The following is a 110063-nucleotide window of genomic DNA, read 5'->3' on the forward strand; positions in this document are numbered from 1 at the left end:
ACATATGTGGGTTGACATTATTTGAATTTATATTTCCATATTCCAATTGATCTGCAGTTGATTTGTAATCCAAGAGATTGAAGTCGACATGCTCTGTTTTAGCATCGTGAAATTTGAGAATTTTGTTTTAATTTTGTTTTCATTGGTGTGGTTGATATTGGGCAAGCTGAATTGACCTATGTTTTTAGATAGAGCAGACAATATGACTAATTGAGAGTACTGAAGAAAAATATATGCCAATCTTCGGTATCTAGATTAATCGACTTTGGAATGTTGTATATTTGCTTTTATGCTTGTGTAGTGGTTCTTGTTTGTAACTGCAATGCTGCTAGACGTAGTTTTACTAAAATTTACATTGATTTAATCCATATAGGGTCTCCGTAAGTCTGAGGCGCGAATGAAATTTTGGGAACGCGCCAAATAGGCCTTTTGAGGACAATTCGGGAATTATGTATAATTTATGAGGCCATTTTTGGCAATAGAAATTTGTATCTCTAATTTCAGTTTGTCATACCAAACAGAGGTATTGCAAACATATGATACGTATAGTGACAAACAAACATAGAAAGGTGATTACTATGCAAAACAGAAATCCTGAAAATAATGTTAAATATATGCACGTACGATAGACCAACATGACAAACAAACAAACCCTTAGAGTACAATTTCTAGTTATTTACCTAAATTTTTTCCTAGAATTTGAAATATTTAAACTTCGCATTCTAAAACCCCCAATTCAGCTCTGCCGCCGTCCTCCCTCCATCGCCGCCGTCATGGCTCTTCTCCGCTTTCTCTCTACCACCGTATTCCTGTCGAAACCCCAACACGTTCTCTCCTCCTCCGCCGCCTTCTACTCCACCTCCTTCCTCATCACCAAAACCCCCAAAAAGTTCAGAAAAAAGCGCAAGAAGAAGGAAAGCCCTAGAACCAAATCGATTCAAACCCAGCCCAATCTCATCCGCCACTTCGAGAACATCCTCCACCGCGACGCTCATTTCCGATTCCTCACGAAAACCAAGGAATTCCTCTCCAAACAGCGCGAGCAAGTCCTCCTCCTCGACGACGCCGGAAAACTCCACCAGCAGCTAGGGTTCCCCCGTGGCCGGAAAGTCCTCAAATCCATCCTCCGCCATCCGCTCATCTTCCAAACCTACCGCCACTCCGACGGCAAGATGTGGTTCGGATTCACCGATCTCATGGAAGATCTCCTCCGCGAGGAGCGCGAAATCCAAGCTAAATCGGAGCTCCATAGGGTAGATGTCGTGAGGAAATTACTGATGATGTCAGTGAATAAACGAATTCCCTTGAGCAAAATCTATCACAATCGGTTATTGTTTGGGATTTCAGAGGATTTCAGGGATAAAATCGCTAATTACCCTAATTATTTCCGAGTAGTCGTTGAAGATGATGGCAAAAGGATTCTTGAGCTAGTGAATTGGGACGATTCGCTGGCTGTGAGTGCGTTGGAGAAGGAATTCATGGCTGATGAGGACAAGGTGAAGAAGGCATTCAGATTCCCAGTGAAGCATGGCAGGAAGCTGGAGTTGGAGCTGGAGGATGAGAGGAAGTTGAATTTGTTGAACACGTTGCCTTTGGTTTCGCCCTATTCGGATGGGAGCAAGCTCGATTTGTGGACGTTGGAGGCAGAGAAGTACAGAGTGGGGATCATCCATGAGTTCTTGAGCTTGACTTTGGAGAAGAGGGCTTACATACACAATGTGGTGGAGTTCAAGGAGGAGTTCAACCTCACAAAGCACACGTATCAGATGCTTCTCAAGCAGCCCCAGACGTTCTACCTGGCTGGCGCGCAGATGAATTGGTGCGTGTTTCTCAAGGATGGCTATGGCGAGGATGGAGAGCTCGTTGACAAGGACGCCCAGGTGGCATTCAACGAGAAGCTCTATAAGCACGCGGATATGCAGGAGTCCGAGATGGATTGCAGGATTGAGCAGGAGTGTGGTGTGTGATTGGATTGAGCAAGAATTGGAGTCGGATTGAAGAAGGGTTTAAGAAGAATGAGATGAGAATTGAGGCGTCAAAGATTAGATTTTTGCAAGAATTGCAATTGGATTGCAGGGTTGAACAAGACTGGGAAGAGGGGCAGAGATTTGGGTGTGATTTGATTGGATTCTTGAGAGTGGAGGGAAAATGGATTTTGAATTGAGAGAGTGTGAGAGAGGGTTTAGGGTTTATATAAAGTTAGTAGTAGTACCTTTTTTGTGTTGAGGATCATACTTCTATTTCTTGTAAATGAAACTAGTTTATTAGTACTAGTACAAGATATTGTAGAATGAGGAACTTCTCCAATCTTGGGTGATTTTGTTCTATTTTATGAGTAAAAATTTCATGATCCTTTCATACTATATGGCATGATGATGTGGTATACCTCACCACTAATTTATTGATAGATGGAAGTTAAAAAGGTCCCACATGCCACATAAATTTAACTTCAATATACTAAACTAACGGGGCTCCCTTAATCAATTTATGGAAGGTAGCATAATCCTAGTATTAGATATGGAATGGTTGTATCCTAGAATTGGCGTGAAATATACTCCAATACTTATATATGTATATTAATTTCATAATATAATAGTAATATTTTAGGATGTAATCATACTATTACATTAACTTTCACTTTATAATTGTTTGAAGTAGTACTATTTTAGGATTTGATAGGTAAGAAGATTTCTTTGTTTTATATACATATACGAAAAATTTATAGAAATAAAATTTATGACTATAACTTTCTTAGCAGTTATAATTTATACTAGTTTTCAATTATTAGCAAGTAAAAATTAAGAAATTTTATAAATTAAGAAAATCAAAAACTAAAAATAAAATATTCTTATATGATTTCAAATAGAATAGCTTGAACATCACCGAAGAGTATAATCTTATGAAACTTACTCGGTAGCTAGAAGTATGTCTCTCACTTTCATAAATAAAAGAAACAAAAATACTACTCCTAGTTCAGATTTAAAGCTATCACAAAAATATCTTCAAAAGTATTTCTTCACATTCCAATAACTATACCTAAAATAAATATCTCCAATCCAAAATATTTTTCTCAACTTCAGATAAAATCAATGGTGACAGTCACTTGGAAACATGATTTGAGGTACACTTGGAATAATAAGACCGAATGAAAATGCAATACACATAAAAATATTTTTATATTAAAAGAGATATTGGAGTATCAAAATTCTAGGATATAGCCATTCCATATTTAATAGAATTATGCTACCTTTCATAAATTAATTAATGGAGCCGTTAGTTTAGTATATTGAAGTTAATTTATGTGGCATGTGAGACCTTTTTTATTTTCATTTGTCAATAAATTAGTGGTGAGGTATACCACATCATTATGCCATTTGGTATGGAAGGATCATGAAATTTTTACTCGTTAGAGTAGAGTTAGTGTATAGTGAGACCTACATTATTAAATTGATATAAGTTTCGAAAAATGAAATGCACATATTTTTGTGGGACGGACGAAAATGGAAAGCGCACATATTTTTATGGGACGGAGGGAGTATAAAATAATAAATTTAAGTTATTATGTTTTTTCGATATACATATAAATATATATTCGCATTTTGCATCATTTTACAATAATATATTGCATTTTATAGAGTATATGAGTACGAGTATTATATGCGTATTGAAAAATCATAAGACGGTAACTTTAGTTTAGTGAAGTACTACTATTATTTATTTTTTATTTATATATGAAAAAAATTACAAAGAAAAAATATAATGATAAATTAAACTATAATTAATCTTGTTAGCACTAGGCACGAATAAAAAATATTTATATATATTTATATGTGTGTATGTATCACTCATGGAATAATTTAGAAAATTTCCAAATTTCAAGATTTTATATCATTCATTTAAACTAAACACCTTAAATAGTTTAAATCTTTAGATTCTTCCTATGTCAAATGCTAATTAGTGAGACACATTATATCATCTTGCCATGTGGTGTGCCTAGACCAATGAATATTTTCTCATGATAGAGAGAGAACTGCAAGAAATTCAAAATCCAAAGCTATGTATAGGTGAAGGCAAAATTTACACAAGCAGCCACAAATTACATCACAAGCAAATTACAGATCACAAAAATCATTCTTGAATTGCTTGAAATAAAAAAACCAAGCAAAATAAAAAAGAAAATCAAGCCTTCTCCCTCAAAATTGAATGATGGCGAGAAGTGCTTCTTGACCTGTGTTTGCTCTTACCGCTGGTGCTTACGGTGGGGCTGCTTCTCCGAACACTGTGAGACGACGACGAAGCCCCCGTTGCTGCCCCCTTCCTCACTGGTTTCCTCCGACTGCTCCAGCCGCTGCTCCCGAGCGCAGCTTTAGCATTGGAGTCCACACGTATCTCTCGAGCCTTCTGTGGGTTTATTGGCTGCTTGTTGAGCAGGGCAAGCTTTGGGAGCAGACTGCAGAGGGTCTTCCTCAATAGGTCCTCGCTCATGTTGCTCTGGATCGGATTACCGAGTATATTCAGTGCAATGAAGGAGCTGTAATTCGCTACGAGCTGGCCTAGCGCCTTCGCTGTGGTGATCTTGTTGAAGCTCAAATCGAGTACGGTCAGCTTCAAGAGTCGATGCAGACCTTCCACTGTGCTTATCTTGTTCCCGGCTAGATAGAGCTCTTTAACAAGAGTGCAGTTTGACAACCCTGTCATCGTTCCAAGAAAACGACGTGTTAGCTGATATATAGCTCGGAGTTTCTAGTATGGGTTTACTTGAACGGGTAGCAAACGACGTACCTTGACCAATTCTGGAGATGCGGTTGTAGCTGAGGTCGAGCACACGGAGACGAGTCAAGTCCCTCAAACCCTCGATCGTGCTTATCTTGTTCCTCGATAGATTAAGAACATGGAGACCCTTTGGGAGAGATCCCGGAGTTATATGAACTGCAAATAGAAGAGGAATAAATCATTGGCAAAAAGGACTCATAAGATTGATCGTATTTGAAATATACCAATAAGATTGCCAGACAAGTTGACTGATCGAAGGCTGGAAAACTGCGAAATCGAGGGAATGACTTCAAGTCCGAGGCCTGTGATATGAGCCACACTCGAGTTAGTGGTCAAGGACCGGATAACAGTGTTGGCATGTGAGATTTCCTCATGCGTGTCTGCAGCCAGAGGTCGAGACATATGAGACGAGCCTTGTGGATGTGAAGCATCGTGCTCAGGAGAGGACGGGAAGTGAATATCATCTTCGTGTTGAGGCTCATCTCCGTCCACTAGGCAAGGAGGCTGCGAGGAAGCTTCTCTCACCCACTCGTTCACTCTCCACAGTGGAGATGAGTCGGGAGGGAAGGCAAGCCACTGATTCTGAGGCCACATGTTGGAGTGTCCGTATAATCCATCCCAATTCGTGTCATCCGTGCTGCACTTGCCCTTCTCAGTCGACTCTTCTGTCAATGTGCTCGGAGATCTCATGTTTCTAGAGCCAGTGGCGTGCTTAGGCTCAATTGTATCTGATGAGTAGCCACCGCGCTGGTTGAGAGGTGCAGCCTCGAGTTCAGATAGGAGCGGTTTCGTTGTATCAGCTGTTATATGCAAGTTTCTGTGACTCCATAGGAACAGTTTCCACCACAGTTTCCGGCTCCCGGAAGGAAGAATCTGGCTCGAGGAATGCTTCTTCAGCATCACCTTATCAGCACTGCATCGCGTCTTGATAGACGCAGGGCTTCCCCCGTCTCCTCCAAAATTGCCCGGCGTATGCATTTCAGCCAACATCTGCATATCCTCGTAAGATTTGCACTTCTCGAGCTCTAGAGTGACACTTCTTATTGCCAAACTAGAGCACGAGCGCTTGAGCTCAGGAGAAGCCCAAAATCTAGCTTTCCCGGTCCCCGGATCACTCAGGTGTCCACTTGCATCCATCTCAAACATTGCTTCCGTGTTGCTGTGTTCAACATTATCATCAATGTTCAAAGAGCACGAGGACTTCACTTCTCGTAGAATTGGCCTTTTTTCTTTGTTGGGATGTTCAAAACACGCTTGGAAGTTGAATTCTCCGTCGTTTATATCCAAGGAGCCGGAGCTCTTGGTACCTTGAACGTCACCTTTTTCTTCGCTTAGATTACCAGAACATGCTTGGAATCTGAATTCAGAATCCCTCCCCAACTGGGAAGCCCCATCATGCTCGTCTCCCCCTTCATAGTCTGCCTCATGGGAATCAGCTGCAATGGGGCTCTCATGATTCATCACCTTCACACTGCATCTAGAACTCCCTGGGACACGAAAAGGAACTGGAACTCTGAAAGATGTTGACCTCAACTCGTTCGTTTCTGAAGATGCCTGGACATGATCGAGCTTCACGCGCAAAGCATTCCCATTCTTCTCCTTACTGGATAGCTCAACAAGCCGCAATTTCCCTCCCTACACCCCAGATCAAATCAGTTCAACAACCAAGAAACACAAACAACACACACACAAATCATCAAATTAAAAAGCAACTCATTCAACAATCAATCACCTTATTCTTCTTCTTCTTCCAAGAAGGGCAAAAGCAGTTAAGAGAAGCCATTCCTCAGATCAAAACCTCACTAATACTACAGCGATTCGTCTCCCTTCCCCTCCTCTACTCGTATTCAGGCTAAGCCACAGTTGTATACTCAAACCAAAGCCCCCACACAACAACAACAAAAACAGCAACGGACAAATTCCCCGAAAACACACGCAGAATTTCACATTGGATTAGCCCGAAACCGGAAGAAATACAACATCACAACCTGCTTTACTTGCTTCCAACAAAAACCAAGACAGCTCAAATATAAAGGAAAGGTAGTCCAGAGTGATCAATCAAACTCAGCAATGCATATTTGGAACCTCAACCAACCTCCTTTCCTGTAAAAAACCCAGCAACAAAATCACAATCCCATTTCAATAAAGTCCCAAAAACACACGAAAAATCCAATCTTTCCACTATTTCTAGACACCCAACATATATCGCAGGTAGCCCACCACAAATTAGACAAATCCCAAATCAACAAACAACCAAATTCACCCAAAATCACCAAAACCTAAAAGGTATATACTAAACAATAGCCACGAAAGATTAATTATCATAAACCAAGAAAAGGAAAAATGATTGAGACAGGTAAAGATTTACGGTGCAGAAAAAAATATAAGGCCCGGTTGAGAAGCCCCAAATATAGGGAGAAAGCAAGCTAAAATGAAGCTGTTATGTGCGTTTTTTTGGAGGTGAAAAAGTGTTTGTTTGAGGAATTGAGAGAAGCATAAAAATGGTGATCCTAAGCACAAGTGACTAGAAATAGACAGCAATTTCATGAATAAGCGAACGCGTAATCCCCGCGGCGCTGCCTCTTTGCATTAAAATAAACTATTATTGCAAATTTTCCTTCGTAAAGCATCATATTTATGGCAATTTTTTTTACATGGGTGTATTTTTTTAATGATTATTACCAAGAATTCTAGTAGTCGAGCTTCGATTTTTTGATTAAATTAATACTGCAAGTGGTGGTTCTACGCGGTGGTTTCACGCCGTGTGGAATTTTAAAAAAAATGAAACATAGTACGTTAGTATGTGATGGTTATATTAATATATTTGAATATTATTTCAACTTTTCAACGCGAATATAGAGATTATATTAGTGATCTAAATAATGTTAACTTGTCATATAAAATTAACTTACAGTGACTGCAAATCTATACAAGTAGTAAAAAACGTAAGTGGAGTAGATATTTCAATTTCATTATAAATTAAAATAGAGTGTTATCATTACGATAATTTATAAAATGTGTCTTTAAACAAACTCTAGGCATTTTTTTAAAGATTAACCATTTTAACTATAATGAATAATTTTTCTTGAAAGTTCGTGAAAAAATAAGAAGGCAACTATTTTTCGAACCGATAGAGTAATTAAAGATAATAAAAATGTAGGATGTTTATTCAAATAAGAAAAAGAAAAAGATGATTGCCTAACTTTGGTGTTCAATACCAAAATTGATATAGTGGGTCCAAACGAAAAACAAGCCACAATTTTTTTCCATGGATGAGTTTTCCATAGCTTTCATTTTTTTGTCATAGCCTACATAATAATGTTAATCAACGCTATTGATTATTATGTACACATGTTTATCTCATCAATCAATGTAAGTGAGCTTAAATAATTCTCTACAATATTCGAATACAAAAAAGTAGGTTTAAATCGTGTCACGTCATAGATAGAGATGCCCACGGTTCGAAAACCGGCGGTTCCGGTTCGGAACCGCCGGTTCCGGTTTTGGCGGAAGCGGAACCGGAACCGGACCGTGAGGCTATTTCACGGTTCCGGTTCCGGTTCGAAAACCGGGCGGTTCCGGTTCCGGTTCGGAACCGCCGGTTTTCCGGCGGTTTTGGCGGTTCCGGTTTTTGAACCGGCGGTTTCGCCGGTTCAATTTTTTTTTTTTTTTTTTTTAAATTTGAAATTTGGCTTTATACAACAAATCGGAACAAGACAATGCATAATTCAAGCACAAATAAGACGAATAAGGAGAAAATGAAATAAATTTTATTGATTTTGAGTTGTAACGGACAACGATACATTACAATTTACAATACATAAGTATACAATACAACAACATACAACAATGTAATATAATTTACAAGTGTCGTCGGGCGTCGGCTCGTCGCCTCGTCGGACTCGGAAGGTAAATTTAAAAAAAAATGAAATGGGGGGGAAAAAGGAAAAATTGAAAAGGGCTTGAGATCAACTTAAACTTTCAAAGTTAAACTTTTCAAATTTAAGTTGAGTTGCCTACGTATCCACAATTTTATTGAGGAATCAAAGCCCACGTAGTTCTCTTACCTTGGGATCAACCCTTTTTTCTTGCAAAATGTTGCCCATTTTCTAAGCAAACACATATCAACACGCTATATACACATTGCTACATTTCTAATAGGGGCAATTTGATCTTCCAAAGCAATCAATGCAGCAATGTGTATATAGCGTGCTGATATGTGTTTGCTTAGAAAATGGGCAACATTTTGCAAGAAAAAAAGGTTGATTCCAAGGTAAGATTTCATAGATCATTCAGGATGCGGCTAAGTTGTACTTGAAGATCATTAAAATATATTCCGCATTTGATATTTATCAAATGGGGAATATATTTTAATGATCTTCAAGTACAACATAGCCGCATCCTGAATGATCTATGAAATAGGGGGAAAAAAAAAAAATTGAAAAGGGCTTGAGCTCAACTTAAACTTTCGAAGTTAACTTTTCAAATTTAAGTTGAGGTGCCTACGTATCCACAATTTTATTGAGGAATCAAAGCCCACGTAGTTCTCTTACCTTGCTTACCTTTTTGGTCGGCAGTGCTCGCCGTTCACCGCCCCCGTCGACTCATTGCTAATGTTGAGTGCTATCGCTTCTGACCTCGTCATCGCCATCGGAAGAAAATTCTTCACCATCACTCTCTACACGGAAGTCGAAATCCGGCTCTTGTGCTCTCATGTCCGCCTTTGCCCAATCCGGTACCAACATAAGCATCGCCTTGGTATTGAGAGCGAGAGAGAGCAATAGCATGTGCCACATCTTGCTCTTCTCGAGCCTACAAAATAATATTTGTATTGTAAATACAAAATAAAATTATGAACAATAATGAAATGTAATTCAAAATTAATGAAATTAGTAGATAATAAATATTAACCTGCCACTCATCCATGTTCATTTGAGAAATTTCATCAATAACGGATCTCCGAGATGGCCTCTTGGCCTTTCCCTTTCCCTTATCAACACGACCTTCTCGGGATGAAGACATATTGGAATGGTATGTAGAAATGTAGAAATATGGAATAATATATTTTTTTTGTTTTAGTAATTGAGAAAGAAAGACAACTTATAGAACTACGGGAACAAGTATAACTGTATAAGTGTATAACAATGCGTAATAAGAGTAGCAATTGCGTAATTAAATGGAAGCACAATAGCACAAATGAGAAATTGGAGACAAAGAGAGAGAATTGAGAGATTGAAGAGAGAAACTCTTATTAACACAAGAGTGGGGTGAATGTAAATGAGGATAGAGGGGGGTATTTATAGAAAAAAATGAGGGGGAAAATGGAAGAATTCGAATTTGAAATTTAAAAAAAAAAAAAAATTTGAATTTTCACAAAACCGGCGGTTTTGGCGGAAAACCGCCGGAACCGGCGGAACCGCCGGTTTCCGGGCCAAAACCGCCGGTTTCCGAAATAAAACCGCCGGTTCGGTCAACGAACCGTCTGCAAAAGCTGCTCCATTGTCGCCTCGTGCTCCGCGCCGCCTCGAAAGTCACTAAACCGGCGGTTAACCGCCGGTTTTTCCGGTTAACCGCCGGTTAACCGCCGAAAAAACCGGCGGTTTTCGACCGTTTTTGAAGATCGCCACCGGCCCTCATCCCCCTGCCTCGATTTAAGCGCCGGAACCGGCGGTTCCACGGTTAACCGCCGGTTCCGAACCGTCCCGAACCGCCGGTTCGGTGACGGTTCCGGTTCGAAATATCTTGAACCTGAACCGGACCGCGAACCGAATTGCGCCGGTTCCGGTTCGGGAATATTGCGCCGGTTCCGGTTCCGGTTCCGGAACCGCCGGTTCCGGTTCGGCGGTTAACCGCCGGAACCGGAACCGGTGGGCATGTCTAGTCATAGATGCTTGTGTCAAGAATTAAAAAAGTAGGTCCAGCCCAAATTACTGTCAAGAATTAGAGCATCCGCAGCGGTGGCGGTTGGCGCCACCGCCGTCCGTGCCAGCGGCAAGGCGAAGGACCGCCACCGCTGCAACCGCGCCGCTGGCACGGCGCTACTCGATGTATCGAGCACGTCCGTGCCAGCGGACGCACACGTGGCGGTCTCCCATTCGCCAACGGCATAGCCGTTGGTTTCAAACATTTTTTTATTTTTATTTTTTAAAAAATCGGATTTTTATTAAAAAAATCGATAAAAAATAAAAAAAAAAATTTCACTTCCCCAAAAAATTATATCCGTTTATAACCGTTTTTCCCCACTTTTTAATTTTTTTTTTATTTTTTTTACCCCAAAAATACACACTTTCATCTATAAATACCCCCAATTTCACTCCAAAAAATTCACACTTTCACTACACAATTCTCATCATCAATCTCTCATATCCATTTTCATCTTCCTCTCACACCCTACAACACCACTATGTCCGGTAACGACGACAACCCAAGCGGCTCTCACGGTTGGAACCCCGAATGGTTCGGTTCGCAACCGTTTCATAGTCCGGAAACGGAATATTCGGCCCCTCCTCTCACCCAAGATTCGGGCGTTCCGAATGGCTACCGGCCATACCCAATCGACGATCAAGGTGCCTCCGATGGGCGCTACGGGTGGACACCGGAGCCTAGGCCTCGCGTCCCTTCCCAAATGCCGAATCCTCCATCTCGCGCCGGTGTCCGCACACCGTACTCACCGGCGGAGATGGAAAGATTGTTCAAGGCGTACTTGGAAATCTCCGAAGATGCGGTGGTTGGAACGAACCAATAATTATGTAATTTTTAATTTTTAGGAGTTTAATTATGTAATTTTTAATTTTTAGTATTTTAATTATGTAATTTTTAATTTTTAGGATTTTAATTATGTCTTTTTATTTTATTTGTAATTTGTTATTTTTATTGTGGTTTTTTTAATGAATTTTAGTATTATGAAAATGTTTTTGTGTAATTGAATTTTATATTAATTGTGCTCGTCCTTGCGGAAGAGCACAGTTGTGGGTGTTGTGCTCTTGCCAGAGAGCAGGCATGAATAGTACCGCCCGGGCCCACAACCGTGCCGCTGGCAAGAGCACGGTTGTGGATGCTCTTAGAGACCCAAATTTATAAAGTTTGTTGTTCCTTGTTTAAGATTAATTTTTTTAATTGAAATGATTTAAAAATTATAGTATGAAATTAATTTTGTCATTATCGTTTTGGAGCACAAAAAACCATTTACGGTAATTGCCCAGGTAGGCATAGTTACACATCTGCGTTGGTAACTGAGTTACGATTTAATAGCAAAAAGACCGACTTACCCTTAATATATGAGTGAAAAATGTATATTTTGACTTTTCATGCGACTTTTAAAGTTTACAGAAAATACCAAACTATTTACAAAATTGATGACTTTTGAAGCAATTTACCAAAAAAAAAAGCACTTTTCTCCATTCAACTCGCGTAGGGAGAACGTCTCTCCGTTGATGAACTTGAAGACCAAAAAGCGATAATCCAACATCAAGAGGTAATTTCGATTTACAACCCAAATAATATATGAAACTTTGAGACAATAACATATTGTCCAAACACTTGTTTGATAATCACTAAATTCAGATATGGTCAATGGCGGATCCAGAAAACAAAATCCGTGGGGTCGGATATAATAAAAAATAATACTAATAAATATAATATTTAAATAATTATTTAAATATCATTATATTAATTAGTGATGAAATAACTTTATACCCCCTTCGTCCCCAAAGAATATGTACTTTGGGGTTGAAACGAGTTTTAATGTAAAATTGGTAAAGTAAGAGAGGGGTGGAGATAAAAAGTAATTAAAGTATTGTTAGTGGAGAATGAGTTTCACCTCATTAGAGAGAAAAGACTTTGCCAAATTAGAAAGTGCATATTCTTGTGGGACGGATTAAAAAGGAAAGAGTGGATATTCTTATGGGACGGGGGGAATATACAACATCGATTCTAAAATTTTAGCACCAAATATTAAATAGTTTAAAAAAAATAGTAAATAAAATATAAATATAATGAAATTTTAGTTGATGAACGAAAATTATAAAAATAATTATGCTTAGTTATCCAAAAAATAGGCAACCTATTTAATTAACTGCCCACTAACATTTGCCCCAAAGAATTTCACTCATTTAACCTAATTACTAAAGCAATAAAAATATTCCATCGTCTTTTTCATCCTTCCACCGTCAGATTATGCCTTCTCTGCAACTCCTCCCTTATATCTCTCCTCTATTTTATTAGTATCGTTCCTCTATCCTCTTACTTTTTTGAAAAAGGCCGAAGGTTTCGGGTGAAATTGAAGCTGTCGTGGGGTCGGAGGCGAAGCTGCACCAGATCAAATGTGAAAGATGATGTTTTCCGGTAGCGCCCGGTGGACCGCCGGTGGGGTCGGCCGACCCCACGCGACCCCACCTGGGTCCGCCGCTGGATATGGTGGTTCCTATCTCTAACTCAACCATTTATACCTAATACCCTATTCCTAAATTGTAGACCAAACACCTTACTTTGAGAACAAAAATTACTATATGATGTCAAATTACTGTAAATCGAAATATTAGAACGTCATTGCGATGTTTTGAAAATTGGTTTTTATTTTGTAAAAATCGTTGGAATTTAAGATTTAATAGTTCTTAACCTCAAATTATTTTAATCTTTTATTATACTCTCTTTGCCACCTGGCGGACGCAGAAATATTTCGTGGTAGGGGTTGTACAGAAATTTTTTTGTAGTTAACATATACTTCCTTCGTCTTTTAAAATAGAGAATTCTGCAGTGGCACGAGTTTTAAGTGAAATTGGTATAGGGTGACGCGTGTAAAATTGAAGTATAAATAACATAAAAAATATTATAGAACTCCATCCGTGCAAGACTAAATGACATGTTTTACTCTACTCAAATTTTAAGAAATATAGTGAAAAATAGGTGGATAAAGTTAGTGAAATGTGAGTCATATTATAATAAAATTTTAATGAAATGGGCTAGTGGAACATGAAAATCATTATCAACAGTAATAAAATGTACTCCCTTCGTCCCACAAAAATATGCATTTTTAATTGGGCACGAGTTTTAATGTACAATTGGTTAAGAGAGAGATATAAAGAAAAATTAATTAAAGTATTGTTATAAGAGAATGAGTCACACTTCATTAGAGATAAATTTTTTTTCAAAATTAAAAAGTGCATATTCTTGTGGGACGGACTAAAAAGAAAAAAAAAATGTATATTTTTATGGGACGGGGGGAGTAAATAAGACAATTAATCGTGGAAGTCCGAAAAAGAAATTTTACGCCAATTAATTATGGACTAAAGGAGTATAATTTATAGATTAAAATATACCAAGAAGGAAATATTACTAATAAAGCTTAATAAATAAGGGCGAAGTTGAATAACCTTTCCAATATAAACATTTGAACTTAAATTGAAGTAAAATAATTATATTGTGTTTAATACCCTAAAATTACTAACAAAAGTAGAACACGTGATATAGGCCTAGCCTATAGGTAGGGGACTTGACATTTGTCAATTTAATAATTATTATATTAATTCAATTATTCTTTGTTATCTCATCTTCTTCATGAAGTAGGAACGACAGTCATTTTTTTCTAAACTTTCATCTTCAATTTCAAATTTCAGCCCCTCCTTATTCAGTTCTTCACATTTTAGACTTCATGTTTGGTGAGGGCTGAAGACATTTTTTCAGAAATTTCTAAACTTTTTAAAGTGCAAAATATTTATATAAAAAAAAAAGAAATTGGGGGAGGGCTTAGAGCATGCGTAACGCAAGGGGCCGGGCCGCATCTCGCGAGTCCCGGCCCGTCCCATGCATTACACGGAAGGGCGGCACGGCTCAGGCCCGTCCCGGTGACGCGTGACCGGCCTGGGGAGCGTCCCGCGTCCCGGCCCGGGACAGGGTTGCACGGTGACGGGCCGCAAGTCCCGCGTCCCGGCCCAGCGTTACACGGTCTTCGGGCCGGGACGCAAATCCAATTTTGTATTTTTTTTTAAATTCGATGTCTATAAATACGAGCTTGCGTTCCATCCATTTCAATCCCGCGTTCCATTTCAATACTCTATTATACCCTTTGTTTCGGCGCCAATGGATTGGTTCAACAGCGATCAACGTGAGATGGAGGAGTTCGTTAACTCGAACAATTGGTACATACCGTCATCGCAACCATCGCAGACACAGCCTAGTCCGGGAGTCGGTAGCAACGGCGACATTACATCGCCGGTCAACACCTACGAGTTCGAGGTCAGTGAGATGGAGCCCGCTCAAGAGGGGGGAAAGGAGAAGGTCGGGGAGGAGGATGGGCCGAAGAAGTACACTCCGCCCGAGACAATGTGGCTTGCGAGGAACTACATCGACGTCTCCGAGGATCCTATCATCGGCAACCAGCAGACTGGCAAGGCTTTTTGGGAGCGGATTGCGCAGAAATATAACACTGGCCGTCCGGAAGGGTCGAGCGAGCGTAGCTACGTGAAGCTGCGCAAGCATTGGGGCCGGGTCCAGGCGGATATGAGCAAGTGGAACGGAAAGTGGGCCAACGTAGTCCGTATGTGGCCGAGCGGGCACAGCGAGGCGGACCTCGTCGAGAAGGCAAAGGAAGCGTTCTTCACTGACGGGAAGAAGACCTTCAAGTACTTCGAAGTTTGGAAGCTTGTCGAGAAGAGCCCGAAGTACACCAGCGGTGCTGAGCCGGCGGCAACTGGGGCGGCGAAGAGAACCAAAGTTTCCGCCTCCGGAAACTACTCTTCGAGCGAAGGAGGTCCGGCGATCGACCTCAACGTGACAGACGACGATGTCTTCTACTCCTCTCCTAGCATTCAGAGCCGCCCGACAGGAACAAAGGCGGCCAAGAGGAAAGCAAAGGGGAAGGCAGCTGCGAGCAACTCCGCTATGGTGCCACCGCCGACCAATCCGTCTCTGGATAAGATGTCCGACACTTTGTCGGAGATGAATATTACATGGCGGATGAGCCAGCTGACGGAGTTGACAGCGAGGGATACATCGAAGATGTCGGACGAGGAGCTCGAGTTGCACCGTGAGATGATCGCCTACCTTCGCGCCCAAATGAAGAAGTAGTAGTCGTGGCCCGGGTTTCTTGTATTTTAAATTTGCTTCGTCTAGTAATGTAATGTTAATTTCGAATGAACAATGCATTTTCCCGGTTTCAATTGTTCAACGAATTGCGTTTTCGAGTTAAATAGGTTGGAGTTGTGAATAGTGTCATTTATTAGTTGCGGCCCGAGTTGCGGCCTGCAGGGTTACAGCAGTTGGGGCCTGGGCCGCAACTGTAGAGGAATGATGACGTGGAGGGGACTTGGGGCCGGAAATGGGGACGGGGTTACTGATGCCCTTAGGTACTTCCTCCCTTGGCTCCCTTAGCTGTGTGTCCGCCAATGCAGTTTGCCACTAATGTCACATGCAAAGATAGAAATGAAAAGAGAGGACAAAGGAAACAAATTCACGTAATTAACGAAATGTGAAAGTCGACAAATTAGTTACTTCTAATTTAAATGCTCCACATCGCCATGTCATCATATTAAATATCCGTACCAACTACCTGCCGGGGTACGATTAGGCGCCGTCTCAAACTCAGCTCGGCTCGGCTCGGCTCGGCTCTGAAGCCTTAGCCGATTCCAAGAGCCATATGTCCCATTTCAGATGTGAAGGGCCTAAAATTGAGTTAATTTCTGATCATTCATAATCTTCTACTACTACAAATAATGTTTTGCTATAACACGAATTATTGATTGCAACATTAGATTCAGGGACGTAGCCACGAAGTCTACATGGGTGGGGCAAAAATATACATAGAGATATTTTAATACATTAAGAAGGGGCAAAAATAAGAAAATTTAAAAAAATTTAAAATTAATTATTATAAATAGCATATATGAATTTTTTTTTAGGTGGGGCAATTGCCCCTTGTGAATGCCATATAGATCCGTCCCTGATTAGATTCGAGTATGATTCAAAACTAAATTATTCGAATGATATCGTTTTGTTATGATAAATTTAATCTAACACATTACACATCTTCTTGACATTTGGACAAAGAGTGAATCAATGGGATACAAAATACATTACTAGACTTCACTACTCATAATTATTGGTATAGTACACATTGGTGTATTTTGATAATATTAAAAGTATTCAATACTCCCTCCGTTTAAGGCTACTCGCACTTTTTATTTTGACAATGTAAATTTAAACATGAGTAATTAGTGTAATAAAATTAGAATTTTCAGTGTAACAAGGCAGCACTTAATACGAAAATACTTAATTAACTCTGATATCTTAATTAAATATCATAATTTTACTTAAAATATAAATAATGTAAATTGTTTGGGACAATCCGAAAATCAAATGTGCAAGTAATAAGGTGAGAGTGAGCACTCCTTGTTCAAGTGTTGACTGAAATATAGTACATAGTTCTTATATTGTCTATTGGATTGTATTTTAAGTTTATAATTTTAATATTAGTAATATATTGTTTTCCAATTTAGAATTTTATACTTAAGCATCCATTATATGATAAGTATCTCGTAAATCAATTTAGCCTTGTAATATTTTAATAAGATAATAGAAATAATTATCGGAAAAAAATAAAATAAAAATTAACAGAGAACAAGTGTTCAATAAATTCGTTGCTCTTACTCAAATAAAATCTTAAATAATTCGAGGCTTTGTACACGCATGGTTTGTGCATAATTTTTTTCAAATTATAATTGGTATAGTATACTTCCTCCATCCAAAAAAATAATTTCTTTTTATTATTTTGGAGTGTTCAAGAAATAAAGTCCCAATTCAAAAATATAAATTTTTTCTCCTATTTTTCTTACTTTTTCTCTTTTTCTTCATCTACTTTATCTATTTTTTCTATCATTTCTTTTATTTTACCAATTTCCAATAAAAATTCGTGTTGTTCACAAATGAGACTATCTTTTACGAAAGGAGGGAGTATTAGTGTTTATAAAATATTTTAAATAATTTGTGAATTGTGACCATTCACACAACTTGCACACTCTTAGTATAATGGAGTATTAAATACGAGAAACTTACTCCAAATTATAAGATTTTTCTGGGTGCATTAAAACATTCACTACCCAACCCTAAATTTTTAATCAAGCTTTTGCTATTCATATACCACAACAAACATCTCAAATTCAGCTACAAAAATCAATAATTCAATTCAACTATAAAATTTCAATCACAACTATGCGCTACAAATTTATAATCAGTTTTAATAATATTAAATGTAACCTATTTATTTAAATTATAGTAATATTTTAAAATATCTAAACTGAATCATAATTTGCAAGCAAGTAGAAGTAGCTCGACTAAGGTGCGTTTTGTTCATATCAACAGACCTTTTCAACACTACTGAATTCATTTTCAAATCAATCACTTCCAAATTAAGTTTTTTGAAGTGCGTTTTCAACACTCATGCCGTCGCACGCCATAAAAATGATTGTGTTACAATTTACAAGTGCTTTGCATCCAAAATGTGGCGCCCTAAGGAGCGCCCTATGGCGCGCCACGTCAGCAATTTTATCCTCCTACCCCCATCTGTAATGGGGCGCCCTAAGACGCAACTTATGACGCGCCTTATGCATTTTATTTTATTTGAATATTTAAATAACAAAAAATTGGGAAAAAACTTCATTTCATATATAAAAATTAATACATTACAATACGAATTAAAAAAATACGCAAACTCAACGACGGCGGTTACGGGCCCACACTTCTTCAATCATGTCGTTCATGAGTTGCGCATGGTCTTGTTGGTTGCGCATTGAGGCATGTCTAGCTAGAACCTCGTCGAAGCCAGACGGCAATCCTCTAACGGGGGGCTCGGTCGCCGTGCTGGACTAGCTAGATGCACCGTCATCATCGTTCCACTTGGTGATGCTCCCACCTTCATGCTCGACTATCATGTTGTGCATGATAATGCACGCATACATGACGTCGGCGATGATTTCCTTGAACCAAAGACGAGCCGGCCCTCTCACAGACGTCCGACGTCGAATAGGCATGCGGATCTGCTCCGCCGCCGCCACCTCCTCGCGCTGCAGTTCGAGTAAGCATTCCGCCATGGCCTCTTCAACGGCTGCATCTAAGGCTGCCGAGGTCTCCGAGTGCGAACTACCCGACACCGAGGAGCTAGAACTAGTGGTGTCATTGTCGTGGTTCATTTTGGTATGTGAGATAGGTAGAAATGTGAGAGATGAGCGAAACGAGAGAGACGAGATGCTCGTATGAACAAGTGAATGAGAAACAAGGTTTAAATAGAAAAAAAAAATAAAAAACGCGTGCCATCGTCCCCCGATCCCGCAATGGGGCGTCTGATGGCGCGGACGATGCATCGGACGTGGGCGTAGGGCGCGGACGATGGCGGGCACCCACAATGGGGCGGACGATGGCACGCATCGAGCGTGCCATCGGGCGTCCCATTGTGGATGCCCTTATATGGAGTACTCAATTATAGGGCTTTTAGTTGATTCAAATTTTTGAAAAGATGAGTCAGTATTTTTTTTAGCAATTTCATTGTAATTGAATTAAATTTTTTTTGGTAATTAACAAGGTAAACATGTTTAATTTATTTTAGGGTTAGTGTGTATTTTATTTTAAAAATTTGAAAGGTTGAAAAAGTAAATTTAAACTCATCAGCTGTGGGTTGAAAAAGTAAATTTAAACTCATCAGCTATTCCCACAATTAAACCCCATACCAACTTCCACACTCCGTCGCTTCCTATGGCTTCCGCCACCGTCGATTCCGGCGCCGCCGCAAGCACTACAGACGGCGGATTACTCCGATTGGATTCAATTCCCATTGTGGATCTCCGTCTCCTCTCCCAATCGGAGCTCTATTCCCTCTCCCGCTGCTCCTCCTCCGCCGCCGACCCCAACCGCCGCGACGACGTCGTTATCCCAATCATCGACCGCTCCGTCTTCAACGAGTCCGCTGGCTCCAGAAAGCAGACCTACTCCCGCCTCCGCCTCGCCCCCACCGATTCCCCGTCCGCCGCCACTCCTCGCTCCCGCACGCCCCATCTCCGCTCCCCCGCCGCCGCCTATGGCTCCATCAACACTAAAACCGATCCGGAAAACGTCGAGAATCACCAAATCATCAATCTCCTGAAGCAATTCTTCGTCGCGGACATGGATCCCGCCGATTTATTCCCGGTGAAAATAGAATACCTAAATTCGCTGCCGCCGCAGCAATTTTCATCCCCGCCGTCTCCGCCCCCGGTTAATTTCCCCTCTATCGGAGTTAAACGGAAGCGCGGCCGGCCCCGCAAGGCCGTGGAAGTTAGTGTAATTGACGGCAGCTATGCGGATACGTTGCAATTGCCAATGCCATCGCTTAGTGAATTCATTCCGCGTGACAATGCGGACGAAAAAGACAGAGAAGTGTTGAATAGCGACGGAGTGGCCGTGGATTTGGCGGCGTTGGGCGCCTCGGAGCATCCTTATCGGGAGGAGATTCGGCGGAGGACGGATGGAATGCGAACAGAAGAGGAATTGTTAGGGTTTTTGACGGGATTGTATGGAAGGTGGGGAAGTAGGAGGAAGAAGAAGAGGATTGTTGATGCTAATGAGTTCGGATCGAAGCTGCCGGTTGGTTGGAAGCTTTCGCTCTCTGTCAAGAAGAAAAATGGCAATGTATGGCTCTATTGCCGTCGCTACATAAGGTTCCCCTTTCTTTATTTATTTACATTGCATTTCCATGTGTTGTGCTTCGCTATTAACTGGATTTATGAAGGAAAAAGTGATATCATCATGGTAAATTTTGTTGTTAATAGCCTTACTACGAATCTGGGGTAACTGTCAGTATTATTTGATTCACGTGATCTCTTACTGTCTTTCCACTTCTAGGAACTTCCATCTCCAGTGTTGTGAAATTCATGACATTTGCAGAGAGTGAGGTATTTCATATACTACTATTTGATTCTAGGCTTGTTGCATCCTATAAATGGCTCAGAAAAGACTTGCCACAGTAACATGTGGTTCTTTTTGGGGGAGCATTGATTGGAATATTTACAAATTGTTAATACTTACCTATGAAATTTTTGTGAAGCATATCATTGCATTTGTTGAGTTCGGTGTGTTGAAGATAAACTCATATGATTCCTTTGTCGATTGATGATACTCTTTTTTGGGATGTTAAGTTATTAGTTTTATGGTCTCAGTAATTTGGGAACTAATTTATTGACATCTGACAGTACCTTCTGTTCAAGTTCTTCAGAAAAGTCATTTTTCAATACTAATTTTTTCTCATACTTAAAACCTTTATAGTGGTGTGACAGTGTGACCTACCCATGCTTACTGTGGCACTACTAACCTGTTTGCTTGAAGTGGCAATTCATTTTTAAAATTCTGTGATTTTAACTAAAACCATTTAAATCAATTCCCTTTTTCATGTGCTTATTGAGTAAGTTTATCATATGTTGTTCATTTCAGCCCCAGTGGACTGCATTTTGTTACATGCAAGGGAGTATCATCATATTTGCTCTCTCTTCATGGCATGCAAGATACAAATCCATGCACCTTTGTCCAATATAATGACATCGTTAATGATGCTGATAAATTGACTACTGTCCCAGTAAGTTATCTGTTTTTATTCCTTTTATCTGTCCCATCTTCTCTCCTTATAAATTTGTTCACGGTGGACGTGACTAATTTTGCAGCTCGTTGTAGAAGATGATTATGAAATTGAAACCTTCTCTCATGCACCATCACCTCCTTTGGATTTGGTAACTGCTAATCCTGAAATCCTAGTTACAGTAAATGTGGGGAATGCTTCGGAGGATAGAATAGGAGAGAGTCTATGTTGCCACAAGTGCAATATAACTTTCAAAGACAAAGATGAATTCTTGAACCACCAATCATCGCTTCACCGGAAAAACAAAAACATTGTTCGCATTACTGATGGAGTTATTATTAAGGATGGAAAGTATGAGTGCCAATTCTGTCATAAGACATTTAGTGAACGGCATCGGTACAATGGTCATGTTGGTACCCATGTGAGATTCCAACCTAAGCTGGTTGGAGAGTTTTCTCAGTCTGTTTATCCCACTTCTGTCAATGTATATCCTACTCAAGATAATGCAGTGGAAGGATCATCAAAGTCTCATAATGCGATGGATGTTTGTAACACTATCACAAATAATGGGCCAACTATTTGCTCAAATCATGATAAAATTCATGGCCATTTCGGAGAGTTAGAAGATGGCAGTAGGAACATTAGAGGGATGGATAAAGCTACTGACACAGTCACTGAAACAAATCATTCGTCAGTTCCGGAGGTTCTCTTCACTAGCAATGAGAATAAAAGTTCGCATAACGACGCATGCCTGAATGATTCTGCTGCTGAAATCAGTAAAGATGGTTCCATGATGCAAGGGGTGATGATGATGGAATCAACTTTGTCTCAAAATGGCGCTGCAGATAAGGATATGACTGTCAGTGTGATCGAGAATTCTGTATCTACTGATAACCCCATGCAAAGTATGGCATCTAAATGTTTATTAGATTCTAATGATCATATGGAAGAATGTCCAGTGGTGAATGATAATCAGCATAGAAGAAATGATAGCAATCAAAAGACAATGGAGCTCAACTTTGATCCTCAGAGTCTTGGATTGAATGAATCTGTATTATCTCTTTTTGGGACTCAAGGTCAAGGACTGCAGGATAAGAATTTAGCAGTTAGTAAGACTGATTTGGAAATCTTGCCTTGTAAGGACATTGCTACCACCGAGAGTATAACTTCTGGACCAGAGGCATCTAAACTTGAGAAAGGTCCTAACATCAGTATGCCCATAGCTGATAATGGAAAAGCATCTAAAGAAGACAATATTCCCTGCTCTGCAGTTACATGTAAAGTCGGTGATACACTTAGTTTCAGTAAGTATGAGAATGACAGTTCCAAGGCGAATAATGAAGGTGTGAACATGCATGAGGAACTGCAATATGGAATGGATTCAAATATTCAAACTTGGAATAGGCAAGAAGATGCGACCAATAAAGATTTCTCTGAGGTATTCACTCATCTTTTGGACGTGCCAGGGGTGCACGGCATGTCTAAAAGTCATTTAGCTGCTAATGATAAAAACACATATCATTATGAAAATAATGATGGTGGAGTTTGTGGAAGGGAGACAAAAATGCCCGAATTTGATTGTCTCCAAAATTTTGGGAGTGGTCAATCTAGTGACCTTTTCAGCAGCAGCTCTGCTATAGTAAGTTCCAATTCCATTACAGGAGCTAACCAGGATACAAGACTTGGAGTGTGCTCTCCTTTTATATCTACAACTGATAAGCAGTTATCTGCAGAAGATAATATGATTACGATGTTCAATGATACTATGAAAGAGCACAGACAGGATCCATCTGAAGGTATATTACTCAATCAGTCTGGTATTTCAGAAGTATCAAATGGGGCATTTACGTCTGATAAGGTTTACTCTACTGCTAATCCTTCTGAACTCAATGGAATCGAGATTGCTGGTAAGCATGAGCTAAGCCTTTCTTTTGGTAGTCTTCAGACAGATATGTGTGCAGAGTCGAATAGGGTTGAACAGGAAAGCTATCGAGGAAATAGCTTTAACATCGAGGCCGCTGGCCCTAAAACATATGGCAATCCAACTCATTCAAGTATCCTGAGTAGTAACATAGCTGCTGACATGGAACAAGCCAGACCTTTTGGATATTCTAATATATCCTTCAATGACACAACAAATGAACCTGGCAATAGTTTTAATGTGGTTCAGGGGGGAAGGGACTGGGACGGGACCAGAGGAAATGAGGTAAGAACTTCTAGCCAGAACTTTATGGTTGGTTTTGGGAATGGCAGCTTGCAAACCAGTGAGTGTGCTGCAGCTGATGGTTCTTGGAGAAATGGTCCTGATAATGTGTTTGGAGGTTGTTATGATGCTAATTCAACCCCACACATTCAATCTTCTAGCTTTTTTCCAACTTTTGGCCTTGCACCAACTACGGTACCTTCAGAAATCTTTATTTTTGTGATATTAGATGGACACATTAATCGTAAAAGGAAATCTTTCTTGTTTTGCTATGCTCATGCTTTTGTCAACTTGCTTTCTGTGCAGGGGCAAGAAAGCTCATTTGGTGTGGATCACAACTATGGTATTCAAAGTGACATGATGAGGCCAGTTAGAGCCCAACCCGTCGAATACAGTTTCATGAGTGAGCAACGTGTAAACTCGTTACCCGGAGAAGCCAAGAATTTCCCATATGGTACAAATATGGAACAAGAGATGGATCCTTCATTTTGGTTGGGAAAGGATGCTTTAATGCCAAATGCATCCCATATTAGTCAGGCCACGTCCATTTGCGTTTGGTGCAGGAACGTATTCTTGAACGAGCACGTTGAAGCAGGAGTACAGACAGGTGCAATTGGCACTATCTGTCCATCTTGCAGTTCGAGAATCCCGGGACATTTCAATGTGCTCTAGTGCACCCCGATCTCCCTTCCAGCACCGCCTTCCTCTGTGAATTCTTTTGCAACTCCAAGTATAATGACAATAGGTAACCTATTCGTTGCAGGATTATTATAGAAAGATTTTTGGAATTTTGGTTAGTTTTAGAATGAATCAGTAGATATGGCTGTACATGTTTTTTTTAACAGATAGTAGATGTTTTTTTATCAATTCAATTCATAAGAGCACCCACAACCGTGCTCTTGCCAGCGAGCACGGTTGTGGGCCCGACCCCACTTTTTCTGCCTGCTCTCTGGGAAGAGCACAACAGTGTTGTGCTCTTCCGCAAGGACGAGCACAATTCAATTTAAAATTTAATTAAACAAAAACATTTCCATAAAATTAAAATTCATTAAAAAACCACAATAAATATTACAAATTACAAATAAAATAAAAAAGACATAATTAAAATCTTAAAAATTAAAAATTACATAATTAAAATACTAAAAATACCTAAAAATAAAAAATTACATAATTAAACTCCTAAAAAATTAAAAATTACATAATTAAAAGCTAAAAATACCCCCGTGGACGACTACTCATCCGGCGGCGGCACTACCCCCAATTGTCTTTGGAGGCCCAATATCATGGCCTCGTGCGATCGAAGTTGCGAGAGAGTCATAGTGGACCTATCGGCCATATTGAGTTGGGCCAAAAGCTGCCACAACGAGTTGGTGGGGGGTGGAGGTGGCGCATATGAAACGGGAACGGGAGCGGGAACTGGAGCATCGGCGGTTGCAGCCGCGGCTCGACGGCGGTTGGCCGCCGCCTTTTTCCTTCCTTGCGGTCGGCATTGGGAACCGCTCGGGCAAGCGTCGGGGCTACCCAAGTTAGCTCCGACGAGTTGGCTAGCCACTTCTTCGGAGCCGGCGTCGGATAGGGATACCGACCTTGACCGTTTGGAGGAGCCGCTAGAGAAGGATGTTACGCCTCCCATATACTTCGGGTGCGTCCGCGTCTCCTGCCAAACGTTGAGGTACTTGAACGACTTGTAGTTCATGGATTGGTAGGTGCTCAACGCGGCAGTGATGATGTCAACCTCGCTCCGGCCGCTCCCCGCATTACGCTCTACCTGGAGGAAATAGCCATTGAACTTGCCAATTTCATCGTTGGCTCGGTAGATGGCGTTGCGCACCATACTCTCGTTGCGCTCAATTGTTCCCGGCGGCCGGTTTTCATTGTACCGGCGAGCGATGCGCTACCAAAAGTGATCGCCGGATTGGTTCGTGCCAACCACCGGATCTTCGGAGATTTCCAAGTACGCCGTGAACAATTTATCCATCTCCGCCGGAGTGTACGGTGTGCGGACACCGCGAGTAGGAGGAGTCGGAGTTTGGGAGGGGGCGGTCGACCTAGGCTCCGGTGTCCACCCGTATCGCCCTTCGGGGGCACCTTGGTCGTCGATTGGGTATGGCTGGTAGCCACCCGGAACGCCCAAACTTTGGGTTTGAGGAGGGGCCGAATATTCCATTTCCGGACTAGGAAACGGTTGTGAACCGAACCATTCGGGGTTCCAACCGTGGGAGGGCGGGGGGCCATCGCCTTGGCCGGACATTGTTATGTTGTAGGAGTGGAAGAAAGATTGAGAATGAATATGAGAGAATGAAGATGAGAATGAGAATGAGAATGGAAATTAGAGAGTGTAGATGAGAATTGTGTAGTGTGGGGTGAATTTTTGGGTGTGAAAGTGGGGTATTTATAGATGAAAATGTGTATTTTTTGGGGGAAATTTTTTTTTTTTTAAATATGATGGAAAATGTTAAAAAATGGATATATTTTTTTTGGGAAGTTGAATTTTTTTAATCGGTTTTTTAAATTAAAAACCGATTTTAGTTAGAGTGGACTACAAAAATGGTCTATGAACTATAGGTTTATCTCGCTTAAAGTCTCTGAATTTCAAAAATATCTATAGTAGTCCCTGGACTAATAGTTTATTTTAAAATCGGTCCTTTTGCCCTTTTTTCACCCGAAAATGCCCTTTTGGGTAGCTGGGCAATTACGTCTTTTTACATTTTTTTATTTTTTCAATTTGATATTATTTTAATATATTATTTCAAAATTATCTTCTTCTTTCCTTTGCTATCCTTCATTTTGTTTCATTTTTTAAATATTAGATTTAATTTTATAAAATTAAATCTAAAATTTAGATTTTTTAAATATTAATAAATTATTTTAATTAAAATTATTAATTTATGTATTCTTTCTCGACTCACAAGTATATATATAGAAATAAAACTATGCAACTAGCTCATATGAGATTTCCTTTGATTTACTTATTTATGATTTTTGGCATTTGGATACTGAATTCGGGTGATGATGTGGTTGAAATATTTTTGCAAACTTGTTATAAAGATGTAGCCATTGTCCCTTGTGTTTCTATAATTGTGAACTTGAACTTTTATTTGAGTTTCAAGTTGATTGTAATTTGAGTTTCTAGAATTTATGCTATCACAAAATAGATGTGAAGTTATTGTTGATCCCTTTGAAAAGCATTGAAAAGTAAGCAAAAATAAAATGTCTAGATGAGGATTGCCAAAAAAAGATAATTAAGTTCAATAGCCACAAAAAGAGCAAAGTAACTTGAAAACCTTTGTTTATATAAATATATGTATTTATTTATTTAATTAATTCTTATATTAGTTTCAACATTTCCTGAGCATATTCTACGAATATAGCCTAGCTTTGACATTTCTTATATTTTTGCTGACAGTTGTGGATTATTTTTTAAAAAATTCGCAACAATTCATCTTAAAATATGTTACCATAAACCTGTTAATCATGTATCAAAACATCAATAAATAATAATAAAAAAACAAGTTCACAAAAGATACATAACATTACATCCTTTCAAAATGACTTATACGACGATGGGGTGTATTTCAGCGTTGTTTGTAGACTGAAGGACCTGCCTAGAGATTTCTCGAACTTGTCGCATTCTTGGGTCCATTTCTTGGTCAGTAGTCAAATGCCAAATCTGCTGCATAGCCTCAACCTAGATAAAAAAAAATCATAAAGACATCAATACGAAACAATCTATAACACATGAAAGCATATAGTTTAATATAACAAACTTACAAGTATCTCATCGAAGAAGCCGACTCGTTCATCCCAGCAGTTGACTGTACCCCCACAGGTTGAGTTAGGTACGTTACAGTAATCCTGTTATACCACGCCATATATCCCCGACTCAATGGAATGTTCATGGACATCGTTGTCGTCTACGGTTGCCTGAAACCTTTCATACCCCATGTCCCACTCCCCAGTGAAGAACTTATGTGTCTTTTCCCAATCATTACTCTTCTTACCACGCCGATCATTTTTACCCAAATGATCAGCGTTTTTGACCGATTGAGGAATCTTCTGGTACCGATTGAATTGTCTGTGCACTCGTCCAGCCTCATGCGCCTCGACATAGGCCCAAAACACTAAATAAGTGTCACACATGGAGCATCCATTCACATCATTGCAGTAGTCAGGCAGTATGCAATCTGCATATGGCGTCCACAGAAACTACAAACCAACAATGCAAACGCCAAATTAACTTCATAATAAATTCATAAATGAAGTCAACATAAAAATAAAATTCACCTGGCCAGGTTTAATCAAGGATATTTGATCACAGTAATGCTCCACCGAAAATCTAGGAGCATTTCCTATTTGCGTAGTTCCTTTCCACCTATAAAAAAATTGATGTAAAAAAGAACCTAAGTTACATAAACAAATAAATGTTTAAATATATCACCTGGCGCCACATGGCGTATACGGCTCGTGCACGAGCGCTACTACGAACGACGACCTCAATGTGAGCATTCTTTCCCACGCCCATAGCTGCAGAAGCATCATAGGCCCGCCCAACTCTTTCCTTTTATCAATGGAAGCCTCATACAGATAATGATACAGGTACGACAAAGCCGCACTTCCCTAACTAATATTGTGCACCTCGTTCGGATTCTCAAATGCATTCAGCCACATAAAAGGAACCTTACACCCCATGGTGTCTGGTAGAATGAGTCCTCCTAACAAGATTAGGGCATGGATACGTGTCCTTTGGATGTACACATAATCAGGTAGGTCATCACCCAAAGGTATCCTCGTTTGACTGATCAGAGCAGTCATCAGCATTAGGGGTGGCAAATCGTGCGTGTCGGGTCGTTATCGTGTCGACACGATAACGACACGACACGATAACAACAAACACGAACATGACCCGTTAAGAAAACACCAAACACGAACACGAACACGACCCGCTACCCTCAGACACGAACACGACACAAACGACACGAACCACTTCGGGTCAACACGACACGATAACAACACGTACATGAGATGACACGATAACGACTCGATAACAACACGACCTGATAACGGTTAAACCTATTAAAAACATCCAATTGCTAATTACAAAATCTGATCTAAACATAAAAACATCAATAATTTCTTAGTAAAAAATCCAACAAAAATCCAACAAAATTCAACAAAAATGAAAATAATAAGAATTAAATTATAATATTATTTCTTAATGGATAACACGAACCTGACACGAACACGGCACGAAATTTTCGTGTCCTTAACGGGTCGACCCGTAAGCTCTGACTTAAACCCATTAATTTCGTGCCGGTTCGTGTCGTGTTATCGTGTCGTGTCAAAAATTGCCAGCCCTAATCAGCATACCGCCTTGCTTTGTCTCTGCTTCTGTATTGGGTATCCATCCCAACAAATCTCGCCACTTGCTGGGCCAATCGGTATATTTGACACGATGATCATGGCCTGTGAAAGCACGACCGTCCGCTCTCAAGCCCCACAGGACTTGCACATCTTCTAAGGTCACAGTTGCCTCTCCAACTGGTAGATGGAAAGTGTGCGTCTCAGGCCTCCAACGCTCAACCAAAGCAGTGATAAGCTCGTTGTCGACCTTCATGGACTTCCCACAATCCATCACGCCTTGGAAACCAAAGATGTTAAGCCAATACCTCACATTGACATGAATATCCACATCACATATCTTACTTTTCGTCCGACAAACTTTGAAAAGATGTGTTGTGCCATCTTTCAATTTTATGTGATATGTGTTTTTTCTGAAGATATAGCACTGACGGATCTTCATGTCCATATAACAACTGCCCTCTAGAACTTGAAGTTTCCATATAATCTAACAACATATTCACAAAACAATAATTACAAACATCATATTCAAGTTAATGCAACACAATAGTATACATAGCACAACCAATCAATCAATTTCAATCCCTCAATTCGTACTCAAACAAGCACCCGAACAATATTTTTTTAGCATAATTCTTACAAAAACCTTGAATTTCACAAGCACTCTAACAGTAAATGACAATTGTATAATTCTTACAAACCATAATTTCACAAGAAAACAACAACATCAAAGTCCCACTTTTTCAATAATCATCTTTACCCCTCTTTTTCAATAATCATCTTTAACTAATTGGTTGAATTTCACAACTTCAATAATTGGATGAATTTCACAAACATATAGAATCAATTGCTTGCATATCATCAATAAAAACCAGTTACAATTAAAAAAACAGCAAATCATCGGACTAATTGAACAATTTCTTCATAAACCCTAATTAACAAAATGACCAAAAACCTTCACAAAATATGCAATAAACAATGACTAAGGGAGGAATATTGAAAGATTGAGGAAAACTAACCGTAATATACTGGAAAATCGCTCAAAATCGCCGAGAATCGGAAGTATAAAGTGAGACAAATAAATTCAAGACAAATAAATTATAGAAACATACTTAATTAAAACCCCTATATTTTAAAAAAATACAAAAAAGTAACCAATAAAAAATAGATAAAAACCTAGAAAAAAAGTATAAAGTGAGAAGATCGTTGAATGTGAATAATGTCGTATGGAGGTATATATAGAGGGATAAATTTGATGACAGGGCCGATGATCGACTCTATCTCCACAATGAAGGGCTGATCAAAGGCCCTATGAGATTGGCCAAAGCCGATACAACGGCTCTTTGGGGTGATGGTGGAAATGCCGATGATCGGCTCCTCTTCCACAATGAGGGGCCGATGGGGGAGCCGATCATAGCTCAATTGATCGGCCCCATAGTGAATGCTCTTATAAAAACCTTAATATCATTGCTCACGTCATAATACATGATATTTTATTTCCATTGGAGTATAAGAAGTTGACACGTGACTGCCAATAGTATTTTATTTTCATTAATTTAATCCCCCCCTATGATAACGGATATTTCAAAGTTCTAACTTTTAAAATATCTAAAAATATAAAAAAATGAAAATGGCAAAAATATTAAAATAGGCGATAGCGAAGACGAAGAGAGGTAGAAAGAAGGCGAGAAGCTGAAACCAAGGTGTTAGTTCCTTCTTCACCACCACTCCCCCCGTCTTCTACCTCCTCAAATCGGTTCTTCAAACCCTGATTGTTTTGATTAATCGATTCCGAAAATGGAGGATCTGCACCGGATTCTCGAGCTTGCTGGACTGACGGTGTTTCTTCTCATCGGGAGGCTAACCTGCGCCGACGCCGATAGGTCTCCGTCGCGGCCCCTGTGTGTGTTAGACTCCCTCAAAGACTCGTTCTTCGCTCCCCGGAGCGATGTTTGTTACATTAGTCGCGACCGATTTTCTCACCCTGTCGGCGTGATTGAGGTATAATCATTTTCAATTTTTGTTTATTTTGGGGTTTTATGTGAAATTGTTTTCTGTGTATACGCAATTGAATTGTTCTGAGAAGTTTATGTGAGATACACAGTGTTTATTTTCGCGGTCACTGGTTGATCACTGAGGACCGCCGAAGCTCTTTGATTCGTGGGATAGGGTTTGTGAATTTAGTGAAGAAAGCTGAAAGCTTTTTCACAGGATTTTTTAGCTCTTGCTCTAGTTTATTTGACTGAGTGATTTAAGAATATTTGGAGAATTTACCATGATCCAATTTTTTGGTGCATTTGATTTTGATATGCGATTATAACTTCATATATAATACAGTAATTTATAGTAGTAGGTAGCTGCGTCTTGAATTGATAAGTATGTGCATATCAATACTATATGAAGATTTAATGGTGTTAAGAAAGAACTAGCATCTAGATTATTATGAAGGTTATCACTTGGGAATAGTGAGAGGTTGAAGAAGATGAATGTTCAGTTTGGAAATTTCACTTGCAAAGAAAGTTTAGTGTTCTTGGGGTGTGTGCAATATCACTAGTATGGAGAATATATGTCACGAACGATCCCTTTACTTGAGAATCTAACAAAGAATTGCATTATTTCATTTTGACCTTAACTCAACTGCTTGAGTTGGCGTATGCTTGTATTTCTCGTTTATCAAGGGCCCTACTGTAACAATGAATTCCACTTTGAAGGGGAATGAGGTTGCATTGCAGAAGGCACTGCATATGGTCCACAAAAACGAAAATGACTATGCTTCTGTCCTCTTTTACTCGGCTAGGTGTCCTTTCTCTGGAACATTTAGGCCAAAGCTTTCCGTTTTGTCTTCGATATATCCTTCAATCCCTCACTTTGCAATCAAAGAATCATCAGTCAGGCCAAGGTTAGATTATCAACACCTTCATTCTTATGTTCCTTATGACATTCTAGGACGACTAATTTAAAAGAAAATTATGTCTTTTTTCAGCATTCTGTCAAAATATGGAGTTTATGGGTTCCCAACCTTGATACTTCTAAACTCTACCATGCGCATGCGATATCAGGGCTCTCGCACTCTGGAATCTCTAATTGCTTTTTATGGTGATGTTACGGGTAAGGTTATCAATGAAGTCTCTAATATTGTCTATATAAATCTAGTTAGCTTGGAGAACTGAACCTTGAAACCCTGTCTCAAAAATTCAGGCTTGAAGACATCATCTGCTGATCCAGTGTATCTGGAGAAGATTGGATGTTCAGGATCCGACGAAAGGCACAATACTCACCAGGAGATGTGCCCTTTCCCTTGGGCCCGATCACCCGAGAATTTACTGCAGCAGGAAACATATTTGGCCTTAGCTACCATTTTTGTGATCATGAGGTTGCTTTACTGCACTTTCCCAACATTACACAGATACGGTCAGTTGGCTTGGAGGAGGTACATCATAAACGCTAGCTTCAGTAGCTTGTGGGAGCATTCTGTAGTCCACATAAATCGACTCTTACAGCTGTTCAAATCTCTGAACGAGCCGGGCAAGAAAAGCAATCTGCAAGAAGGAGCTAAGAACGCCAAAGCTTGGGCTTCCAAGTCTCTAGCAACTGTCTCGTTCGGGGATGCTAGCTCAAGCCATAGCAATGCTCAGTAATCTCCACTGACCTCTGTCTATGTACATTTCTTGATAGCAGCTTTTCAAGCAGACGAAGATGTCTCATAGTGTCATCGAAATTTGAGCTACACATGCCTAAACAAGGTCTTTACTGGACGAACGCCCAATTAAGCCTTATAATCAGGAACAGCAACAACAACGTGGTACCCTCACAACCATAATCGAGGTTCAGTGCTTGCTGATGCTGGCCCGCGCATCTATTCTTTATCGAATGCTTTAGGTAGGTGTTTCAGGCGCTGCATGGCGCCACATATCTCGTGTTCTTGTAACCTAGTGCTGATTTTGTTTCACCAACCCTGAAGTATTGTTATATCTTTAGCTTCAATTTGTGTAGCTTCCTTTATTTCTGCAGCATCAAGTTTCGAATTCCATCTTTTTGTATTCTTTCAATTTTTTAGTTTCTCTTTAGATGAACGAAGATGGAGGTAGTAGTGAATATGGAGGGGTTAAGTTTTTTAATTTATATATTTATGTTTTTTAGGTAATACTATACTCAAAATTTGAATCAATCTCAGCATAAATTCGAGAGAATAAAATATCATAATCATCTTTCCAGTTCGGTTAATTTTGACTAATACCAACTACATATTCTACATTCGCTCTTTTGAAATTTATTCCCAAAAAATCAATATAATTGTCAACCCAATTGGTAACTGATTAAAGCTAAAGACATTACGAATCATATCTTGCTATTTTAAAAACGAAAAGTAGCAATAATTATATCATTAATGAGTTCTATTAACATCATTGTTTATAAAGCAGAATAATCTTTCCATAAATACAAATTTTTATGTGAAAGTCAGAGTATAACACCTTTATAGATGATAGCTTTGTCGATTTTAGTATTTTGCACCTTTACTAGTGTTTCCGTTTCATTTCACGTTTTCAATTCAATTTAAAGAAATAATAAAAGCATTTAATTGTGTGATTAATTGGCTTAATTTCTAATCTCCTTCTGATTGATACTCATTTAAGATATTTTAAGTGTGATGGGGGAGTATTTATTATTATTATTATTATTATTATTATTATTATTATTATTATTATTATTATTATTATTATTATTATTATTATTATTATTATTATTATTATTATTATTATTAAAATCTAAAATACAATACTTATTCGATAATAAATTTATACTCCATAAGAGCATCAACAATGGCGCCCATCCCGGCGGACGTCCGACTGGCGTGCCAGACGTCCGCACGGGACGTCCGCCATTCTGCAAGGTCGCAACGGATACGGACGTCCACTGCGGACACCGGAGTTCCGCGGACGTCCGTATATATAGACTTTTAAACAAAAAAAATTAAAAAATCGGGACGTCCGCACGGACGTCCGCCATTGCGGAGACACGACGGACGTCTGTGCGGACGTCCTGATTTTTTATTTTTTTTATAATTTTTTTTGTTTAAAAGTCTATATATACGGCTCGTTGAACTTCATTTCATTCGCACCACTTGTTTTAACAAGTTTCTCTCTCTCTAAATTTCTTTTATATATATCTGTAATGGTTGGTAGCGGTAGTGGTAGTGGTAGTGATAGTGGTGAGCATTATGAACACATGATGCGGCTGATTCATGCACGTGTGCGGGAGGCAGCGGATAGGGATGAACAAGCGGCCTTGAAGCCTACGGTACCTCGACCCATCCATCGTCGATCTATAGTACCCCGGGACCACCTCGCTTCACACCGTCGGTTGTACGAGGATTACTTCGCTCTGGAGCCACGATATGGGGAGAACATGTTCCGGCGACGTTTTAGGATGCATCGCCCGCTCTTTCTGCGTATCGTGGGCGCTTTAGAGCGTCTATACGGGTATTTCAGGGTGCGGGAGGATGCGGCTGGTAAACCCGACCACACGCCGATTCAGAAGTCCACTGCCGCAATCAGGCAGTTCGCATATGGAGGTGCGACCGACATGTTCGACGAGTACCTCCACATCGGCGACCCGACTGCCCGCGAGTGCCTGAAGTATTTTTGTCAGGGCGTTAGGAAGATATTCGGAGATAGGTATCTTCGGAAGCCTACCCCCGAAGATTGTCAGGCTCTGCTGGATATGCACGGGAATCAGCACGGGTTTCCGAGAATGTTAGGCAGCTAGATTGTATGCACTGGGAGTGGAAGAACTGCCCCGCTGCTTGGAAATGGATGTACACTACTGGTTTCAAGGGCAAGAATCCCACGATGATCCTTGAAGCGGTAGCTGACTACATGCTGTGGATTTGGCATGCCTATTTTAAAGTAGTCGGGTTTAACAACGACATCAACATCCTCCAGTTGTCGCCCCTTTTCAACGACCAATGCATGGGTGTTGGTCCGGCCGTCAGTTTCGTCGCCAACGTCAATCAGCACAATATGGGCTATTATTTGGCGGATGAGATAAACCCTATGTGGCCCGTCTTTGTGAAGACGATCAGATGCCCAACAGATGAAAATAAGATATATTTTGCGGTTCGTCAGGAGGCAGCGCGCAAGGATGTGGAGCGAGCATTTGGTGTGCTCCAGGCTCGATGGGCGGCAGTGAAGGGTCCAACACGGCTGTGGTATGTTGACTCATCGCCGACATCATGTACGCATGTATTATCATGCACAACATGATTGTCGAAGATGAAGGTCCAGCAATGACTGATTGGACCAATGATGATGCTGATGCTGCGGGTCCAAGCCGCGGCGTGACCACTAGCAATGTACGCATGGGGATACCCCACGACGAAGTCGATCGAGTCCGTGCATTTGCCGACATGCGCCAAAAACAAGCTCATGTTCGACTCTAGAATGATATTATTGAAGAAGTATGGCAACGGATGGATCGTGGTTGATGTAGTTTTTAATTATTGAAATGTATTTTTTTTAATTTGGTGAAATGTATTTTTCTTTTTTTTTATTTAATGGATTTTTTTTCCTATTTGTGTCGAAATTTTAATTCCGTAAATTGTTTAATTCCGGAAATTGTTTAATTTGTGAATTTTTATTATTGTGGGAAGTCCGTCGGGATGTCCTTGGGGATGTCCTCCATTGTGCAGTGGGATGTTCGAACGAGATGGCATCCGCAGTAGAACGTCCGTATGACGTTGCGGGAGGTGTTTTTGAGATGTCCGTGGGGATGTCCGCCGCGGGCGGACATCCCCACCGGCGCTAAGAGCATCCACAACCGTGCTCTTGCCAGCGAGCACGGTTGTGGGCCCGGTGCCACTATTAATGCCTGCTCTCTGGCAAGAGCACAACACCCACAGTTGTGCTCTTCCGCAAGTACGAGCACAATTCAATTTAAAATTCAATTAAACAAAAACATTTCCATAATATTAAAATTCATTAAAAAACCACAACAAATATTACAAATTACAAATAAAATAAAAAAGACATAATTAAAATCCTAAAAATTAAAAATTACATAATTAAAATACTAAAAACTAAAAATTACATAATTATACTCCTAAAAATTAAAAATTACATAATTATTGGCTAATATTACCCGAGGAAGACTACTCATCCGCCGGCACTAACCCCAATTATTTTTGGAGACCCAATATCATGGTCTCGTGCGTTTGAAGTTGCGTGGGGGTCATAGTTGACCTATCGGCCATATTGAGTTGGCCTAAGAGCATCCACAGCGAGTTGTTCGGGGGTGGAGGTGGCGCATAGGGAGGGGGTTAGGGAGCGGGGGCAGATGGAGTCGCGGCGCGACGACGGTCGGCCGCCGCCTTCTTCCTTCCTTCCTTGCACGTCTGAATTTTTGGGTGTGAAAGTGAGGTATTTATAGATGAAAGTGTGTATTTTTTGGGGGAAAAAATAAAATAAAAAATTAAAAAGTGGTAAAAAATGGTAATAAACGGATATATTTTTTTTGGAAAGTGATTTTTTTTTTATTTTTAATCGATTTTTTTAATTAAAAACCGATTTTTAATTTAAAAAAATTCAAAGGCAACGTCTATGTCGTTGCCCAATCGCCGCGCGCCACGTGTCCTGCTCGCTGGCACGGCGCTGCTCGATGCATCGAGCAGCGCCGTGCCAACGGCGCGAGCGCAGTAGCGGCGAGACACGTTCGTGCCAGCGGCGCGGACGGATGCGGGTTGGGCCACCTCCGTTGTGAATGCTCTAATGCTCTAATGTCGATTTTTTTTGTGATGAGTCATCGATGACAAATCACTGAATCAGCAATAAATTACTTAGATCGGAAAGCGCATGCGCCAAAATGCGACTGAGGTCAAAGAGTCAGTTTGACATTTGGATCCAACGGCTATGGGCTTGCTCAATCCTAGAAACCAACGGCTGAGATGAATTACCTAGTTTTTCTCGCTTGAGCTCGAGAAATACAGTTAACACCGCCACAAAATCGTCTCTTTCTAGAGAGAGAAGATCGTGCAATTCGCTTTGTCCACGCTAGAGTCTAGAGAGAGAGAGAGAGAGAAATGGAGAAGGAGAGAGAGCAGCAAGTTTACTTGGCCAGGCTCGCTGAGCAAGCAGAGAGATACGATGGTAAACTTCTCGCGCTCGTTTTCTTTTATTTTGATGGTGTTTTTGAAGTAGAAATGTTGTCTGTTGTTTTGATGGATCGTTATGCTATTTTGTCGCGGTTTCAGCGTGTGATTGTTTCGGTCAATTTCCGATCTGAGTCATTTCTGTTATGTTAAGCCAATTCTGATGATTTTTTAGTTGATTTTGATTGGGGATTCTGGCTTGTTGTTGATTTTATCGGTGTGATTTAGAGTAGACCAGCTCTATTTGTTTATTTATTTGTCATAAATTGATGTTTGCTACTAGCGGGAAAAACTGTTTTTGATTAGTTTGTTTCGTGGATGGGCAGTGATCTATTGGAATTTTTTTTCTTAGATTGACCAAGTCATTTCGTTTGAGATTAATGTATTGTCCAAGGAAGTTTTGAGTTGTAGACATATTCAGTGTTATGTCAGGTTATCAGAGGGATTCATACGGGATTATGAATTTTGATTCCTGAACTTGTGTGTATGCTTTTCAACCAAGAGTCTTATTATCAGCCTAGACAGAGTAGAAACTTTAGGTGGTTCATTAAGTAGAATAATAAATGTATTGTCACCTTAATTAGCTTTAGCTTTAATGTGGATGTACCTCATTTTGTGTAGAAATGTTGACTCAAAATCTTAGGGCACAGTATTTTATTTCATTTGCATTTTTCAAGTGTTGCTGAACTTCACTGGTTATGTTTTTTCTTGCTTGTGTGATGACCATCAATATTTGTTCGCAATTTGTTTTCCAGAAATGGTGGAAGCAATGAAACAAGTTGCGAGATTGGATGTTGAACTGACTGTCGAGGAGAGGAACTTGGTTTCAGTTGGGTACAAGAATGTTATCGGTGCAAGAAGGGCATCCTGGCGGATTTTATCTTCCATTGAACAAAAAGAGGAAAGTAAGGGGCATGAACAGAATGTGAAGAGAATAAAGAGTTACAGACAACAGGTTGAAGATGAACTCACTAAGATATGCATGGACATACTCGCCGTGATTGATGACCATCTACTTCCATCTTCTACAACAGGAGAGTCGTCTGTTTTTTATTACAAAATGTAAGTTCATTTTTCCAGGCTTTATGTCTAAAGCCCCCCACCCGAAATTGCCTCTCCTCACTATCAAATCTGACGTCTAAGTAACAGCACCCATACTTTTCACTAAGCCGACTTTGCTTTCATTCTAATATTGTAATCACTTGGAATTTGGTTATTATTTTGTTTAATAGGTTGCTTTTTGCTTAAAATTTTTTTTTCTAATTTGTTAAGGAAAGGAGACTATTACCGCTATCTAGCTGAATTCAAGGGTACAGATGATCGTAAAGAGGCAGCAGACCAGTCACTCAAGGCATACGAAGTTAGTTTTATAACTTTACCTTTTCTCTTCTTTTGTTCAATTTTTTTTTTGTGTTGCTATTCAGTAACTGCTAGATAAATAATTCCATTGGACTCACCAATTCGTTTATTTTATGTTTAAGTGGATAGCATAGGTTTTCCTTTTACTTTGTTATATAACATGATTTGTAATTTGAGGACTTAATTTTGCATTTCAGGCTGCCACTAGTGCTGCTTCCACTGACCTAGCTCCTACACATCCAATTAGGCTTGGGTTGGCCCTTAACTTCTCTGTTTTCTACTATGAGATTTTGAATTCCCCTGAGAGGTGTGCATGCTCTCTCTCTCTCTCTCACTCTCTCTCTCTCTCTCTCTCTCTCTCTGCCATGAGTAGATCATTCTATGTTTTAATGCACTAGTAAGCTACTTTAAAAGGAAAGTTGAGGTAAATTTATTAAGAAAATTTAACAGTCGTGTGCCATCCTGAGTCCTGGAAAATCATGTAGTCTCATTGCAAACTAAGAACAATGTTAATAATAATATAAAATGAATTTTGTATGTAAAATATGGGAAGTTATTATTACTCCTCATTCAAGATTCCGATGTGCATGCTATATTGCTATACTCCTATATTGGTAAACCTAAATCTGTCAGTAGAAAGGGATGAATCTGTGCCTAAGATATTAATCACTGTTGTCATGTTTTCACAGATAGTATGGATTAGACACTCTCCATTTTGATCATTGTTTCCCTACTGATTGGTTGGTATTAACATGAATATTACCACTGCCAGGGCTTGCCACCTTGCGAAACAAGCCTTTGATGAAGCTATAGCAGAACTCGACAGCCTCAATGAAGAATCCTACAAAGACAGCACTCTCATCATGCAGCTTCTAAGGGACAATCTTACCTTGTGGACCTCAGATCTTCCAGAAGAGGGAGGTATTATCTTTTCTTCCAACACTACCCTTAAATTTGTATTGCATTGCATTTTTACAAAAAAAACAACCATGTATGATCCAGTTTTACAAGTTCGACGAGTTTCAGTAGACCAATTTCATCCCAAGAGGATCATATATGATTCTCATCCTAGTCTTCGACGAGTTTCAGTAGACCAATTTCATCCCAAGAAGATCTTTTATCAATATTGTGTTTGTTTAGATGTAATGAAAAATATTATATCCGTCTCATTCAAGATGTTTATCTTTGCTTTTAAATTTGTTGGTCTTCTTGATTGGGACGGAGGTAGTAGAAAATAGAAATTGTCCAACATGTTTCTCATTGTCATCGTCATCTTGTTTATATGGTGCAGGTGAGCAATCCAAGGGCGACGAGATTCAAGCAGAGGTAAACTTTGTTTGCTTGAACTTTGTGTATTTTTTTTCAAATCATTCATTTCCTGCTTTTGTTTTGGCCTTAACATCATTTATTTGTTTTTACCAAACTATACAGAGCTAGAGCTTGGAAACGTGGTGCAAAAAAAGAAACGTTGTGGAAATGGCTAAGACCTCATGATTGTTAACTTGTTTTAAAATGGCAAGACACTAAACTACTTGCGATCATGATTTTTCTTGTATAAGTTCCTACTGCCATTTTTCTCCTTAATTTCAACTCAGCATTATTACAAGATATTAAATCTTGAAACAACCAATTTGATTGAAAAATGTAGCATGAACTGGATTCAGTTCGATTTCTTACTACAAACTGGTTCAAATTTAAAGAGTCTGTTTAGTAGTAGTAGTAGTACGTTAGTAAGAGACGTTTAGAGAGGTACTACTAAAACTGGAGATAAATTTCCAAATTGTTTGGTTAGGATGCAGAGTTTATAGACAGTCAAATAGTAGTCCATTAATTGCCTCAAATCGTCATTTCTATCTACGAAAAGAATTTGTAGACAGTCTAAATGTCTCTACTTCAGTTTATTTTTGGAGTTGCACATTATTCAATAATTCTTCATCTCCTCTTCACCATCAAAACTGGTTTTTAGGAGTATAATTTCAGTCATTTATTTCCCTACAAACCATTAGGCATTTGAAGTTCTAAACTTGGGGCAGTACATACCATTAGGGATTATTATTAGGAAAACAGGAGAGTGTTTTCAGCTTGAAATGCAAAATTTGTAATTGCAATAATATTATCAGTAATATTATTATTATTGTTATTATTATTTTGCCTTTCTTCAAATGGTAAAAAAATATACTATTAATGATTTTTACAGAATATGAAAATATATGGATTATTAAACACATAAGCATTTTGGTGAAATAAAAAATGCTTGGAACGATATTTTTGTTTCGAATAATCCAAACAATTGAGGTTAGATTTTTTTTCAAAAAGCAATACGCAAAGGAAATAACCAAAGTATTCTTAAATAAAAAAAATGTAGCAGAGCGAGCGAACCCAAAACTTGAGCAAAAAAAGAAGTGGGTTATCTAACGCTTTGATTGAATTTAAATCTATGCCTCCAGAACAAAGCCATCAGGAAATCGATCATCGAAGATAATCTCAGCTCCCTTGCAGCCGAAAGAAGAGGCAATTCTTTCAAAATCTAAAACAATCAAATGCAAAAAATCAAAATGGAATGTGGTGCTGGTGAGTGGAGAGAGAGAGAGGAGGGATTATAAAGGGCATTGAATTCTAGGGTTTTGGTGTAGAGTGGGCTGGGCCTCATTTGAATGAGTTCATGGGCCCATTTTGTAACTACTTTGAGAGTTGCTTTTATAATTATCATATTTATTTTATTTTTTTATCCGTATAGGAATAGGACTGGGACTAGATAGTTTGATTTAATCTCGAGTAAATTCAATTTGTTGATGCGAATTGTTGTTGCAATTGCACAAAAATGCCGATTATTTGATAGTACTACTTTTATATGAATGAACATTGCTCGCTAAAACCAACTAATATGACATTCGATGCAAATCACTGAGTAAAATATTAGGTTGTTAATTATTCTTGGAATCTCATTCTTTTATGCTCGGCTCATTCGATGAAAGACAATTTATAGTATATTGAAATTCAAATATTGGAGAAATGGTAAACGTGACGCAAAATATTCCAATCAGTACTTTCTAAGTTGTGCCGGCCAAAATATTGCTAATTGGAACTAAGATACTCACTAGATTTGTTGACAATATGTTAGAGTCTAGAGTAAGAAACAAAATTTACAATGTGAGTATAATCTTGATGCCATGCTATGATTCCCTAATAAGAAGTTTTGTACTATGTAACTACATGAAAAACAAGACCGTTGCGCCTGCTAATAAATTTTTAATGATAACTTATGAGGATATGTTTCCTAAAATCATAAATTTTGATTGAAATTTAGTGTTCGAGTGAACTTAAAATTTACTACTACTAGTTAATATCATGAATTTATGTCTTGCAGGAAATTTCTCACAAGTTCGATTTTTTCTTAAATTGAATTTGATGTGGCACATCGAAGAACGTAGTTGGACAAATCAACCAATGCAAGAAATGACGTTGTTTTTAATGTGTGTAAGCGACGCCGTTGTGTGCGTTACTTGTGTTTATAATTTCCTCCCAAATTTTGGCGGAATTGCAAATCTTTGAAAATTCACTACACTACATCATGAATTCTGCGAACACTTTTTAAGTTTGTAAAAAATATCAAATTTCAGCTAAAGTTTATATTGAACTAGTGTACTAGTAGTACAATTTTTTATGACCAATACATTTTAGCTATAACTATCAAAATAACATTAGACAAAAAATTCTGTCTCCACATGTGGATTCACCTTAAACTAACAAACAAATCCACTACTTATAAATATCCCCAAACTGCATAAGCAAATCGAAGGCAATAAATATTACTTAGCCAAATCGTGTAGCTTTAACAATGGCCAACTCTCCCTCCATTATTTTCAGCATTAACTCCCCACACACTATGCCTGCAGATATCCAACCACCTAAACACCATCAACCACTAACCCCATCTCACTTCCAAAAGGTGCCTCTCTTAACACCATCTATGTTCTATAACAAGACTTTGTTGTTTGCAAAGGGACTGATTCTTGTTTGTGTTATGCAGATTATAGCCGAAGTTGTGGGCACGTACGTTTTCGTATTCGCGGGCTGTGGGGCCGCTCTAGTCTACAGAGAAGACACAACGGCACTGGCAGCCGCGTTCATCCCTGCACTTGCTTTGATGGCCATGATCTACGCCGTCGGCCACGTCTCCGGGGCCCATTTCAACCCTGCGGTCACTGTCGCGTTTGCAGTGGCGCGCAGATTACCCTTCGTCCAAGTAAGTGTCCTACTTCACTTACCTATTTCTTTTTTAGCACGACTATTTACCAGATACTATAACTTATGTTTAATGGAACACTCATAAAACGAATACAAGTCAACTAAAATGAGACGAATAGAATAATATTTTAATTCGGTAAGTGAGAAATTGATATTGGAATCTTAGATCTCCTAAACATAGGATTTTTAAGCGAGACTGAAATCTATAAGATGTCTTGTGACTTAGCACATTGATTTATGAATCAATATTTTTCCAACTCAAATTCGATTTTCGCAGGTTCCTATCTATGTGTTGTCTCAGTTATTTGGCTCAACACTTGCATCTTTTACACTAAGACTACTATTTAGACACCAAATAAACTTTGTGCCAATGCTAACACAATACTCTCCGACTTCAACCTCCGATCTCGAAGCCATTGTGTGGGAATTCATACTCACTTTCATACTTATTTTCACCATTTTCGGAGTTGCTTCAGACGACAGAGCGGTACATTTTTCACCCGCTCTTTTTTTTTTACTTTATATTTTTCCAGTCACAAATTATAAACCCTAAACATGAAAATTCAATGAATGACAGAATAACGCATTATGTGGAGTTGCAATCGGGGGCGCGTTGCTGCTCAACGCTCTCATCGGAGGGTAAGCATGTTGATACCATAATTCCAAGAACACCCTGGAATTAGCTGCAATAGAAGTAGAGAGACTATAAAGTGAATAAACCCAATTTTACATGTAGGTCGATAACCGGAGCTTCGATGAACCCGGCAAGAAGCCTAGGCCCTGCAATAACCATTGGAGCGTACAAGAATCAATGGGTGTATGTTATAGCTCCCCTCCTTGGTGGAGTGGCTGCGAGTCTCATATATAGTTTGTTGCGCCCATTACAATCACAATCACAAAATACTAGAGTTAAGAGTGTCCACAATCATCTATATCATCCTCAACTTTAAATATTTTTTGTAACTCTAGAGATTAAAGCAACTAAATACGCAACAATACTCACAATTTTTAAACACACAATAAATAAATGGATTAGTGTCAAGCGTCATTGTATTCATGGCACTATAAAATTATGTTACATTCGTATAATTTCGTATCAAGCTAACATGTTTGTGTTCGTTTCGGGGGATTTTCTTAAATTTACCAAAAAAAATGAGTATACTTATGCTATAAAAAAGGGTAAAAACGATATTTTAATTATGACTTTTCGAATCATTTTTTAAAGTTCACCACATTTATAAAACCATAGTTTAGCACCAAATTTATTATGTACTCTGTGGTGAAGCAAACCATATCCCACATCGGAGAATGAACAAGAGTTGCAAGCATATAAATGGGCTATCCCAACTCCATTAGTATGAGGCCTTTTGGGGAATACCCCAAGAGCAAAACCGTGAGGGCTTGTCCCAAAGCGGACAATATCATACTAATGTGGAGTTCGGGTGTGTGCACCACCGGGACCCAACAGTGGTATCAGAGCCCTGATTCAGGGGCTGGGCCTGTGTGGCTCGGGGTTCGGTGGGTTGCGCTTGCAAGTTCTCCGATGTCTCTGCGTGAGCTCGACCAAGACCTGTGGTGACCTGGTGACCTGTAACATGGGGCACAGACATGTGGTCTTGGTCTGGTGGTCTTGGTTTGAGGGGAGGATTGTGGTGAAGCAAACCATATCCCACATCGGAGAATGAACAAGAGTTGCAAGCATATAAATGGGCTATCCCAACTCCATTAGTATGAGGCCTTTTGGGGAGTACCCCCAATAGCAAAACCGTGAGGGCTTCGCCCAAAGCGGACAATATCATACTAATGTGGAGTTCGGGTGTGCACCACCGATACCCAACATACTCCATAGTAAATTCTATTGGTAAGAGGAGAGGAGAAAAAGAATTATAGAATTTTTTAATGTGTTATTTCCAATATTGTATTGAAAAGCAAAGCAAAGCAAAGCAAAATAGAATTAGTATGAAATAACACCAATAATAATGTAATCATTTTCGTGTAAACAAAATTAGAATTTTAAAATAAATGACGGAAAATAATAGTAGGAGTAATTTGAAATGGTTTAGTTTGTTTTTGCTATAAACTAAACCTTAGGGAACTCATTGTATTAACACAATAAGTATAGGTGTCAAATGTATATAATCGAATGTCATGGGGTCTAAATGAAATTTATCCTAAATTCTGTAATCAAAGCCCCAATCTCTCACTTCGAATCACACAATACCAAATTCCGCCTTGCCGCCACCGCCACCGCCACCGCCACCGCCGACGTAACCTCGCCGTTTTAGCTTAATTTCAACGGTGTTCGTGAAATTTTCTGGTTCGTATAATTGTGGCGATTTTTTTCAATTACTTAATCCGTCCCCCCACTTTTCTGAGTTTCAGCTGCCTTTCAGGAATTGAGCAAATCCATATCTGAAAATAATACTAATATCGCATTAATGCAAAATTTGCTGTAAATTTTCAATACTGTGCTCGCCTTTTACTGTTACTTGATTGTCTGGATTGCTGAGGTAGAAAATTTTGATTGATCAAATTTCCAGAGCTAACAGCGTATAGGCGAGAGAGAGAGAAGCTCCGATCAAAAACACAAAAGAAATGGCCGAGAAATTAGCTCCTGAGAAAAGCCACAGCTACATTCACAATGGTAATCATTTCTTGAACAGTAATTTTTCTATCTAGATCTGATGATGAATGAACTTATGGAATTGTTGGTGTTTAGGGCAAAAGGTGTTCGACTGGGATCAAACTCTGGAAGAGGTGAATATGTACATTGAGCTTCCACCTAACGTTCCGAAGAAGTTATTTCACTGCAAAATTGATCCCAAGCATGTTGAAGTTGGGATCAAAGGGAATCCGCCCTACCTTAATGTATGGTTTTGTGCCTTTTTCTTGGAAAATTTGTCCCATTTCTTTTTGTGACTTGTTAGCTGTATTAAGTGACTGAGAGTGATTTTGTCTCGTTTCCGTCATTGATGAATTGCAGCACGACCTTGCTTTCCCGGTGAAGACGGATTGTTCCTTTTGGACTCTTGGTATGTTCTTGTGCCCAGTTGTTTTTTACTTAAAGGAAGACATCAGTTTTAGTTTTTTTCTAGGGCAAGTTTATAGGATACCACTTAGGTAGATGAGGCTGTGAGTCTACATTGATAAGTCGTTTCTCCGTGGGAAATCATGGCATAGAATATAGATGAGTATGATAGCTTTGTTGCTTCTTTATAAATTTTTCTTGATAGCTTTAGTGCTGTGGTACAAAGTTAACATAGAACCAGTGTTATCAATCTCGTATGGCGGCTTATGGCGGTTCGCCCAAAAACCGCCACAGTGATATGGCGTATTAGTATGGCGGATATGGCGGTCAATAATTAAATAAATAAAATAATACTTATTATTTATACATAATTCAGAAATTGGAAAATAACAAAAATATAACATCTAAAACTCTTGAAACAATTAATAAAGCATAAAATACAGCTCTAACATCCATGTTTCTTGCATAATGCCTCATTCCTAAATGCAGTACACACGCAATGTTGTCAAATGACGGATATGGCGGTGCTATGGCAGCGCCATGTTGCTATAGCATTTCCACCACATAACGCCATGCCATAGCGCCATGGCGCCGCCATATCCGCTATTTGATAACATTGCATAGAACAAAGTATCTTCCAGATTTTAGGACTTGAGGATTGATTATTGAATGCCTTTTTTTGGGCAAAAAAATACATCTTGAAACATTTGAAGAAGCCATATGTAGTTAGTTATGTGGTAGTGTAACTTCTACTTTATTGAGATCCTTTTTGCTGTGCATCTTTTTAATTAGAAACCAAGAGTTTAAGATTCTAGAAATCAGTAATCTTTGGAAGAACAAGTGTAAGGTCTCAGACTCTCAAAGGATTGGTAATTATTTAACTGCTCAAGTATAGTTGAATATGGATAAGTTTGAATCTATGAATTTGAGAAATCTGACTCCAATTATGGAATGCAATGCTAACATTTTCATTTGGACCAAAAGTCTCTGCAATGCTTAGAAATGAAGCCTATGACAACAAGTACATGCCCAAACTTTGACATGCTCATAAAATGTCTGATGTAACGAAGCTATAGGTCTTGATCTTGGGGGGGGGGGATTTAGTGTGTTCTGGAATGCCCTGCGATTTCCCATATCGCTATATGTGGCTATGTGCACAAAAGCATGGGAGAATGGGTTCAGTTGATTGTCATGCTAAATTAATGTAGTTAACTATACATGTTTGGATATCATTATATGCTAATGATTGACTTTGTTTCCTAGTGCACGACTTTAACAGTATTTTTAAATTGGTATCTTGCAGAAGACAATATAATGCACATAACCTTGCATAAGAGGGACAAAGGTCAGACATGGTCTTCACCTATAATGGGCCAAGCCCAGTTGGATCCATATGCTGCTGATCTCGAACAGAGGCGTCTCATGCTTCAACGATTTCAAGAAGAGGTACACCAATTCTTCACCGAAAACAACCCAGTTTTTAGCTTTTGATAGTTTGATAGATGAAAGGTGAATGTTTTGGTAATATTTCAGTTAAAGGTCATAACTTGTTTTTCATATATTTCTAGCATGAAATACAGTAGTGCAGTGCAACTTACTAAGTAGTAGTACTACATATTATTAATTGCACCTGAATGTTCCATATTACTCCCCCCGTCCCATAAAAATATGGGCGGATGAGATGACACGGGAATTAAGATAAAATTGGTAAAGTAAGAGATATGAGAAGAATGATATGTTAAAGTAAGAGAGAGGAGAAGAATGATAGTGACACGAACTGGCGGGTCTACAGGAGAGGAGATCGGGAGGTGGTTTGGCCAACAAATCCGGAAGATTAGCAAGAGAGATTTGGAAGATATGGCTAGGCACAAACATCTCGGCAATTTTTGTTTTGCATATTTGTTTTAGTTGTTTTATTTGAATTTCCATATAGTCTATAAATAGGAGCTCTTTTAGAGATATAGAGCATCTTGGAGAGATCGGGTTTAGGACGATTCCATGTTGTAGGCCTCCTTTGTGAGGATTGTTTTTATCTTTATCATTGTTCGTTTCATTCCAGTCAATAAAGCCGAGAGTTTAATTCCCAAAAGTTCTTGTGATTTTGCTGGGGCAATTTATCAAATAGTTGGTGTGTGAGTTCGCTGTGTGACAATTTGTCGAGCACATCTCGTGCTCGCATAGGATCGACGGCCTTAACTCTTAACAGATAGTTAAAGTAGATTTAGTGGATAGTGGGACCTACTTTAATAAATTGATATTACTTTCCAAAAATGAAATGCACATATTTTTGTGGGACGAACGAAAATGGAAAGTGCACATATTTTTATGGTACGGAGGGAGTATAAGACATTTGAGTATTATCTAATTTTCTGGATAATCATGTGATAGCTAGTTTTCTTAAGTTCCTGATCTGTAATAGAAACTTTTATATAGCAAACCTCGTTGCATAAAATCTTCTTGTGCTGCATTCTGAAAGATTTGGTTGGTTCCCCATCAACACATATAAGCAAATTGTAACATCTTGAATCTCACATTTGCTTCTCCTCCACTGTAATCTTTCTGCAGAACCCGGGCTTTGACTTCTCGCAAGCTCAGTTCAGTGGGAATTGCCCTGACCCAAAGACCTTCATGGGCGGGATCCGTTCTGGTTGATGCTCATCGGTCTCAAATTGTGTACATATAGCAGCATAATCCTTATTTGGACGCAATCTCAATCCCTCTCACACCCATTGTTCTCGACTTCTTCTCAGATCTGTGTTTGAACTTATATATTTACCGTGCTGTAGCCATGCTTATGATCGAAGATCTGTGCAAGCACTTGTTAAGTTCCCAAATAAAATTTCCTCATTTGTTAAGGCACTTTATGATGTTAGGAACACATCAGTAAAAGCATTTTTCCTCTCTTGTCATATATCAAGATTTTTTTGATGAACCTGACATAATTAGTAAAAAAGAGTGGAAATAATTCTATCAACCCACTGAAAGTTGTTCAGCGGGATATAAAAATTAAATTGAACTTCAAAAGGCATCCATTGTATGCAACAAGCTTTTGCTCCAACGAGATTGGGTAAGAAAATTTTACAACAAAATTTCAAGAAATGGAAACTTAAAGTTTGCAACAACAACTCATCACTTCTTCTTGCGTGGAGTCGTATCATACCGCGGAAGAGGGACGCCAAACACCCAGTCAAGCACGTTGAGGTACTTTGACCGGAAGACGTCTCTCTCCATGGCGTAACAGTGCATGATAATTGCTGTTGATATACTAAAGACCAAGACGTCGGCTCTTTTGAATCTTTTCGAGTGAGGCAAGTACCCTGCATCAGCCATGCACGTGAAGAAGCTCTCGATTGCTCGTGCGAGGCAGTACAGGGATATCTCGATCCTTCTGCTCTTTTTCTCAATTGCTAGAGCTAGACCAGTTGGAAACTGTTACAAATAAAATGCTTAGTGTAAGAAAAGCTCACTCTCACTTTGAGAACTGTACTTGCTCGAATGAAAATTTACCGTTCCCATTGCCACCATGGGAATGTTACATCTCTTGAAGATCCTAAACAGGAAGCATGTCCATATCCTGAGTGGAGATATCATAGCACGACAATCAACAATTATAGCACAAACTAATAAAACAAAATTAAAAACAAAGAGGGGATCCAATGAAAAGTTCTATATAATTTGAAATTGGCATTTGTCTGAAAAGAGTGGACGACATAAAATTACAACATGAATTCACTCCTTACCAAGCAGATGAACAGTACATTGAGAGAAACAAGCTTGACCTGGCTGTACCAAGAATACCTTTCCATAAAATATTGTGAGGCCTGGAAAATTTTTAATCATAAGATATATCAGCAATAGTTTTTAAAAGTATCCATGCTTTTAAAAACACACAGAAGATCGACAAATTGAAGAAGTTACTACTAAAAAATACTACACAGAAGATCGACATAGCTTCATGATACATCATGCAGAAATATAGAGTGGAGGAAATTACATATTCTAATTGAAAATATAAATACTAGGCTGTAGCCAACGTGTTATACAGTTCGTAGCAATATATTAGGAAACCAATAAGTTCAGCTAATATGAAATTTTGCCTCCATGTATAGTCTAATGGATTTGAAATTGAGCTGTTTTGGGGTTTTAACATAAAGCAACATGGAGTTTCAAAGGCTAGAATAAGATGGCACATTATATCAGAGCATGTAATAAGGCAAGGTTTACCAGAACATTTTCTACGTTAATTTTATTATTTTTTATTAAACTCGTGCAAGTAGTTTAGTCATCCGATTAACAGAGCATGCATGCTTTTATTCATGAGGACTACTTGAACAAACATGAACCCAGATAGAAGATACTAAATTAGCCATCAAATAAACTACATATAGAAGAGCATGCATGATTTCATTATTGAGGACTACTTGAACAAACAGGCAGTCAGACAGAAGAAACTCCTACACATGACTGAATCTAAATTAGCCATCAAATGAACTACATATCAAAGAGGAGCTAATAAAAAGAAGAAGAATTACCTTTTCAGGAGACCTTGACGATGCACAATCAAGGCAGGTATCAGATAGACTGGAAGATAAACTGGTACTGCTCTTTTATAAGCTTGAAGAAGAAAGGAAAAGAAATGTGATCCACATGCTTGGTTCCCATGGACAATCTGAAGAAAAAATATATTTTACAAATAAATCGGTGCAATGAACAAGTATTCACATGGAAGTATCCAGTATGGCCATGTTTTGGTGAAAACATGCAAAAGTAATTTTTCATGGGGACACTTCTTGCAGAATGCCTATGATTATGGTCCTTTTTTTCAAGAGTAAACTAGGTTGGTAAGATTTACAGAAATGAACGGATGTGTGTATGTGGGCACATGTGCATTTTAAGGACCAAATATTCAAAAGTGTACTAGAAAAGGAGTTTACCAAGTTAAGGTAGTTTGACCTACCGAGCAAGGTATTTTCATTTGTGGATCTAGTTTGACATCAACACCGTTGGACTTGTAGTATTTCTCTATTGCATCCAAATTTGTGAATGGTAGACCACATGCAATATCTCTAACACCGTTCAGGATGACAGGTGCCTTTGCCCCATGCTTATTGAGAAACGATTTATAAGATTGGGGCAAACTATCTTGCTTCAGAATGTAAGCTGACCTGAAAAAGAATTCCCCCATATTTTACATTTTGAGTATATCAATAGGAAAATGAACTAGCTAGTATACTTAAGGACATCAGATCAAGACCTCTAGGTTTTTTTAACATTGTCATAACCGGGTCACCATGAAATGGTAAAAACTCGAAAGGTCTTTCAGATTGTCACACACTGCAGGTTTATAACCACAAATATTGTAAATGTCTTAAACTCAATTATTTAATCAAATAAGTTTTTCAGACATGCTTCTACTTCAATTTTAACTTCTCAGCTCTTATTTTTTAGGTCTAACTTAAATAATTACGATGGTGAAGGTTTTACAGAAAAAGTGAACTCAATGAACTCTGCATTGAAATAGTAAAGATGTGCTCATTATACCCTCTTCACCTTTGACATCAACCACAATCATTCTAATAAACCAACTTTGCATGTCAATGTTCCAGGAGTAACACTCCAATATAAGCAGCATAAACCATTCGCAGACACCAAAGCTTTAGCTGCTAATTGATTTTTACCCACCAGAACAATTTAAAAAATGATCAATGATGGGACATATATCACATACTCCATAAAAATGCATATAAAGCACTAACAACTTGACCAGAACAGAACTTTTGTGTATGAAATAGAGCTTACAGAATCTGGGAAGAAGAGAGACACATAAGAAAAATATCTCCATGTGCCCATGTAAGAGGCTTACATATGCGACCAAATCTCTTGCTTTTTATCCCACACCGTGAAGCCAAAACAGTGGCACGCATTAGAATGTAAATTGCTAAGCTTGTATGTTGAGTGTTCAACCCAGTAAGCAGCATCGATGGCCCTGCTATTGCACCTGCCAGCAAAGCCCTCCACTTTGCCGTCCTAATAAATAGGAAATTCCAACAACCAAAGATGCAGAATTAGATCTGACAGATGGAACTATTTACATAAATAAGCCTACTAATGAAGTAACCAATATATATTCAGATGGAAATATAATGAAGCTTATGAAACCATGCCTTCTGTGACCACCCAAAGCAGCAACAATTTCATCCACAGAAACAAATGTTCCCGCAAATGTACCAAGAAACAGTCCATATCTTAATGTCTCCTTCAAAGCAATGATTAAATCTGCACTAGCTGTAGTCATTTCTACTTTCCTGAAAAGAAAAATCATATTCACAGAGTGTTGGTTAAGAAGTAAGTTCCTCAGTTACTTCATGTATGAAACATTATATATGCAAGCTAACAAACTAACAAACTAACAAGAAAGCATATATCATGTGTGTTAGTTTTTAACTTCAGACATTAATCTCTTTTTTAAAACCTTCAAGGAAAACACAATCTAGAATTTCTTGAAATATCAGCCTTAACAGTGCCATGCATAATTTAAGCCACCTTTATACATTTGATTTCACACCAACATTATAACTTAGTAGGCTCCTAAAGATAGATGTATTGCAACAATTAATTCAGGTTCCAGAACTTACACAATAACCTAATTTTAGGAAAATAAACGCTAATGCAACAAGGCAAATAAACTCAAACCCCACTAGCGTAAGCAGAATATAGCCTAAATGAGAGGATACTAATTTAGATCTGTCCAAAAATCGCGAAGATAATTCAATCAATTAACAAAGCAAAGCTCAAAAACACTACCTAGATGAGGGGAGCATTTGCCGGCGGCGGAGGCGAGTGAGCAGAGCGAAAATCGCGAGTCCGCCTTTAAGTCCGGCGCCGATGGCGAATCCTTTAACGGAAGCCGTGTAGACTCTCCATGGCTTATCGTAGTCCTGAACCGGATAGGAGTCGAAGCTCAGCAGAGAGCACGACGACGAAGATGACGGCAGGCTCGAGCTCGACGATCTCCGCCTACAGCACTCGGCGCAATCGCTGGAGCCGCACGTGCAATCCGCCGCCGCATCGGCGGAGCCGTATTCCCCTCCTCCGTCGCCGGATTCCACCATCTCCGTCGCACTCGAGTGTTAGAGAGAGAGATTGGGAATATCGAGCCAAATAGTTAGGCCGCTGTTGCTATACGTTCGTTAAACTGCTATTTGCGGACCCCACTATACTTTTTTGCTCCATTTCTTAAATAGGAACGGAACCTGCGGACCCCACTGTACTTTTTTGCTCCGTTTCTTAAATAGGAACGGAATCGGCCACCCTCTGTTCCTTATTCGTTTCTTATCTGTTCCTTAAATTACTATTCATTCAATTTCATTTTTTATTTTTATTTCCAACTCAATTCAATTAAAACAAACACACTTCATTAAAAAACACACAACATAAAAAAAATTACAACTTAAAATTTTAAAAAATAAAAAACACACAACTAAAATCCTAAAAAATTAAACGTTGCATAATTTAAAATACAAATTTAAAGAAAATAAAAAAACTACTCCGAGGTGCACCCTCTTGTCCGCCGCTGCCTTCACCGGTGTCACCAGACGAGAATTGGTCACTCGCCGTGTGCTTCGTGCGCTTTGAGGTTGAGCCCGAGCTAGAGCGGACATCGCCGACCCTCATTTCCTCGTCCTTGACGACCTGCCAAATATCAACACATTTGAATTGTTTACCGGTGTCCTGGTTGTAGACGCGCAAAGTCGCCCTCAGAATGTCGGCTCCCGAAGCTCCGCTTTGGTAGTGCGCCGCTTCGGTCGAGTAGATGCCGCAAAATTTTTTGACCTGTTTGTCGACTCGGCCAAAGTGAGAGCGGAGCATCTTATATGTGCGCTTCCGGGACCCTTTCGGCTTAATCTGATGGTAGATCTCGGTGACCTTTTCCCAGAAGCACTTGTTGGGTTGTTGATTCCCGACTACGGAATCGTACGAGACGGTGATCCAGGCGTTGTACACCGCCATCGTTTCGTTGTTGCTGTACGGATGCCGGCCTAAATTCTCCTCTTCCTCCTCCTCCCCCTCCTCCTCGCCCGCCTCCGACTCCGCCCTGGAGATTCGCCAGCCTCGGCCTCCTCCCCCGCCTCGGCCTACTCCCAGAGTGGGTTCAACGGGGAAATCCTCCCGAATCTGGGATAATCCCTGCAAATACCGCGGGGCGGAGGGACGAGCGTATGCATCCACGTCAAAAGTGGGTGGTTGGTACCCACCCGGCGTCGCCGAACCCAGGGTGCCCGGCGTCGACGAACCGGAACCACCCAGTGTGTTATACATGATCTCCCAATCGTTAAACGTGTTGAGATCCCATCCGTCGGAGCCGCCACCGCCGGAGTTGCCGTCGCCGGACATTTTTTGATAAGATTTTAGATGAAAATTGGAGAAGAAATGAAGTTGATTTAGGAAGAATAGATGTGTAGTTGTGTGTGAAATGAGGATGAATTAGGAGTATTTATAGAGTAAAAAAATAAAAATTAAAAAATTAAAAAGGAAAAAAAGGTAATATTACCGTTTATTTTTTTTTTATTTTTTTTAAAATTCAAATTGTTTTTAAAAAAAGATTTATTGCCTCAACACGTGACGATGCCCACTCGCGGGCCGGCGAGTGGGCGTCACGCACGACGCAGGGGCGCGCTACGTCGCCATGGCGCGTGGCGTGACAGCCAGTCTCGCGTCTCGCAGGGACGGGTTACGGGACGCGATGGGAACGGTTCGGGGGCGGGACGGCGTGCCGCAACGCGTCGCGCTGGCGTTTCGTTCCTCCGGAACGAACCGCGGGACGGTTCCGCGCCGCGTTGCGGATGCCCTTAGGGGGGGTCACACGTAGATTAGGCGGGTAATTACACGTTCCATACAAAATATTTTACCTTTGTTTCAATTTAGTATAAAAAGTATTAAGTTTACATATTTCATACAAAAAGTTACTTTAGTGTTTTAAATTAATACATTCTGTTAAATATTTTAAATATTGTTAGTTAGTTTATAATTTATCCAACTTATCATCATAATAAAAGAATAATTAGAGATTTAATACAATTATCACTCTAAAAAACAGTCAATATCTATTCTTCCAGCAATTGATCATGGTTTAAAAAAATTATGTTTCTCAATATACTTTATTTTTTATTGTATTTTTTATAGAACACTGTATAAAATAAGTCCATATTTCATATTTACAAAATAACTAATCTGAGCTTCAAACAGTCAATAAGTCAATATTTAATTTTTACAAAAAAGATTGAATATCTTTTTAGTTGTATTCTCAATTGTTACATGAGAAAGCTTCGACAATAAAATGCAATTCGCAAATTTGATGGTGAAGAGTGGTGATTTTTTTTCTATGTGTTTTTCATTTTTGTGAGTAATAAAAATAACTGTGTTTGAAATAATTAAGGAAAGTTTTAATTTAAAACTTTTTGTACAAATTTGAAACATTTATAAAACTTTTTGTATGTATGATGTAATTGGAAATAACGGTGTTAGTAGGGACTTAACGAAGTGTATTATTTTGTTACATTAATGTAACTTTTTCTATGAAATATGTAAACTTAATACTTTTTGTACTAAATTGAAACAAATGTAAAACATTTTGTATGAAACATGTAATTACCCCAGATTAGGCAGTTGAATTGTTTATTACATTTATACTCCTATAAAAATAAACTGCATTGGGACTTAATTTAGTCTTAACTACGAAAAACTTACTTAATTTATTGGTAAAACTAATATTAGAACATAATGAAAGAGTGCAAGACATATCAAGATTAAATAATTAAATCAAGAAAGATAAATTGCATTGAGGCTTATTTGTTGGAACTATTTTCTAATTCACTTATTTATCTGAGAATAAAATGATTCGAACATACTACTAGAATTAAGAACTAACCTAAATTGTGATGTTACCTTTCAACAAAATGTCAAAACTATTCTTCCTAGTAATAGAAATTTTAGTTATGGACCATTTATCGTGTGTATGGTAGGGTAGGGTAGGGTGGGCAGTTAGCGTGTGGTACTAAAACTCTGTAGACAGCAATAATTTTTAGTTTTTTACAATACTAATAATTACTGAACTAAGTTAATAGTAGAAAATTAAACATAACACAACATTTAAACCTACTACTACTACTAATAATAATAATACGTAGCATTTATTATATATTGCGTGTGCATAAAAAGTACTCCATGTTACCCATTAGTTCTGTTATAACTTAATCATTTATTTTAGGTATGACATTTTAGAAAATTATTTTTAGTGAGTTAAGTGAAGAAAAGGAATTAAAGTTTAAAAGAGAAAAGAAAATAAAATAAGAATAATTTAATATGTTATTAAAAAAAGTAATTCAACTAGTTAAATAATCAAAAAAGAAGGATATTTATCTTCAGCCAACGATAAAATAATACTCCCTCCGTCCCGGGCTACTCGCCCCTTTCCTTTTCGGCACGGAAATTAAGTAATGAGTGTATAGGAAAGTAAAAAATGACGGCTGTAGGTGAAAATTTTTACTAAAAATGGAAAGAGTGCAAGTAACTTGGGACGCCCAAAAAGGAAATAAGTGCGAGTAGCTTGGGACGGAGGGAGTACTTTACTTTATAGTATTTCAATTCTACAAGTATATTTATTTATCAAAAAGTTATACTTTTTCTGCATAGCGAATTCACAATTGTACGTTTACACTAAATCAAAACTTGTGAGTATATGATGTTAAATGGATCGGGAGCTATAGAGAAACTTTTTGGGCCTAAATAGAGCCCAAAAGTAATGCAACAGTAATCAACGGAAGCAGAGAGAGAATGACACAGAAAACACTCACAAGTTCAAAAGGTTGAACGTGGTCTTCGAAATCTATACGAGATAAATCTTCATAAATCTAATTAATCGAGAATTAGTAATGAGATTGTGCAGAAATCGCGTGAAACACAGCCATTTCAGGACGCAAAAGGTGAGTGAAATTTGAGGAAGATTGGATAAATGAACAGAACTAAAAAGTAAAAGAGGATTAAAATTCCGATCGAATGCCTTAACTTCTTCAGCTTCTGTTTCTCCTTCACCAAATCGATCATCAACTTCTCGATCTTCGATTCGTTCTGAAATCAATAAATTCTCAATCAGCTCCTATTTTCACTCCGGTGTGAGATATATCACATTTCGCATCAAATCCAAACACAAACAGACTAGATTCATGCTATCATGTTTTGAAAATGAATTTCAATCGATTTTGAATCAGAAGAATACGCATAAATCGAATTGCATTCATTAAAACATCGTTGTGTGTGTGTGAGAGAGGAAATAGACCTGGAGTTGGGGAACATCGGTGGTTAAAGCATTTGTGGCGTTTTTGAGGGAAGACAGAAGGATCGCAGCTTTCGCGCAACGAATTGCAGTCTGCGATTTCAGCTTCTCCGTTTGCAGATCCTCGTCGATCTGCGATTTAAGCTTCTCCGTTTGCAGATCCTCGCCGATCTTCTCCATCTTTACTCTTCTACTCTCTCTCAAGTTTTGAAGTGAAGCGAGGGAAAATATTGAGGCGGTTTCATATTTAAACGGCTTAAATACGGTCAAGCTATTTACGTTTCATTTTTTCGAGTTGTTATTTTTTAAGTAATTGGGGAAGAGTAACTTAATTCAAACCCAATATATATTCAAACATTCTCAATTTGCAAGCAACAAATAATTGGAATCAAATTAATGATTCACATAGATTACATGTTACATATGATTGATAAAAATAAAAGTGAAGCATATACGAATTTGGATTCATGATTTTTTATGTTCTTATGTTACATATGATTGATAAAAATAAAAGTGAAGCATATATGAATTTGGATTCATGATTTTTTATGTTCTTGATGAATTCTGAAGTATAGAAATTTATCTTCCAAATGTCAACCTTTCACAAAGTATTTGTACTCTTTGTTATCTATATATCTTAACATTGATAGGAATGAGATTGTATCGTTGCTTGCACTTGAGGACTATAACCTCATATTTAGAGAATGAGTCTCTAACTTTATTATAACTCTAATTTCATCCGTAACAAAATTAAACTTATTCAAAGCAGTATCTGCACAATAGTCCTCATACGATGATCGTTTGACCATATAAGTTATACAATATTAACTTAGTAGATTACGTAATCGGGTCTATCAACAAATAGTCATAAATATATATGCAATCTTTAGTCTATTGCGTTGGACCATATTAAAATGTTCCAACAACGAAACAATAAACAACCAGGCTAATAGAAGTGGTGATTACAATGTTCGATAATGCTCATCGTGCTACGTGGAATTTGAAAATAGAAGTGGCCTTCCAAAATCTCTTAATAATACACCAATTAATCCCAACAACAGTCACCTAACTACTTAGATTATTTATATATTGAAACAGATCATCACATCATTATCATGACTTTATCCATAAGAACAAAATCATACTAACAACAAATTAAGCATAGTAGTTTTCAATATCTAATAATGTTCACTTAAACTCACATTAAATTAAGCTACTAAGAAAAGGCTAAGCCAATAAATAATTAAACTATCCAAGTTGACGTTCAAAGATATTATTATTAGCATAGTACAACGTTGAATAACTTGGTTTAGATCGAATGAAAATTTTAAACAATAGATTTCAACAGTATTGACAACTAATTAAACTAGAAGTTAAAACATAAAAGTAAGATCGTTTTACAAAATAGTGTATAGAAAGAAATGCATTGAAACGACTATGTTTTAGTTTTTACTACTATCATTTATGCAGGAATATTTATGATATTTAATTGCAATTTTCATGTGGTATTAAGCGAGCTATAATGACATAACAAAGTCGAAAAAATATACTCCCTATACACCATGTGGGATATTTTTTTGTTAAATTTTGATATATTTCTTCTTTAATAAAATGAATTTGGAGTCTAGTGTATATAGTACTATTTTTTATATATATATATTTGTATCTTTTGGAGTTATATACTCCATCCGTCTCTGAAATTTGGTCACATTTAATTTTCTGCACTCGTTTTAGAAAAATAATAATAAATAGCTAAAGTGAAGAGAAGATAAAGTAAGAAAGAAAACAACATAGATGAGAGTTTTTTCTACATTATTCTCTCTATTACTTTATCCTATCCTCACTTTAACTATTTATTACTACCTCCGTCCCGCATTAACTGTCACATTTACTTTTCTGCACTCGTTTTGTAAAAATGATAATAAATAGTTAAAATTGAGAAATAGTAAAATAAAAAAGAGAATAAGGTAGAGAAGAGTCTTCTTTACATTATTCTCTGTCTTACTTTACTATTTCTCCATTTTAACTATTTATTACCATTTTTACAAAACCAGAAAAGTAAATGTGACACTTAATGCGGGACGGGGGTAGTATCATTTTTTCAAAACGAATGCAGAAAATGAAATATGACAAATTTTCAGGGATGGAGGGATTAGTATATATAACTCTATTCGTATGTAGTAGGTATAACTAAACGTAAATAAATCAATTTATCATTATAAATGTGTAACATAGCAACAAAATGAACTATTACTATGTAACATTGCTCTCAATGAGCATGAAAACTAGAAGTTTTGGATCAATAATTTTTCGAGATTCGTTTTTATTCCAACATATGGATTTATTTACGATAATGTTTTTATTTTAAAAAAATGACCTTTTATGTATGTAATGCAAGTAGCTGATACAGAAAATCATATCAATAGGGGCTATGTTTACTACATTTTGCTTGAAAATATTTTTTTAAATTACTAATAGGGACTTTACATAGAAATTTATATTAAATTTGGATAAATATTAAATTTTTATAAAAGAAATGGTTTTAGGGAGGGCTTAAGAAGCCCCTTGTTAGCAACACTTATGTCCGCCAATGTGTAGCGCTAAATGTTGTACCTAGAAAAATAATTTGCATTTAATTACACATGACACTATTATGACCTTTTGTCATTAATTTATCTCGAATATATGAAATAAATGTATATAAAATACAGTTTAATAAATTAAGATGAGACTGTGGAAAAAAAAATACATGAAATGGATAGGCCGTATACATATAATTTGGTTTGAAGAAATTATTCATTTTAAATAAAATTTTCACATATTTTAAATCAAATTAAATATGTTATCCCAATCTTCTTTTTGAAGAAATGCATATAAATTTCTAAATAAAATAACACGGTTTTGAGAAAAATTGAATTATAGAATAAAAAGTGAAGATAGAACAGTTATTTGCATAATTATAGCCAAATCTTCTAATAAGCAAATGCAATTTTAATTATCTAAATTATATTAGTGGAATTATACATTTATACGTACAATATATACTCCATATATATTCTCTGTTCAGAGTTCAGACACTGCAAACCTCTCTCTCACAAATACGCACACACACATGTCGACTCTATGCGTTCCATCCCAAGTTCCCCCTGTCGCCGAAGACTGTGAGCAGCTGCACAAGGCATTCTCAGGTTTGATTCCATCAGAGCGTTTCTCTGTTATCGGATTGGACGATTAGTTATTTCTTAATCGGGTCATTTGATTGTTTTTTCTCTCCCGCTTGAATCCAATTCGATGTGTAGCTTTGATCTAGGATGATCTGTTTAGATTGAGAAATGTATGTATGTTTTGATGAGTTTCTGTTGTTTTTTATGAATATGTGAGAGTTGATCAGCTAGCGATCAGTGATGATTGTTGATTAAATCCAGAATTGTTTGATTTTACATTTGATGGAGAAGGGAAGGGGAAGAAGTTTAGAAACGCATTTGATTTTACGGATTCTGATAACAGATTGATAGATCGTGAGAGTTTATTTGATGCTTGACTGATCTTATGAGAGTCTTGTAGATCTCGATTGGTAGAGAGGATGTGGTAGATCCTCGCCCGATTTAATAGGCTGATTGGTGATGAGAGTCTTGTAGATCTCGATTGGTAGAGAGGATGTGGTAGATCCTCGCCCGATTTAATAGGCTGATTGGTGATGAGAGTCTTGTAGATCTCGATTGGTAGAGAGGATGTGGTAGATCATCGCCCGATTTAATAGGCTGATTGGTGATGATTGTTGTTGTTTATACCTCAATTGGAAGGAACGTTGTGATGGATCTAACGTTGTTCTGTGTGATCGTATGTTGATCTTTTCGACTTGTAGATTATTTGTAGGCCGATCAATGATGAAAGTTTTGCTTAGGCCTCAATTGGAAGGAGGAATGAGATAGATCTAACGTTGTTTTTTGTGACTGTATGTTGATCTTTTCTGACTTGTCGATTATGTTTAGGCCTGTCACTGATGAAAGTTTTGTTTTGACCTCAATTGGAATAGAGAATGTGATAGATCTAACGTTGTTATGTTTGATCGTATGTTGATTCTTTCGACTTGTTGATTAGTTGTTGGCCGATCACCTCATGAAAATTTTGTTTGGACCTAAATTGGAAGGACGAATGTGATAGATATAATGTGGTTTTGTGTGGTTTTATTTTGATCTTTTCGACTTGTTTGATTTTCTTTTGCATTCATATTTGATCTTCGTTTCTTGTTTGTGCGCGAAGATTTCTGATTTATCAAGCTAACTTTCCTTTATATGTTGTGGGAACGTACGTGTAGGATGGGGAACCAATGAGGACTTGATCATATCAATTTTGGGCCGTAGAAATGCCAGCCAGCGGAAGCTTATCAGACATTGTTATGCCGAGACTTATGGTGAAGATCTGCTCAAAGCCTTGGACAAGGAACTTTCGAGTGACTTTGAGGTTTGATTCGAGCATTTTTCATTTCTGTTTCAATTTCTGATTGTTCCTGTTAGAGACTTTGTTTCATCAAGTTTATTAACAGAGTAATCTAAATCTATTTTCTCGTTGCTCGAGTCTAGAGAGTTGTGTTGGTGTCGGTACTGGATCCTCCAGAGCGTGATGCCTACCTAGCTAACGAGGCCACAAAGAAGTGGACAGCGAGCAATCAAGTCCTCGTGGAGATTGCTTGCACGAGGTCTCCCAAGCAGTTGAATCTTGCAAAGGAAGCCTACCATGCCCGTTTCAAGAAATCTCTCGAGGAGGATGTTGCTTATCACACGACTGGAGACTTCCGCAAGGTGAAATCTACTGAACTGATCATTCTCATAATTCAGTGACGAAGTTGTCATATTGACTAAAGATGTGAATATATGGTTTGCTGAACATTTTCAGCTCTTGGTGCCCTTAGTGAGTACATACCGTTACAGTGGAGACGAGGTGGACCTCCGTCTTGCTAAATCGGAAGCCAAGATCCTGCACCAGAAGATCGCTGCAAAGGAGTACAGCTGTGACGACGTCATCAGAATCCTGACCACGAGGAGCAAGGCACAGATCAACGCAACGCTCAACCAATACAAGAACGACTTTGGCAACGACGTGAACAAGGTATCTTCATTTCCTAGTTATACAATGCAAGACTATAAAAGTGTGTGTGTGTGTGTGTGTGATCTTGAGGTTGTGTGTGTCTTGCCAGGATCTGAAAGCTGACCCCAAAGACGAGTTCCTCGCTCTCTTGAGGGCCACTGTGAAGTGTTTGGTCTTCCCCGAGAAGTACTTCGAGAAGGTGCTCCGCCTTGCAATGAACAAGCTCGGGACGGACGAGTGGGCACTGACCAGGGTCGTCGTGACAAGGGCCGAGGTGGACATGAAGACCATCAAGGAACTGTATGAGAAACGGAGCAGTGTGCCCCTCGACAAAGCCATCGCTAAGGACACCCATGGTGACTATGAGAAGATGTTGCTGACCCTCATTGGAGTTGTCTGAGAATGAGAAATTGGGAAATAGATGAGGTTTGGTTGATGCCTGCGGCTATCTATGCTAATAAAAAGCTTCTTTGAACTTGTGTATCTTGTTTTAGTTTTCCATGCTCTTATGAATAATGTTGTTGTGATTACAAACTTTTATTCTGTGGGTGTTTGAGTGTATGTGACAAATATGGCAATTCGATTACTTGTACTTTCGAAAAGATACATTATAAATACACTCATATTGACTCTCAAAATAAACTAATGGTTCAGTTTCTGACAAATGGTCCATATCTTTATGTGCGTGTGGAAAACATTGGTTCAGTTTCTGACAAAGTGTAGGAGATCGAAAATAAGTTGCACCCATATTGTAAATGTTAAACAATGATATCATAACTCAAAATATGAACACATTTATCTCGTAAATCGAAGATTGCTTCTATTTTCTCATTTCAAGAATTTGAAATAACTCAACTTTTTGAAATGCAAAATGCCAATGAGAAGAAATACGTATTATACTCCCTTCGTCCTATCAAAGATAACTCATTTTCCTTTTTAGTTTGTCACAACAAAAATGACCTATTACTAAAAATAAAAACACATTTCTCTCTACTTAATTTTGTCTCTCTTATTTTACTCTTTCTACATTACCCATAAAATAAAGCTACATAAATTTTCGTATCAACCAAGGAAAGGGTCATCTTCCTTGTGACGAAAGGAGTGCCACTTTATCCATTAATATATGGAAAATTCAAAGTAAAGGAAAAGAAATTAGGCACACAATGAGGACTACATATGATTTAGAAAAACAACAGCACAAATACCTATTGACATGCACAACTCAATTAGCCAACTATGTTTTTTCTGTAAAAAGTTTAGAACATGTTAACCAAACCTAAGACAAACCAAAACCCATAACACAGGTCGAAAATCATATGAGCAGAGCAGAATCCTGCATTTAAATAAGATAACCGAGATGCAAATTAACAAGTGAGGAAAAACATTTCAAGGTTAGACCTAACAAGTTACACAAGAGCAATGCTGCTTTCCCCACCCGGCGGCTTGCGTACGCCTCCAAAATAGTCGCGAGACTCCACTTTTCCATCAGAGAAGATGTTGCTCCCGCTCATCTCCCGCAACTTTGCTGAGCTCAGTGGCTTCTCGGCTGATGCAGCTGCTCCATCCCCTTTGAAGATGTCATTCCCCGACAGCTCTGAGAATTTCTGGTTAGGTATCTTCTTCGCTGTCTTGAGAGGCTCCTCGCTCGAACCACCATTGCCAGGATCCTTTATGAACATTATTTGCAAGCTCAATCAGAAGCTATCAAACTTATCCATCAATTAAAATTCACACAGAATTGAGTTGCAAACTTACATTGTCAGAAGCAGTTTCTCCAATTGTTATGCTCTCTCGTAATGCCAAAGCTCGAGCGCCCAAGGGGCGGGGTTTGATCTCAGGTGGCGGAGCAAAGATGTTGTGGCCACTGAGCTCCTTGTTTTTGGCATCTGAGAGTTGCTTTTTTAACATTGCTTCAGATTCACTTTCTAGATTTCCGCTCAGCTCTCGCTGCTTAGCAACTTCAGGCAAAGTGGCCGGTTTCTTGTGAGAAACTGTATCTTCTTCACCAAAAGAGATGTGACTGACTCCCGCCAATGCTTGCTAGCATCAAATAAAAATTTAGACAAGATTAGAACTTCATAGCATCAAATTTATAGAACAAGCTAGAAACACCAGAGGAATTACCTGGTACATACGCAGCCCTGTTTTGTTGGCTGAAGTCTCATCAGCTTCATCAGCTTCCGACAATCCATTTTCCCCTTTGCCTTTGAAAATACCACTGCCAGTCATTTCCTTCATCTTGTAGCCAGAGCATGGCTTTCTATATACCCATCAAATGTAGAAGAGTCAAGCTTTCTACCAAAACATGAAAACACACACTCACACACAACCTTTTGGATCTTACAGAGAGCAAAGCATATCAATATCAATATCAAATCTTAATCTTTAACTTTCAATCTAATAGGTCAACTGAATAAGTGGATTATACACTCCGCCATCCAGCATATGCCATTAAAAAAGATTAACTGGATTAATTAGGGATTCGGAAAGGGAAAACACAAAGCTGATCAATGCCTTATAGTAAAAACAGAAAAGAAAACAAGAGATGTGTCATAAACTTATGAAATTGTTGATTCTACTCATTGTTAATAACTGAATCCAAACCATTTATGCGGTTTAAAACCAAAATCCTCTTTCTTCGCCTGAAATTGTTGCCAATCAATTGACAACTAAAAAGAAATCGATTGACCAAATTAAATTTTCAGACTTGTAAGGCATTCAATCAAGATGACAATTAACCAAAAACGAAGAATAAAGACAGAGATCTCTAAATTTTGGTTTCATTACTTGACTTAGCAATGATATCAACTCAGCATAACTCAACTATAACTGACCAACACGCTCAGCTTCAAATTCAATACACCAAATAATAAACTATTAAAAAAATAAATCATACTTACTTCAGAAATATACCATAAATAGACAAAAATATTTTATTTTTTTTGGAAAAATAGAGCAACGTACATAACAAATGAAAATGAATTTGAAGCTAGATCTCTGACCTCTTATTCAAGCTCTCAACCTCTTCATCAGTAACCTGACCTCCAAATACTACCTTCCTGATCCCATCCGACGGCTGTTTTCATCTCAAACAATTCAAAATCACAAACAAAGCAACATAAAAATTAAAAATAAATAATCAATTCCTCGACAAATGGCGATTGTACCTGGTGAGAGCGGGCTGAGGAAGGCGGCGCTGGCGAGTTTTCCGGCGGATTCTCCGACCACGTGAGCAGATCTGCCGTCGAAGTGTGAGGCTTCCTCACCGGCGTGCTTTTCTCCATTGCTCACAAACAATTTACCGACAAACTCTTCAAAAAAAAAGTGGACTCCTCCGCTAAATCGACGAAATCGAACTTCGAGATCTGAAGCTGGTGAAATTCTTCCTTAATTACTTAAGATTTCACTGTTGATTTTTGGTTGGGAGCTGCAATGGAAGAGAGCGTTTCTCTCTACTGTTATTTATACTACTCGTCAGTCCCTATTTTCTTCAAGTTTTCTATTTATTTATGTATTTATTTCACGAAAAAGACGGAACCGCAGTAGCGACAACCGGAGGGAGGGGTCGACTGGGTTTCTTTTGAATTTCATATTCCGCCTCAGATTTATAGGGGACGGCATGTGCTTCGAGTAGGATGGCACGTGACAATGACAGAATAGAAACCCTTTTATGAAATTACTACTTCGCCCTTTGGCTTAAATTAGTGGTAGTAGGTATTTTCTGGATGAAGTTTTATTTAATTTCGTTTCCATTTTCCTAAAATGGCATTATTTATGGCTATGGTTATGAGAAATTTATGAATTATCTATAAAAAACGTGGCTTTTATTAAACAATCAAGAATGATATCTCGATGCAAATTTCATAGTTGCAAGCTTCAACTTTAAATTGGTAGATATTAGGAGTATTATGTAATAAAAATATCTTGACTCCAAAGTCTGGTTTTCGAACTCTAAATATCGACTTGCCCAAGTGAAGAATATGTTATTCCCCACTTAAATTGCATAGCATTAATCAGTAGTATTATGAGTCATAAATGCATGTTTAATCACGTTTTCTATAAACTAATTTGGAATATTTTTATTACGAAAGATAAGTATCAAAATTTTATGACTCGAATATTACACCATTTTTTAAAGAAAAATTATATACTCTTTTAAAGGTGCTTTTGACTAATATTACTACTAGGCAAATGAGTGAAGCTTAAATAATAAACATTTGATTTTACATAAGATATCAATTAACTTGTATAATTATGATTAGCTCGAGAAAGCCTAAATCGTCTCATATTCTTTTGTACACACTTGATTAATCAAATGCAAAGTCTTACCTAAACCTTATAAAAAAATAAATGAATGTAATTGGTTTACTATGTAAACTGAATGAGTTTTAGTGAAATAAATTTATTGCAATTAATTTCGAGTGAAAGAAGGAAGCATCCAATGCGATATTACGTCTCATCATTATGACTTTATTTCAAGGAGATTTATTATCAAGTATTACAAAAATTTTTAATCTATTTTCTTTTTAGGAAATCAAACCTACTAATTCGTAATTTAGCAGGAAAGTAATTAAATAATTAATTATAATCTGAAAAGGGCAAATACGTCCCGTACAAGATTTGAAAACTTGTATATGCTGACGTGGATGTAAAGTTTCCGTTATGGGTGAGAGAATTATTGTTGCTCGCTCTCCGCTACTGTTGCGGTATAAAAAAACGAATTTTCAAATTACATAAAACCCCTTCTTCCTCCTTTTGTTAAAACACTTTCAAATTTATTGTATTTGGTCTTTTAATATCCTAAGCAAGTTCATTTATTAAAAAACTAAGGGTAAGCAAAATATTTGCAATACAAATAAGTGAATTGAATCAAATCAAGGCATAGTTCGGGTTTTCGAACTCTCGAATCTTATTTATATTTATTTAAAATTCAAACTTCTGGTATGCTGCGGTTTACTTTTTTCTTTACCCTAAAAAATTCTTAAAACGTAAAATATATTTTATATAACATTTTTATTTAAATGTTGCATTAAATAAATACTAAATTTTATTTATGTATTTTAACCTAATATATGGGTAATTTTTTAAAAATAAAGAATTTAATTTCTAGTATTTCACTAGTCACTCGATTCAGATTTAGTTATAGAAAATTTAATTTTTGGATTCTTATTACAAAACGTTTGAGATCGGTAGGATTAGTATCTGAATATTTGAATTTTTTGATCAATTTTTTAGTTTTGACATACAATGCACTAGATGTTAAACTGGAAATTAAACAGAATGAACATAAAATTAGTAATTATTAGTCACATAAAAAAAGTTGCATATGAAAAGCAATGTTATGGAACATTCTCGACTAGCACTGAATTTCGACAAAAGTGCCTATTAATTATTTATCTGACAATTGTAAAAAATGCACCACATGAATATTTCCCGACAGAAAGATTAAAATTTCATTAAAACATCTTAGTAAACTATAGTACAGTATTAATCTATTGTACTAGAATTATTAATCTAATTAGGAACGCTTATAATCAATAGCTTTAGAATACCACTATTTTTCATTTATGAAATCAATTATCAATCCTTATGACGTTCCCAATTGGATTAATAAATCCTAATTAAAGATCAAATAGTCATTAAACTCTAAGTTCAACTCTAATATGTATAGTAAATTAAGTAATATACTATCTCCTTCACATGTTACTCATACTAAACTGTTTCGACTCATCCCAAATTATTTGTACTATTTATATTCTAAGTATGAATTACAGTATTTATTTAAGATATTAGAGTTAATTAAGTATTTATTTATTAAGTATGCTCTTATTATGCTGAAAATATTAATTTAATTACATTAATTACTTAATCCTAAATTTATAACTTAAAATGAAAAATTCTAGTAGCATGGAACGGCTAGGAACGGAGGATGAGTACATATAATTAGACTATCAAATTCATTGCAAAATTTGTTAGTTACTTTTTGATAAATAAAAAATTGGAGGATTAAGAGAAAGTGGGATGGGCTGAAAAGGGGAGCAACAATACACGTGGGGGGTTATGATTATATCAACTTCTTTTGCAATGCAAGCTTAGCTAACTTGGCTCACACACAACAAATGAGAATCCTATATAGAGCCATAAATAACTCATCCTTTCAACTTCCACTATTGCTTTGATTAGGGGCATTTTGGTATTCCAAATTTTATGATAAAATAAGGAAATTCTTATTTAAATCACTAAATATGATCAATATTTACTATTAATAGGCTAAGATTTGCAAATGAAATATTCAATCACAAAATTTTATTATCGGATTCCATAATAAAGCCATAACTTTAGGTAGTAATATTCACAGAAGTAATAATTTTATCTCTCTTACGATTTGTTGTTTTATACTCCCTCCGTCCCGGGCTACTCGCTCATTTCCTTTTCGGCTCGGAGATTAAGGAATGAGTGTATAGGAAAGTCAAAAATGACGGCTGCAGGTGAAATTTTTTACTAAAAATGGAAAGAGTGCAAGTAACTTGGGACGCCCAAAAAGGAAATAAGTGCGAGTAGTGCGGGACGGAGGGAGTACAATTATGACCAAATTGTTTATGTATTTATCGCGGCACAATTAATAAAGAGTCATCTTAGATACTAGTAGTAACTAGTAGTAATAAAGTTTTTTTATTGAGTTTTGCAAAAAATACATTATTGGGATGGATTATATATGTATGCCATTGAGTTTTAGCCTTTCAGATGGTAATAACTAATACTCCTTTCGTTCCTTTTTAATAAAGGTATTTCTTTTCGGCACGGAATTTAAGAATAGTGTGTTAAATGGATGATGGAAAAAGTAAGACCTAATAAAGTAATAGAGATGAAGAGAGAATAAAGTAAAAGTGATAATTATTTTTTTACAAAAAATAAAAACAACTCAATTAACTTGAAATTTTTCAAAAATAAAAAAAATTGACTCTATTAACATGGAACGGAGAGAGTAAGTACTAGCTTTTTTTTTTAAATCATTTCTCTTTTTTTAATTTGCTTCTTAGATTAAGCTTAGCCTTACATTCCAGCTGTTTTTTTTTTCTTGCTAAAAGCACAAAAATTAATGTGCACTTCTTCTCCATATTTATTTATTGTATGTTTAACACAATCTGCATCTAGCTTACCAAGAAAACATTTTTTTAGGGAACCAACAATAGGATTTCATCTTTCGTATATTGCAATTTAATTTTACATAAACGACCCGACCAAGTTATTAGCCTTGAATTTTGCATCAATCAATGCAAGAATTTCCCAGTCCCATCTAAAACCGAGCCGTACCAGTTTTGACAGCTCAAGTCGAGCCCAGTCCGGTCCAAAATTGGGTCGGACTGGTTTTGACAACACAAAGCCATTGGGAGAGCTATTGCAGCAAAAAGAGCCTCGGCCAAAGATGCAGCGTTCTCTCTATCAGTAGAGATGCTGTCTGAACCATCAGGAACGATAGGCTTATATAGTCCGACTGTGGGAGGTGCAAATGATGAAAATACGGACTCAAAGGATCTGTCTAATGCGTAGATGCTTGTTCGAGATTTCTCTAGGACTATTTCTGCAAAAATTGGACTGTTTATGGCTAAGTCATTATGATTCATAGAACGATAATGTGAACGAAATGCACTTGCCTCACAATGAAAAAGAAATCTTGAATGTCTTACTTGTTCGTGGCAGCAGCATTCCAAGATATGCAGAAACCCGTAATAAACATGACAATACCATGTACGAGCACAGTAGACGGATTGTTAGGCACTGCCAGCAAAAGAATTGCTGCTAGAGGGATTCCAGATCCCGAGCTTATCTGTGACAATATTATCCGTCCAGAATCTGGGAAACGAACCCATAACACCTTGAGTTACTATAATTTGAAAGGAAGGGATCCCGATCACTGATGATTTGGCTTCCTGAGCAAGGTCTTTCACATCCAATTTGAAGGACTTGTGGGGCGCTTGATCACTAGCGCTCGCGCAACCTTTCGGAAAGTGAGGGTCAATGGCGAATAACCAAACTAGTAACCCCACAATAACGCTGGCAATGCCAACAAGCTGAAAAGAAATCCTCCAGCCAGGGATTCCCATCAAAGTAATTTGAGCTATCAATAACGAGAGCAATCCACCAATAACCGAACCAAGATTGCTGGTGAGCTGAAGCCACCCAAAAGCCGTACCACGGCTAGAATCATCAGTTGAATCAGGACTGAATTGCCGGTGCAGTAATGGCAAGGCCAATCCCATTCAAAGCTCTCGATACTGCTACCTGGCAGAAAATTTTGTCGGGTTATTTACATCTCTATAAGGTTAACCTCCCACCCTGCACTCCTCAGCCTGCAATGCATTTAAAAAATTAAGTATTACAGCTGATAGACGGGAACAAGTCCTTCAGTCTCAAATCGTTTTTTGCAAGACTTTATTTCTTCGGATTGCCAAGAAGGGGATTGCAGCATAGAGACACAAGCTATCATTTTCACGTCATCTACTGACTCAAACTCATCACAAAAGAAGTTCAAAGAAGCATTGACAAAAACAATATCAAATGATTCACTAAAACAATACAGCATAAAAGAACTCAATGTTTGGTTTTAGTCTACACGAGCATTACAAGCTTATCCTAGTCCACATGAATTTTCTACTAAGATAGCTTTGTTCGATAAGTACCATAAAAATTTGCAACTTGTTCAAATGCACGAGCAACCCAAAATCACTACTTGTTTGTCCAATTTGGGCTGAGATAGCATAGTTCAGCATCATAGATTCCTAAAGAGGCCGTGTACAGATGGAGACACAGCCAACATATATCACCCAAACACCATTTCTATACCTATAGGTGTGAAATTCTGTTGCTAAACCAATATAATCTTCTATAGCAGGTTGTCATTTCACAGAAACCTCAATGCATTCCGAGATGTTTAGAAGAAATCACGTTGCTTTGCAAGTTTCCATTGACGAATTCTAATTGAGATCATTACAAAATTTCCTAAATGTAATGAAAAACTTAAATACTCCATGAACTAATTTCAGTAATGACTAAATATCAGGTTGAGCTACAGAAACTGAATAATTCTGATTGCACCAACAATTTAATCTATGCAGCAGTTAACACTTCAATCACAAGACCGAAACAGCAACACAATTCAGAAACTAACAATCCCCAATTTTACCAACAAAACCTAAACTCAAGTAATTCAACAGCAAATCAGCGAGGAATTCATCGAAAACCTGAAAGAAGGTGGACGAGAAGGCGACGAGGAAGGTTGCGGCAGACCAAATGAATGCGCCGTATGCGATGACGTGGGCCCGATTATGCCGAGCCGCAAAGTAAGCGGCGACAGGTTGCCTGCACCATCGATCGGAAGAGAGTGAGGAAGCCCAGACCGGTTGAGCCGGAATGAAGAGCTTCCCCGACCTCTTTGTAGACTCCCGGTAACAGGGATTCGTCAGCTCTTTCCATTATTCCGGCGAGATTCACCAGCACAAGCGTCAGCGTTCCTGCCTTCATCCTCCACGAGTTTGGGGAAGTTTCTTCTAGGTTTGATATTTTATAATCTGCTTGTAGATTTGTATGCTTATGGTAATTGCGTTGAATTGGTGTTTGTTATTCGTCGAAGAAGCTGCGGTGGAAGGCGGTGGCGGTGCGGTGGCGATTGGTTGTCGGTAGTCAAAGACTCAAAATGGAGTGACGAGAGGCGGGAATATTCCACGCGGCAAATGCCACGAAATGTTGAATTCGTAAAATATTTCTAGAAAGAATAATTAAATGATTTTAAGAATTAAATGAAATTGAATCAATTTGTCCCTTGTTACACAATATGTGCGTACATAATATTCGACCTTCTCAATCGAAAGCGCATCACATATACTATTACTAGCAAAATATGATTTTTCTATTTTGCGATATGATTTTTCTATTTTGCGACCGATTCTATAAAATCAATACTTTTAATTTTCTACCATTCAGTATCTTTAATAAAAGTTGGATTATTTTAGGTTTTGTTAGTATTTTTTTTTACTATTTTAATAGTATATGGTTTAGAAATTTAATAGTAGTAGAACTTTTTTACTAGTATTCTTCGCTCCACTTTAACTGCGTTGCTATATATAGATACTAAATAATGATATAGAAACACATTGTTAATTACTATAGTAATATTTAATTTATAATGAAATTCTCATCTCATTTTTTACTTACTTAATATACTAGTAGCAATTGAAAGATGTTCGATTCGATCATATAATTTTTTTAAAATAAAAAATCGCCTTACACAAAATAAGCCATATATGTATACGAACACAAACCTCAGTTTTTCCAATAAATAACCGACTTTATTGTATATTAATTGCAGACCAAAATAGAACTGTGGTCCTAAAGTCTAGTTGGATTATGTGACAATTGCATATCAAAGAAAATGTGATTATTGTCTAATTAAAACTGAAAAAAGTCAGACAATGCTATTTTGGGCCGTCATTTTGGACTTTTCATGTACCGTACGATGGCTGACCCATTACGATGGCCCATTACTAATGATAGTATGACTCCATATAATTGTTTATAAAAAATAATGAGTGTCACTAAATAGCTTATATAAAATGAGTTCATAGTTATTAACTTATTGTTCGGTAAGAAATAAAATTTGATTGATTATACGACAATTATCACATATTGGGTACATTGCAATTCGACATGAATATTAAATGTAGGTAATAAAGATACTTATACTTTCATTTATATGGTAGTATAACATAAAAATTGAGATACATCGTTTCCGATCCTTGTATCTTGCTAGAAAAGCCATAGGCCAGCACAAACTCCACCTGCCACATCATCAGTACTAAAAACTACTCATGTCATATCACCAGGACAAGCAACTGGACAACCAATAGGCCAACCATAGCCTAGCCACAATAAACAAAATTATAAAAAACAAATAATTAACAAACACACAAAATTACGGAATTAAATTTACGACACAGATACGTGAAAATTCAATAATAATATTAAAAATTAAAAAAGTACATTAATTAAAAAAAATCACATTAATTTAAAAAAAGTACACAAACTCGTTAAAACAAGTGATGCGAATGAAAATGGCGTGCAAATCGCGTATATATAGTGTTTCGAAAATTAAATAAAAATAAATAAAAAATCGGCTGGCCGATCAGGAGCCTGCAATGGCGGCCAGCCGATCGGCGAGCGCATCGGCCAGCGCTTGGGAATCGGCGTGCGCTCGCCGTTTTTCTCGTAGATTTGGCGCTCGCCTGCTGCAATGGTTCGGCGAGCGGACCGGCCAGCACCGGGAATCGGCTAGCCGATCCGCTCGCCGCCATTGTAGATGCTCTAATAGCAACTATATCATCACACAAGACCTCAATGACGAATTTAGGTAGGATTAGAGAAGGGACAACTGACTTAACCGTTGGATCATGAGGGGTGGACGATCCCATTAAGTTTAATTTTAACTACTGCTTTTGCACAATCTTGACCTTCCAATATCAGCAATTACTTTATTCATATTTAAAATCCCACAAGTTTTATTTTCAAGATCCATCATTAATGGAGATCTATTAGTCATATTCAATGATATTTTCTCGATGGCATATATATTTGACTCGCATTTTGCTCACACATTTCGAGTTTGAGTTTGAATTCTATATATTGGCATAAATATTCAACTTTTTTTATAACAATAAAATTATAAAATTGAAATGTTGATTTTTAACAATAAGACATGTTTTTGGCACGGGGCGTGTCAACATGGATTCTTCTATTGGCCACGTAGGACCTCCTTGCTAACCTAGAAAATAGTAGGATTATTTAATTCCACCCAATTTTAAAAATGGTGACGAATTAATTGTACATGTTTAAAATAATGTTGTGCATACAATTATTCGTACAAATGTCCCTTTGAAATGTAAGGGATTTTCTTTTTTGTGGTTTGAAGTATAAAATACAGATATAGGTGATAGACAGAATTGGAGTTATATTTGTCGATGTCACATTTTTGAATAAATCGTGTGCCGACTAGTTGGTGGAGTGTTTGTTTATAATATAATACTACTATATTGATGCTTTAAAAGGAGTATATATGTACTAATCCATTGGAGTTTTTAATTATTTTCTCCTCTACTCATCATAATTTACTATTGAGATTTCTTTGTCAAACATACTCAAATTTGACATGTGTAACAGTGATTGCGTTGGACATGGTAATTAATTGGAGTTAACAAAGTTGGCTACTGAATTAATTAATAATGCTAAGATAAATTTTGAGAGCTATGCCTATACATCAATTGGGACACAACTAGAAATATCAAATTTATGGGGTATAACAAATTTAATCTCAATCTATAGTAAATAGATTAAACATTTCTAGCCCATCTTTATTTACTACTACTATGTCATTTATGATCTTTTGCCCTAACTTTAATTGGAGTATGTTAAAAAATGTACAACTCTTCTTGTCCATAACACTTCAAAATTCCAATTTACACTTTATTATATAATTTTTTTATATATTATATTAAATTTAATTAGGTTGGTGATCAAATAGAAAAAAATTCTTTTTTGCAATTATATAAATTTGATATGGCACCTTAAATTTAATGTTAGTGGACTATGGATTAATAATATTGATAAAAATAGGACACATTGTGAATTATACAGGTTTTAATTTGGAATTGATAAAGTAGGAGAGAAGTAGTGTTAGTAGGATATGAGGTCCATAATATGTCAACTTTGTACTATTTTGGTTAGGAAATTAAATAGTTATAAATACTCATCAAAGAGTTATTAAATCCTTGTAACTTACCGTAATATTTAAGCTATATAGTAGTATATGGATTTTGATGTGTCTAATTATTGTTTTTTACTCCAAACTATATGTTGAAAAACATTCACATTTAATTAGTGTAAATGTGCCCAAACGTGAACGTCAAATTCATTGTATTATTGACCCAAAAGATTCTCATTTTTTCTTATAAAGCTTAGTTTTATTTTTTAATTGAACAAACAGTTATTACCTACAGAGTTGATCTACAAATGTTTGGCGGGGGATCCTATGTATATTATAATAATAACCATCAATTTCACTAACTAATTAATTCACCTTAAATTATAGTGGTATATATAGTCATAAATTTTATAACCTCACCAAATTATTTCATATAAATTTCACTATTCCATTTTTAACCTCACCACATTTATAAGACCAATTTCATTTACAACCAATGCAAAATTCACAATCACACTATTAAAGTGATTCAAACTCTCAAGTTATTGGTTAGAGCAATTAATTTTTTAATTATAATATGTAATTTTAATTTTTATAAATTAAAATATGTAAAATGAAAAGGTGAATAATTGATAAAAATAAAAGTATTACAGGAAAAGTATTATTTATATTACCATGTGAGTTCAACTTCTTCCTTTGCATCTGAATACTTTATCATTTTATGACATAATATATTATTGGGAAAATGCAACTTTTACTAATATGAACCCAAAAAATAATTTCAGTTGATTTTGATTATGTTATAGCATTTCTAAGGGGGAAATGTATATTGAGAAGGTATATTTCTCATTTACATTCTAAAAAAATGTTATTATACCTTCCTAAAAAGTAATGGACTCCAATGAAATAAGGTAAATTAAAAAGGCAAACAAAATAACTAACTTTTTACTTTTTCTATTCAAGAAGAGATAAAGATATCTTCTCAAAATGAAAGAAGGTATAATACCTCCTCAAATATCATTTTCATTGGAGCATAAAATTTTATGAAAAAAAGATAAATACGATAGTTATTTATCTTTACCTCTTCATTTACCGAAGATGTTCTTATATCTAACGAAAAACCCTCAAATAAAACTAAAAAGAGTGAAGGAGAACGGTCAATTTGATCAGCACACGAGGTCCATCAATAGTATTTAGGTTATTTGCAAAAAAAATATATATAATGAAAATGTCACACTGGCTAAGAGAGTGGGAAAAAATGAGAGAAATATTCATAATTGCAAAAAGCAACACCAATTTTCTTTTATTCTCAAGAAGTTGGCCCCACCAAACCATGTCACATGTCACCATATATTAATAATTATGTGTATATCTTATCAAAAATTGGGGAGGCCCCAAATCTCTTCAAATTCTCCACGGTAATCATATTCTCATCTTTCATTTCATGCCATTATATCATCTTTTTTTTCTCTAAAATTTTTCCATTATTTTATTCAATCTTTAGAGAATCTTAGGTTTAGTATCTTCAGTTATTAACTATATGTCCCTCAAAAAATTTGTTACTCTAACAAACTTTGAAAAAGGTTCAAATAATAGAAGGAAGATAAGAAGATAGAAGAATGATAAATAATTATATGATAGTTGGCATTATTTTTGCATGGAAGTTTAATTATTGTTATTTACTATAATTGGTAACCATTATTTATGTAATATAGTCGCATGTATTTTTAAAAAATAAATACTTGAACAATATTGTTGGACATATGAAAATTGACACATGAGAATTGGTAACCCTTTATCAAAAATATATGAACATAAAAGCGAACATGATGTTCCACTTTAAGGGGCATAGTGTTTTTAAATTTTTTATTGAAGAAAAAACCCACAAATATGTTTAATTATTGGTGAGACTGCATGAATACTTGTTTATTGCTTGATGTCTAAAATCTTATACCTTGCAAACGAAACAATGTGGAGCCAAACATGTTGTCATCTATTTATAATAATAACAATAATAATAATTATTGCTAATTATATGTATCATATTTTTATAAATTTGTAGCTACAATTGGTTGTCTTTTATTGGCAGACTAAACTGAGCTAAACACAGCTTGAATTTAGATCTATGTAGCTTTGAACATGAAAAAATATATATTTAAGCTTCACATTAATTAATATGATCAAGAATTCCAATAATGTAAACACAATTTCTTAAATGATGGTTAATTATTTTCTATAAAACTTTTTTTACCTCACTAGATATGTTGTCATCATTTGTTATCATAGTTAGAGTAATTAATTGCACACTCATTTTTACATCAATTTCAACAAACTCGTGCAGCATATAATGATTAAATTCCAGTGCACATGTCAGGCTACAATTTTCAGATGTCATATTTCTATTTGTTTGTTATTTAAAATATGCCTGAAAAATTATGAATTTTATTTGAACCATATAAATAATGGTATAAAAGAATTATGTTGTTTTTTTTAATGTTTTGCACGTACAAAAATATGATTGATAATCTTAATAGCATATTATATATAAACATAAAATAACACACTGTCGCATATATCAATAGACAATATGCATGGGCACCGTGATATACTGAAATATAGCAATATGCTCATTCATTCATATCAAATACTATTATTTACAACGTACAATATGTGAAATATACAACGAAACAAAAATATGAAAAGTTTCTCAAATCATTAGAATTTGCATGGGTTGTTATATTAAAAGCAAGAAATGTATACACATGATATCTCTTGTAAGATGTTTTATTTTGTTTATTTCTTCTACTAGAAAATATATTGTTGACATTGCAAAATTTGAAAGTTTGTCCTTTGTTTGTTATGTGATTCAATACTTTATTTATATTTATTGATATATGTGTTTATCCGATTTGATTTGTAATTATTATTTAGAACTTCTTTTCGTGTGAAGATGTTGTAAGATCACTCCTCTTTTAGCGGATAACACTTTTCCACTACTTTTATTCTTTTCGCCAAATCTTCCTTTTATTTTATGTAGTGATATTGAATAGAGAATTAATTTATTTTGTTGATTTCTTTTATCGAAAATATACATAATTGACTTTTCGAAACTCGAAAGTTTGTCGTTGCTTGTTATTAATGATTCAACGCTTTATTTATGTTCATTGTTGTCTATTGTTATCCGATTTTATCTCAATTGCTTAAGTGATGATTTATTTGCTATTGTAATTGTGAGATGTTGTAAGATCACTCCTCTTTAGTGGTTGACACTTGCGTGACACTGTACTTCTATTTTTCATCTTTTCATCCATTCTTTTTTTTTCTGCAGTGACATTAGACAGAAAATTTATTTTTTCCTATAGTTTTTATCAGTTTTATTTTTCTCTTTAACTATTTTTATATATTTCTATTTTGTTGCTCATTATTTTAAAAAAACTTCCACAATAAAGTTCATTTCGCAATGACGAAATCGTCTCAGGTTGATGACGTCTTTTAAATCAGAATTTTAAAAATCTAATTTAATCAACTGTCGAATGCTAAAAAAACTTATGATATACTTTATTACTCACTAAAATTAGAATACCGTTTTCTATATAAATGAGAAACCAAAAATTGGAAAATCTTAAGCAAAACTATGCTATGATAAATTTAAATATGCAATAATAAAATCTAAAAAATTCTTTTTTTTCCAATCCTGTTTCTTTATTTATATCTATAAATAGCTATCTTGCATAACAATTTAAAACTATAATATCTGAAAATGACTTTTGAAAATTAATTTTGTCGCAGTCCTAATACACTGTATTTGGACGTGGCACGAGCTAATACAACCCACATTATTTTTATGTATATTCTCCAATTTATCCCTTTCTATCAAATGGGAGTTGGTGGAAGGAAACACTAAGATAATGAGAAATAATACTATTAATTATTTATTTAATTTAGGAAAATTTGAAGATCCAAAAACATCATCTTCTTGTGTTGTAATCCATCTTACACTTCACTTTCTTATCAATCTCAAAACATTAATTAATACGAAAAAGATATTAGTAATAAATAATTGGACCTTGAGATATTTAAAAGAACAGTAAAGCAGCCGCATCACTGTACTACAATTATCAATAAAAAATCAAAAAATCCCAAAAATCACGGTAAAGAGTGATAATAAACAGTATCATAAATTAAAACCCAAAAAATATTCATGTATACAAATATAATATACTTAATTAAAATTAACGAACTAATCCGTCATTACTTTAACTTAATCTACAAATAAAGAAAAAAATATTCATTTAATCGGAAGGACAAATCCATGAAGCAACTGTACCTTCCGCAGTGGACGAAGCAGCATTCTCCATTCCTTTTTCTGCAACATTCAAATTGTAATTCTGCGATCCGATATTGTTGTTGTTGTTGTTGTTGAATTCCGGCAGATTTTGTTGAATCGGATCGTTATTCCTCACCGTTTCGCCGCTTTTCCACATGCTCAGATCGTCGTGTTGCGCGGCGGCGGAGGAGGCGGATGCGCCGCCGTCGCGGCTGAGGAAGCCGCTCAAATTCGAGAAATTCATTTGTGGAGTGTTAATGCCGTGGTGTTGGTAGAGCTGGAAATTGTTCGGATTGACGTTCGATACGGACGCGGTGTTGTTGTTGTTTGCGATCGTCGTCGGAACTATGGCGTCGATCATTGTGGAGTTCAGGAACTGCGGCGGCGGCGCGGCGGAGGTGGAGGAGGAGAACGGGGAGAGGATCTTATGCGCGGCGGGGCGGAGTGGGTAGAGAGGCCCGAGGCCGTCCAGATGCACGGCGGATCTCAAGGCGGAGGCGGCGGAGAACAGATCGAGCCGCCGCGAGTACGGCGAGCCGCCGGAGAACGGCGCGGCGGGGATGCCGGTGAACTCCTGCACCATTTGCCTGAAATTGGTGGTGTCAGTGGTGAGCACCGTCGTCGGCGCCCGCCGCGACGCTCGCGTCCGCTTCTTAGGGTTTCTCGCCTGCTGCTGCTGCGGCGGAGGAGCCGCCGCAACCTGCTGCGGCCGCGCCGGCAGCGCCGAATTCCCGAGATTCACGAAGGATTGATTCTCCGATCTCAACCCCCTCGACCAAATCAGATCGCCGTCGTTGGCGTTGGCGTATCCCCCGGCGTGTTCGAGGCTCTGCGTGAGATTAGGGTCGAAGAAATTGGGGCTTTGATGAGAGAGAAACTGCGGCGCGGAGATTGCGCCGAAATTGTGAGGAGCGGTGAGGAAAGAGGAGCTGGAATCGAATTCCTGATCATCGCCGCCGCTTGACGACTGCATACTCCCGCTATTGCCGGAATCCATGGCTCAATAAATTTCTAGAGAGAGAGAGAGAGAGAGGGAGAGGTGCTTAAAGTCTTAAAGATGGTGTTATTGATGGAGTTGGTGAACCAGCAGCAGCAAGCAGAAAGTGATGGTTGCAAAAGTTGAAGAGGAAAAGGAGAGAGAATCTGAGGAAAACTGCATGTAAAAGGTAAGATCACACCATCTCCTCCAAATCAGACAAAAAAAAAGCTTCACATATATAAGCATAAATAGCACACTCACACAAACACACATCTATATATGAATGAGTTCATCCTTAGTCTCTCATGAAATGGTTTAGAGAGAGAGAGAGAGACTGGTGTAGCTCTCATGAGAAGTAGGGTTTTGGGGGTGGAAAAAAAAGGGGTGAAAGAAGAGAAGAGGAGAGATTAAATAAAGGCAGTTAAAAAAGGGCTTGCATTTTGTTTACGCCATTAAAAGAAAGGAGGGGATTGTGGTGGGACCGGGATTGGAGCAGAGGAAGGAAGCTGCCGGTAGGTGGCGACGGGTCAAACTCAAACACACACACACTGAAAGTGAGAGAAAAATGGTTGGCCAGTTTGATGTTGAGTGTGAATTGAAGGAAAATGAAAGAGAGAGAAAGGTACTGGTACTATGTGAGATTACATTCACAAAAATTATACCCCTCCGTCCTAAAAAGATTGTCATATTCATTTTTATACTCGTTTTATAAAAATAATAATTAAGAGGGAAAGTTAAAAGAGAATAAAAAAAAATGTAGATAAGACTATTCTATGTATTATTCTCTCTTTTACTTTACTATCTCTATTTTAATTATTTATTATTATTTTGCAAAACGAGTATGAAAAAGAATTTAACTATTCATACTACAACTATTTCCTTTTTATAAATAAAATTCGTACTAGTAATTTTTTTTATTTAACTCAAAATATTTACTTTCTAGATATTAGAAATTGTATTGGGATAAACAGTCAGAAAATAACCAATTTTAGTTAGTATTAAGAGGAAATAGTTGTTAATATCACTAATTTATTACTCCCTCGTCCCTTATAATTTGTCACTGTTTGATACGACACAAGTTTTAAGAAATGTAATAAAAAGTAAGTTAAAAAAGTTAGTGGCATGTAGATCCTACTTTTATATATTAATAAAATGTGAAATAGAATCGGTTAGTGGAATGTGAGATCCACTACCAAAAACGGTAAAAATAAAAGGTGACAAATTTTTAGGGACGGGCGAAAATGGAAATAATAGCATCCTCATCCGTGCTCTTGCCAACGAGCACGGATGTGGGCCCGGACCCACTTTTACTCTCTGCTCATAGGCAATAGCACAACACCCACATGCGTGCTCTTCCGCAAGGACAAACTCAATGGCTCCACCATTCTATTATTCAATTTAAATAAAAACATTTTCACAAAATTAAAATGCATTAAAAATACCCGGAATAATATTACAAATTACAAAAAAAATTTAAAAATACATAATTAAAGTTCTAAAAATTAAAAAGTTACATAATTAAAATCCTAAAAATTAAAAATTATATAATTAAACACCTAAAAAATAAAAATTACATAATTAAACTCCTAAAAAATAAAAATTATATAAATAAAGGCTAAAATACCTATGTGGAAAACTATTCATCCGACTCTACCCCCAATGTTCTTTGGAGGCCCCGTATCATTGCCACATGCGATCGAAGTTGCTCGGGGGTCATATTTGACCTATCGGCCAAATTGAGTTGGGCCAAAACCCCCCACAACGAGTTGGTGGGGGGTTGAGGTGGCACAAAGGGAGCGGGAACGGGGGCGGATGGAGTCGCGGCACGACGGCGGTTGGCCGTCGACTTCTTCCTTCCTTGCAGCCAGCGTTGGGAACTACTCGGGCAGGCATCGGGGCTACCCAAGTTAGTTCCGGTGAACTGGGTGACACCTCATCGGAGCCGGCGTCGGATAGGGATAGCGACCTCGACCGTTTGCCGGATGAGCTAGAGGAAGATGCTACGCCTCCCCTATACTTCGGATGCCCACGCACCTCCTGCCAAACATTGAAGTACTTGAACGGTTTATAGTGTTGGGATTGGTAGGTCGTCAACGCGGCACTGATGATGTCGACCTCGCTTCAGCCGCTCCCCGCCGACCGCTCTTCCTGGAGGTAATACCCCTGGAACTTTTGGATTTCTTCGTTTGCTCTGTATATGGCATTGCGCACCATACTCTCGTTGCGCTCGATTGTTCCAGCCGGTCGGTTTTTATTATACCGGCGACAGATGCCCCACCAAAAATGGTCCCCGGATTGGTTCGTGCCAATCTCTGGATCTTTGGAGATAGATAAAAACGCTTTGAATAATTGCTCCATCTCCCCCGTAGTGTACGGGGTGCGGACATCACGAGTAGGAAGAGTAGGAGTTTGAGACCCGCCGCTCCCTTCCGCTCTAGGTACGGGTGGTTCGGGTGCCCACCCGTATTCCCCATCGGGGGCATCTTGGTCGTCGACCGGGTAAGACCGGTAGCCACCCGGAGCTTGCGAACTTTGGGTTTGAGGAGGGGCCTAAAATTCCGTTTCCGGACTAGGAAATGGTTGTGAACCGAACCATTCGTGGTTCCAACCGTGGGAGCCGGAGGGGTGATCGCCGGAGCCAGACATTTTTTTGTTAAGAGTGAAATAAAGATTGAGAATTGTAAGAATGGAAATGAGAGAATTTAGATGAGAATTGTGTAGTGTGGTGTGAAATTTTTTGTGTGGAACTGGGGGTATTTATAGATGAAAATGTGTATTTTTGGGGAAAAATTGTAAAATAAATTAAAAGTGGGGAGAAAACGGATATAATTTTTTAGAAAGTGGGAAAATAATTTTTTTTATTATTTTTAATCGGATTTTTGAATTAATATCCGGTTTTTTTTTAAAAAATAAATTCCAACGGATTTGCCGTTGGCCAATCAGGAGCCGCCACGTCAGCTGCTCGCTGGCACGGACGTGCTCTTAGCTAAGAGCAGCGTCGCGCCAGCGGCAATAGCGTAGCGGTGAGCAGCGTTCCGCCGCGCCGCTGGCACGGACGGACGCCGTCCTTCTACAACTGCGGATGCTCAAAGTGAAAAATTTTCACGGACCGAGGGAGTATATGTTAGTATCGGCGTGACACGACAACTAAATTTCACCAAAAAGAAGGGTTGAAAAAATTACACGAGACTAAAGAAGTTTGGAATTTAATTGACTATTTTCGAAGTTCATGGGAAAACTTAGAAAGTGCCTTAAGGTGCCGTTCGGTTGCCATGACTAATATCAAGAGACTATCCATCTAGGATTAAGTTGTGGGATTATTTTAGTTGGAGAAGGGAGACTATGACTAATTATCATGAGACTATTCATCTATGATTAAGTTGAAGGATTCAATCTTATGAACCAAACATGATACATATTTAATGTTGAAGGGACATGGACGTATGGAGTAATCAGTTATTTTGCTAATCTGGCAATTGTTTTATTATACTCCGTATGTGAATTATTGAAATTGATATAATCTACTGTCTAAAACATGATGTATAACGATGTATCGTAATATAGTCGACTCTAGATAATTTAATTTGGTTAACACTATATATTCATTAATCGGAATAGTGGGCTATAAGAAATAAAGTATTAGTTTAATTAATTAAGGGAATAAGTATAGGTGACTAGGTTAATTAAAATTGCCTAAGTTTGGGTAAAAAGGTAGGTTAACAAGGACAAATTGCAATTAGATGGTTAGTAACGCCTCCGCCGCCGCCGTGTTGAGCACCGCCCTCCGCCGCCGTCACGTTAATTTCAAGATCGAAATGAGTATTCGAATATTGGAAAGTAGATTACGTACACATTTGATGCTCTTTCCTTCCTCTTTTTAGTGTCTATTTAATTATTATTCCTTGTAGCTAATTATACGTGGTTAGATTTAATTCAGGTGGTAATTTATATTTTTGGGAAGTAATAAATATTCGTTTAATTTGAACAATAATTGAGCTCAAAATCATCATTTACACCTGCTGCATTATTTAGTGGCATGTTGGCGAATAATATAGTTTGTATATATTCTGGCAATATATTCATGTTTGAAAAGAATATATAATCATAAACACCGACTGAATTATTTAACTTATTCGAGTGTAAAATGTAAATATTAATTGAAAGATTATTGGACAAGTTATCATTATTAATATATTGGGATGTGCATAAATATTCATTTCCAATATGCAAATATTGTTCAAAAACAAAACACATTGGTCTTGTGATCTACTGTAATAGTTAGATTAATGTCACATTTCATCTAATAATAATGTAGATTATTAGTTTAATAATATAACTTAATTAATAATGTACTATTATAGTAAAGTAATGCATTTGAATCTAATAATATAACATATTAATCTAATAATATAACTTATCACAACCATTCAATCCATCCAAAAATTCAATAGCTATGATTTATTTGATGCTTAAGAGTAGCCTAATAGAATCCTATATAATACTTACGTGTAACTTTAATAAGCCTAACCGTAGCTGCTACACATGTTTGAATATTCTCCCACAATCTTCACGTTATATTCTTTTCAAATCTCGATTTCTGCATTTAATTTTTATTTTGCTGATATATAGTTAAAAATTAACTATTTGGATTGATTAGTTCAACCACATTTCTGTTAGCTGCAACTATAAAAAAACTCTCCCTTTCGAATACACACACTCAACAAATATACTATGCTACTACCATTTACAACGTTGAGCACTTATACTATCCACGTTTTTTGAGTGACGCGTGTGCTCAAGAACTTGCACGTCAAAGAAATTTTTTGCTAACCGAATTATATAAAATATTTAAAAATATGTTGTATTTTATGTATTAATTTATATTGAAAATTTATCATATTCCTTTTGGTGGAGGCATTGGCCAACTCTATCAAATTCCCAACTTTTAAGATCCGAATTCCCCACGTATTTCGTTCAGGAATATTTGAAAATTGCGGCTATTTTATTCCACCTTTATTCCTAAGTTTGGAAAAATATTTCATAATTCTATTAATTTAGCAAAGGGGTATGATAGTGGTAACATCCAACCTAAAAGTGACATATTTTCGTTGTACGAAAATGAAACGCGTGTAATCCCTTCTTTGGGTTGATAGAGACATTTATTTTTGTATAAAATGAATATATTGTGTATTTTTTTAGCCAATGAAGAGCGAATTAATGATTATCGATCGATGACTAGTTGATGGAATAAACAGACGTTTATACATATTTATTTAAACATGCACATGAATAAACACTACATATAAGTCCACGCACTCCGACGAATCTAGCGGAAAACAAGGGGTATTTTATAATTGTATAAATTTTTTTTTTGTCATTTTAATTTTAGCTCAATATACCTATCTATAAATTTCAACCGTTGTCCCTTTTATCCTAGCAAATGCTCCGATTTCGAGGTTCAAAGTCGTTGTTATTATTTACCGCACTCTTAAAGTAAAAATTCTGGATCCGCTAAAGTTTACACGGTTTTTATTTTTGTGTATATATATATATATATATTAGGGTGCATCTACTAATTAGGAAACTTGTCCTTCTCATTTATGCCCAATGCTGTCTACTTAACAAATATAAGGTGGGTCGAATTTTAAATAATGGACTATTGTTGGGCTTCCATAGCCCATTAATAGTTGGGCTTGAAGAATCTAGGGTCCGCTTAAATTTCAGAGCAAATAAATTTTAAAAAAGCAGCATTAATCATTTAATACAAAAAGCCCATTATTATTTGGGCTTGAAAATCTAGGGTCCACTTAAATTTCTGAGTAAATAGATTAAAAGAATGTAGCATTAATAATTATTGTACTACATAAAATAAAAGTAATGTAATGTTTTCGATAGAAAATGTTTAAATGTCCACAAGCCTTAATTGTTGCCTAATAATGAAAATTATGTTTTTTAAGAAATTGTATTATCGAAATAACCTCAAATATATACTCCATCCGTCCAGCTACAAGCGATGCGCTCCAAATCGGACGTTGTTTTATAAAAATAATAATAAATAGTTAGAGTAGAGATAAAGTAAAGTAAGTAAGATAATAATGTGTATACGGCTCTCTTCTATACTATTTTCTTTCTTATTTTACTTTATCTCCACTTTAACTATTTATTATTATTTTCGCAAAACAACTGCCAGAAAGAAACGCCTCACTTGTAGTGGGACAGACAACAACGTATATACATTGGAACAAAGGGGTACAACTGTACCCCCAAAATTTTGTATATTAATACTGTATTTAGTCCTATTATCACAGGAAACATCGGTGACCCAGTGGTATGAGGGATCTTTCACCAAGCCAGAGACCTAACTTCAAACTTTTTGCTTACATGTCCCACTCTTTAATTTTTACTTCACTTTCTCTTCCCCATATTAACTTTGTTTTAATCTATATCACCTCTAATTCAATTTTATTTTGTTCTCAATTCATATTTAAGATTTATTAATTATTTTGTTTTTAACTAATACATTTATTAGTTTAACCACTAACTTCCTCTTTTTTAATTTAATTTTGTATTATTTCATATTTACTTTTCATTAATTATATTTTTAATAGATAGTTATATGATTAATACTCCAAATTATATATTTTGAATATAAAGTATATATTTTTGTAGTTTAAAAAAAATTCCAAATTTATAAAACTAACCTCCTAATTGTATTCATATCTATATTATATATTACTAATTAACAAAACATGGATACTTGTATTTCAAACATATAATTTACATGATACTATAAAATAGTAATTTATATTTATTTAAAATGAAGTTTTTTGATAAAAAAGAAAAGATTTTATTTAAAAGAATAATTGAAAAAACGTTAAAAAACAAAAATGATTAGTCACATTTTGAAATTTTAAGTCGTTGTAATTATTTTTCGTACCTCAAATTACAAATTCAGGATACGCCACTGGGACATAGGGAGTACTAATTTGTTTTTTATGAAACGTGTAGAAAGGGACTTCAGGGAATTCTCAATTGTTATTCACTTCTTCTCATTGATTTACATGCCTCTTTAAAGGCCTCCACATATACAAATAAGGTAAGATATTCTCCTAATCATAATCTTCTATACAAGGAAGAAATCAATTCCTAATCTCTCAAATTAATGTGATTACAGGAAACCAGCTCCGAGATCTTCTCCCCTCTATCACGGGATCTTCCAACGGGATCTTCCAACATCTTCCAACACTCCCCCTCAAGTTAAGTAATGGGATCACCAATACTTAACTTGTCCAATACATCTCGAAATGAGTGAGAGCTTACTGCCTTTGTCAAGATGTCCGCTAGTTGATCTTCTGACTTGACGTAGGGCAACTCGACTATCTTTGCATCAATTGTGTCCTTTATGAAGTGTCGATCTACTTCCACATGTTTGGTCCGATCGTGCTGTACTGGATTTTCGGAGATACTAATAGCCGCCTTATTATCACATAACAATCGACAAGGCTGGGTGGACTTAAGGTCAAGTTCTGTCATGAGTCTTCTGAGCCACAATACTTCCGTCAGTCCACTTTTGATTCCTCGAAATTCTGCTTCGGCACTTGATAGCGCAACTACCTTCTGTTTTTTACTCCTCCATGTTACCAAATTTCCTCCGACAAGTGTGAAGTACCCTGCTGTTGACTTCCTATCATTAGGATTTCCTGCCCAGTCTGCATCAGTATAACCATGTATTTCCAAGTGCCCATGTTTCTTAAACAGCACTCCATGTCCCGGTGTGCCCTTCAAGTATCGCACTATTCTCAACACTGCCTCCCAATGCTCTTCCTGTGGTGCGTGCATGAACTGACTTACTACTCCAACGGCGTAGGCGAGGTTTGGCCTAGTGTGAGATAGGTAGATGAGTTTCCCGACTAACCGTTGATACCTCCCTCGATCCACGAGTTTGGCTCCTTCTCGAATCTGCAGTCCATGATTCTGGACCATTGGCGTGTCTGCCGGTTTGCAGTCTATCATCCCTGTCTCTGCTAGAATATCGAGTATATATTTTCTCTGATTAATAAAGATTCCTTGCTTCGATCGAAGCACTTCAATTCCCAATAAGTACTTTAGGTGGCCAAGATCCTTCATCTCAAATTCTCTAGACAAATTCTTCCTCAACTGATCGATTTCTTCTTCATCGTCACCAGTGATAATCATATCATCAACATAAATAATAAGGCAAGTGATCTTACCATTTCGCCTTTTGAGGAACAGGGTGTGATCTGAGTTGCTTTGACAGTAATCATACTTCTTCATTACTTCAGTGAATCTTCCGAACCATGCTCGGGGGGACTGCTTAAGGCCATACAGTGTTTTCTTGAGCTTGCAGACGTCTCCATCCTGAAAGTCTCCCGTGAATCCAGGTGGTGGAATCATATACACGGGTTTGGTCAGTTCTCCATGTAGAAATGCATTGGTTACGTCAAATTGATGTAAGGGCCAATCTCTGTTAGCCGCTATTGAAAATAATACTCTCACCGTGTTAATCTTGGCTACCGGGGAAAAGGTTTCTGCATAGTCAACTCCATAGGTTTGTGTATAACCCTTTGCGACCAGTCTTGCTTTATATCGATCAATAGATCCGTCGGGCCTTCTTTTGATTGTAAATACCCATCTGCATCCCACTGTAGTTGCTCCTTCGGGTAGCTTACTTACTTCCCAAGTCTTGTTCTTCAACAGGGCATCCATCTCTGTAAACATAGCATCCCTCCAATGCTTAGTTTTCCATGCCTCTTCTGCGGTATAGGGAATCTCTTCTTCCTCGTACAAGGCAGTTTCAAAAGCCCTAGCCATTTTGGCTAAGTTTCCCTTGACAAAGTTCGCAACTGCATATCGACTTTGCCTTCCTGTTCTTTCTGGGGAGAATCTTTTTGGAGGAATCCCACGAGTGCTTCGTGGTGGGAGGATATAGCGACCTGTGTTCTCATCCAGTGTCGTGTTCTCATCTATGATCTCTGTAACAGTAGATTCAGTAGTAGTATTCTCTGGAGGTGGATCGGGAGTTACCTCATTTGCCTGGGATACCGGTTGAGGAGAGATACTCGAGTGTGGTTGAGTGGACTCTGTAGCATTTGGGACATGCTCGGTGATAGCGCTAACTTTCTCTGTTGAGTCCTCGTTGGGGGGATTTGGCCCAGGCACAAACCAACTTAGGTAGTCTAATGTTTTGAACGACTCACTCTCCCCCTGACTACTAAGGTTGGTTTGGTAGTAGAACTCAGTTTCCAAAAAGTTGCAATTCATTGTGGTTACCACCTTTTTTGTAGCTGGATCATAACATCTATATCCCCTTTGGTTCATCCCATACCCCACAAACACACATTTGGTGGCACAAGGTGATAATTTGGTTCTTTCATGTTTCGGAATATGAACGTATACGGTACATCCAAAAACTTTGGGTTGAAGATTAAGGTGTTGGGGTAATTTGGTAAGTTTGGAGAGGGTATCGAGGGGAGTTTTTTTTGTTTAGGATTTTAGTGGAGAGTCGGTTCATGAGGTAGATTGAGGTGGCAACAGCTTCGGGCCAGAAGTGCATTGGGACTTTGGATTCTAACATTAAGGCTCGGGTTATTTCGAGGATGGTTCTGTTTTTTCTCTCTGCCACCCCATTTTGTTCTGGTGTGTACGAACAGGATGTTTGATGGATCAGGCTTTTCTGGGTAAAGAAGTCTGTCATTTTTTGGTTCACAAATTCCCTCCCATTGTCGGATCGAAGGGTTTTTATCGTGGTCTGAAACTGGGTTTGGATAAGGTTAAAGAAAAGGATAAATTTGTCAATTACCTCAGATTTGTGTTTCAAAAAATATATCCACGTCATCCTAGTGCAATCATCTACAAATATCACAAAATATCTCAACCCATTCCCCCCAACAATAGGTGCAGGTCCCCACACATCAGCATGAACAAGGGAAAAAACAGATTGCATACGAGTATTTGTGGATTTAAATGATTGTTTGTGGCTCTTGGCCAAAACACAAGTCTCACACGAAAAGTCTTTTGGAATAGAAAGTTTAGGAAAAAGTAAACTAAAATAACCAGGGGAAGGGTGTCCCAGTCGTTGGTGCCAAAGCCAAATCTCCCGTTTCGTGGACCCGTGAGCTAGCATCGCACTGCCTTGTTGAGCTATCTCATCCACGTAGTAGAGTCCCTGGTTCTCAGTGCCACGCCCAAGTATCTTCCTCGTCCGAATATCCTGCAAAATACAGAAGTCGGGATGCATTAGCAAGGTACAGTTCAACTCTTTTGTGACATGGCTTATAGACATCAATCTTTGGGACAAAGTCGGAACATAAAGACAGTTTGATAGTCTCAAGGTTGGGGATATTTCAATAGTACCCGCCCCGGCAACGGTAATTAATTCCCCACTAGCAGTCTGTATATAAGTTTTAGTAATATCACTAAAACTAACAAAATCACTTTTATTAGGTGTCATGGTGTCGGTGGCCCCACAATCAAATATCCATCCCTTTTTATCATCCCTATTATCCCTCTTTACGGTAAAAGCAGCGGAAATATGATCCAAGGGCTCGAATCTATTTTCCAAGGGAATTGCACTAAATTGCACATTGGTCACATAATCAGGGGGTTTATCATAATAATTTATAAATCGGGGGTCATATTGTGATTTACGGGTAGGTCGGGGGTCTCTATGCAAAAGATGGGGTATGTGGTGTAATTTCATACAATTTGGGGTTGGCTTATGTGATTTCGGGTAACTATGGGGTGCATAATAGAAAATAGGGTTAGGGTTATCACCCCCTAACCCTTTACCTCCGTCACATGCGCCGCCTCCTTCCCACTTTCGCTCCCCAGCTTTGCCGGCGAAATTCCCTGCGCCGATGACCGCACCGCAGCTCCCTCCTCCGCTGGAGGCTTCCGGCTCTTGTTTTCCCCGTCTGGTTACCGAGTCCCGATTATTTCCAGACCCGGTTTTCATCACCTCATTCTCGGCGGTGACTCCTACCGCCATCTTAGCCCTCGCCGTTTGCCTTTCCTCCCACCATTCGGGATAACCGTGCAATTGGAAGCACGTTTCTCGGGTGTGCTTTTGCTGTCCGCAGTGAGAACACCAGAGCTTCGATTTATCGATCGGTTTGCTTCCCGGGCGGTGAGCGGCGGTCGGTTGACGCCAGGATCCGTTGCGATTGCTCTGTCGCTGTCCCTGAGCCGCCAATCCTTGGCCAATTCCTTGCGATTCCCCACCGTGGTTCTGGGTGAGTGAGGATTCTGGTGGCCCTAACCTCCGACGTGCCGCCTCCTTCTTAATCCACCCGTAAGCGGTCTCCAGTGGGGGCGGTGTTACTTCTTTGAGAATATCCCGTCGAACACCTTCGTGTTCTTCATTCAATCCCGCCAAGAACCGAAGCAATCGTTTGGTGTTGGTGTAGACTCTGAACTGATTTACTCCTTTTTCGCAGCAATCAACCGGTTGTTTCTGACACCGGTCGATATTAATCCACATTCCGTGGATTTTGCGGTAGTACGTCTCTAGATCCATGTTGCCCTGTTTGATTGTGTTTGCTTTGTCCTCCAGGTCGTATACGAGATAGAGGTCGGCCTCACTCTCGTATGTGGTGGCTAGGCTGTCCCAGAGAGCCTTCGCCGATTGGTAATGGGCGAAGTCGGCAATAATATCGGTTTCGATATTATCTACAATCCATGAGAACACGATCAGGTCCGTCTCCTCCCAATCGTCGTACTCCCTGCTTCCCGGCAGTGGTGGAGTTGGCTTTCCAGTTATATGGGAGTAGCCTCCCCTGCTCCCAATCGCGACTTTCATCAATCGCGACCATAACGGGTAATTTCCCCCGTTAAGTTTGAACGCTACTGTCACGTTCTTACTTGCTCGAATCTTACTGCTTGATGACTCTAACTCTGTCGGCTTATCGGTTGGTTTCTCGTCTGACATTTTGGTTACTGACTTGGATTTGTTTGCTCACTGGTTTCTTGTTGATTTTGGCCGAGAATGGTATGGGTATGGGGCTGTGATGATCGAATAATCTGAGCCCTAATTTGATTCTGGCTCGGATGCCATGTAGAAAGGGACTTCAGGGAATTCTCAATTGTTATTCACTTCTTCTCATTGATTTACATGCCTCTTTAAAGGCCTCCACATATACAAATAAGGTAAGATATTCTCCTAATCATAATCTTCTATACAAGGAAGAAATCAATTCCTAATCTCTCAAATTAATGTGATTACAGGAAACCAGCTCCGAGATCTTCTCCCCTCTATCACGGGATCTTCCAACGGGATCTTCCAACATCTTCCAACAAAACCTTTTCAAAGTGTGAGTGGAAAACTATTTATAATAAACCTTTTGTAATTATTTCAACGGATATTTTATAAAATAAAGAAATTATGTACTACTACTTGGAAAAAGTTGGTGTATATATTTGAGTAGATATAATATGTTGATGACGAAGCAAATGACGGGATTATATGTGTATCAATCCCCAAAAATTTGAATATTAAAGTTCGTAATTAACTATTGAGAATCATGAAATAGTAACATCTGTAACACTTTTGAGATTTGTATACTACCTAAAATTCCGCTAGTGTAAAGAATATTTTCATCATTTCATCCTCACTTGATTATTGCTCCACGTTACGTTCTTGATTTGGTCACCACTTTCAATGTTTATAAATTTATTAAAAAGATTGGATCCCTCAAACTACAATAAATAATTAAATACTTGTATTATGATATGTAAAATCGATCAAAAAAAATATGGTTATAACCAATTTTATCAGAAAACAACTATACTCACTGATTATAAATAAAGAAATCCATCTTGGAAAAGAAAAAATATTACTTCTCTGCATGTTTCCGAATTTCAAATTCCAATAACATCACCTCCTAGAACAAACAATAGGGTTTACAATAAAATACATAAATATCCAGTCTGTATGCTTATATCTGTACATACTTATGTAACACATTATACACCCAAAAAGGAAAGAAAAAACAAGAGAGTTTAGCCATTGTTCATAATTTTCCATTCTCGATTGTGCATATAAATTGTAGGATTATTATTTTGCACGTATTTTAGAATTTATATTAAGAAAAAATTATTAGAAAATTCATGATTTTTAATTAAGTTCTGGTTCATATTGTAATTTTGAAAAGGGATATTGTGCTTATAATTTATGATAATTGAGTGAATTCTGATATATTCCACTAACTTCAAACCTGACAGATTTACGAAGCATATTTTATCCGATTAGGCATATATTATTCAATATTGAATTCACGAATTTCAGCTTTAAAACGGTGTCGCTTCGTTTATAATTGGGACTAAGCCGTATAGATTTCACGGCTATCCACGTCAGATCAATGTGTATGGAATAGTTTCTATTCGGGTCAAGTTAGGAAAATTGCATAGTTTCAAAAGTTTTAAGATTTTTAAGACTACTTTCAATGTTCGGGGAAAATTAACACTTAACCGTTAACAAAAATTCAACTACTTCATCAATTTGAACCATGCGTGTACCAAATTGACAATATATTACAATATGAAATCAAAATATTTTTTAATGGAAAGATTGAGAAAAACATTAAACTTCATGTTTTTACTGGTGATTGCCAATATACGCAAGTTGATTAAAATGCATAATTTTTCTATAATAATTTTCCCTTAGGAGTATAATGGAGCACTGACATAAACTTTTACCCCATGATGAAAATATACACTCTTTTTCTTAATTAATTAGTACTACTACTTTTTTTATACTCCTTATTTTAAATCGCTCATAAAAATTAGTACTCCATATTTTAATGAATGAAGGTAGTATGTAGACAGAGTGATATAGTATGACGGTAAACTAAAATTTGCAATTGTACATTTATACGTATATGAAATGACAATTAAAATGGAAAAATTACTTGCTGTACACAAATTAGTACACTTCTCAATCATAAAAACCACATACAAATTTCCCCACCACAAATATAAATCAGTTTTATGTCTTAACACAAACTATTTAATCTTTAAAAAAAACATTAACCTTAGTAGCATGAAAAAGTAAATAAAATAAAAATAAAATCAAACCGTCTGTGAAAGCATCATCTCTTCCAACTCCTGCTTCTGCAAATCCTCTCTTGAATCCAATCCTCCTTCCCAATCTCCACCGCAAATTCACAAAATTCCGCCCCCTTCTCTTCTTCTTCTTCTCTCTCCTCCTCCTCTTTCTCCTCCAGCCAGCTCTTCGCCGGCGCCGACCTGCACCGCATCAGCATCAGCGCATTCGCCGGCGGCGCCGCCTCATTAACAATTGCCTCCGCCGCCACACTTTCCTCCTCTTTCCTCAATTGACTGTTCTCCTCTTGCAAAATCATGAACCACTTCGAAAACACAGCTCCTCCCTTGTTATCGTCGCCGTCGTCATCTAATTCTTCTTCGTCGTCATCCGAGCTGATCTCGGCGGCGGGGATGGATCCGAAGCAGCGGAAGTCGAAGCGGAGGTTGCGCAGGCATGCTAAAAACTGCATGGCCTCCTTCTTGAAGCCTAGCGCGGCGGCCCAGGGCGGGCGCTTCTTGTGGTTGTGCATCCGCTCGATCTCCTCCATCACCGATTGCCAGTTCTTGCATGAATTCGGCTTCGATGAGCGGACCTTGATTTGCCCGGCGCAGGTCACTTTCGGGGAGGTCGGCTCCGAGTCAGCCTCGTTGTTGTTGCTCTTGCTGCGGGCCCACCTGGCGGCGGTGGTGTTGGTGGTGGTGGATTTGAGGAGGGAGGGGCGGCGGCGGTGGTGGGGCCGGGCCGGGCTGGATACGGGCTTTGGCATGAGGGAGAGGTGAGCCCGAGTGGGGAAGCATACCAGGAGATCGGTGGAGGGAGGGCCTTTGCCTTCTCTACCTCTCATTTTTCTTTGTTCAGTTCTTGATTTTTTTTCAAGTGGTCTTGGTTTGGTTGTGTGTGTTTTATGATTTGATGTAAATGGGATTGGAGTGGTTTTAGGTTAGTTTGTGTGTGTGTTTTTGTATGTGAGTTTTTGGTGATTGGTTTTGAAGTTTTAAAAGAAATGAGGGGGAGGGGGAGAGGCATTAAACTAAAGGTTGTCCTTTTTTATTGTGTGCCTTTTTCCCTTTTACCTTAGAGTTGGAGGTGCCATTTAGATATATTATGATTCATGATAAAGTACATTTTCCATCGAGTGTTGAACAATAAATAATGAATTTTAGTCAAATTTTAATCTGTTTTGTAATTTTGAAAGTTAACACAGTTCTCAATTTTCACATAACATTTAATTTATGTGAAATTGTATGTAATGTGGCATTAGACACATTCAACGAGGACGAGATCGTCCATGAATTTCATTTGACACTATTTTTCTCAATACATTTAGCAAATAACTCAATCATATCATTATTCTAAAATATGTGTGAATCAAATCAACAATATATTACAAATAGGAAATTGAAATATTTCATCAGGGAAAAATTGAGAAAAATGTAAATTTATAGAGCAATTTTTACTATTTGTTTTTAAAATTATAGAATAAACAAATATTTGACCAAATTCAGAAAATAATGGTGAGTATGAAACCACCTAACACGATCGAGAAATGGGATGCAAATGATTATTAGAGACATAATAAGGTAACATCAACGGCAATGAAAATATAAAGACATAATATGTTCAACCACGTAAAATAGGGAGTAGTAATGTTTTTTCCATTTTAGTAGGATCATCAAAATTTAATCTCTATTAATTTATATTAAGATTTATTTCTCTAATGAGATGAATGTCATTTTCTCTTTGACAATATTTCAACAAATTTTTCTTAAACCCTCTTAATTACCAATTTTATATTAAAATTTGTCTCTTCAATTTCGTAGAATATAAAATCATTTTACAATACATATTTCAAAAAATGAACCAATATGTAGGGTTGCGTTAGTGTGCTAACTAATTTACAGTAATAACTAATAACTTTCAATACTGTGTAATAAAATTATCAACACAAAGACATAATTATATCAATACAACATGTAAATTTAAATATCAACACAAGAAAGATTGATAAATTTATGTCTTTGTGTTGATATTTTTAACATACAAAATTGATATTTAGTTATTAGTTATTACTATAAAAAGTTAATATTTGATCATACACCAACGTATTATGATGTTTATCCATTGAAAAAAAAAAATATTTGAGGCAACTACATTTATGTAAAACTATTAATTAAATAATAATGGAGTCATGCACAGCTAACAAAAGTTGTGAGTTTCTTTGCCTTTACTCTTGTGCCACACAATCAAATCCTCAAAATAAATGAGTGCAAAAAGTTGGTTCCCACAAGACTTGTTTCATGATCCCATCATACTTTATTCACTTTGGTGAGCCCATGCCAGATAAGTCTCAATTGCTATTTTTCAATTAAATCCCACATAAAGTTAATTGTGGTTACCAAACATGCCCTTGTATTACCTTACTTAAAAGTTTGATTATAAATTTAAGTGTTTGGTGAGCTCCCACTAACCAACCTAAAAAAGCATTGATTCTCCAAGTGTTGTTTGGTGGGGTGAAATTGTTTATGAACCAAGTGAATAGAAAAATTTTTCTTTTTAAATGATGCTAGGAGCTTGTGGGCAGCTGCTATTCGATAAATCTATAAACAACACTTGAAAAATCAAGTGAGCTAGAAATTTTCAATTAAATTTTAACTTTGTCAAATTTTATCTAAAGAATACTCACTCAACCACTAGGCCATCATTAGATCCAGAGCCATGAAATGCAATATATACAAATCACTAAATACTCATCAAATTTTCAAAAAAAAAATTGTATTTATATTTTTGCACCATATATCCAAGATAATATCCCGATTCCACCCTTATATAGACAATCATAAAGTGACATAATTAATAAATTTGTTCACAATAAAATGTTGTATGGGTTTGTTAGATCATAGAAGTTAGATTATTTTAGATATTTCGATAGAAACAAGAAAGTTAGTTGTGACATAATTGTGATTAAAGGAGCTAAAACTAAAGAAAACATTAAAATTTCGGACCCAAGCACTATAAAGAGGTTATGCTTTTTTCCTCGGGTGTTTAATAAAACTTTATATGCTCACTTCTTGATAGTGTACTTTTTATTCAGCTAAACAAGTTCATTTTTCTTCTTTGGTAAAGAACTAAACAAGTTAATTTGTAAACAAGTTGATTTTGATTTTTCACGGAGAGAGTGCAAATTTTGATAGTGGAAGTTGAAGGCAAACTTAATAAGAAATGCTACCAAAAAGAACTGATGGGGTACGAACTAAACAAGCCCAACAGCAGTGACGGCCCATCAGCCCAAAGCCCAAGGAAGAGTATGAGTTCGGCATTACCAAAGAGTTCGGAGGAGTTCGGCATTACCAAAGAGTTCGGCCTCTGCCTACAGCTCGGTAAAAGCCAACCAATCAAGCTCTGCTCTCAGGTCGGCATCAAGCTCTACTCTCAGATCGGCAACCAAAGCAGTTCGGTCTCAGTATTCGACCGAACAAGGAGTTAGTGGACCCATGCAGGATTTCCACAACTTCCAATACATCCACTACCACGTGGCGTCAACTCAGGCCACGATCTTAGGCCATGACCTACACGACCTCCACGACCTAGAGTGATGATGTAAGCCACGATCTTAGTTCAATGTATAAATAGAACTTAGATCTGATAGAAAAGGGTTAGAATCTCTCTAGAGAAATAATCATATAGCAAGTCTGTGTTGTAAGCTGTAATTCGCAGATCAAGCAATACAAACCTGCCCCCATTTCTCCCCGTGGACGTAGATTTACCTCAGTAAATCGAACCACGTAAAATTCTCTGTGTCGTAATTTATTTTTACGAGCATTCATCATCATCAAAAATTCGCCGATTCATCACTGGCGCCGTCTGTGGGAAACAGAGAACCAAATTTGTGATAAAGCGAATTTTTGACCATTTTTTCAACCCAAAAAATGCATACCAGATCGCAGAGTACCCGTATTCCTGCCCGTGAGAACCAGGAGGAAGCCAATCCATCCCATAGGTCTGGAAAACAGCCTAGGGATAAATCCACCACCAGTTCTCATGGCGGAGGAACAAGCCGCTCCAAAAGCCGTCACACCGAGTCTTCCCAGCAGCCCGATTTGAACGAGGCTGTCAGGCTGTTTTTGGCTGAAAAGCAGGAGGAATTCTTAACCTTCCTGCAGAGAAGCCAAAAGCAGCCGGAGGCGAAAACGGCGGATTCTCCCTCTCCCTCCATACGAGACAGTCACTACCGCAGTAGTATCATGTCTTCCAGAAGAAAGAATCCTCGGTACCGGAATCACAGGAGAACTTCATCTCCTCCATACCGAAGAAATGTCGGGTTCGCCATGTACGGAGCATTGAGGACTCCGTTCTCGGACGATATTACCCGAACTTCCCTACCACAGAACTACCGAACTCCGTCGATAACCTATGACGGACTCGTGGATCCTCATGATTTCTTGGGACGCTATCAATATAACATGGCGAACCAGGGTCTCAACGAGGTCCACATGTGCAAGCTGTTTCCCGAGCTGCTTATCGGGAACGCAAGAAGGTGGTTCGATAGCCTCCCCCAAGGCAGCATTAGATCCTACCGAGATCTAATGGATGCTTTCCACAGGAGGTTCTTTCAGAAAGCGGAAGCCCGGATCACTTCGGCTCAGCTGCTTTCTATACGTCAAGGTCGCGACGAAAAGATCAGCGATTTTATGACGAGATTCCACAAGGAATGCCTACAAGTAGATAATCTCAATGATCTACTTGTCATTTCGGCATTCCAAAATGGAATCCTGCCCGGAGTTCTCTACAGAAAGCTCGTGGAGTGCGGTCCGCAAACAGCTCAAGAGATGTGGGACATTGCGGACAAGTTTTCTCGTGCCGATGAGGCAGACCGTCGAAAACGGTCTTTAGACAGCTCATCTAGAGAAGACAAAAAGAAGCCCGGTCATAGCGATCAGAGGCATCCTCGCCGAACACCTTCTCCACTAAAGGAGAGATAGCGGTCATCCGAGGTGATCGAAAAAGAGCAAGTGTGTTCGCAGATTGCGCTTAAAAGTGCCGAGCAATCAGTTCGGCACCATCAAGCATAGCAATCACAGCAGCCGGAATCAGAGGCCGGCGAAATGACCGAAGTCACACCGGAGCCGAACTCGATGGTGTACGGCACTAAAGCCGTGATTCGGTTGAGATCGGCATATCCAGTCCCCGAACTCAATTTCTCCTCAGAAATGAATGGTGACGGACTGAGAGCCGAACTAGATCTTGCCGAAGAAAGAAGAGAATTGGCCTGCCTAAAAGCAGCCAAGTACAAGGAGCAAGTAGCCCGGTATTACAACCAAAGGGTGAAGAAGCTGCAATTTCAAGTGGGAGATCTCGTCTTGAGAAACAACGAAGTAAGCCGAGCAGAAAAGCTGGGCGAACTCGAACCCACATAGGAAGGTCCATATCGGGTGTCAGAAGTCCTCGGCAAAGGGTCTTACAAATTGACTCACGCGTCAGGAGCACAAGTACCCCGAACATGGTACGTTTCCAACCTCAAAAAGTTCCATTTGTAAGAGACAGTCCGGTCAGTCAGTCTTATGTGTTTTCTTTGTTTTTTACTTGTTTTTGTCTATATGCGTTTTGTCTGTCTATGTGCGTGTCGTCTCTTACAAATGTTACTGAGGTATCTTGTTCTTCGAAGGCTGATCCCCTTCTTAGAACATATACAAGCCAACGATTGTGCGTCAAAGCTTCTAAAGAGGATACAAGACCACAATTCAGCTTAAACAAGCAGTTCGTCCGAAACGAGCTGCAACAAGCCGAAGATTGTGTGTCAAAGCTTCTAAAGAGGATACAAGACCACAATTCAGCTTAAACAAGCAGTTCGTCCGAAACGAGCTGCAACAAGCCAACGATTGTGCGTCAAAGCTTCTAAAGAGGATACAAGGCCACAATTCAGCTTAAACAAGCAGTTCGTCCGAAACGAGCTGCAACAAGCCGAAGATTGTGTGTCAAAGCTTCTAAAGAGGATACAAGACCACAATTCTGCTTAAAAATCAAGCACTTCGTCTGAAACGAACTGCAACAAAAGTCCGATTCTCGCGATAAAACTTGCCTGAATTAGGACAAGGGAAAGTCCAATCCATGCGATAAAACTCGCCGAATTAGGACGACCAAGTTCGGTCAAAGCAGTTTACCTCATAAGACCGAGGACGACCATGTCTAGTCAAAGAGGTTTACTGCATAAGACCACTTCGGTTAACTGGGAAAGTCCGATCCACGCGATAAAACTCGCCGAATTAGGACAAGGGAAAGTTCGATCCCGGCGACGAAAATCGCCAAATTAGAACACAAAGACGAGTCCGGTCAAAGATGTTTATTTCATCAGACCAAAGACAAGTCCGGTCAAAGATGTTTATTTCATCAGACCAAAGACGAGTCCGGTCAAAGATGTTTATTTCATCAGACCAAAGACGAGTCCGGTCAAAGATGTTTATTTCATCAGACCAAAGACGAGTCCGGTCAAAGATGTTTATTTCATCAGACCAAAGACAAGTCCGGTCAAAGAAGTTTACTTCATAAGACCGAGGACAAGTACGATGAAATTTTTTCGCTAAGCTGTAAATACAGTGTTAGAAGCGAAAACAAAAACAAAATTTCATTTTTCAAATCTTGTTCGGCACACAACTCCGCTACCCTACGAGATGGCGTTACGCTATTACAAAGGACTATTCTACTGTCCAGGGTTGCTAAAGTTGAGCCATCTATTCACAAAATCTTCGTGAAGCTGAGTTCGGGCGTTCCAGGCAGCCGCAGAATAAGCAGGTCGACGAGATGCTCTAATCGACCTGCCACCTCTTCTCTGAGCCCGGGAAGCCCTAGCACCTCGGCGGCGAAGAGTCTCTTCACGAAGCATTTGCCGATCTTGCTCACTCATAACCACAGCTCCTCTGCGAACTTCAGTCCGTCCTCGACTTGACGTCTCCGGTTGTCCCTGAGTTCGTTGCTGACTTGGAGTAGGGTTTTGAGCAAGTGAATCAGAGGTTTGAGCTGGAGTACTAGCATCTGTTGGCGGGAAATGCCGGAGGAATCTCTCGATTGAGGGACGCCGGGCAAGAACTATGTCGTACCGAGAGGCCCAGCGCCGCAATGATGTCACGACTTGTTGGCAAGCCGAGCTCTCCAGCGCATTGTTTCTCCGGAGTACATTATATTCCTCCCACAGTTCGTCAACTCGACTCTGAACATCTGATATGGTCATTCCCCCGCGCACACGGATGTAATCCTCGTACGCAGTCCTCTCAGCAATGGTCGTATTCAGCTCGGCCTCCAGATCATTCTTATCGGACTCTAAGTCCTTATTATCGGCATCCAGCTTCACCAAACGAGCCAGAAGCTCGTCATTCTTCGTCTGATCGGCTATAGCTCTTTTCTCAGCTTCGTCTAAAGCCGAAGAGTACAGCCGCTTCCAGTGAAGTACCTCCAGCTCCTTGAGAGTTAAGAATACAAAGCAGCTACGTCAGTTCGGCATTTCAGCTTACCGAGCAGGTAGTAAACCACAACAGGAGTAAGAGAGTACGAAAGGCTATACGAAGACACAAGAGCAGAAAGAAGAGTTTTTTCATTCATAAGAAAAAAAATTTTCTATACAAGGAGGGCTTCAAGGCCATTTTACATAAAGGAAGAAACTAAACTAAGAGAAGGGAGACGAAATCATACTTCGCTAGCTTCGTCTCCACCTTCTCGGTGAGGTTCAGCTTCCTTCTCCTTATCTGCTTCAGCTTCAGCCTCTGCCTCCTTGCTCTCCTCAGCCTGCTCGGCGCCACCGTAGCCGATCTGCTGCGTCTCCTGATCGGCTTCCTTCTCCGGATGCCCGGCTCGCTCGACTTCGGCCTCCCGCTCCAGCGGCTCGGCCTCACCCTCTCCGTTGTAAGTCGAAGCGGGTGAAACGGGTCCCACGGAGGCAAAGATAGCCTCCAGGTTCTCGTCCCGATCAGCTCGACAACTCCGGACTCGGTCTGCAGAAAGCAGGACCGAAGATGAAGCGAGCTCCTCAAGGAGCGGCAGATTCTGAAGCCGAGCTGCTATCTCTCGGCTGTACAGAGGCAGTACGACGTCGGCCCCCTGCCCGCCCTTATCGGCAATTAGCCTTACCAGACTACCGACAAAAGCCGAGAACTGGCTACTCAAAAAGAGTTTCTCCGTGTAAACACGGAGAGCCTCCCCCTGGGCAACCACGGCGGCAGCATCACTCCGTTTCGTCTGCTCTCGCTGGATGACGAGCTGGTTTTTGGCAAACTGAGCTTCATCCTGGGCCGAAATCCTAGCAGCTCTGGCTTTCTCAAAGTTTGCCTCGGCCTGCTCGGCCCGGTGACAAGCAGCCGCCAATTTCCTCTGCATCTCAGCATAGTCGTTGGACGCTTTGGAGAGTTCGACGGCGACGAGCTTGGAGAGCATATCGTTCCTCTGAAAATGGATAAGGAAAAAAGTCAACAGAGGGCACCAAAAATACAGGACAGAAGCCAAGCCAAAGAATCAAGAAGACAATTCACCTCGGCGAAGTCCGTGGGCCATAAAAATGGCTCACAGATATGCTCCGAAGGAGGCGCCAAGACCACGTCTTTCTCTGGCGCTCTCGGGGGCTTCTGGGTCCTCCCCTTCCTACTTGCCGAAGTCGACTCCGGCTTCTTTGGACCCGAAGAGGTCTTTTGCCTCTTCGGATTCTTCTCGGCATCAGGCGCCGAGCTGGTAGCCTTCTCTTTCTCCGGCTCCTCAAGCTCGGAGGACTTTCGGATAGCCTTATTCAGCATGAACACTGCCAAAAAGCAAGAAAACAAGGTTAGTTTTCTTCGTTAAAGCAGTAGAGCATAAAGATAAAGAGAAATCCTCACCCTCGGCCTCTTCGTCCGAAGACGAGATATTGAACACGAGGTCGCCCTTGACGAGCTCAGTTTCCGAATACTGTTTCCTAATCATAGGAATCTTATTGAGCTCGCCCTCGAGCTCGGCCAACGGTTCTAACCGAGGATGGGGAATCACGGACTTCGGCCTTCTCCAAGGAAAGCCCGGAGCCGAAGTCCTATTATAAAAAAAGAAACGGTTTTGCCATTTCGGCCACTTGGTTCTGCAGAAGGCCCTAAAAGGCTGTAAGGGGATCAAGTAAAACCAAGATCCCTTCCTTTTAAACTGGAAAAAATTAAGGATTGCCCTCAGAGACAGATCCTTATCTAGCCTACGCAGTTCGGCAGCAAAAGCCGATAAGTGCCTCCAAGAGTTCGGAGTCACCTGACCTAAAGGGAGTTGAAAAAAATCAAGAAGCTCTACAAAAGGTGGGGGAAGAGGAAAACGAAGCCCGCATTCTAAGCAGGCTTCGTAAACGGTGGCATAACCCTCCGGAGGGTCGTTAGCCCTATGATCATCGTCGGGAACCACCGCCTTCCCCCCAGGTAAAAAATATTTCTCGTGAAGGGATATCACAGTATCCTTACTCAAGATACTGTGAAAATACTCTACGGTCTTCTCCCCGGATTCTTTCCGGCTAGAAGACCCCTTATCCCCTTTCCTACCGCTACCCGACACCGAAGAAGAAGAAGAAGACATTTTTCTTACTTTTTGAAAGTGAAGAAAGTCTGAAGAAGCTCTTGAAAGCGGAAGAAAATTTCTCGAGAAAGAGAGAGTATAGAAGACGCAACAGCAAAGGTGTTCAAATGAGGAAGAAAGAGCATATTTATCAGATTCGGCGAAGATTTCAAAATCGTCGCACCGTTTCGAATCCCACCTTTTCAGGATTCAACGGCCGGATTTTACTGTCGCATTTAATGCAGTCACATGCAAGGCACGTCTCCTGACGTCAGCCTCCCCCGTACCTTTATCCAGAGTGCCGAAGTGACTCGCTTCGCCGAAGTGATTCACTTCGTCTTTCGGGGGGGGTAGTGATGGGGTACGAACTAAACAAGCCCAACAGCAGTGACGGCCCATCAGCCCAAAGCCCAAGGAAGAGTATGAGTTCGGCATTACCAAAGAGTTCGGAGGAGTTCGGCATTACCAAAGAGTTCGGCCTCTGCCTACAGCTCGGTAAAAGCCAACCAATCAAGCTCTGCTCTCAGGTCGGCATCAAGCTCTACTCTCAGATCGGCAACCAAAGCAGTTCGGTCTCAGTATTCGACCGAACAAGGAGTTAGTGGACCCATGCAGGATTTCCACAACTTCCAATACATCCACTACCACGTGGCGTCAACTCAGGCCACGATCTTAGGCCATGACCTACACGACCTCCACGACCTAGAGTGATGATGTAAGCCACGATCTTAGTTCAATGTATAAATAGAACTTAGATCTGATAGAAAAGGGTTAGAATCTCTCTAGAGAAATAATCATATAGCAAGTCTGTGTTGTAAGCTGTAATTCGCAGATCAAGCAATACAAACCTGCCCCCATTTCTCCCCGTGGACGTAGATTTACCTCAGTAAATCGAACCACGTAAAATTCTCTGTGTCGTAATTTATTTTTACGAGCATTCATCATCATCAAAAATTCGCCGATTCATCAAGAACAAAGATAGATCAATTTATAGTCAATTCTGCAATATTAAAAATAGTCAATTAGTATATCATAATTTTTGATCTTTTTCTTAATACTCCCATGGTTTAAAATTCTGACGTCCTACTTGGCTCAATTTACTGACTTGGCGCATACACATGTAAAAATTAAAGAAATGAGTGTCTAGGAGTATTAATCGACGTCTTTTTAATTCATAAAGTTAAAAATGTGGCAACTAGATATATTTTACGTCTGTCACTTCATACTTAATTTTTCGCAAATGTGAGATCAATGAGACAATTGAAATAAAATGTTAAAATCGTGATATAATTAACTATTGTTTTCAAGTCGTGGGATTGTCTAGAAATTGACTAAACTGGGCGATTTTTTCGACAATTTGACCTTATAAAATTGTTAAACTAATTAAGCGTTCTAGATCAAATATTATTACTCAAAATATATAATCCAATTGGAAAAGAGAGGGTATGAGCATATATGATTATTCTCTCATATAGATGAGAAAAAGGAAGTTGCAAAATGATGAAAATGGAAGAAAAGTATGATAGTTTAGTTAAAGTGATTAGTATGATTCAATGAAGGGGGAATGCACTCGAGAGCTTTGGAAATAATTTATTGCTTTAGGGTTACACCTCTCAACTTCTATATTGGGTCCATCCACCACCAGGACTCTCTCTCTAAAGATGTAGGGTTAATTATAGATTTTTAAATTATAGTAGTAGTACTTCTTGTATTATCTTACATTATTGTAATTTGGTAAGATGTATAGGATAACATTATTTTGTTTTAATATAAGGAAGAAAATTATGCCGTATTTCCTAATTTAATTTGGCAAAAAGTTGCTTACATCCGTCATAATCAAATGCGGTTAGAATTAATTAAATTTTCAATTATATGGAGTACTACTTTCTTTCATACAACACGGTGGTCATTTTCTATTTTTGATAAATTTATTTTTCCAATGAAATAATGCCCATTTTGCACTAACAATATGACAACGATTTCTTTATCTATGTCGAAAATCGTTCATTATTAAAACTATTAATAATCAACAAATACAGTAGTACTACTAGTTTTAAATTTACCCTTTTTTTTAATTTAATGTACAGTCACATTGTAAATTTAAAGAGAAATTTCAAATAACCAAAGTTAAGATGAGCGACAAACGCGCTTCTCGACTTTCCATGGAGATTGGGGAATATTGGCCTCAAAGCGATTCCAGCTCGACTCAATTTCTTTAATTTTCATTTCTATTTTTGTTTTTTATTAATAAATAAATATAAATTTAAAGATTACATTATAATTTACAACTTTAACAACCATGAGCAAGACCGATGTGAGAAGCTCGATATTTTCTTATAAATGAATATTTTAAGCCCAACAATGGCCCAAATATTAAAAAAATTGATATGAAATGAGTGAAGCAAACGAAGAATAAAGTAAAAATATATATATAGAGACAAACAGATGAAGAGATAATAAAATAAGAGAGAGTAAAGTAAGTGAAAAGAAATAGGTTGATTTTACTAAAAACGAAAATGACTGAACTCCTATAAAATTAATGACAAAATAGTTGGAAGTATTAGATTTTAAATACTTTCTAGCTAAAAATATTTTTTGACGTGGTGAAAGATGTGAATATTTGTAAATTGAAGGGGTTAATGTCAATTTCCCTGCACAAATTTCTTAGACCCTTGGATTAAATCCTTCAAGCCTCCACTATGGGACGCCCGCGGCTATAGCCGCGGGTTGGGGCGGTAGGCGGGCGAATTAGAGTGGGGGAGTTGTCCGCCCCGGGGGTGGACGCGGCGGACGTGGGCGGGGTGGGCGGACGAGCGATCGCCGGGTGCGGGGAGAGGACGCGGCAGGGGGGGGGGCATAGCCGCGCCTATAGGCGCGGCGACTATAGTGTGAATATCCGCCGCGGCGCATGCGGCGTGATTTTAATTATTTTTTTTATTTTTTTCCTCTATAAATACCACTCCCCACCACCTATTTTTCACCATTTTCACAAAATCCATCCACTCACTATCTACACAACCACTATCTAAAAAATGCACCGAGGAGACGACGAATCACCCGATTCTCAGAATCGGGATATGGCAGCAATCCATCAAACCCCTCGGGCTATCCTTCGCAGCCATCGGGTTTTGGCGGATATGCTTCTCAGCCGTCGGGCTTTGGCGATATGCGCCTCCGTCCCAGCCTAGGACTTGGAATCAATCTCCCCCACCGTGGGCATCGAGTCCACCTCTTCCTCCATCGCAGTCGTGGAGGTCTTCTCCAACTCCGCCACCTTTACAGTGGAATCTGAGTCGTTTCGCATTTGGAGATTACAGACCCAACCTAGACACGCTTCACCAAGCCAGCCAATCTCCGTTCACCGAGGCAGATCAAGACGCGTTTGATACTATGATGGGTCTGTTCAGTTTTGGCATCCCAGATACGCCAGCAGCACGGGTGGAAACGCCTGTTCCGACCCGAGGAGGTAGCTGCAGTCGAGGCGGAGGCGGAAGGGGCGGAGGAGGCAGTCGTGGCACCGGCCACGTCGGTGGCGCACGGGCGGCGGGGCCGGCATTCCGAGTGGCGAGGGCAGTGGCACTGGCGGTAGCGGTGGCTCTGGTTCTGGGTCCAACCGGGGTAAGCCATACACCAAAGACGAGAGCATTGCCGTGGCGAAGGCTTGGGATGCTATCACTTCAGATCCCGTGGTGGGCACAGATCAGGCCGAGGGGAGCTTTTGGAGGCGCGTCATGTTTGCATACGAGGAGTTCAAACCCGCCGGTGCCGAGAGGCGCGACCCAGAACAGTTCCGGAAAAAGTGGAGTAGGATTCTCCATGCGACCAAGCGGTTTCCGTCCATATACGAGAACAACCTTCGCCACGCTGAGAGTGGCCGCAGCGCAGCAGATGTTAAGAACCTGTCTGAGGGCCAATACCACACGGAGGGCTGGCCGAAGTTCACCTTGTGGAAGAGTATCTTGTCCTCGCGGATTGTCCGAAATTCAGGTCGATTGTGGCGAACGAGGTGGGAACAGCTCCTGGGCCAAAGCGCACAAGGCACAACCTTGCCGGCGACTACAGCAGTGGAAGCGGCTCGCACGAGTTCGAGCAGTCCGACGAGCAAGTCGAAGAGCCAGCCGATACTCACACTAGGCGACGACGACCCATGGGACAACAGGCCTCTATCCGCAGCGCCAGAGGGGGTAGAAGTGGCTCCCGCCTATCGGCGGGCGCGTCCGGATCGCGCATCCACCAATCCGCCCCAATCCCACAGCCCACGGTGCAACCCCACGAGGTTTTGTTCAATACCATAGACGTGCAGTTGATGCAACAACTGCAAGACGTATGCAGCAAATACGCAGGGGAAACTGACTCGTACGTCAGGAACGTCTACAAGAGGCTCATCACTCGGATTGAGAGTCGACTGGGGTTGGTTGATAATGCGCCTGAGGATACCGCGGCCGGCAGCAGCGAGAGAGGATGAGGAGAAGAAGAAGAAGAGGAAAACGAGGAAGCCGACTCCGACACCGAGTAGACGGTGGCGGAGTTTTGTAGTTGTATTTTATTTTAATTATTCGTTGTATAATTTTACCGGTTTGCAATACAACGAATATTCGGCCCAAATTACCTTGTATTCTAGTTATTTACACTGCGATTATTTAAATTACACTTTATTGAAACTAAAAAATATTTAAAAATGAAAATTGATTATAAAATTTGAGGGCTATTGGAGGTGTCCACTATAGTGGCGGAAATAGAATTTTGGGGTTATGGACAACAAAATTGGGGCTATGGACAAAAACTGGGGCGGGCTATTGGGCGTATCCGCCTTACATTGGACACGCTAAACGACGATTTTGCTTCGCCGGTGCTTCATCTTCTCAGGCAACCGATTTTTCCCCCTTTTGCAGAAAATCAACAATTCAACATTTAGCTATTCAATTTGTTGCTCCTTTTCCGGTAATTATGATTCCAATTTTTCGCAGAGACTTATTATTGAGGAATTCCCTGTATTTCTGCAAATCTAGGGTTCCATTTTCCACATCTCTCGGTAGGAAACCCACAATCAATCCAGCAGTTTTCGATTTTCTGTTTCATAGCCACAATTTCTCTCCCGAAGCAGCTGCGGAAGCCGCCTCCGTCATAAACCGCATAAAGAGCCGGAAAATTTCCGATTCCCTTTTCACATTTCTCGAAAAAAACGACTTTTCGAGCTCCCATTTGGAGAGAATCGTGAAATACAACCCTTCGTTCCTCTCTGCTGATCTGGAGAAATCAGTGAAGCCCAAGATCAAGATTTTCCAAGAGCTGGGGCTCTCCAACAACGACATTGCCGATCTGTTGGCGGGTAATGCTTCGATTTTATACCGCAGCACTGATAAATCACTGATCCATGCGTTATCTTTGCTCAGGGGTTTGTTGGGATCGGATGCTAGTGTTGGGAAGCTCCTGATGAAGAGTGGGAGGTTCTTGATCAATGATTTGGACAAATGTATGGTGCCAAACATCGAGTTCTTGAAGAGCCGTGGTGCCCCCATGGAGCAGATCATCGCAGGGATGCACTCCTTCCCGAGATTTATGCTGCAGAAGCCAGAAAATGTTAGGAGGTCTGCGGAGAGGGCAGAGGAGTTTGGGGCTCAGGCAGGGTCAAGGTTGTACATTCATGCTGTGAGGGTCATTGCCTCGATGAGCGATGAGGTTTGGGAGCGCAAGCTGCAGGCTTTTCGGGGTTTGGGGTTCTCGGATGCTGACATTGTGAGTGGCTTCAGCAAGTATCCCCCGGCCTTTGCTGCGTCGGTGAAGAAGATGGAGGGGGTGAAGAGTGTGGTGGTTTCGTTGGGGAAGTATGATATGGCGAGCGTTGTTGCATACCCGTTGTGTTTCTGTTGCAGCATTGAGAATAGGTTTAGGCCGCGGATGCAGGTGTTGGCTGCTTTGGAAGATAAGATGTTGATCAAGAAGAGGCCCAGTTTGGCCACATTGTGCAGTGTACCGGATGTGTATTTCTATGAGAGGTTTGCGAGGCCTTACTTAGATGAAGTTGACCATTTGTTTGTAGCAAAGGGTGTGTAACTTGGGACAAGATAATGATGATAATTTTGGGTTAATAATGATCACTGGAAATTTTTGTTAGGAAATGATACATTTTGCCTGTGAAAAGTGAGGTTTCTTTGCACCATTTAATGGTGAATTGTACGCGTAGTTTTGTTGCTTTTGCTCTCACATTTCATAGTGATGCAACAAAACAACTTTATATGTATTCTTGTTAAAACTCTTTTTCTTGTTCTCCTAATAAATGT

General features: G+C 38.4%; 12 protein-coding genes and 1 pseudogene across 12 annotated transcripts; 7 read left to right on the forward strand and 6 right to left on the reverse strand.

Annotated features, from left to right (window-relative positions):
• The first annotated feature begins 644 nt into the window (after positions 1-644).
• On the forward strand, positions 645-2350 carry LOC121766671 (protein WHAT'S THIS FACTOR 1 homolog, chloroplastic-like). The gene has a single exon (XM_042162943.1). The coding sequence runs from the start codon at positions 774-776 to the stop codon at positions 1965-1967; it is 1194 nt and encodes a 397-aa protein (XP_042018877.1). The 5' UTR covers positions 645-773; the 3' UTR covers positions 1968-2350.
• Positions 2351-4040: 1690 nt separating this feature from the next.
• Positions 4041-7416, reverse strand: LOC121792854. The gene is made up of 5 exons (XM_042190974.1): positions 7142-7416; positions 6506-6876; positions 4998-6408; positions 4783-4929; positions 4041-4691 (listed from the first exon to the last, which is right to left on the reverse strand). Exons 2-5 carry the CDS (start codon positions 6554-6556, stop codon positions 4180-4182), a joined length of 2121 nt encoding a protein of 706 aa, XP_042046908.1. The 5' UTR covers positions 6557-6876; positions 7142-7416; the 3' UTR covers positions 4041-4179.
• A 12038-nt stretch (positions 7417-19454) lies between these two features.
• On the forward strand, positions 19455-24439 carry LOC121792855. Its single transcript, XM_042190975.1, has 4 exons — positions 19455-20453; positions 21223-21364; positions 21450-23762; positions 23874-24439. The coding sequence occupies exons 1-4, from the start codon at positions 19513-19515 to the stop codon at positions 24237-24239; spliced, it is 3762 nt and encodes a 1253-aa protein (XP_042046909.1). The 5' UTR covers positions 19455-19512; the 3' UTR covers positions 24240-24439.
• A 6104-nt stretch (positions 24440-30543) lies between these two features.
• Positions 30544-32965, forward strand: LOC121766675 (5'-adenylylsulfate reductase-like 4). Its single transcript, XM_042162947.1, has 4 exons — positions 30544-30926; positions 31637-31824; positions 31909-32033; positions 32124-32965. Exons 1-4 carry the CDS (start codon positions 30723-30725, stop codon positions 32561-32563), a joined length of 957 nt encoding a protein of 318 aa, XP_042018881.1. The 5' UTR covers positions 30544-30722; the 3' UTR covers positions 32564-32965.
• Positions 32966-36906: 3941 nt separating this feature from the next.
• LOC121792856 (14-3-3 protein 7) lies at positions 36907-40106 on the forward strand. Its single transcript, XM_042190976.1, has 7 exons — positions 36907-37066; positions 37824-38130; positions 38341-38428; positions 38625-38734; positions 39200-39348; positions 39719-39753; positions 39859-40106. The coding sequence occupies exons 1-7, from the start codon at positions 37000-37002 to the stop codon at positions 39862-39864; spliced, it is 762 nt and encodes a 253-aa protein (XP_042046910.1). The 5' UTR covers positions 36907-36999; the 3' UTR covers positions 39865-40106.
• Positions 40107-42263: 2157 nt separating this feature from the next.
• LOC121779924 (nodulin-26-like) lies at positions 42264-43625 on the forward strand. The gene is made up of 5 exons (XM_042177400.1): positions 42264-42376; positions 42458-42673; positions 42953-43162; positions 43253-43314; positions 43412-43625. Exons 1-5 carry the CDS (start codon positions 42266-42268, stop codon positions 43623-43625), a joined length of 813 nt encoding a protein of 270 aa, XP_042033334.1. The 5' UTR covers positions 42264-42265.
• Positions 43626-44864: 1239 nt separating this feature from the next.
• On the forward strand, positions 44865-48558 carry LOC121792858 (nudC domain-containing protein 2-like). Its single transcript, XM_042190978.1, has 6 exons — positions 44865-44992; positions 45216-45319; positions 45395-45543; positions 45659-45707; positions 47007-47149; positions 48269-48558. The coding sequence occupies exons 2-6, from the start codon at positions 45271-45273 to the stop codon at positions 48353-48355; spliced, it is 477 nt and encodes a 158-aa protein (XP_042046912.1). The 5' UTR covers positions 44865-44992; positions 45216-45270; the 3' UTR covers positions 48356-48558.
• Positions 48559-48665: 107 nt separating this feature from the next.
• On the reverse strand, positions 48666-52852 carry LOC121792857. The gene is made up of 8 exons (XM_042190977.1): positions 52508-52852; positions 51868-52008; positions 51503-51730; positions 50661-50868; positions 50236-50372; positions 49444-49524; positions 49211-49277; positions 48666-49132 (listed from the first exon to the last, which is right to left on the reverse strand). The coding sequence occupies exons 1-8, from the start codon at positions 52813-52815 to the stop codon at positions 48833-48835; spliced, it is 1470 nt and encodes a 489-aa protein (XP_042046911.1). The 5' UTR covers positions 52816-52852; the 3' UTR covers positions 48666-48832.
• Positions 52853-60100: 7248 nt separating this feature from the next.
• On the forward strand, positions 60101-62765 carry LOC121766683 (annexin D2-like). The gene is made up of 5 exons (XM_042162953.1): positions 60101-60223; positions 61354-61499; positions 61619-61837; positions 61932-62144; positions 62233-62765. The coding sequence occupies exons 1-5, from the start codon at positions 60148-60150 to the stop codon at positions 62521-62523; spliced, it is 945 nt and encodes a 314-aa protein (XP_042018887.1). The 5' UTR covers positions 60101-60147; the 3' UTR covers positions 62524-62765.
• Positions 62766-63331: 566 nt separating this feature from the next.
• Positions 63332-65685, reverse strand: LOC121766692. Its single transcript, XM_042162962.1, has 5 exons — positions 65291-65685; positions 65126-65199; positions 64248-64383; positions 63879-64163; positions 63332-63790 (listed from the first exon to the last, which is right to left on the reverse strand). Exons 1-5 carry the CDS (start codon positions 65405-65407, stop codon positions 63530-63532), a joined length of 873 nt encoding a protein of 290 aa, XP_042018896.1. The 5' UTR covers positions 65408-65685; the 3' UTR covers positions 63332-63529.
• A 3534-nt stretch (positions 65686-69219) lies between these two features.
• Positions 69220-71839, reverse strand: LOC121769471 (annotated as a pseudogene).
• Positions 71840-79166: 7327 nt separating this feature from the next.
• Positions 79167-80198, reverse strand: LOC121779932. The gene has a single exon (XM_042177412.1). The coding sequence runs from the start codon at positions 80196-80198 to the stop codon at positions 79167-79169; it is 1032 nt and encodes a 343-aa protein (XP_042033346.1).
• Positions 80199-94072: 13874 nt separating this feature from the next.
• LOC121767839 lies at positions 94073-95310 on the reverse strand. The gene has a single exon (XM_042164164.1). It carries the CDS (start codon positions 95084-95086, stop codon positions 94286-94288), a length of 801 nt encoding a protein of 266 aa, XP_042020098.1. The 5' UTR covers positions 95087-95310; the 3' UTR covers positions 94073-94285.
• Positions 95311-110063: the final 14753 nt, after the last annotated feature.

Source organism: Salvia splendens, chromosome 2, assembly GCF_004379255.2.
Source record: "Salvia splendens isolate huo1 chromosome 2, SspV2, whole genome shotgun sequence".
NCBI lineage: Eukaryota > Viridiplantae > Streptophyta > Magnoliopsida > Lamiales > Lamiaceae > Salvia > Salvia splendens.

Excerpts from the sequence above, each read along its gene's own strand:
- LOC121779924 (XM_042177400.1), top strand. The coding sequence starts at position 42,266 with ATGGCCAACTCTCCCTCCATTATTTTCAGCATTAACTCCCCACACACT. Across the intron at positions 42,674-42,952 it reads GCAGATTACCCTTCGTCCAA|GTTCCTATCTATGTGTTGTC; the intron begins GTAAGTGTCCTA and ends CGATTTTCGCAG. Across the intron at positions 43,315-43,411 it reads CTCAACGCTCTCATCGGAGG|GTCGATAACCGGAGCTTCGA; the intron begins GTAAGCATGTTG and ends TTTTACATGTAG.
- LOC121792857 (XM_042190977.1), bottom strand. The coding sequence starts at position 52,815 with ATGGTGGAATCCGGCGACGGAGGAGGGGAATACGGCTCCGCCGATGCG. Across the intron at positions 52,009-52,507 it reads CAAATGCTCCCCTCATCTAG|GAAAGTAGAAATGACTACAG; the intron begins GTAGTGTTTTTG and ends TTTTCTTTTCAG. Across the intron at positions 49,278-49,443 it reads ATGTACTGTTCATCTGCTTG|GATATGGACATGCTTCCTGT; the intron begins GTAAGGAGTGAA and ends ATCTCCACTCAG.
- LOC121767839 (XM_042164164.1), bottom strand. The coding sequence starts at position 95,086 with ATGAGAGGTAGAGAAGGCAAAGGCCCTCCCTCCACCGATCTCCTGGTA.
- LOC121792854 (XM_042190974.1), bottom strand. The coding sequence starts at position 6,556 with ATGGCTTCTCTTAACTGCTTTTGCCCTTCTTGGAAGAAGAAGAAGAAT. Across the intron at positions 6,409-6,505 it reads GGAAGAAGAAGAAGAATAAG|GGAGGGAAATTGCGGCTTGT; the intron begins GTGATTGATTGT and ends TCTGGGGTGTAG. Across the intron at positions 4,930-4,997 it reads CTTGTCTGGCAATCTTATTG|TTCATATAACTCCGGGATCT; the intron begins GTATATTTCAAA and ends TTCTATTTGCAG.
- LOC121766692 (XM_042162962.1), bottom strand. The coding sequence starts at position 65,407 with ATGGAGAAAAGCACGCCGGTGAGGAAGCCTCACACTTCGACGGCAGAT. Across the intron at positions 64,384-65,125 it reads GTTGAGAGCTTGAATAAGAG|AAAGCCATGCTCTGGCTACA; the intron begins GTCAGAGATCTA and ends ATGGGTATATAG. Across the intron at positions 63,791-63,878 it reads GAGAAACTGCTTCTGACAAT|GATCCTGGCAATGGTGGTTC; the intron begins GTAAGTTTGCAA and ends ATGTTCATAAAG.
- LOC121792856 (XM_042190976.1), top strand. The coding sequence starts at position 37,000 with ATGGAGAAGGAGAGAGAGCAGCAAGTTTACTTGGCCAGGCTCGCTGAG. Across the intron at positions 38,131-38,340 it reads TCTGTTTTTTATTACAAAAT|GAAAGGAGACTATTACCGCT; the intron begins GTAAGTTCATTT and ends TAATTTGTTAAG. Across the intron at positions 38,429-38,624 it reads AGTCACTCAAGGCATACGAA|GCTGCCACTAGTGCTGCTTC; the intron begins GTTAGTTTTATA and ends TTTGCATTTCAG.
- LOC121766675 (XM_042162947.1), top strand. The coding sequence starts at position 30,723 with ATGGAGGATCTGCACCGGATTCTCGAGCTTGCTGGACTGACGGTGTTT. Across the intron at positions 30,927-31,636 it reads ACCCTGTCGGCGTGATTGAG|GGGAATGAGGTTGCATTGCA; the intron begins GTATAATCATTT and ends TCCACTTTGAAG. Across the intron at positions 31,825-31,908 it reads GAATCATCAGTCAGGCCAAG|CATTCTGTCAAAATATGGAG; the intron begins GTTAGATTATCA and ends GTCTTTTTTCAG.
- LOC121779932 (XM_042177412.1), bottom strand. The coding sequence starts at position 80,198 with ATGGATTCCGGCAATAGCGGGAGTATGCAGTCGTCAAGCGGCGGCGAT.
- LOC121792855 (XM_042190975.1), top strand. The coding sequence starts at position 19,513 with ATGGCTTCCGCCACCGTCGATTCCGGCGCCGCCGCAAGCACTACAGAC. Across the intron at positions 20,454-21,222 it reads TATTGCCGTCGCTACATAAG|CCCCAGTGGACTGCATTTTG; the intron begins GTTCCCCTTTCT and ends TGTTCATTTCAG. Across the intron at positions 23,763-23,873 it reads TTGGCCTTGCACCAACTACG|GGGCAAGAAAGCTCATTTGG; the intron begins GTACCTTCAGAA and ends CTTTCTGTGCAG.
- LOC121792858 (XM_042190978.1), top strand. The coding sequence starts at position 45,271 with ATGGCCGAGAAATTAGCTCCTGAGAAAAGCCACAGCTACATTCACAAT. Across the intron at positions 45,320-45,394 it reads CCACAGCTACATTCACAATG|GGCAAAAGGTGTTCGACTGG; the intron begins GTAATCATTTCT and ends GTTGGTGTTTAG. Across the intron at positions 45,708-47,006 it reads TTGTTCCTTTTGGACTCTTG|AAGACAATATAATGCACATA; the intron begins GTATGTTCTTGT and ends GGTATCTTGCAG.
- LOC121766671 (XM_042162943.1), top strand. The coding sequence starts at position 774 with ATGGCTCTTCTCCGCTTTCTCTCTACCACCGTATTCCTGTCGAAACCC.
- LOC121766683 (XM_042162953.1), top strand. The coding sequence starts at position 60,148 with ATGTCGACTCTATGCGTTCCATCCCAAGTTCCCCCTGTCGCCGAAGAC. Across the intron at positions 61,838-61,931 it reads CGACTGGAGACTTCCGCAAG|CTCTTGGTGCCCTTAGTGAG; the intron begins GTGAAATCTACT and ends GAACATTTTCAG. Across the intron at positions 62,145-62,232 it reads TTGGCAACGACGTGAACAAG|GATCTGAAAGCTGACCCCAA; the intron begins GTATCTTCATTT and ends GTGTCTTGCCAG.